Source organism: Carettochelys insculpta, chromosome 1 (assembly GCF_033958435.1).
Source record: "Carettochelys insculpta isolate YL-2023 chromosome 1, ASM3395843v1, whole genome shotgun sequence".
Classification (NCBI taxonomy): Eukaryota; Metazoa; Chordata; order Testudines; family Carettochelyidae; genus Carettochelys; species Carettochelys insculpta.
This window is the reverse complement of record NC_134137.1, coordinates 287,005,341-287,126,792: the sequence shown is the minus strand read 5'-3', so window position 1 is coordinate 287,126,792 and position 121,452 is coordinate 287,005,341. Positions and strand designations below refer to the sequence as shown.

Below are 121,452 nucleotides of genomic sequence, written 5' to 3'. Positions count from 1 at the left end.
TGCTGCCCTGATCTGACAGAAGCTTATACTACCAAGCATACATTTTTGGGTTATATACTCTTCTATTTGCATTGGGCTGCCCTGGCCTTTTCTTTTGGAATTCTTAGGTTTACAGCTACAACAATTCTGTTTTCACTGCATTTCTCTGGCTGTTTGTGTTGCATAAAGCCTCCGCTCGGTCCAGTACAGTGCAGATGTAAGGTCTTTAACTTTCAGTCATTGCTGGTTTTGAGTCCTGTAACTTTCTGTAAGGTTTGTAACAATAGTTTTGTAGATGTAGCTTTGTTCTATATGGTTGTGTTTTTGTTTCATGAGCTTTGTTTTGTTGCAGCTGCCATGTCTATATTAAGTATTATAAATTTGTAAGAAATTGTTTATAGGTACTATAAGTCTTGTAAAAAATCCTGGCTGTTCCTTTGTAAGAGAAATTTCTTTCTGAAATGAGCTTTCCTTTGTTTGAGTGAAGAAAGCGTGAACTAGGAGGTGTGTGCAATAGAATCAGTCCCTGAAACCAGCCTGTCTGGACAACAAGTTGCCACCAGCACTATGATGGATAGAGAATAATAGGAGCTGAGCCTGCAAAAGAATCCACCTAACAAAGAGAAAGAGACCCCATCAAGAGAAGACCAAAGTCCCATCTGCTGTTAGCTGGTGAGTTGTGGTCATACAGCATCCTGGGTCAGTGGGACAGGACAAATAGTTATAGGACTGAAACATATAAAAGATGAGTGCTAAGCTATAGGAGTCATTATCCCCTTCTTTCTGCTCTTTGCTATCACCTCTGTGCAGTAGTTAGTCTTGGCTGGCTGGGGAGGCAGGAGGAGGCCCTCCCTGTCTCCCCAGGATGGATGGTACTACACTTACAAGAAAGAGATCAAGCTGATAAGGGGGGGTCATACAATCAGTTAACTGCCACGGATTTGTGACTGCAGCCAGACACACTGGATCCCACTATGCTCTGGCCTTCTCTGCTGTCCCTGTTCAACTCTTCACCTGTGTGAGTTTGTCTGTATAAGTGTGGGAGTGCAGGAGGGTATGGGTGTGTGTGGGTGTGTGCTTGAAAGCTAGTTCCCCCTTTTCCTTTAATCCAATAGTGGAATTTAATAAAACGTTATCCTGGGGTGGTCTCTAGTGCAAAAATTAAAGTAACAGTTTGTGATTATGTTTGCAGGGCACTCAAGTTTCTGACGTATATATTTTTAGAAACATTTTGATGTGACATTCATTAGCTTGCATACAGATTTGTACAGTACCTGTTCTTGACAGGCTACTGATTCTAGGTTTGTGTATCAAATGACTTTACCAATATGAACTAAGCTAAACAATTTTAAAATGGAAATGGAGGACCAATGAGCTGAGGCTTGGTATTGAGTCCAGAGAGCAGTGTTACACGACATGAATCTACAAACCAGGCAGGCAACAGGACCCAGCTACAGCAACAATCCCTGCAGACCTAGGTCATCACATTCCACTAGAAACAGCCAGAGAAACCTAGTGAGAAGAGAATTCACTGTCCTGAACACCTACCACTGATTACAGCGCTCTGACTAAAAATCAGGTAGGTGGCCTTTATATTGCTGTGTACAATTCCTTAAATATATATATAGGGCTGCAGGGCTGGTTTATAGTACACACAAAGATATAAGTATATATGAACAGCTTGGCTATTTGACGTTAAAAGTAATATATGTCTGCAAAGTGTAAATGCCAAAGAGGAGGGTGGTGATGTGCAGAAGAGATAAAAACAGGATAAATGGAAATAATCCTACATTGGCCAGGGATAAAGCGTATGAGCTAGTTGGCCTCTTCCATCTCTTGAGTTTTTATTTTACTAATGACATTCACAAAAGTTGTGCTCTGTTCAGCACATTCCATCCTCTCCAATTTTCTACCATATGGTACTAACCATCAACATTCAACAGAGCATTTACTATAGTGAAAGGACCCCCATACCAGTCTGAGTCAGAAAGAACCCGTTCTCTATTTTGCCGTAGGTAGAACTGACAAGTCATACCTGCTTTCACCAGACTTTATTTCAGGTCATTTCATGGCTTTTCATCAGAATCACAAACTCGGCATGTACATGAACAATACCTCCACCATTCTCAAAAAAACAAACAAACAAAAAAAAACGCATGAGTTGAAGAGATTGCTGTATTTTTTTTCACAGAACAACAAAATAAGCATGCAAAGGAAATGCAGCAGCTGTAATATATTTTGATTTTTATAGGCCAATGTAGAGGTTCCATGCAAAATTACTAATTATATACCTTCCAGTTGGCTTGTGGATGAACGTGGTCTGTTGGTTCAAAGGCTGATTGAAGTGGGACTCAAAAAAGTATATATAGAGAAGTTCTTGTTGCTCAGAAGGGGAAAAATGTCTAGTGGAGTACCACCAGACAGATGACAGCTGACTCTAAACTGGCAAGTGTTGCAGAAACTAGTGAGTATAGACAAATGATATGAAGGAAGCTAGTAGTAGGAAATAGTCATCTGATCTATCATATCTTAGATGTTTTTGAGGTGCTGTATGAGTGAGTTATCTAAGTACCAATAACAAAACGAAACTTACCTCATAAAAATACTGGCTACTATGCAAAAATACCCCAAACCCACATTGCCAATGAGGGGCAGAGTACAAAAACACAAGCCAAGAAACCTATGCCCCTAGGGATGAAGGTAAATAACACATTATGTATGATTTTAATGTAATACAGAAAAGACCAACAAATGTGAGGTTACAGATAGGAATACGAAGATTTCAAAGTTGCTGGGGTCTTTTCAAAAAGGAGCCCTGTCTGGATGAGCCACGCAGTGGCGAGCCGCGTCAATTTTGAAGTGCCGTGGCTGCCGGCATTCTAATGAGGTGCTGAATATGTATTTCAGTGCTTCATTAGTAAATGCAAATGGCCATTTTGAAGTTTTGGGCTCGTGTAGACAATAGTGTAGACCAGCCCACAGTCATAGATTTGACTTGTTGGGTCTAAAGTAAATCACTGACCTAGAAGTTCTGTATTCCAGTTCTCAATGCAATCCAGTTCTCTTCCAGTGTTCTGGGTTAAAAGAAAATTGTAACAAATCTTATTTTCTCTCTTGTCAATTATTCTCTGAAGAATGGCTCTGAGTGACTTCCTTTACCCAGATAACCCCAAGAGACGTCAGGAAGTGATCCGTCTGCACCAGGAGCTGCTGGACTGCTTGTTGATTAATTTCCATGCCACGGATGAACTGATCGCAGTATTAAATGAACACTTGGGCTGCACAATTGCCCAGATTAAGATGGAAGAGGGTGGTACCATCAAAGAAAACTGTGACATTATCATCTGTGCCATAAGTGAGATCCAACGTGAAATATGGAAGATTGACAAAGAAATGAAGGAGATGCTGGAGCCAATACTATATCAAAAACTGTATGATCTCAAAGAGCCAGAGATGGAGAAAATTGCAATAGCACGTAAAGTTTTTTCAATTGTTCTAGGTGAAGCTACTTCCATTGCTAGTATGGTAGCTGTAAAACTAATTGGCTCAAATGTGGTAATTGTTGCTGTTAACAAGTTGGCCACTCTGCTTGCACAGATTGGTGCTTCTGTTCTTGGAGGTATTGGCATTGCCATTCTTGGACTAGGAATTGATATAATTCTCCAGGCCATCCTGGGAGCAGTTGAGAGGGATCAACTTCTGGCGATTGTTAAAAGTTATGAGGAGCATCTGGCTGAATTTAAGACAGCCTCAGAAAAATATCAGCAAGCCATAGCTGAAGTAACTTCCATGGTGAAATGTAAAGTTAAGTGAAGAGGTTTTAATGTTCTCCCTGGCTGTTACAATGACCACACCAATTATGCTTACATTAACTTTCTGAATTTTTATGGCAGAGTGAGCATTTTCACTTCTTTTTTTTATGGCAGAGTGAGCACGTAAGATAATCAGGGAAATGTGGACCTTGCTGGCTCAGGAGAGTGGCACAGAAATATATCAGTAGGTAATTGGTTTAAGCCCGCTCCAACTAGATACCGTATAAGGCTGTGTCTACACTTCGCATTCCTCTTTCTAAAGAGATATGCAAATGAGGAAAATTAAAAATGCAAATGAGGTGCAGATTTGCATATCTGGCACCTCATTTGCATATGCTTATTTCAAAAGAGCTTCTTTCGAAACAAGAGAACCAGTGTAGACACTGCTCTTTCGAAAGTAAACCCCATCTTCGAAAGAATACTTCTTCCGAAAAAAAGGGAAGAAGGATTCTTTCAAAGACAGGGTTTACTTTTGAAAGAGCAGTGTCTACACTGGTTTTCTTTTTTTGAAAGATGCTCTTTTGAAATAATAATATGAAAATGAGGTGTCAGATATGCAAATCTGCACCTCATGTGCATTTTCGATTTCCTTCATTTGTATACCTCTTTGAAAAGAGGACTGCAAGTGTACACACAGCCTAACAGTACCTGCTCAAGATGTCTCATAGCATATGGGAATTGAGTTGGTTACTTCCAATCCAGTTCAAAATGCTCGAAGTACAAAAATCACTGTAATTAATTTCTAAAGTCTTGGAAAAGGCCAGGCTTGTATTAGACTTTTTTGCTCGATTAGTAATGTCAATTAGGAACTTGATTTTTAAATGACATTTCTATACCACAAGAACCCTTGTGGGGTTGTAGTTTTCCAGGCAACAAGATAAAATAAATGTTTTTGCTGAAATAAGTTGCATCTGTACCGTGAGGGTTTCCTGCTGTAGCTATACTGACAAATCTTTTCTAATGTAGATGTATCTTATTTCAATAACGTTTACAGGGAAAGGTCAAGGGATGTTTAATTAGTATTTCCCATAACGACTGTATTCAATTGGTGGACCTACTGAGTGTCCCTCTTAAAATAAACCCTAATCCTGACCTTTGGGGTTCTGAAAATTTCTCTAACCCTGTAGTTAACAAAAGTTGGCTCTAATATTCCAGGGGGTTTTATCTAGAACAGCTCTTAATAACTATTTGTATACTCACTGGCTACGATTACACTACAGTGATCTGTCAACAGAAGTCACTGTCAGAAGAGATTTCCCAACAAAACTTCTGTTGACAGATTGTGGCCACTCACAAAAGCCAACCAGAAGAGTGCTCTGCTCAGTTGACAGAGCAGCTGGATTGCCTGGCAGCTCTCTCAACAAAACAGGCACCTGGAAGCACAGCAGACAGGGCTGCCCGTTGTTCTGGATGCTTTGTCTGTCGAGAGAAGGTCCCCTTCCACGAGTGTCCACACGGCTCGTTTGTCGACAGACTCTGTTAACAACAGCATTATGCCTCATAGGTCAGAGGCAGAACGCTGCTGGTGAAAGCGCTGAGTTTTGCATGTGGACATTCCACCAGTTTTGTTGGCAAAGCCTGGGTTTTGTCGGCAAAACTCGCTAGTGCAACCATAGCCATTGTGGCCCTGCTCCTATACCATACATGTAATTAACCTTAGCTATGTCTACACTAGCACCTTCCTTTTGGAAGGGGCATGGTAATGAGTGAGGTTGGAACATGCTCATGAGGTGCTGCTATGAATATGCAGTGACTCATTAGCATAATGGTGGCCACAGCGATTTGAAAGTGCCGCTTTGGAATAGCGCACTGCCTGTGAAGATGCGGGCCTTTTGAAAGGACCCCCCAGACTTCAAACACCAGACAGGAAGAAGGGGCTTTTGAAGACTGGGGGATCCTTTCAAAAGGCCCCCATGCACATCGGCAGTGCACAATGAGAAAGCAGCACCTTTGAATCGCTGTGGCCGCCAGTATGCTAATGAGGTGCTGCTCATTCATGGCAGCATCTCATTAACATCTTCTGACCTCACTCATTACCATGCCCTTTCCAAAAGGAAGGGGCTAGTATAGACACAGCTCTTATGTATGTATGTAATCCCGTTAGGGTCAATGGGACTATCCACATGCAAAAGTGTTTGCAGGATCATAGGACTTATTTTGCTATTGTATTTTATTTTATTTTAAGTGATACATATGCGAGTGATGTGAGCATTCAGAGGCCTTGTTTAATACAATTCCGAGTTTCATACATCATTATAGGAATAGTATGAAATTAAATGTCTTTGCATATTTTGTAAATAAAAGGATAGAGAAAAATGTTTGATTTGTATTCTCTCTCTGACATGCTTTGATTTGTTTCTTTGTTTTGTTCTTTGTGGGGAAAAATAATTTAAAATGAATAGAAATACACATTATGGATGAGAATTGTCCTTCCTGTGTGTTGCTGATTTAGTCCATATGTACTTGTCCGGGGCTCAGGGCTGTGGTAGAAGGTTGGGGTGCAGGGGTCGGGTGAGAGCTCTGGCATGCAGCTGAGGATGTGGTACTCATTACTGGGTCAGAGGGTTTGAAGGCTGCAGCTGGGGATGCAGGATCTGGGGTTGGGCTGGGAATTAGGGGTTTGGGATGCTGGCTTCCCAGGGAGTACAGCGAGGAGAGTGGGATCACCTCAGGTCTCTCTCCACAAAGCAGCACCTTGGCTGGGGGCGGAAATCAACAGCTATGGAGTTGGGGATGTGGGATAGCCATGTCTCACCCAGCTGCAGCAGGTTTGGGATAGTCCTGGGTTGGGCCTGGGGAGGTGCACTTCTCCTCCAGCTGTGGCAGATCTGGGTTGGGACTAGGCAAAGGGCATCTCTGGGGGGAGGAGCACCTGGTCACAGCAGGTCCAGGGCTGGTATGGGGCCAAAAGGGAGAGGCATCTCTCCCCACTGAAGCATGAATGCTTGCGTAACGCTTAATAGGCTGCTGAGTGGCTGGCCATGTGTCTATACAACTTGGAGGGAACTTACATGCCGTATATTAATTACTCTGCAGATACAGTACAGATTATCATTCATGGATCAGCATTCATGTTATGCTCCACATCTATACCTGGCCCAAGCCAGGGAAGCTAATGATCCAACGACTAGACCAAATTTGGTGATGAATCCTGATCATATGCCACCTGAGGAATGTCGTGCATATGCTAAGATTGTAGGGCTGTACACACGTACTTCTTTTCATACTTCACAAACAAGATACTGTGTCCAAACTAATCAGAAATAAATGTTAAAACTCAGCAATGGTATAACAGTAATAATTACGTTGTATCTGTGAGAAACCACTATATTGGGGAGATTGTAAGAGAAGTAGCTCTTCCCCCTCTTTTTATATCCTTCCCTTTCTCTTTTCCCACTTTTTAATCTCTTCTCCTCCTACTTCCTCTCCCTTCCCCTTCCCATTGCTAGATGTAATTTTCTTTACATGCTGCAGCCCTAGAAAACAACAGTGGTTGCATACACATCAGCTTGTCTGATTCATTCAAAGGGCAGTGGGAGGATCTACAGATGAATTAATGCAATCCGTTTTGGGAGCAAATGGCTGTCAACCATCAGGAAATCCCCAGCAGAAATTATAAAGACAAAAAATTATTCACCTTTCTATGTTTCCTTGACAATGGTGGGAAAGAAGGAAAGACAAATGTACTGTGGAAAGAGAAGGGAGAAGAAGGTATTCATCTCTGTGCAAGTCATATCAGAGGTTGTGGCAGCCCAGCTGTCCCACAGGGTACAGAGCATGGGGCAATGACCTCACAGAGGCCTGTGGCTGGTCAGCGGTTCTGCGTGATCCAAGAAATGAGGCAGTTACCTCACAGAGGAATATGCAGATAACCAGATAGGAGGATCCCTGGGCTTTACTGTGAAACAGGTTAAAATGTAGGGTAAACTAGCTCTGAGTTTTTTCAAATTCTTTTCCCTAAATCCCATAAGAATATAATTTGGGTGATTATTTTTATTATTTACAGTGAGTTTTATTTACTGAAAAATACAGTGTGCACTCAATTGCCATGTATTGCTATGTATTTGTAATTGTCATCTGCCTGTGCACTTAATTGCTTTCCATAGACCTGAAATAGAAAAATAACTGAGAGAAAATGCTATTACTGTCCAGCTTAACTGAAACTAGAGTTTCTCTTCTCACGACAACACCACAGCAAAGAAATTGGAAAAAAAAATATAGTCTAGATGCTTAACCAAACTAAATCTTTTGAAGTTTGTTTAATGTATTTATAGATTTCAAGACAAGAAGGAACAATTATAGAATCTAGCTTGAAATCATGTATAACACAAGCCATAAATTTCCCCTACTTTCCACTGCATAAAGCCCCATAAAGTGTTTTTGCTTGCAAATCTTGATCAGAAGGCATACTACCACTGGTTGTTATATTTTTCTCCCCATGAAGGTACTAATGCAGCATCAAGTAATCTTAGGCCGATCTACACTTAAAAACGTCGACCTAGTTCTGATGCTCAGGATAATGAAAAAAAAAATCTGCACATGAACCACAGTCTGCCTCACCCTGGTCAGAGATGGTGACTGAGGGGCGGTAGAGGGGGCACGCTGGGCTCTAGCTCCCAACGCTACTTGCTGCTTGGTTTCCAGTGGGCATGCTCACACCGACCCGGTATACTCACTAACACTCCAGGGGGTAGCCCTGTTAGTCTGAAGCTTCATAAATAGCAAGCAGTCCTGTGGCACTCCAAAGACTAACACTTCTGCTTATCAAGTCATGAGCTTTCCTCGGTATGACCCACTTCTTCAGATCCTACCCAGGAAAGCTCATGACCTAATAAATGGGTTAATCTTTAAGGCGCTGCAGGGCGGCTTGTTACCAGTACCCCCGCTGAAGCAGGAGGCCTCAGCGCCAATCAAAGCCGCGGACCTCGCTCGCTACGTCAACAGCAGAACGCAGGAAACGAGCGCGGCCCGCCACGAGGCGGTAAAAAGAGTGGGAACGGGGAGGGACGCCCCAAGAAGGTCACTCAACGTGGTGACGTAATAACGGCGGCAGGAGAAATGGGGGGGTGTGATAGCCCCGCCCCTGTCTGCCTTAACGGTGTCCCGAGAACCGCAGGACACGCCCCCTTCCTCCGGGTCAGCTCTCTCGGCCGTCTCAGCGTCACGTGACCCGTCTGGGATGCCCGGGCCAATGGACGACCGAGCCCGCTTCTTCCCCACGCCTCCACTGCTGCACCATAGAGCCCGAGGAGGTCTGTGTTTGATGGAGCGGCTCCAGAAGTCTGACGCTCTGGCTACCAATTTCCGGTACGCCTAACACTCTCGCGTCCTGCTGGAGGCTCGGGGCGGAACTGGTGCGTTTGCGGCGGCGCGCCTTTTGCTCGCGCCCATTGAAGATGGCGGCGCGGCAGAGGAGGCCGGGGGTCGGGATTCTAGCGTAGGCGCTGGTCCCTGCAGCGTCGTAGAGGATCTCGGCCCTCGCCCTTGAGAAGGGTGAGAGGCGCGGAGCCTGGCGGGAGGCTGCTTCTTTGCCCAGCGCCCCCTCCCGCTCCTGACCACGGGGAGAGGAGCAGCTCGGGGACCAGCAGGCCCAGCTGAAGGGGGTGGGGGACCTATGGCGGAGTTGCCGAGATCGGCGGGGGCGGACTCTGTCCTCACCCGCAGCTTCCCTAGGTTCGGCCCAGGCTGCTGGGTGCGGCGCTGCAGGGAGGGAGCCGCGGTGCTGGGGAAGGGAGCGGAGACCTCGTGTCCTGCATAGCTGGAGTCCGTACGCGGAGGGGCTCGTCACTGACACAGAGACAAGGCGGCGAGCCCTTCGGTGTCCTGAGGGCCAGGTGTCGCCAGGGTAATGGAACAGGATGGTGGGGCCGGCTGTGTTAGTTGAACAAACGTGACAGATGCAGAGTTTGGGGCCCTTATGTGAGAGGTAGGCCTCAGTGTTCACTCCCACTCCTAGCGCGTTCTTGGCTAGCGAAGATAATGATCCGAGAAATCAAACTCCTTCTGCCTTAACTGTCTATAACAGGCCACTTACTGTATCTAACCACTAACACAAAACTTAGATCACTTTACTTGTAAACATAGTGATTGTGGTGCTTTATAGGCAGACTGCGGATGAAAGCGTTTTGCAAATGTAGAACTAAACAGTGTACTGACTGCACATTAATCATTCATATCTCTTGAGTAAGGGCCCAATTCTGCTCATATACTGAGGGCACCTAGTTCCACATTAGGACACTGTTCTGTATTTTAAAGGCAATTTTATGACTCTAATTTCAGGTTGAACCTCTCTAATTCAGAACTCTGTCATTTGACAAACTCCATAATATGGCATGATTTTAGTTAGTTGGATGACCATTTATCGTGGATGTGGCCAATATTCCTGTGGTCCCAGAAAGTTTTATTGCCACTGGTCCTGGCTCTCAGTGTTCTGTGCTATTATTTAAAGATAATTATCCCTAAATGTCTTCTAAGAGCCTAGTAAGCAGTGGAAGCGCTGGTAATGTGGTAGAAGATATTGACCTCCCACCATCCAGCAAATTCTGTCATCCAGCACTGGTCAGGTCCTGAGGGTGCCCGAAGAGAGAGGTTCAGCCTGTATAATCGTTATATGGCAGATAATTTAAAAGTTTTATAGGACACAAGCTAGCATGGCTTCATGTCCAAACTTTGTAGTGCCAGATAATTAAACTAGAGCAGAAAAAGAGGACATGTTAATCTGGAGACAAATCTTCCTGCTTTGTACTAGATGTACAGTTTATGAAGCAAAATTATAAGTCCAGGCATTTACTAATGCATTTTGAGACTTGTCAAAGATATCCCTTGGGCTGGAGATGATTAGTACTGGCAGTATGGGAAGAGTGTACCAAGAGATATATGTGGTAGGCTGCAGCTGGAACACAGAGCTTTTGACCAAGCTGGTGCAGCCTTAGATTCAACTTGATGCCATGTGTTCCATTAAACATCCATGCAAAAATGGACATTTGCTTTTTAATGTTTTATTGGATCAATTCTAAAATTTCAGGTAGTGTTTTAGATATCAGTGGGCAGAAGGACCCTACTGATTCTTGAGGCGATTGATAAGGGAAGAGTGGGGGATATGCAGGTCTCCTGCCTTCTGTTTAGGAGATCTGCTCACAGCTATAATGTCTCTGTAAGTGTGTATAGGTTCAGTAACTTGTTGACAATACTAACACCTTGCAGAATAACAATACCCCATTTCTTCTCTGTCCATCCTCCCAATAGAATTCAGTGTTGACATCTTGAATGATTTATCTCCCATGCAGAAAGAGAAGTAATAGTGGGTGTTTTGGGGGACACAGAGCCAAGACATGCAGCCCAGTGAAGTGTGGGGGGATAAAAATGGGAGCCTTGCTATGGGGGAAAGGGGATTGTAGGACACAGAGCATCTGGAATGGGGGTGAAATGAGAGATCACACTGAGCCGCTGGTGAGGGGGAGAATGGAGGACCCTTGGAGATTTGGGCACGAGGTAGGGAGTATTTCAGGGAGTCCCTGAAAGATAGAAGGATTAGTTGATGGCATACATGGAGTTGGTACGGGGAGTGAGGGAGGAATACAGGTAGCTCCTGGAATGTGCAATGAACTCTCCCCTATAGGTCTGTTCAGGTCTAGGCCTGAACCAGACCTTAACTCAGCTGACCAAGCCCTAGAGGGTTGTTATTTTCCAACTCGGTCCTGACATTTGTCCCCAAAGCTGAATCAGCACTACTGTTTTCCTCCTGCCCTTGCTGTCCATTGACCCTGCTGCACTGTGTGAACTGCAGAGTGACAGGCACTTGTACTTTTCAGCAGAGCATCCACAGAGACAGGAGGAGAGCCAAACAGACACAAGCCCAAGAGGGTCTGCTAGTTTTCACGCTTGACTCAGGCGCTCCACTTGTTTGTGTTGAGTTTAGGTCGAGTTGCACGGCTCTACTCTGATTACAGAAGCATCAAAGTCTACAAAATCCTACTTAGTACAAACATTATGCTTTTCATTTGTGTTGTCATGAATAGTCTCTTGCTGGTAAAATGATGTGGTTGTGTGGTTTTGTGTGTTTGCCTGAGTCTGCAGTGGTACTCTGCATGTTCTTGAGCATTGGGATTTAGGGAGGCAATAGGTATCTGAGTTTCTTGGAAAACAAGCACTAATGTGGATGTGGCTTTTTTTAGGTGTCTCTTTCCCGTTTTAGTGAAGAAAAAAAAAACAGTTGGTCAAAATGGGGCGACGATCAACATCTTCCACCAAGAGTGGGAAGTTCATGAATCCTACAGACCAGGCCCGTAAGTATCCACTACATTTCTTGATGTAAGCATGGTTAATTCATCTGAAGTAAAGAAGGGAGTGAAAGCTGGTTGGGAGTCAGGTCAGGTTCCATACGCATTGTGCAGTTAGAGGAGGAAACAAAGCTACAAATGTCTGTTCTTTCTATTTAGTGTAAGTACTAAGATTCTGATGGTCAGATAGGTATGTAGAAACATAGGCAGAAAGGTCAACTCTTGCCATCAAATGGTTCATCTGTCTCTGATTAGCAATGTTTTAAGTGTGTCCAAAATGTAATTTAAAAAAAATTATATTTTATATCTGTATCAAAGATGTCAATCATCTAGTGAGCACTAAATTCAAGGAGTATTATCTCAAAAATCAGAGAGGTAGCCAAGTTAGTCTGTATCTTCAAAAACGAGAAGTAGTCCCGTGGCACCTTATAGACTAACAGATATTTTGGAGCATAAACTTTGGTGGGCAAAGACCTGTTTCGTCGGATGCAAGGGATCTTTGCTCACAAAAGCTTATGCTCCAAAATATGTATTAGTCTGTAAGGTGCCACAGGACTTCTTGTTGTTTTTGTTTCAGAAAGACTCCTTATTCCAATCTGGTTACATCCATGGGGTGGATGTGTATAGAAATCTCTCTCCTTTTGGAGGAGTCAGGTAGCCAATATGGCTATCTGTCCCCTTCTTTTTTCTATAATAGGTATAAAATATGATTGTTTCTAATCAAATATCTGAGACAAACTGGGTGTGGGTGGAACTGGGTTTCAGATCACAAGGTGTTAATAAACAGAACTCCAGTAGTAGTCACAAGGGAAGAGTTATGATTATGTTTGCTTCTTTTTCAATTAGTCTTTTTCCTCCAATGCAGGAAAGGAGGCCCGGAAGAGGGAGCTGAAGAAGGTAAGACACTGTTATTACCATCCATAGGAACACCTGGGTATCACCGTTCTAATATGCATCACAATTCCAACTGTTGTGGGCTTTAGACAATGGGTAGAATCCGGACTTTCTGGTTGGCTCCTCAAGAGTCATTTTCTGTACCGTGGAAAATATTGACTGACCAAGTAATATAAAGGAATGTTGTCAACTAAAATAACATTTGTCTGAATTTTGTTAACCTGCAACTTCTATCTGTAATACCATAATTGTGGGGGGAGGGAGGAAACCTTAGATTTTTTTCCCCGCTTACTTTGTCCTTTGTTAGCACTTTTTGTGTTCCCATATTTGTCTGGGTCTTTTCCAAAATAACCAGGGATGAGGAAACAAAATTGTGGGGCGGAAAAGGAATGCAACATGACAGTGCTTGGCAGTGCTAGGAAATAGTAAATGGAATGTGCAATAGTACTTTAACTAGTTGGTTTTCAACTAGGGCATACACAGAGCTATGCAAAAGTCTTTTGGGGGTACATCAACTCATCTATCTGCATAGTTTTACCACAGGCTACATAAAAAGCACTTAGCGAAGTCAGTACAAACTAAAATTTCATAGGACAATGACTTGTGTATAAAGCATTGTGTACGATACGCATAAATACAGTGTATATATGCCAAATAATTTATTTTATAATACTGTAAAAATGAAAACGCAAGACATTTTTCAGTAATAGATTACCGTAACACTTGCATTTCATGTCTGATTTTTTTATGCAAGTAGCTTGTAAGTGAGGTGAAACTTGGATGTATGCGGGACAAATTAGGTTCCTGAAAGGGGTACAGTAGTCTGGTAAGGCTAAGAGTCACAGCTTAATTTCCTTTTGAAATGCACTTCACTGGATAGTATAGTGTGGTGAACGTTTGTAAAGTATTTTGAAATGAATGGATTAATTTATTTCTCTTTTGAGGGTGTTTTGTGAGCATGTTTGGAATTCCTGGAAACCTGAATTACAAAGAGAGATATGTGATATGTTGGATTATGTCTCTTCCCCTATTTATCATGGAACAATACTTTTTCTGATTCTTTATTTTATGACCTCAGAACAAGAAACAGCGGATGATGGTACGAGCAGCTGTACTTAAGATGAAAGATCCCAAACAGATCATTCGTGACATGGAGAAATTGGATGAGATGGGTGAGTGGATACCATCTGGAGGGACTTGTGTTTATGGTGAGAGAATGGGAGGTGAGGATTGAGAGATGGTGTAACATGGATTTGAGGGTTCATGGAGGAGCTACGTTGATTGTAACTACAGAAACTTGGCCAAATACTGGGTTTTGCTTGTTACAAGGAATTGAACAGGAAAGTGGGTAAATGATTCTTGGAAGTGGGAGAGGTATTGACAGTTTTCCAGGTAATTGGATTTTGGAGAATTTTGGATGACTGGATATTCCTATGGAAGACAAACTGATGGAAACAGTGCATATTGTCACTCTAACGGCTGTGTAAAAGAAGACAATCTCTAAGGATATGGAGACCTGATGGAAAGCTAATGCAGATAGTCACTCATTGTCTCCAGAGATTGCTGTATTAAACATGTATGCAATATATGCATTGGGGTGTCCATGGCTGCTGTTGTGGGTCTCCTCTGTAATTTTTTTAATTGTTTGTTGCCTTTTTGTCCTGCTACTCTGGATTAGAATTTAACCCAGTACAGCAGCCACAACTGAATGAGAAGGTGCTGAAGGACAAGCGTAAGAAGCTGCGTGAGACCTTTGAGCGTATCTTGAGACTGTATGAGAAGGAGAATCCTGACATCTACAAAGAATTGCGCAAGCTGGAAGTGGAGTATGAGCAGAAGAGGTCACAGCTCAGCCAATACTTTGATGCTGTCAAGGTGACATTTGTTCCTCACATTTAAGGGCATGCAGTGCTGGGGTGGTAATCATATTTGCTTGGAGCAAAGCCACTGCAAAGGAAAAGAGCTTTATAAGAGACTGGCATATTCTGTACTTGGTTCTTAGTCCCTGGTGTGTTGGGTATTTTCCACCAAGTGGCATATTGTGCACATTGGCTGTCTCCTCAGCTGCAGTACTTAAGCAGTGCCAACATGATCTATCAGTATATCCTCAGTGTCCCTGGGATATTAGATTTTATTTCATGAAGGGTTACAAGGAAGGATGATTTTGGAATGGCTTTAAAATGGAAGAGAGACTCTATCTTGCATACCTGGTTTGAGAGAGAAGTCCTTTCGTAACGTTAACAAATCTCATTTTGTTTTATAAGCTGCTTCAGTTTATGTGCATATAATGAGACTGGCTGTTAATGTTTATTTGTAAGTGTTTCTGTGGTCCTGCTGTAGTAACGGAGTCCCTGAGTTCTTTCTCAGGCAACTATAAATCCTTCTTATATCATGTACTTCCCAGATGTTCTGGAAGGGCATGGTGCTCTTGCCGGCAGAGTCTAGAGGAATGTAAGCTTGCTTAGGTTTTGTTTATTTGAATGGGGAAATGTTTTCCACTTGCTGAACTCTGTGTATCGCCCTTGACAAGAGACCTTAATTATTGTATGCTTGTGATCTGTTTCTCCAAATATTCATTTGACTGTCTAACATGAAGTGTACAATACCACCAGTCATCCTTATTGAATAACGATTTTTATGAGAGGGAAGGGATGGACACCTCGCCCTGTATATTCTGTCATATGAGGGGTGTGCACGTGATCCTCATTCCTTTGCCTTCTGAGAGATTAATCTGCCAGCTGTTTGTCTTTCTTCCAGAATGCACAACATGTTGAGGTGGAGAGTATACCCCTGCCAGACATGCCTCACGCTCCATCCAACATCCTGATACAGGACATCCCCTTACCTGGGGCTCAACCACCTTCTATTCTCAAGAAAACATCAGCCTATGGGTAAGAGAGACCTCTCCTGGAGGAGTAATAAATGCTGAATATTTGTGTTACGGCTGGGCAGAAGGGGTTATTGGTGCAAGTGATGTTTGGGAGAGTGAGTGTTGGAATTCCTGAGGCAGTGACATCCACGTCTGTCTCTGCTGTTAAAACGCTTTGTGCCTTGGTCATCAGAGTCAAGATGAGAGAAGTGTCTTTGGTTTTCATCTGCCTTAAGCTCCATTGCTAAAATTCTGTCCCTACAGTGTTATCACTGTCCGACTGCTTTTATCTTAAATACGTCCAAGGTCTCTTGGTTGCTTTTCCGTTCAATTCAGGCTTCTGTTTCCCTTCTTACTCTGGCCCGTCTCCCAGTTCCTCCTGCTTCCCTTTCCTCTTATTGATTACTAATTTTATTTCTGTCAGCTTCATGCTATCTTCATTTTGCCCCAGCATTTTTTCTAGTTCCCACTTGTCTTACTCTCCTCCTCCTTTCTGTAAGCACATTTCTTTCATAAACCTTCATCTCTTCCACGTTTAAACCTTTTTTTTTGTTAATTAATCCATAAAACTCTTTGGACAAAGAGTATGGTTTACTCCGTTTTTTGTAAATTTTTAGTGTATATTTATGGCACATGGGACAGACAACTGGATCATCGTCTAAATGGTTGTTGTGAAGATAAACATGAAAATTTGTCGTAATTCTTCCCGATCATTTCCTTTACCCATTTTTCCCCACCATTTCCAGCCCTCCAGTCCGGCCCGTTTCTGTACTTCCACCTCCAGGACTTGGTGTTCCACGTTTACCCCCAGGTCGGAAGCCCCCTGGGCCACCACCAGGGCCTCCCCCACCTCAAGTCCTACAGATGTACGGCCGTAAAGTGGGCTTCACTTTAGAGGTGGCCCCTTGGAGGCGAGAGGAAGAGATTTCTTACAGTCCTGACACAGGTAACAAGTTACTCCTCCTTTCATCCAGTTTGAATATTATCCAAGTACTGGAGATTCAGTTAATGTTGAATGTTATGACTCAGAGGGAAAGTGCACAGTTATGTTATCTGAGACTGCCTTCTGTAGGTTCACTTGATCATTTTCTGATAATATGAAAGATTTAAATAATTACATTGCTTGGCCAAATGGTAGCTAAGGCTGTGGCTACATAGCAGCCTTATTCTGAAATAAGCTATTCTGGAAGAGCTGTTTTCGAATAGTTTATTTTGAAATAATGCTGCTACACCCAAAAATGCAGTTTGAAATAGCACTTGGCTATTTTGAAATATATTATTTAAACACATAGAGCCATTGGACACACTATGGCTTATTTCAAAAAAGATACTATTCCCTGTGAAATGGTTTACCAATTTCAAAAGAAGATGGCTGCTATTTTGAATTTATTTTGAAATAGTGGTTGTGTCATGTAAATGTTAAGTTATTTCAAAATAACTTTGCTGTGTAGACCTGTCCTAAGATAAGAGAAATTTTTGAAGTGTTTTGAAGGGTGTTGCTTCCTCTTAGATGAAGATAGCTAAATGAATGGAATGAATTCAAATAAAGCAAAATGAGACTGGATATTAATAAGCCTTTGCTGCTTGTAGTTAAATGTCATAGACTAGAGAATCATTTCCTAAGGGAAGTGGTAGGAAACCCCCCACCCCCTCAGTCATTAAAGTCATCTGAAAAAAAGTCCGACTGGGAGACAGACAATTTTCCATTTTAGATTTCTGTGAGCAAAAGTCCCATGTCTGATACATGCCTCTTTAGCTTTAGAGAGAGCTTCTTTTGTTTGAATGATTATGCTTGTAAGTTCCTTTGGGAGTTGTAGCATGTTGCATAATTTAATGCCAGGGTTGATGGCTTCAGGAATGTGGGACCTCACATTTAAAATTGTTTCCCCAGTTGGTGGTATTTAGAAAAGTTGCACATGCTTCTATTCCTATACCTAGTGTTTCTCATGAGCACATGTAACATTAGTAGCCGAGAAGCAGAACTAATTATATCCTCATTAATATCATTTAAATTCTGCAGGACCTCCATATATTGTGTAGTGAAAATAAGTTTATTGCCTTATTCACATAACAAAGTGCTAAGGAGACATAACATTAGGTTTTGTGAGACTAGAAAAAGCACAGAGTGGGGTGACCAACAACATGAGTCAACAGTGTGATGCTGTTGCAAAAAAGCAAACATGATTCTGGGATGCGTTGACAGGTATGTTGTGAACAAGACACGAGAAGTCATTCTTCCGCTCTACTCTGCGCTGGTTAGGCCTCAGCTGGAGTATTGTGTCCAGTTCTGGGCACTGCATTTCAAGAAGGTTATAGAGAAATTGGAAAGGGTCCAGAAAAGAACAACAAGAATGATCAAAGCTCTAGAGAACATGACCTATGAAGAGAGGCTGAAAGAATTGGGCTTGTTTAGTTTGGAAAAGAGAAGATTGAGGGGGGACGAGATAGCGGTTTTCAGGTATCTAAAAGGGTGTCATAAGGAGGCGGGAGAAAACTTGTTCTTCTTGGCCTCTAAGGATAGAACAAGAGGCAACGGGCTTAAACTGCAGCAAGGGAGGTTTAGGTTGGACATCAGGAAAAAGTTCCTAACTGTCAAGGTGGTCAAATGCTGGAATAAATTGACTAGGGAGGTAGTGGAGTCTTCATCTTTGGAGATATTTAAGAACAGGTTAGACAAATGTCTATCAGGGCTGCTCTAGACAGTATTTGGTCCTGCCATGAGGGCAGGGGGCTGGACTCGATGACCTCTCAAGGTTCCTTCCAGTGCTAGCATTCGATGATTCTATGACCAGAGAAATTCAGAAAGGTAGAAATGAATAAATAGAATTGAACTGAGGGTGCAGGTATTGTTCAGTAGCCAAAAAAAAAAAGCAATGGTGACAGCTGACTGGACTAGAAATAAAAGAACCTCAACCCTTCTTGTGTTCCCTTCTTCTTAGTGACATGAAAATACTGTCTTCTATTAACCATAGAGCTGATTAACTCTCCACTTGGAGGGGGTATGAAATGGATAAATGCTACACAATGTATGTCTGTTCCTCACTAGAATGGAGTTCGTCATTCATGGGAGAAGTGCGGGGTGTTTCTCTAACTATAGAAATAAACTAGAGACGTAGATTCTTTTTCTTCCACACTGGTGTGCTTTGCTCCCATATACTCTGCTTTCTGTTTCTCAGGTCAGCGAGGGCATGATGATGATGCCTCCAGCACCAGTGAAGATGAGGGGTATCCTGAGGACATGGATCAAGACAGGCATGATGACAGTAGCGATGACAGTGATAGTGACAGATCAGATGCAGACAGCGAAGGCGATGAATTCCTGCATCGTGAAAATGATAATGAAAGGGAGGGTGGTGAAGACAAGAAATCAGGTGTGTGTGGTCGGAACCCCATTTCATTATAGCTTGAAAAATGACTGTAAGTGGGACTGCAGTGTAGTCTGAAAAGTAATAACGCTTATTTCCCTTCATTCTGTAGCCATGAAGCTGAAAGGAGAACAAACTGAATTCTGTTCTAGGTTAGCTAACTAAATTATTACTGATGTTCCTGTTTAAAGAGTTTTTATTACTTCTAGTAAATGAATCAGAGCTCATTCACCTGAAATTTGAGATCCCTGTCCGAGGCTGCAACATTAGTATTCGACTTTAGCTCTCTTGTTAAAATATGTACGCACTTGACCTGTAGCATTGAGTAAGAAACCTGGAACTCCACAATGCAATTTTTAGTTCCATGTCAGAATACAGCCACACGTTAATGACTTGAGATTTTTTCGAAAGAACTGTTCAATATATATTTAATGAATTTCAGGCTAATCGTAGACAAAGATTACATCATTCACTGCAGAACAGCATTAGCCATCTACTCAACTATTTGAGTGGAAGTCAGGAACACTATTTAAAATTGATGGGAATTTTAGGAGAGTACAGTGTAGTGGGTCACATAACTCCAGTGTTAATATTTTTACTATCTTGAAAAGAGTCACAAGATATATAAGTTGCTAGCCACACTGTGTGATAACATTTTCCTATATATATTTGATTTTTCTCCTTCCCCTATTATCTCTGCAGGGCTTAGTGTGCGGTTTGCTGACATGCCTGGGAAGTCACGGAAAAAGAAGAAGAACATGAAGGAACTGACGCCACTTCAGGCTATGATGTTGCGAATGGCAGGTGAGAACATTCCTTAGCTGGTGTATATAAAATATTTAGCTTTTTAAAAAAAAATATTTTTGCTTGCTTAATTTCTCTACCTTAATGAAGGTAACCTAAACTAATGAAACATTAATATTTCTGCTGCTAAGAAAAAAAAGAGAAGGGAGAACATAAACAGCAATTCAGTTTTAAGTAATTTCAAGGGAACAGTACTATGTTCTCAGTATTCTAATCTTCAGGATTAAGATGCCTGTGAAAGATGCCTCTATAGATGTATAAAGATGAGCTCATAACTTCATCAATATGCGGTTGTCTTTCTCCAAACTTGAGCTCATGTTCCCTTTCTTGTTAAGAGCTGTACTTAGAAGTATCAATTGTTTCACTTTTCCGCTCATACTGAATCACCTTTTTAAAAAAAGTGAAATTTTTTTTTAGTTCTCAAAAAATCCCCAAAGTGTAGCAGTTGAAGTTATGTAAGAGAAATTTCAGTCTGAAAGGAATTGTTAACCAGGGAAAATATTAAGTGGTTATGGCATAGCCTTCCGTCCCTCATGGTGGTGCTACCTATGAGAGCTGTATCCTTTTTTTTATCTATTTTGTAAAGTAGCTAAACGAGGTCAGTTTTTTCCCTCCTACCCATCGCCATTTTGTGAGGGAGGAGATGAACCTCCATCCCAGGTTTTTCTATGCTGTTTATAAATGTTCCTTGGCTTTTCTATGCCTTCAGGTCAGGAAATCCCTGAGGAGGGGCGAGAAGTAGAGGAATATTCAGAAGAGGAGGAGGAGGAGGATGAAGATGATTCTGAGTCTGAAGACACACCACAGCAGCAACAAAAGGAGGAGTCTCATACAGAGACTGGATCGTTGTCTACTACAACTTCTCAGTCGCAACAGCAGCAGCAACCACCTCCACAGCCTGTTCCTCCAGCTCAAATACAGGCACCGCCCATGCCTGGGCCTCCCCCTCTGGGACCACCTCCTGCGCCTCCCCTGAGGCCTCCAGGACCACCTACTGGTCTTCCCCCAGGCCCTCCGCCAGGTGAACACTTAACTTATTTTTTGTTTACATTAACTTGATGCTGCTGAAGGGTGTTGGGTTCCAATCTCAGTCCTGCAGAACGAGAGTTCACTGTTTTTTGTTCCTGGCTAGCTATGAAGGCAGTGCAAGCTTCTCTTCAATTGTCCTGTGAATGTTTCAACCCTTATCAAGAAAAGGAAATTTACTTAGAGGGAAATTTTATACCATTCTTATTCAGTAGTGGGAGTCCACAGTCAGCCAATTGGCTAATTAGTACCTATTATGATGGTTTTACCGTTTAAGGGAGGGAGACAGCAACTTATTTTTCATAGATCAGCGGCAAATAATTTGGTCACCAGTTATCTGAACTGGATTGCAGCAGTTGACGTAGAAATGAAAGTCTCTGCAACCTGTTGTCTGAGCCATCTAATTTTATTAAATAGAATATTTGCCTTGGCAGCATGAGGGCATCTAGAATAATATACAAAATGAGCCCAGTGCTATTACTGTGCATGTGTACTATGAATAAGGGATATGATTTTAATAAGTACATGTGAAGCATGTCCCCAAACTTGTCTTCCTCATCCCCCTAAAATAAAAATAATAAAAAGCCAGACCCCTCAACAGCCTGCCATCTATACTGCTGCCATGAAATCAACACAGTTCAGCTCTACCAGGATAGTGGGGGAAGCAGATTCCAGAATGAAAGGTCTTACTTTGAAGTTCATTTATTTTATTGAAATCTAGGCCTTGTTGTACATGGTGGGGAGAGTCTCCCAGACAGCTACTGGGTGGGCCTACACGTTCCCCAAGAAAAGGAAATGCAGGTACAGGTTGAACCTCTCTAATCCGGCACCCTCTGAACCTAACCAGTGCTGGACTTGAGAATTTGGCCAACCATGGGAGGTCAATAGAGTCTAACTCATTACTAACATTTCCACTGCTTACCGGGCTCTTAGAAGTCATTTAGGGATAAATTACAGCTAAATAACAGCACAGAACACTGAGAGCCAGGACAGGTGCTGTAAACAAACTTTATGGCACCACAGGAAAGTTAGATGCAGCTCTAAGTAGTCATCCAGCTAACTAAAATCATGCCAAATTACAGATGTTGCTGGACAACAGGGTGCTGGATTAGAGAGGTTCAACCTGTATTAGAATATAGTGTCTTGGGAATGTGTGTGATATTGAGCACTTGAATTGAATGCTATAGATGAGAAATGTTGGGAGATAGGATTTCCCCTTTTTTCCAGTTATGATGTTGCCAGTATACACATAGTATAGACAAAACCTTTCTTAAGAAACCATAGGAATAGAAGATCAGTTATTTAAAGGGATGGCTTATATTGGAGACAGCTCCCCTTTGTCTCAGGTGCTGTTTGATATTACATGATACAATGTTTTTTTGACTCATGAGTTAAGGTCCTATGTTTTGCCTGTATATTTTTAGGGGCTCCTCCATTCCTGAGACCGCCAGGGTTGCCAGGGTTGCGTGGGCCTTTACCACGACTCTTACCACCAGGGCCTCCACCTGGCCGGCCCCCTGGTCCTCCACCTGGCCCACCTCCAGGACTGCCACCTGGCCCTCCACCACGTGGGCCTCCACCACGTTTACCACCTCCGGCACCACCAGGTAAATTTTTCTGCTTATTTTGTATAATTCATTTAGAACTTTCCTACTGGAACTTGAGTTAGTATGTGTGGTATAGGGAAAGGTTTCTTTCCAGTGCCTTGCAGCCTACATTCAGGCTACAAACGTGGTGGGCAGTGCAACTTGTTCCCTTCCATTGCATGTCGTTTTAGGTTGTTACTTTACCTTTAACATCAGTGACTAATTCCCTGCAGTTCTGTGTAAATTTTGAACCTGGAGGTTTGAATTCCCATTATAGCAGAGGTTGCTTTCATTGTATGGTATCATAGAACTGTTCTAGTTTGCCCCTAATGTTGACCTCCCTGTTAGAATTCAATTAATGAGCTTGCTCTAGATTGTTTCCAAGTGCTCTTTCAGCTTGCTCAAACTTCGCCCTCCTGTCTGCAGGTATCCCTCCTCCTCGTCCAGGCATGTTGCGTCCACCTCTGGTGCCCCCACCTGGACTTTTCCCACCAGCTCCCCTTCCAAACCCAGGCGTGCTGAGTGCCCCACCCAGTCTGATCCAACGCCCCAAGGCAGATGACACCAGTGGAGCTACCATTGAGAAGAAAGCCACAGCCACAATCAGCGCCAAGCCACAGATTACCAACCCCAAGGCAGAGATAACCCGCTTTGTGCCCACTGCTCTGCGAGTGCGACGTGAGAATAAGGGGGCTACCGCTGTCTCCCAGAGAAAACACGATGATGAGCCAGCTCTCCAATTAACCAAAGCAACCCCTAAGGCTGGTTCCTCTGCCCCAGTCTCTGTGCAGACTAAGGATGATGTGTATGAAGCCTTCATGAAGGAAATGGAGGGGCTCCTGTGACATACCTTCACCCCAGGCAAACCTCCCAACTGTGGAGTGCAAATCAAACTACTGTGCGTGGGGGCGAGAGTTGTATGTCCTGTAATAGACCCAGTCATTGAAGGAGACCACCCCCTGGCTCATCAGCAGAGTGTGTGGGGAGGAGAGGTTGTGATGGAGTGTTCCACCTAACCACAGTATAACTTATCAAATAGGCACAGAATGGAGACGCTTGCAGACAGGTTCTGGTGGGAGCCTTCCTTTCAGTGCCAGAATTGCCTGGATGCTATGATGGAATCTCTCTTAGCTTTTCTATTGCAGGACACTAGTACTGAAAGACAAGTGTGTCTGGCACTCCCACTGGGACCTTTTCACCACCTCAATGCTTTGGGTAGGGTGCTAGAATAAACTCCTGAGGTACTGGAAATACGTTGGCAACATTTCATACACACACCTGGTCATTAAGTTTTGATGATCCATTTTGGTTGTCTTTTGTAAATATATTGTAATACTGTGTTTTTAGTTGCAGTGAGATGGATTGATCACTTCCTGCAAGAGGTTATCAGAGAGGTATTTTGTTGCATATACTTCATGAGTTTTGCACCTTGTGCCCTCCTGAGTCAACGTGGTGGCTTCCTGCTGACAGGGAAAACTTCAGCGTCTCTCATGAAACCAATAAATGTTTGATGTACTAAAACACCTGGCACCATGTTATCTGGTATCTGTATTAATGCAGCTGGGAAGGGCTGAACATAGCTTCCAGGGAGGAAGGATTGTTCTGAGCATCATGGAAGAAGAGGCTGGTTAGATTTTGAATTAAGCACAGTCATTTAAAAATGTTTTATGAAGTCATGAATAAATCTACTGGAAATGCTATCTGTCACAGGACCTGCACTGACCAGTAGCATGTATAATCCTCACTAATTTAAAACCCTCTTTGTGAATCAGCCTTTGTTAGGTGAATATGTCATTGAGAGATCTGAAACGTGGAACTTGTAATGGTTAACAAGCTTCTCCGTTTATGCCAGTAAAGTTTATAACTTGCGTCAAGCCTAAAACACTTGATTACACTGATGAGAAAGTTTATCAAGTTATAAGTAAAAACGACTAACAAATTTTAAGAGCATGAATACTATTTTACTGACAAATTTGTAACAAATTATGTAAAATGTGAGAATCTTGAAGTAAAAATATTAACCATTAGGATTTCCTCACTTAACATAAACAGGTTATATTTAGAATATTTCTCCATAAATCACCTCTTCTTCCATTCCACCCATAAAACCCTATTCCATTCACCAGTCTTCCATCTTTTCTAGTGTTAACTCCAGACTATCCCTAGCACATGTCTACATACTAACCATATATACCAATACACTGCCAACACATGCAGGACACAAATCTGCTCTAGTCCACCTCGTGTTCAAGGGATACCAGTACTTTAATTTCTCTTTACCAAATGACAATAACCCCCCAGCATCTCATTGTTTTTTAGGGCCAGTTGGGATCACTTAGAGCAGTGATATTCAGACTGAGGGTCATGAGCTAGAGGTGACTCAAGTGTTTCCTGTTGCTTGGTGCAAAGTGTTATATTGTTGTGATGGGTTGAATCACAGAAATCTTTTTGGGGTAATGCCAAAGTATGTTGATCAAGCCTTTGGTGCCTGCTTTCCTGCTAGCTGGGTGTTAGCCAATGGCCGGGTAATGAGTGGTCTGTGAGCTTTATCACATCCGAGTCCTTGACTGCTAGGACCAGCAGTCCCTTCACAGCAGGCAGCCAAAGTGGCTGATGGATGCCCCCAGAGATCCATCCCAGTCTTTAACTGCTAGGACAGACAGTCCCTTCGCAGCGGGCAGCCAGGGAGGCTGACAGGTGCCCCAAGAGTCTGCTCTGTGGAGGCAGCACGACTCAGCGCTCAACTTTTATTGCACCTTACCAATGACCAGGCTGATATAGCCAAATGGCTTAGGTTCTTTGTTTGTGTTCGGCTGAGTTACAGTAACTGGAAGGAGTCAGGCTGAAAGCTTAAATGGTTTCTGTTTATTAAAAGCAGAAATAAAATCTTAACAGTCACAAGGTTATTGTTCTATCTTCTTAACTACTAGTAGGATGATACATATGGTATACCAATTAGATTACAAATGAAAAGTTACCCATTTGAGGACCAGATGCCTCAGCCTAAAGAGCTCTCACTATTAAATGTGCACAAAAGTACGTTGCAGGTATAATTCTCATCCCGTGTGTCCTTTGACTCCGGCGTAGCAACGTCGTTCACTGAATCCCTCGGGAAGAACAAGTGAGGAGGGTGTCCCCTGGGACCTTGGGATGCAAAGACCTTAGCCGACTGGCAGGTATAGGTAATTGGAGCTTAGTTAGAGTGGTCTGCTGGGCCCTTCTTTATACCCCTTGGGTCACGCACATTCTTCCTTATCTAAAGGTACCAATTGTACTGGTTCGTCTTCATGACTCCAGTTCTCATAAGGCAGTTGCAATTTAATTTACGCTTGTAAGATACAGATAACCAAATCATTAAAACAGGACATTCTTTTTGTATGGGTGGGAGATTCTTTTTCTGGGATGAAGTGTGGGCCTATCAATTATCAGTACCAGCCAAGGGCAAGTTGAGGCCCTGTGGTCAACAGCTAGCCTGTTAGCCCCCTTGTCTGTATTCTTCAGTCCAGGGTCATGCTGACACGGCACATCTGTGTTTTGAAGCGTGAAAAGTCTGGGCCTGAGATAAGTGCATCTGTGCTCTCAAACATTCTAAGACTGCTGTTTTTTTGTGCTTGGTGCTCAGAGGCACAAAAAGGAGCAAGATGGAGTAGAGCAGGGGGATTCTGTCTGGCTACACTGGGACACTCTATTACCTAGTCCTACTGGGTCAGAAGCCCTGGTCTCCACCAGCCAAGGAACAGAGTTGGGATTACACCTCCCCCTCCCCCACCCTCAAAACAGGGCAATACAGACACTGAACCAGCTCAGCTCTGGGAGGACTCAGCTATATAAAACCTTCAATAGCACTAAGGAAACTACACTCAAAAGGGACAAACAAATCTTACTTCATGAGAAAGTTTTACACAGTGAAAGCTTGTAAGTTCATCTTAGTTACAAACATTAAAGAATGCCAGCTAATTCTAATTTATATGATGTGTGTGTACGTATATATAAATATAAACTTGTTACATGCAATTTCTTACCCTACATAGTTGATCTAAATATCCTTCACAAGCTAAACAGGGTCCTAGCTTGGGTCTGTTCCTTCCCCCTGTGTTCTATATTAGATATTTCCAGTGGGCATTTTATGTGGTAAGTGTGGGGGGGGTGCTTCTGGCAGCTATCTGGTGCCTACCCCTATTGTTTAATTTTTCCTTTTTTGAAGGACCAACTACATTTTGGGCTTACAGACCATTGGTTAGAATATTGAGCAATTCCTAATGTACCCTTTCTGAATCTCATTAGCACATTCAGAACTATAAACAGATCCACACTACGTATTTCCAATTACATACAAGACCGACACGTGCACAAAAATAGGATATTCACATTAATTAAATTGTAATGTTAAAACTGCTATTTTAGATGAGGTATTTTGTCTAAAGCTTCTGACTTACAAATATCCATAAGCCAATTTTCATGAAGCATGGGCGGCTGCGGCAACTGATGAAAGTATTAATCAGATTGCTGTCACTGTGTTGTCAACCAATTGTAGGTGAGCAAAGAGTACTTGGTCAGTTGCTTTGCAGAGAGTAATACAAGTTTGATGTCCCTGGGCCAGCACTCTGACCAGTCCCAAATGAGTGGAGGTTTCCTGCCACTGGACTACAGTCTGCTGCCCCTTCTTGCTGATGGCTCCGCTTCCAGCCATGGCTGGCCCCCCTGTTTCCATCCTGGCTGGGCTGCCGGCCACTAGCTCCCTTACTGCCAGTCTGCTTGGGCTACTGTCCACCTGCCCCACTACTGCTGGCCCTGGACCCATGGACAAGGGCTGTACAGGTGCTGGGGGGCCTGGCAGGGTCACCAGCTCCACTGCCACTGGGCTCCTGGCCCTGAGTGTTCTGGTCCAGGAATATCCATGGCCCTGCTGGACCATGGATGTTGCCAGACCAGAGTCCCAGTTTTGGGAAGTGCAACCTGTATATATAAAAATACTACATGGAACAATGAATTCCTACTACTATGGTTCTTTTGGGTAATAACGATCAGTAATGTGGCTCTTGAAACATTGAGATGGGATTAGTGGTGACCTGTATAACAGACGACTCCCCAAATTAAATCCTATTTCAAATGTAATAGCTGTAGTTAGACTATAACAGGAGTGCATTTTACAGTGCTTTCCTCTGAAAGCTGAATCCTTATTTAAAAACGTCCCGTGACAGAGGATTCTCCACCACCGTTGGCAAACCTGTTACTCCAGACATGGTCCAAGACGCATGCTATTTCACTGTGATCCTGTTCACTTTATCCACCCTTTCTATATGGGCTGGACATCACACTGTGCTAAACCAACTCATCTTCCTGATATTCAGACACCTGCTCCTTAGCAAGGGGTCAGAGATTGTCCCTCATCTGTTCCAGGTGTCTGCTTAGAGGCACCAGTGTATCTCCAATATGCTGCTGAGAGAAAGGGGAACTAATGTATGTGTTTAGGAAGGCTGCCTTCTGCTATTTCCTCCCTGTTCCTTCAGGGCAATATTCTAATTAATTAATTAATACAAAGAGAAGAGGTGAAAACATGCAGTATGTTCCTGCTTGTCCATTCTCTGTGTTCTGTGCTACATAAGCTATAAGACACACTAGCACTCTGTTATCATGTCCTCTGCTGAGGCTGAGTTCTGCTTGTAAGGTTATATTAATCTGCCATTAACTTGTGCTTACATTTTTATCATCTGTAGACAGATCAACACCCACCAACATCTGTTATAGGTGGTAGGTTGTGAGCCAATCAGAAAACTAAAACCCATACTAAGTTTATAATTATTGGTTAGTTGGAAAAACTGAAATTGCATCTGACAACTCAAAAGTTTTTTCAGTCAGCAAGTGGGATGCTGAGGAGAGATCTGAGATTTGAGATTGGGCCCTAACTCTGACTTCCTAGATTTTCTAGTATTTGGTGTTAAGCATGACATCGCTGATGATCATAATGGTCTAGTCTGATCTGTAAAACACAGTAATTCCCAGAACACATCCCTGGGGAGTGGGGGTTGGGATTCAATCTGGATTTAAAAATCCAGTGATGGTGAATCCACCATGACCCTTAGTAAATTGTTTCAAACATCAGTCACTTTCACGGTTATACTTTTGCCATTCCCAGTTTGAATTATTAACTTAATTTTCCAGCCATTGTATTGCTAGACCTTGCCCTGATAGGTTGAAGAGTCCTCTACTGAATATTTGTTCACCATGTGGGTACCTACTGGTTATAATCAAATCATCCTTTCTCCTCCTCCTTGCCTTCGTTCCCTTTATATGGAGTTGGCTCATGGGACTCATTATATGGACGACTTTGGCTAAGTTTTTGGATCAGTTGATACCCTTCCATTTTTTTCCACAAGGCTTGGTATTGGCTATGGAGGACTTCAAGTTATCCTTTTAAGATTACCTTAGTAAACTAGTATCATCATCAGAAAATTTTCTATTCTTTTAAATATAACCCCAACCCTGATTTCCGCACAAGCTGGGCCTTAAACTGGCACTGGCTGGACAGGTCAGGTTCAAAGTGACATTATCTAGCTTCTTGAACTTTCCAGCTAATGTGGATGTTTTATTAATCTTTTAATAGAAAACATTTTCAAACTTAACTCCATCACAGTTTTTGTCTGGGGCACAAAATTAAGATTCAGTGCTTCGATTCATGAGGTCATTTGGAAGGTGGTAATTTCTATATAAAGGTTTATTCAGATATTTTAAAAGCAAACACAACAAACTACAAAAGGGAAATGCTAACCTGCCAAACACTGACCTTCTATGATTTAGTGTGACATTTCAATTTGATAAAAACAAAAAGCAGTCCAGGAGCACTGTAGTCTGTAAAGTGCTACTGGACTGCTTTTTTGTTTTGATAGTATATAGATTAGCAGGGCTTTCTCTCTGTTACAATTTGATAAACTGTTCTTCACAAACAGCTGCTTCTGCACAGTCACTCAAAGGGAAAGGATCTCACTAAGCATGCTTTAAATCTGTAAATCAACACACACAGACCAAGATTTTAGGGAATAAATACGGATTCCCAAATTACTGGGTACCCATTTTGAGATGGCTTAACTGAGCTTTTTAGAGGCCTGATACTCCTCTAGACACATTTCCTTAAAATCATCCTCCATAAGGGTGACGAGTTGACCTCCCAAAAGTCCTACTCACCCTTGAATAATCTCTTGCTCTTTAACTATAGAGGCTTCGAACAACCATGTTTGCTCAGCTGCTCTGTATGCGGTCGCCTCCGTGGCAATTTATTGCCGTTTTCTACCCTACTTTTATGACTGGTAAAACAAACTCACAACTGAGGTCTGGGAACCATATATCAATCCTTCGAACCCAACTGCCGCCTACAAGTCGGGGATCCCTTCTCTGTCTGTCGACCAGCCTCCTGGACGTGGTTTTGAGCCGTGGTCCTTCGATCCAGGTGGCTGCTCTGCTCCTGCCCCACAGAGCCGTGCCGGGCTGCCTCCGAGCGCCCTGCCGCACCCTAACACCCCCTTCGTTTCGGAACACCCGCAATGCCGACAGGCCTGGAGAAAAGCCCCTTCTTGCCGGGCCAGGATTGCGCGAAGCCAGAGCGGGGCTGGGGAAAGTTATTGATCTCCGTTTGTCCGGCTCTTGTCCCTGCTCGATCTCCCCTGGGGGGGCTGGTTTCCTGTCCCTTCACACGTGCGCATGCCTAGGGCAGCTTCTCTCCTTCCTGCTTCCGCCCTCGGGGCCAGGCCGGGTCGGGCCTGTGCGGGCAGAGGTGGCTGTAACTGCGGACGCTGCCGCCGGCCTGGGCTTGGGCTTGGAACGGCGCCTGCAGGTGCGCGGGCGCTCCGCGGGCGGCTCCTGCAGCGGGCACCATCAGCCCGCGGGGAGGGCTGGGGCTCGGGCCAGGGCGGAGGCAGAGGGGCTGCAGCCCGGAGGGTGGGTCGCGCTGATGAGAGCAGGGAGGCAGTGGGTGGGTGGCTCCGCCCTGCCATTGGCAATGGCCCTGCTTTGGGTGCCTGGGGCAAAGCTCCTCAGGGTCACCCTCCAGGCAGCCCCCGGCTGTGCTGCAGCGCGGAGTCTTTGTATGTGGCTGTTGCTTATTCTAGTCCCGCCAGGAGCCCGGGCTGCTGGGACGAGTTGTACAGCGAAGATGTGGAGCGCCAGGGAACCTTCAAGCCAAGGGGTGCAGCAGCCTTTCTAGTTCCAACGCGTATGCTGGGAGCCCTTGTGCTAGAGGCTTTACACACAATGAAAAGATGGTCCCTGCCAGTGTGAACATCAGCACAGCTCATTTTGGAGCAAGGAGAATTCAGGAGCTGTTGCTGTCTTCTAAATGCTTCACATGTGAGCAGAATTCAGTTTTCATTTTGTTACGATTCTGACAGAACGTATCAATTATTTCTAAACGTTTTTTTCTATTTAAAATGTAATTTTTATTCAGGATATCGTGGGAGAATTTGGGGTTGCATGAAATTACGTGCAGGGACGTGGTATATCAGCAAGACGGCAAGATTCAGAAAATTAAAACTATAAAGTTTTGACTTTAACTGTGAAAACACAAACTTTCAACATCAAAAGTCAAAATAGACAAAGTAACTATCCTTAAATCAAACTAAAAAGTTTTCAAGCAGCATTTCTTTAACGTTGCCTCTTGATAGCTGAAATTTATCAATGTAAAAATATTTTCATGTGCTTGCTTATATTTGTGATGTCCAGTACGTTAGCCATTAGCCACATGTGGCTATTTGGGTAGTTGAGTATGGCACGAAAAAAACCAAATTCAAAAATGGTTGCACTCAAATTTGTTTTTAAATAAAAAAGAAAAATTCAGAGAATAAAAAAAAATCAGAAGATATTTCTGAATTCTAAAGCCACTTTATATTAATTTGACCCAGCATCTGGATGCATCAAATTATTTACATTTTCAGAATCGTATGGCTAATTTACTATAGAACTGGTTGGACACTGTGAGCATATGTGGTGAAATCAACATTTACCAATAAAAATATAATCCTTCCAAGCCTATTAATATGACTGCCACATACATGCCCTTTCACCATAACATTTCCACTTCAGAGACTGCAAGTTCATTGTTTTTATGTTGTGCAGGAGAAGTGATTTGGGATTCTTTAAGACCTTTTAGCTAGCTCTTGTGTAACACTTTTCATGTGTAAATCTCAAAAATATATTACATAGGAGATAACTGTCATTGTTCTTATTTCACGCATGAGGAAACTGATGACCTCCCAAAAGGTTATACAGTAGTGCCAATACATAGGAATAGCACACAGGACTCCTGAAGCCCTGTCCAGTGTTCTATCTATTGTGCCAAACTGCAGTGAAAGGTGCTATTCAAATGTCAACATGACTAAACTATAAACTCCAAATTATTCCTCTATAGTCTGAAAAAATTAGCTTGGATCTCGTGATTTGATTTGTGAATGCTTTTCAGGCCTTTCAGCCCTGAATTTTCTGGACATTAGTGTGAACTCTTGTTTTCTGTTTAAAGGGCTATGGAGCTGCCTACTAGGACTGGGCTCTGGGCCTTTGCCTTTTTCTTCCACATAGAATTTCATGTCTCCTCAGGTAAGTAGGATCTGTACCTCAATCTAAAAAATCACAGCTCTCTCTCTGATCTTTACGTTAGCCATTTGGTGGGAGTAGGGGTCTCTTCTTCCCAAGAACCAGGTGGACAAAATCATAACAGCACCAACGCATGTGGGGGGGAATGAGAGGAGAGAAATCACACAGAAAGAGGGGTTGGTGACAGCCTCCTCCCATGCTTTATGAAAATTGGCTTATGGATATGCATAACTTGAAGATGCTCTAGACAAAATACCTCATACCTCACATCAATTTTAATGTTACAGTCTTCTGAAAGCATCCATCCAGTTTTTGAGCGTGTATCATTCTTTTATGTGAACTTAGAAATATGAAGTGTGGATCTGTTTATAATTCTGAATGTGCTAATGATGATGTGGAAACTTAATGGCTTAAAAAAGTCATGTCTTTTCTGTAAGACCAAACTGCTCCTACAAAGACATGTGGTCAAGTCACCTTGCTCTGAAACTCCTTTTGGATCTCGTGCTTTTCCGTTCACGGAGAGAACAGTTTGAACTGAGCACCTTGGGTCCACTTAAATCCCACTCTTAATTATTAAAAACATATATATTTATTACTGAGCCCGATGTATAAATGTTACAAGGCGAGGGAGCAACCACTGTGCATCTCTCCCTTTCATGGATAAAGGGGACTGACCTTATGAGCTTTCTCTGTATAAAACTTATGCAGAATAAGATGGATTTATTTGGGGTGTTGGTCCTTTTTGGGGGCTGTGTTCCTGGGTGTCGAAGCCTTGCAGTTGAGCTCTACTGGAGCTGAACTGGTCCAGTGTCTGTGTTGCTCTAGAAGGGGGTGGTAACCTCAGTGCTGGGTCCAGGCTTGTGGAGACCAGAGCTTCTGGCCTAGCAGGGAGTGGAGAGTTGAGGAGAGCCCCATAGGGGCAGGAGATGGGCATTTGTGGCTTGATTAGCACACTGGGTGACAACCCAAAGGGGATTTCTGTGGTCCAACCCATCACAGGGGTTGTGTATGGAAGAGCTCTTGCACTGCTGTACAGTTTGAATGGCAGCAATGAATGAGTGCAGAAGCCCAGGGAAGAAAGGAACCAGAGGAAAATCATTTGCTCCATATTATGAGGGATAGTAGAAGTGTGGAAGTGAATAATTATAGAGCACAAGCTCTTTGGGTCAAGGAGGAGGCTGATAGTGAGATTTGTTGTGGTGGGAATGAAGGGATTAAAGAGCGCTGTAGGACAGAAAATTTTGCTTGCTCAGGGAATTTAGATGCAAGGGGAGGAAGGAGAGGAGGAAGTTGATGAGCTAGATAGAGAGTTTCTTAGGGCTATTGAGAAGAGCAAAGGGGAAAGAAGCTGTAGGAGAGTTCTAATAAAAGAGTCCGGAGTGGGAGGTGATTTTTTTAAATGTATTTTTACCAAATTGGAATAGAAGGGGGTAATTTTCCTTGTATATATTTATTTAGTTGAAACAAACAAGCAAATAAAATTCACAAAAAGCCAAAGCCACAAAACAACATAGTGTGTGAGGCCCCAGTAGTGGGTGTAACATAACAAGAACTAAAGCTAATCACACTGTAATGTAGGCCCCTTTCTGATAAGATTTGTGCACCAGTTGTGTTCTGTAGTAAGTATGAAGTAAATAATGTGCCTGCAAACAAACTTTTGACAATTTGTTGCATCACTGGTTGCTTAACTCTCGTACTATTGTTACCACCTCCTGATGTGAATGAATTCTTTCCGTGAGAGAAAAATAAATGACTTGTATGTAACCAATAATTCACGTGTACTATGACTTTTCAGCTGGACTGTCATTTATGTTAAAAGTCATGATGCTTTCAGGCTTCACAAACACGTATTTGAGTACTCATGATTGACTGAATTTTACCTCACAAATATGAATGGCCCAAACTCTGCTAATTTATTCTGGAAACCATGAGTTAATGAATTTTCTCAGTATTAGTCTATCTTTACCAAGAACATACCTTAATTCTTTACCAATCACACATTCACCTTGCTCCTGGTTATAGAACATATGCACACCTGACTCAGGAATCACGCTGCTTATAGCAGTGTTGGATTTGAGCAATGGAACCTTTTATTTCTAGGACGTTGGATCCATCCTGGGAGAGGAGGTGGAAATGAATTTGACAGAAATGTTAACCCAATATTGCTGCTCCCTGCATCTCTGAAATTGAACACAGAGGGCATTTCCCTGCTCACCTGTCATTGCGAGTCTCCTAAATCTAGACCAGGGCTGGAGAAGAGAGTCAGTAGAAAACATTTGCAGTGGTACGGTTCCATCCTGAGACATGTTGTGAGCACTTGCTGGGGGAGTGCCAGTGCTCTTGCACCCATTTTAGGTTTGGGGCATACAGGTTGGTGTGGTGGGGTGGGAGAGATATGTTAGTGAGCAGGAAATCTTCCTGGACCATGCTAGAGTAGTCCCTTGAGGGTTGTGTTCCCATGCACCGTGCATAACTTGAATTTTGCATAAGTCAGGGGGTGGCTTTTTCCCTGGCAGAATGCACTTTCTGCAGCCGGGGAAGCAGCAGGAGTACCTGGAGCTCTTTTTGAAAAGTACGTCCTGAGGTCGGGGTGGAAGACTGTTGGGGAGGGTTAAGCCTGGCGGTGGATTGGGGCCATGGGAGGGGAGCAGGGGGGTTAAGCCTGCGATGGGTTAGGGCTATGGGTGGTGGTGGTGAGCTGAGGTTGCACAGCCCTTTCAGGGGTTGAGCCAGAGCCATGCAGGGTGGGGGTGAACCGGGGCCATACAAGGGGGAGGGGTGAGCTAGAGCCGGGGATGGGAGATGTGAGCTGGAGCCGAGCGCAGAGTGTGATGAGCTGGAACTGCGCGAGGTGGGGGTGAACCAGGGATAGGGGGGTTTGAACCAGGGCTGTGGGGGTTGAGCCAGGGCTGGGGGAGAGGGGGATTTTGAGTTGCGCTTACCTCCGGTTAATGTGAGTTATGCGCAACTGGAAGTGGCATGTTTCGAGGGATTACTGTAATTGTAACACAGATGGTGAGAGCTGTGAGTGGTAACGTATGGGCTATTGATAGTGCAGCTGAGTGAGGGTGGATGCAGGTGGTGGTCTGTGATTCTGGTATTTTCAGATTATTAGGCTATGTTCCTTCACAGCACTGTCAGATTTAGGAGTAGCTCCCATTCCATCTTTTGTATGCTCCGGATGTCCAGGATGCTCCTTTGCATGATTTGCCCACTTGAAAGTCGCTCAGAGTCTCGCTTGTTCACCATCGCTCTGCTGGGGTTTTGATTTTTGGTGATGAAGATGGGAGGAATAGTGAGGGGAACTATTGATGGGAATGTTCAGGTGGCAGAATGTAGTGGGGGTAGCAGTGGCACCACCACCAGCCCTGGGGCAGTCTGGGGGCGGGGGGGCACACTCTGTGCCCCAGAAGAGGCAGGGCCAAGGGCAGATGGGTGGGACCTAGGTCAGTTAGCCCTTAGCCCTGCCCAGATCACAGTGCTGCCCCCTCTCAGAGCCGCGTGTAGCAGCAGACCAGTGCTGCCATGTCACATCAAAGGGGCCGAGGGCAACTGTCCTCTTCACCCAACAGTTGTCAGTGGGCCAAGGGGGTGAACTATGGAGATCTTGGAACTGTATAGGCAAAAAGGTGCTACTGCTGTTAATACTTTTCACGATATGCCTTTCAGAAAGCTTTACCTTGAAAGCGTCAGATTCTCCAGTGATGGCCACGGTTGGCACAGATGTCGTTCTTCCATGCCAGCTTTCTCCTCGCACCAGTGCCAAAGAGATGGAAGTGAGATGGCACAGCAGTGAGATTCCTGGCCTGGCCCATCATTATGTGAATGGGGGTGACTCCACGCAGAAGCAGAACCCACACTACCTGGGAAGGACAGAGTTGTTCAAGGAGGAGCTTCTCAATGGCAACATCTCTCTACTGCTAAGAAAGGCTCAGGTGGCAGATGGAGGCATCTATGTCTGCTTCATTGGCAACACATTGAATTACATGGAAGGCTTTGTGGAGTTAAAGGTTGGAGGTAATGAGCCTCTTGTTGTCAGTGAATTGCTCTTCTGTTTTGGCAGGTGACATGTCCTTCACTAGTATGTAGCCCTCACAAACACTCACATGCATTTTTCTCTGGCACTTTTGTTTCATTTCAAACCTCTGCCAAGTACCTAAGCAGTTATTCTCCACCTCTAGTCACCAAGAGGCCAGGGCTGCTGGCAGCAGTTAGTGGGTGTCTGTGGTGACTGGCTGTAGCTACAGAAGATTGTGATGTTCCTCTGCTGGCTATGTGTTATCACAGACCATCAGTGTACACATTAGTGGTACCAACATGGTTGTTTCCCAATGGGAATTAAGTAGTGGAGTTTCTCTCTTGAGGAAGCTAATATTACTTGGTTTGTCTTAATACAGCTGTTGGCACAGGCCCCACAATCTCTGTGCACCATTTCCAGGACCAGGCTGTGACACTCACTTGCAGTTCAGAAGGGTGGTATCCGGAACCAGTTATACTGTGGACCAACAGGCATGGCCAAAGACAGAACTCAACTATTTCATCTCTGAAAGATGATCAAGATCTGCACAATATTCAGAGTCACCTGTACGTGAAAGATAACAAGAACCAAGTCCTGGTGTGTCAGATCCAAAGCAGCTTCCGAAACCAGACAAGACAGTCAGAGCTGCAGCTTTCCAGTAAGTCTATCCTACTCCAAAGCATGTGTCTAGGGATCAGAAGTAGGGTAGTGGCTTGCTGAACATAACTGGTTAGGGCAGGACAGAGCCACAGAAAGCAGAGCTTTACGTTGTGTCATCTTGGAATTTCTAGTCTTTGAACATCCATTCTCTTGTATGTGGATGGCATTTAAGCCTACATAGTATGGTATGCAGTAGATCAAAGTGGATTAAGGAAACGAGATGATTGTAGCTTGGGGGATCTTAGTAGGATTCATGGATGATGTGAGACTTTAGAGGTGCATGTGGAGTGAATAAAGTGTCCTAGATGTGGACACGGGTCACGAGGAATATCAGTGAGACTTTTTCCAATTCTAAAGTTGTTTCTTTCCTGAACTAACAACCCACTTCTTTTTCATTTCAGGTGATTTATTCCCATCTAATAATCGCACAAATGTAGTCACCCCTGTAATATTGTGTTTGTTGCTCATCATATTGGGTGTGGTTACAGGCATCATACTCAAAAGTGAGAGAAAATCTAGAGGTAAGTTTCTGGTGCTTTTCCTGTGTAGAATATTTTTTGTAGACAAATACATCTTGAGATAAAGATTAAAAATAAGAATGAGGCATAGAATATGTGCGGGGAGAGAAACATCAATAAGAAATGGGTGCCACTCTATTTTCAGCTCTTGTGAATAATTAGTTGTGCCTCTTGGTCCTGCGAATTTCGTCTGTTACATTTACATTTGCTGAGCTCACCAGAAATGCTCTTTTTTTGGTCAACATTTGTCATCTTTTGTTGCAGTAGCTCTCTGTAGAAGGGAGACACTTTGATCATGTGAATGTAGCATCAGCGCAGGATGAGGGAATTGCTCAGGCTGGCTTATGATGGATGCATTGTTGCAGGTATAATATCAGTTCATGGTCTCTTCTGTACACATTAATCTCTTCTCTTCCTCCTTCAGGAAAGCTTCAAATTGCAAAAGGTATGTAATTGTTTTCTCAGGAATGGACTTCTTTGGTTTCCCTTTGCATCTTCTTTTTTTCATAATGGTCTGCTTCTTTCATTCCCTTCTCTTCTATCATATTCATAAGTGTATCTGTCTCAGGAGCCTAATGATTTGTTCAGGAGGGTAATTGTCTTTTCACTGATGCATGCATCACCCCCCACCCCACTCGGGCTGTTGAGTGAGACAGTTGTGATTCTCTTTAGTTAACACTTGTAATATGTTTAAAATCATTAGTGTTTTATACTTGCCTTGCTGGCACATGTCCCCACCACATATGGAGCACTTGAGTGTCTTGGGAATTGCTGCTTGTGGCTGGATTTCTATGGTCCTGTCTTTCTGATGTTATATTTTTGAGCTGCTTTATGGCTCCATAGTTAAGACTCTAAGACAATTATTGTTATAAGGCCTTTTTGACCTTTGCCTATAACTTACTATAATTTTTCCTATAAAATAAACAATACTCAAAGTTACTTTCTTCCTGAATTTTCTCATGTGTGACCCTGTAGCATGAAGGTGTGTTTTTATGTTTTGAAAGTTTGGGGTTAAGGCAGTTTGGGGAATGAGGGGCTTTATTTTGAGTGGTCACTGCTGTTCTACTCTTTGAAAAATCTGTTTGTACTAGAAACTGCACATTTCTTTTATATGCTAGTTTTTAGCAAACTCTATCAGACCACTTGCCGGGGCGTATGTAAGGGTGTGTGTGTACTTCTCTCCATGCTGTCTTTCTTCTCTGTGCTCCCACATACACTTCCTTAGGAGTTGCTCAAAAACAGGGGACCTCACAGAATCACACGGCTGGAAGGGACCTCAGGAGGTCATCTAGTCCAGCCCCTGCTTCAAGCAGGATCAACCCCCACTACGTCATCCCAGCCAGCTGGGACTTAAAAACCTCAAGGGATGGAGAATCCACCACCTCTCTAGGCAACACATTCCAATGCTTCACCACCCGCCTGGTGAAGTAGATTTTCATAATATCTAACCTACACCTTTCCCTCTTCAACTTCAGACCATTACTCCTTGTTCTGCCACCTGACACCACTGAGAACAGTTTCTCACCCTCCTTTTCAGAGCTCCCCTTTAGGAAGTTGAAGGTTGCTATTAAATCACCTCTCAGTCTTCTCCTCTGTAAACTAAACAAGCCCAAATCCCTCAGCCTATCCTCATAGGTCTTGTGCTCCAGACCCTTAATCATTTTTGTTGCCCTTCGCTGAACCTGCTCCAGCAAATCCATATCCTTTTTATACTGGGGGGCCCACAACTGGACACAGTATTCCAGATGTGGCCTCACCAGTGCAGAATAAAGAGGAATAATTACTTCTCTAGATCTGCTCAAAATGCTCCTCCTAATGCATCCTAATATGCCCTTAGCCCTCTTGGCTACAAGGGCACACTGTTTACTCATATCCAGCCTGTCATGCACCATAACCCCTAGGTCCCTTTTGATCATATTGCTGCTGAGCCAGTCGGTCCCCAGCCTGTAACAATGCTTGGGATTCTTCCACCCCAGGTGCAGGACTCTACACTTCTCCTTATTGAACCGCATCAGGTTTCTTTTGGCCCAGTCCTCCAATTTGTCCAGGTCCCTCTGGATTCTCTCTCTACCCTCCAACGAATCTACCTCTCCCCCTAGTTTTGTGTCATCCGCAAACTTGCTGAGGGTGCAATCCAGTCCCTCATCCAGGTCATTAATAAAGATGTTGAATAACACCAGCCCCAGAACAGAGCCTTGCGGCACTCCGCTTGAAACAGACCACCATCCAGATATTGAGCCATTGACCACTACCCGTTGGCCCCGACCATCAAGCCAGCTTTCTATCCATCGTATAGTCCAAAGATCCAATCCATATTTCCTTAATTTATGGACAAGAATGTTGTGGGAGACTGTATCAAAAGTCTTGCTGAAGTCAAGGTATATCACATCCACTGACTTCCTCATGTCCACAGAGCTTGTTACCTCGTCATAGAAGCTAATCAGATTAGTCAGGCAGGACTTGCCCCGGTGAATCCATGTTGGCTACTTTTGATCACTTTCCCCTCTTCCAAGTGCTCCAAAACGGATTCCTTGAGGATTCCCTCCATTATTTTCCCAGGGATTGAGGTAAGGCTGATGGGTCTATAGTTCCTTGGATTGTCCTTCTTTCCTTTCTTCAAGATGGGTGCTACGTTTGCCTTCTTCCAGTCATCCGGTATCTCCCCTGATCTCCAAGAGTCTTCAAGGATAATGGCCAAAGGTTCAGCAATGACTTCTGCCAATTCCCTGCGTACCCTGGGGTGCATTAAATCCAGACCCACGGACTTGTGCACATCTAGTTGTTCTAGATAGCTCAGAACTTGTTCCTTTCCCACAGATGGCTGCCCTCCACCTTCCCATACTGCATACCTCCTTCTGGTATATGTTATGGTGCTCACTGGTGGGCAAGTGCATGACCTGAAAGGTGACCTAAAAGGACTCAGGACAGGGGTGATGGCAGCATGCTGAAAAGGGCATTTCTTCCACCTGCTCCCTAAGTTCCATGTGGGAGACATTGGGAGCAAAGAAATCTTTTGCTTCCTGCTTCTCCCTGGCTTGGTCTCCAGAACTCCCTCTCAGCTTGAGAAACATGAACATTCCATTCTGGAGAACTTATTTAAAATATCAAATTAAAGTAATTTTTGGTCCTGTGCACTAGCACTCAACTAACTGATTTCAGTAACTCAACTAACTGAATAGTATCAGAGAGATAGCTGTGCTAGTCTATATACTATCAAAACAAACAAGTTAGTTTTTGTTGCAACTAACTGACTCATTCTGTTTTCTTGGTAGATAATGCACAGCTATCCATATTTAACTCTAAATACCTATGGATAATATTATTAAGTAGGTATTTTAAGTGAACTTTCTAAGCTGGTATTTAAATACCAAAATAAGAAGCCAGTTTTGTCAGAAATACTGACTGCCTACCAGCTCCCATTGATTTCACTGGGGCTGCTGGTTACACAGCACATTAGAAAGTCAGGTAATTTACTTAGCTATTTCATTGTCTATATATCTTGATTCTAAGTGTAAGTATGAACTTTTGGAGTTGGCCTTTTTTAAGGTGTCACAACTAATGAACTTCTTGTCTAATTTATTTCAAATCTGGCTGAAGAATTCTATCTCAGTGACATACTTAATTTGCCACTTTTAAGACTGATGGTTTTTTCTCCGATGTGGATTCTAAGAGGAGTGTCACAATTGGGTGTATAGTGCAAACTTAGTTAATTTTGGCATTCTTCCCTATGAACTGTTGTTTTTAATTTCAGAGCTATTGAAGGCCCGAAACTCAGCTGGTGAGTAATCAAAACCCAGTTATTTTATTTATTCTTTGATATCTCAGTGAAATTACTACCTTTTTAGTCCAGCACCATTTTCTGAAGATCTCTCCTCTTCTCAGTGTGCACAATGAGCTTTCCTTAGTAATAGAGGTGGACAAGTCAGTGTCTTGCCTTCTTGTTGGAGAAGAATGATTATTCAAAAAGTGGGTCAGAAGGAACTATAAAATGGAGGAATGTGTGAGCTTTCCCAAAAGCTGTAGCCCAGAGTCTTCATATGCATGTCACTATTGTGTCAAATTCCTGTTTCTATTATTGAGGACCTGAGCAGACCTCATTGCAGAGGGATAAATCCACATGAATGTAAGCAGTTAGTAGTTTTGTGACATCATTGGCATTACTACGATGTCACTGAGAACAGTTTGTTTGTCAATAAGTATGAAATTGGACACTGCCTTCCAGAGTGAGACAAAGACAGGCTCTGCCAATCACAGACTGATTGTTTTTGTTGTGAAAATTGTCTCTGTAAAAATGGTCAAGTGGGATTCCATATTTTTGGTCTGTCAATGATTTCCACAGAAAATTGGCTTAATTTACAAATAAAAAGCTATGTTGTCTAGCCACTAATTATAAAACACAATCTGGGCTCTGAAAGTCCAGCTAGAGTGTTTTCCACAATTCTACTGTCTCCAAATTTAAGCCATCATTGACACCTGTGCAGCTTCCCATTCAGTGGGCTTGGCCAAGTGTAATTCAGATGTAATGAAGAATTCTGTTAATAAAATACAGAAGGAATGAAATTCAATTAACTCTCCTATCTGTGTGGTGCTCACTAGTAAAGCCCTACATATGAGCAGATATGCACCTTTTATCTGACAACCGTGTTTGAGGATCACAGACTGGATGCAGATAGAAATTTTGTGTCTGTGCAGGACGCCACTTTTAGGTGCAAGAAGCAGAGTCCTAGTAAAGTGAGCAGATATAATTTTAACTCCTGAGGGAATACTGCACCAAAATTTTTAAAATTATGAACTCCAAAATTTAAATTCTGCCCACAATATTTTAAAAGTCTGCAAATTTTGTTTATCAATAAATGTGGCTTCAGCACCGCAGTGGAGAGCATGGGCCAATGGCTGTAATGAAGTGGGAGATCACTCTGAAGCCCCCACCTCCCTTGGTAGAGGCACTTGGCAGTGAGGCTGTATCTGACCCTGACACAGTGCAAGGAGTGGGCCTGCCTCAGAAATACCCTGGGACCCAGCCTTCTGCACCAGGTGTGGGTGGGCCCCCTCAACCCTGTAGGATCAAGTGTGGAGGGGCTCAATATGGAGGATCCACGTGTGGGGTGAGAGGTTTCTTTCTGTGTGTGGGAGGCTCAGTGGTGTATCTGGTTGTGAAAGGGTTTGTTGGGAGATTTCAGGTGCGGGGACAATGGGACTCTGCAGAGGATCCGAGTGAAGGTGGTTGGGGCTCAGTGGGACAGGGTCTCTGGGTTGTGGGAACCTGCATGGGTTGGGATCTGGGTGCTGTGGAAGTGGAGCATGATGGGGTAAGAGTCCAGGTGCAGATGTTTGGGGATCAGAGAGATGGTGACCTGGATGTGCAGGCCTTCTAAAAAGGGTGCAGGTGTAGGCGGGTAGGGTTTCTGAGGGTGAGGATTTGATGGGTCGGCTTAATGTGGGAGCTCAGGGGACACCACAGGCCAGGATCCTGTGTCTCCCAGTAATTTCCCTATCCCCTTCTCCATCCCCCCTCACTCCCACATTCCCACCTCTGCCTTAATCTACCCCCTCTTTCTTCCCTGCTGTGCCTTCCTCTCACCCACTTCCCTCATTTCCCCAACTTCTCTTCCACATCCCTACTGTGTGCACTCATTCTTTCCTGCAGAAAACAGGAAGGCTCCCAGCACACAGAAGAGGAGCATGACTAAAACTTGTCTGTTGAGGTGCAGACTAATCAATGGAGCCCAGACACAGCCTTCTTCAGCCGAGTGGCTCTGTACTTGCAGAAATGACAGGGAAGGGGCAGTGGCACACAATGCCTTGTGCGCCCCTCTCCCCCCATGCCTCACTTCTGTTTGCCCATCTCAAAAACTGTTCCTAGGGTTGGCTCCCTCCCCACCATGTGGCTTCTCTGATGTTTTCTGTAGGAAACCGCAGGAGTTCGGGGAGGAGGGGGTTGTTTTGTGCAGGTGCACAGTCACCAAAATTCCCCCCAGCAGTATGTTTTGGATGCAGGGGGCACAGTTCTGATGATTTAAAATGTGTTTCTGCTCAGAAAAATAATTTAAGTCTGTAGAGGGGCCTCAGGAAGACTGATAGTAAATTGCTAGGGGATGTGCTTGTGACTTGGGTTGTGCAGGAAATGAAAGTTCATCCACACTTGTTTGTTTTCCCTTTCTCTCCCCCACCCTCCTTTAACTGTGCAGTACAAATCAGACTGGATTTAAACACTGCCCATCCCAACCTTCACATTTCATCGGATCACCTACTCATAAAGCACACTGACCTGAAACGAGAAGTGACAGATATTCCGGAGAGATTTGATGCATGGGCCTGCGTGCTGGGATCTGAAATCCTCAGAGCTGAGAAGGAATATTACTGGGAAGTGTATGTGGGAGATAAATCAGAATGGGATCTTGGGATAACAGATGGGAAGGCCAATAGAAAAGGCTGGCAGGATTTGAAGCCAGAGAATGGGTATTGGGGGATACGATTTTTTAACGATACAGATTATATAGCTTTTGAGGATCATCCAGTTAAACTAAGACTTGGCAAGCAGCCTGAAGTAATTGGGATTCACTTGGATGGCAAGGCTCAGAGGTTAGATTTCTATGATGTTTTGGAAATGTCTTACATATACACGTTCAGCCTGAAATCCTCTCTGGATGTGTACCCCTATTTTTGTCCTGGTCTGAACAAAAATGGGAAGAACAAAAACCCTCTCAGACTTTGCTCTCTCTCTGGCTACCATGACCGGATGTCTTCAACTTCCATTCCTTCACTTGCCACTTCCAATCTGGAAATCTTGGGAGACACTGATGGACAGGATGTGGCCATACAACTCCCCAGCCTCACCAACAACAATGAAGATTCCACCTTTCCATTTCTAAACCAGACTCCTTCCCACCCATTCATGCAGCAGCAGGTGCCATCTCGTCCCTCTGGCAACAAGCACAACTGTGTCTAGGTCTCTGCAAGCAGTGAATTATTTTGATGACTTCCTGTCTCCTTCAATTTGTCTGTGTTCTTTATTTATGTATTTGCTTTGTTAAATATAAAGGTTTCATACGTTTGATGTTGTGTTATAATTTAATCAATTGTATCATTGATGATTTGTTGATGGTTCTGGAGCAGATCACTGGTTTTTGTGGATCAAATATGGAATCTGTGTATCCTGACCCTGGGACTCCATTCTGCCAGCCTGCTTGTAAACAGCCTGGCAGTGGTAGGTCCGTGCTAGCTCTCGCTGGATGGAACTGGTTTTCCCCATCAGAGCTGACATCCAACGTTCTATCACATCAGAATTTTTCCTGCCAAAGAAACTGTATAAGGGGTCACTCAGCACCTGGACTGTGCTGTCCATCTGAGAGATAGTGTTTGTGGTAATGGCCTCCGAGCTGTTCAGACAGATGCTCAAGGAACACCAGCATTTCCAAGACCAGACTGAGGAAAGGAGAAGGGTGCCTAGAATATCAGGAACATCATCCTACAGAGAATCCACCCTGTAGTGAATCCTGAGGCTGAGTGAGCATCTTCCTCAAGGGCTTCTCTGCTGGTGAAGCTGAACATCATTTGCTGGCCTCCCAAGAGTTTCTTCCTCAAAGACTTAAGCTGGAGAGTTGTTGGTCCTGAGCATTGTGGCCACATTCCTATCAGTGCCTCAAGTTTAAGTAGGAAATAGGTTTCCATTGTGTGGTTTTTTTTATTTGTATTGCAGAGCTATGGGAAGTTTTTATTTGGTTGAGGGCTGAACTTTATGCTGAGGGAATAATTTACTGCACATTGAAGTGTTTTAATGTCTTTCTCCTTTTATCTTAGCCCTGTATTAATACTCTTAAAACATTTTTTTGTTTATACCTCATTTGCTATCTCCTCTTTATTTCTAATGTATGGTTTATACCTAGGGGGATAGACCCTGAAATAGATGAATGTGCATCTTCTGATAAAAGGGGTTTTTCTATTTCTATTGCTTCTATCATTATCTAGTTTGTTACCCTTGAGGTAACAAATTATTTTTCCCAAACTGGTTCAGATTTATAAGAATAAAACTCCCACTGTGCAGGACAAATGTGAAATCAAAGAATTTGGGTTAGTTTAATTTTGGTTAAGGAAATGTGTGTGTTGTAAAGAAAGGCCCTAATTAGCAAGTGGAAGGTAAGCCTTGGAAATAAGTAAGTTATAAGGCCAGAAGCAATGAACTAGGGAGGATGCCTGTGTGATGTTTGCAGATCAGGTGCTAGCTCTTGTCAAGACTGTGGGCGGCAGCTGAGTACTGACAAATTCATTGCTGGAAACTAGTCTGTGCATTCACATGAGGCTGGAGCTACTAAACAGAAAGAGCAATCCAGAAGATCATGTGGGATTAGCTGTAAAAGACATTCACAATTGACCAACTACTACAACTTTGTCATCCTTTTAAGAATCATTTTAGTGTACATACTACCCTCTTTTGATGCTTAGCATTTCAGTCAAATCTAATTATTATTTAAAATACATTTTATGGTAGCATCTGTCAGGTCATGTCCCCATTGTGATAAACATAGGAAATGATAGTGAAATTATCAGACCAGTAATGGCCTTTGAAGAAGTGACTATCTGTACTGCTGCTGATTCTTAGGCTACATAATAGAGTAGGTGAAGGTGCTTTTCTTTTCAAGTGGCTTCTAACACATATTTAGTTGATAGATGATATTCATAGTGGGATTGAAAATACTGAACACAGAGAGTATAGTGATGACATCTTTAACATAGAAAGATCATTAAACCAGGCTGAGGTTCAGGCCTCTATTTGCTCCAACTGCAGTATTTGAACCTCTTTAGTGGTTCTCTTTTAGAATTTGATTTTGACAGCCTTACACCAGGAGTACTACTGAAGTCAACTGGATCACTGGTGTAGTTAGACATTTTTCATTTTGACAAATGGTTTCACAAGCTATGAGGAATCCTGTGGCACCTTAAGGATTTACAGATTTATTTGGGCATGAGCTTTTGTGTGTAAGACCTACTTTATCAAATGCATTGCAGTGGAAATCACAGAGGAAGGGAGATAAGTATATATAGCTAGTGTGTGTGTGTGTGTATATATATGTGTATATATATATATATATATATATATATATATATGAATGATATAGGGCTAGTATCACAAACTGTGCCTCAGAGACTGAAAGGCCATGTTAGATTCTAGAACACTGAAAGGGATAATGTTGTTTAACCTTACCAGCATCATAATTAACCTGAACGATTTGGTTCCAGAATAATATACTCTTATTGGTTATTTATTAGACCCTAATCCCAACACACCTTGTCAGTGTGATGGTGACAAATATTGTTGATTTAAGTCCCTTCGTGGTAGTGTGGGGGGAGGGGTTAATGCAGCAATGAGATATTTATGACAATCAGTGGGGTGGGGGTTGGAAAAGGCACCTCACTTTGTTCTCCTTTTAATTATGCTTGAGTCATCAATTTTATAGTTAACTGGATATCCCACACTACACCGATGTGGAAGGACCACTTATTATGTCTGTAAGTGAAAAAAGAACATTAAAATAATTTAGTAGAGACATGCTCAGACGACATATTGTAAAACAAAATCCTAACGGTGACAGGCTAATCAATAGTGATCAATGAGGGAAATGAAGATCAAGCGAGGCTGAGAAACGTGGGCAGAAAAGGGCGGGGAGGGAGGAAGGGTGAAATAGACTATCTGCCATTGGTCAGATTCAGATCCACATTTCCATTGGTTGAACAGACCGGGTGCACTTTTTTAGCCAATCACAAATGACATCAGTCACACAGACTGGATAAAAGGGCTGAATGGGGGCGTATTAGTACATGCTTACTGTGAGTTTTCTTGCGCGTGTAGCTGATCGCTGTAAGAAAACGCGTTGCTATGTCAGGTCGGGGAAAACAAGGCGGCAAAGTGCGGGCTAAGGCAAAGTCTCGCTCTTCGCGGGCTGGGCTGCAGTTCCCCGTTGGCCGCGTGCACCGCTTGCTCCGCAAAGGTAATTACGCAGAACGAGTTGGGGCTGGTGCTCCAGTTTATATGGCCGCAGTGTTGGAGTATCTGACTGCTGAAATTTTGGAGCTCGCTGGCAACGCTGCTCGAGACAACAAGAAAACGAGGATCATTCCCCGCCACCTGCAGCTCGCCATCCGCAATGATGAAGAGCTCAACAAACTGCTGGGGAAAGTCACAATTGCGCAAGGTGGTGTCCTGCCCAACATCCAGGCCGTGCTGCTGCCTAAGAAAACCGAGAGCCATAAAGCTAAGAGCAAGTAAAACTGAAGAGAAATGAGCGCTTAAGTACAAACCCAAAGGCTCTTTTCAGAGCCACCTATGATCTCAGGGAAAGAGCTGAGAGTCCGTAAAGTCGAAGCAACAGATTTTTAGTTAAATAGAAAACTTACCAGTTATACGTCTCAAGTGATTTTTTTTCATCGTTATTTAGATTTGAGAAGTTCCTGGTGAGGGAAGGGGAAATCAGGCCTCAAGCCTTTTTTCGAGGTTGTATAAACACTATCAGGGCCAAAACAATTGTAAATGGCGCACACTATGTACAATCTAGTAAGTAGAGACTTTTTTTTTTAATATTGCTATAACAAAAGTAATTTAGCCAAAATCATGCACATCTTCATCTGTCCAAGGCTGTTTCACCCTCATGTAAAGAACTCTCCCGAATATCTATTGGTTCATTGGAACCCAAAATAATAGTGAATCCCTAACACCTTTGTGAGGAGGACTTTCACTTCGTACTCAGGTACATGAGCAGTTTTTAACAGCTCTGATTTCAAATATGTAACTCGCACCAGTCTAACCCATTTCTTCTGTCTTGGATAAATTGATATGTGGGAGATAAATTAAAAGGATGAAAAGAAAGATTTTGTTTCCCCTAATGATTCCGTATGGCATCTGAAACTGCTTGTGGGTTCAAAAATGTCACAAATGGGAGGGGGGAGTAGAAATAAAACACTTCCCCCCGTGATGATTATTGGTTTAAAATCTTTAATGTATTACCACTAGGAATTACTTGTGGGAATCATAACAGAGAGGAAGCCATGCTAATCTATACGCTATCAAAACAAGCATCAAATAGCACTTTAAAGACTAGCAAAATAGTTTATTAGGTGAGCTTTCATGGGACAGACCCACTTCTTCAGACCATCGAGAAGTGGGTCTGTCCCACAAAAGCTCACCTAATAAACTATTTTGCTAGTCTTTAAAGTGCTACTTGACTGCTTTTTGTTTTGATTGTGGGAATCATATGCATCAAGCAGTTCTGTGGCACCTTAGAGAGAAACATGTATTGGGTCAAGCTTTGAGGAGTAAAACCCTAAGGTGCCACAGGACTAGTTGTTTTGAGGTTACAGACACAGCATACACCATGTGACTTTGTAACAATATAATAAACCAGTATGATTTAAAATGACAGTCTCCTTTTCATACAAGGATGTATCCTTGCTCATTATGGAAGATCTCTAAATTTGATTTCATAATGCAAGGGAATGTTTTTGTTCCTTTTCTTGTGTGATGACATTTTACTGTTTTTTTCCTCCACGTTTGCATCAAGCCTCTCTTTTACAAGAGAGAAATGCTTGATGCAAACTTGGAGAACAAAATTATTATCCTCTCTTGTAGGAGAGAAAAGTATGTGATTCAGTTATCCATTGTAAATTGTTCCCAGTTAATATAAAATCAGTATCTAAATGAATGATAATGTCTCATATGCAATGTTGCAGTCCTAAAGCAAAGATAAATGTTAGTGACAATTTACCAAAGTTTGTACTGTACTGTAGAAGAATGAAAAAAACCCAAAACCTAACAATAGCCATGCTTTTAGACAATGGATCAGGATTTCAAACGTTGGTATTGGATCAATTCAGAAACGCAGTGTTGCCTAGTGAATGTTAATATTTTCCTAATAATTTAAAACAAAACACCGCCAATAATTCTTCCTTCTAAAGTTACTATGACCTTGTCCATTAGGATAATGAACGATCCTGTAACACAGGAACAAGATGTGACTAGCAGCTCTATTTGTACACAGAATAGCACACTATGAACTGCTTTGCTTTAACAAGTCACCCACTTTTGGAGCATAAACAGTCCCTCATGGAACTTCAGTCTGCTCCTCGCATTGTTCCGTGGTACACTAATTTAACATCATTTCATATTTTAAGGAGGGTAAAAGATTTTGGTCAAAGCAGCTAATTTCTAATCCATATTCAACGCTCAAGGACGAGTTTGTGTTACTTCCTTCTCTTTGAAATCAATTTACTATGAAAACACTAACTCAAATGTCTGGCTTTTAGCCTTGATTGGGAGAAGACCCTTTACAGAATAACGTTTCATTACTTTGCAAATTTCATTGTTCACGGTGCAGTTTTTATTTAGAAGGAAAAACAAAAGTTTCTCTTTCCCGAGGTCTCTGCAGGTCCAGGACTCGTGGTTTATCGACTCTTTTTAAACACATCTTTTGTTTCTCTAGCGGGAAACTTTTCTGAATGAAAACGCTCTCTTTCCCCTTCACCCTCTTATAAAGTGGGGGTGATTCGGTGGTGGATATCCTGCAAAAAACACACTTTTTTGACTTTCAAGAAACACAAACTGAACGAGAAGAAAAGTACTTTCTGGCTTGCAGCTGGGCGGGCTCTTTAACGCACCAATCACAGAGTAGCTCTTCTCTATAAATACCAGGCATCTGACTTGTTCTAGCCCAATTGTTTTCTTCTGATTCGTAGGAAACGTCTGCTACAATGTCGGAAACTGCGCCTGTTGCCACTCCTGCCGTGTCAGCTCCTGGCACAAAAACCTCTGCTAAAAAGCCGAAGAAGGCAGCAGGAAGCTCAAAAGCCCGTAAGCCATCGGGGCCCAGCGTGACCGAGCTGATCACCAAGGCGGTGTCAGCTTCGAAGGAACGCAAAGGGCTGTCCTTGGCCGCTCTTAAGAAGGCTCTGGCCGCCGGAGGGTACGATGTGGAGAAGAACAACAGCCGCATCAAGTTGGGACTGAAGAGCCTGGTGAGCAAGGGCACCTTGGTGCAGACAAAGGGCACCGGCGCTTCCGGTTCCTTTAAACTTAATAAGAAGCCGGGTGAAACTAAGGAAAAGACACCCAAGAAGAAGTCAGCGGCAAAACCTAAGAAGCCTGCCGCCAAGAAGCCCGCCAGTGCCGCTAAGAAGGCCAAAAAGGCGGCGGCTGTGAAAAAGAGCCCGAAAAAAGCCAAGAAACCTGCAGCTGCGGCAGCCAAGAAGGTAGCTAAGAGCCCCAAAAAAGCTAAACCTGCCAAGCCCAAGAAGGCGGCAAAGAGCCCGGCTAAGGCCAAGACGGTGAAGCCCAAGGCTGCTAAACCCAAGCCAACCAAGCCCAAAGCAGGTAAGGGTAAGAAAGCAGCGCCTAAGAAGAAATAAGGCACTTGAAAAGAGAGTCTTCAATTCGTGCGAACAAACCCAACGGCTCTTTTAAGAGCCACCCACCTTTTCTAAAAGGAGCTGAAACATTGTTACAGGAACACCTCCACCTTTCCTCTTCTGTCCCTAACGATGAGAATAACAGTAACTTTCATAGTTGGTTACATTGCCTGCTCAGGTTTAGGAGAAATACAAATACTGTTTTTAATCTCATCATACTCCTGGGAAGATTTTTCTCCCCCTGGTCCTGTCCTTAATATTGGAGCGATGACGCTAATATAAGTAGTAGGGGGGTTATATCGATAAACGATTGTCGGGTGGGGCAAGAGTTAGTCTCAGAAGTGCTCCGGATTAGTTGTCTACAGAAGCGGAGGAGAGAAGCCCAGTACGCGTGGGGCGGCAAAACGAGTTGTAGCTCCAGCAATACATGGCTGGGGGCGCGGATTAAAACTAGAGCTGGCGGAGCATTTGAAAAGCCCGCGCTGTGCGAGGATTGGTCAAGATGCCGCCCAGGCCAGCCCCCACTGCCACATACGTATAAAATCTGAACCCTTTAGTGTGAGCTGGAAGGGGAATGGGAGTTTCTCCGATTTATGGTTTTCACTGTCAAATACACACAAGGTAAAGCGCTTTTTTTTTTTATTTCTAGCCGCTTATACTTATGGGCGCTTAGTTCGGGTTAGATCACTTTCTGTTCAGTGCGTCGCTAATCGACAATGTGAATCGTTTACTTTAAAGCATTTTATAGATTACATAGGGTGAAGAGCCCGAGAAAGTTGTAAATAGAGAGGATTAAATCCCCTATATACATACGTGCAATACAGGCATCTTTTCCTCCTAACGAAAGCTACTGTACACAATATGCTTTTCCACCAACCACTTTTCACTGTGATGCTTTAGAAGTCTCAGCTGGTATTTACAATTGTTCAGCGTATTTCGCAAGACATATTCTTTTTAAGAGCTGCCATCTCCGTTTTCCTAACGCTCGGAAACCTCTATCTAACTTTTAGAAAATTATGATACCGAAGATTGGACATATTAAAACAACAGGGATTAAGTTCTTTTAGACTGTTAAACTGCTCTTTCCAACTCTAGTCAGTGGAAGGCTCTGGAGCTTTCCTCAAATCAGGAGCTGGAGGAAAACGTAGTAGTATCAATTCGGTTTAGATTTTAGACATTTTATTAATTTCACTTATCTGCCTTGTACAGTATTTTAACTACGTAAAGATCAAACACGTACCTGTGGTGCTAGAAGGTTGGCTTCTTTCTTCTTGGAGCGTAGGAGTTGGATTTCAAAAGCACTCCCACCTTCATTTAGCCAACCGCATTAAAGCAGTCACCAAGCTGTTTAGTGTAAGTTTCTCTGAAAATGAAGTTCTTCCTATACTAATTGTTCTGTCAACACAATAGTAACAAAGCTCTTTTATTGAGGGGGTGGGTGGCTCTTAAAAGAGCCGTTGGGGTGAAAGCTAAAAACGTTGAGCGGTTACTTAGAACTTGTGTACTTAGTGACGGCCTTAGTGCCCTCAGACACAGCGTGCTTGGCGAGCTCCCCCGGGAGAAGAAGACGCACGGCGGTCTGGATCTCGCGAGAAGTGATGGTCGAGCGCTTGTTGTAATGAGCCAGACGAGACGCTTCCCCCGCAATGCGCTCGAAGATGTCATTTACAAAGGAGTTCATGATGCCCATAGCCTTGGAAGAAATTCCAGTGTCGGGATGAACTTGCTTCAGTACTTTGTACACGTAGATAGAGTAACTCTCCTTTCTGCTCTTCTTCCGTTTCTTATCTCCTTTTTTTTGGGTCTTGGTCACTGCTTTTTTAGACCCCTTCTTAGGCGCAGGAGCAGATTTTGCCGGTTCTGGCATGTTAACAGTCTACCACTCGTAACCTAACTCAAAACAATAGCAAATGAATGGCAGCTACACTTCTATTTATAGGGAATGTATGCAAATAGCAAGCTTTTGCAGTCTGATTTTCGATTTGATACAAGAAGCAAATGCTACTTTGTAATTGGTCCACTTCAGATACCCTACCTCTATTGGCTGTTTTTTTCCAACCAATCAAAAAATAATTTACCAACCAATAGTTGGAAGTAACAGTTGCAAAGAGTTACAAAGCGGTAGTTGTGTTAGTCTGTATCTTCTCAAAACACAAAATCAGTCCTCTAGCACTTTAAAGACTAACAAAATACTTTATTAGGTGATAAGCTTTCTAAATGAAAACTGAGATGAAGAGAATTTATCAGAAAGATAGAAAAAATGTAATAAAAAGTGACGAATCAGCTACCAAGGGGAGACGGGTGGGGGCCTGGAGGGGGAAGAAAATTACTTATTGTAAATGTCTGTTAAGTTAAGTGGGCTGCCTGGCATCCCAACCTAATGTGTTAAGTATCACAGAGGTGGCAGTATCAAAACAAAAAGCAGTCAAGTAGCACTTTAAAGACTAGCAAAATAGTTTATTAGGTGAGCTTTCGTGGGACAGACCCACTTCTTCAGACCATATCCAGACCAGAACAGACTCAATATTTAAGAGACAGAGAACCAAAAACAGTAAGCAAGGAGGACAAATCAGAAAAAGATAATCAAGGTGAGCAAATCAGAGAGTGGAGGGGTGGGGGGGAAGATCAAGAGTTAGATTGAGTCAAGTATGCAGACAAGCCCCTATAGTGACTCAGAAAGTTCCCATCACGATTTAAACCATGTGTTAATGTTCGGAATTTGAATATAAATGTCAGTTCTTCCACTTCTTTTTCTAAAATGGAGCGATAAGGTGTTAGTCTATCTTCGAAAACAACAAGAAGTTCTGCGGCACCTTATAGACTAACAGCTATTTTGGAGCATAAGCTTTCGTGAGCAAAGACCCGCTTCATCAGATGCATGAGTGGTGGGGAGAGGGGGGATTCAGAGGAATTTTTAAAGAGTGGGGTCCCAGTAAAGGGAGGGCCAGAGCTGACAAGATCTATTCAGTCAGGGTGGAAATGGGCCGTTATCAGTAGTATAGATCAAGAGAGGAGAAAAAACAAGTCATCACTCAGGGGGGATGTGGCCCATTGTTAGATTCTAATGTGGAGGTGTGAACTTCCATCACAGAGAAACTGTGTTAAGGTAATTGGTATCTTCGATGAGGCTGAGATGTAATGTACTGAACTTGTTGTCCTCATTTGTAATCTGGTGTTAAATTCAGGCTGTGTCTACATGGGTAGCTTCTGTCAACAGAACAGCCCTTTGTCAACAAGACTTGCCAAGTGTCTACATGGCTAAAGAGCTCTGTCTAGAATTGGCGACAAAACTCAGCTGTTCAGTCGGCAGCATTATCCATGTTCTCAATCAGGAATAGAACTTTTATTGACAGTGTTTTGTTGACAGAGTACCCATGTAGACAGCTCTGCCAACAGAAAGGGCTTCTGGTTGCCCAGGCAGCCCTGTTTGCAGAGCTTCCAGTCAGCCATTATGTTGAGAGAGGGCAGGGCAGTGTGGCTGCTGTGGAGAGTGGATTGTTCTTTCAATCTGCTTTTATGTGTAGATACACTCTGTCAACGGTGGGAGTGCCTAGGTTTCTCTGTCAAGAGTGACTTCTGTTGACAGAGGCTACCAGTGTAGATAAAGCTTATGGCTGTGGCCACACATGGCCAAAATTTTGAAATGGCCACGCTAATGGCCAGTTTGGAGGATACTAATGAGGTGCTGAAATCAGTGCCTTATTAGCATGCTGCAGGCCGTGGTACTTCAAAAGGAGCCTGCAGACTTTTTCCTGTTTTGAAAAGGACCCCTTTTTAGCCAAGCCACATGCTAGCGAAATGTGGCACTTTTGAAGTGCTGTGGCTGGCAGCATGCTCATGAGGTGCTGAATATTCATTTCAGCGCCTCATTAGTATCCTCTGGTTTGGCCATTACCATGGCTATTTCAAAATTTTGTCCAGCTGTGGCCACAGCCTATTTATTTTAGAATGCAGGGTTTCAAGTCTTGAATGTTATAACCTGCTTTTGTTTTGTGTTGTGATATTTGCAAAAGTTTCACTGTATGGGGATTTTAAAACCTAGAGCCAAAGTGAAATTCAGTTCTGGCTTTTAGGTGTTTATATTATGGGGAAACACAAAGCGCTATTCCTATAGATGCTACTACCCATCACCCAGCATCATTGAGATATGTTCATAAATCACTAATTAAACTAAAATTGTGATTTTTTTTTTAAAAATCTATTTAAAGCGCAAATTATATAAATTTAATCTTTAACACTCCATTTGTCCTCCTGTCTCTTTGTGCTCTTGAGATAGTAAGTCATTTCACCAAAACATGAAGCATACAGCATGTGGCTTTGCAGATCTGTAGTCTTGTCTGTTAAATTGGAGAATGTAAAGGCAAAGCCCTGAGCTCTGTGGATCAACAGGGGCCTAATGGCAAGGCATTAGTATAGGTGGGAGCTTAAGCCCCTCCTCTGATCTTTCCTGATAATGTCTGGATTATTAGACTATGCCTTAAAAGGTTTCAAATGGGTCCATCCATCACCTGTCCTTCTATATAAGTCCTGTTCAAGTGCATTGGTCAGTGCCAATATACAATTCTTCCAGGGAGCAGAGTGACTCATAGACCCAGAGACAGGCTCTAACATGAGAACACCAGTAACTCACTGCAGGAGATGAACACGCATTACAAGAACCCTGAATGGGGAAAATGACTTAGTTTTGGAATTTCTTACATATTTACTCCTTTTGTGCACTCAAATGGGCCTGGGGAGTGCAGATCTCATGGTGAACTGAGCAGAACCAACCCTGGGATGGAGTTGTACTTGTCCTAAACGGTAACAGAGAGGAAGCCATGCTAGTCTATACACTATCAAAAGAAAAATCAGTCAATGGTTCATACCTGTAACATGCCTATAGGATACAGAAGAAAGCTTATCTTTCCTCCCTGACAGTAACTGGAATAACCTTTACTTGGTGGAATAATTTTTAGAGGGTTTAGTTTGTCTCATATCTTACCTAGCAGATTTGAGAGATTCCCTAGGGAATGGGGGACAGCAGCCTTTGCAGGGAGGGAAAGGAATTACGTATACTAGGGTCTCAACATTTGCGAGGGTTCCATGTTGAGAACCCTCGTGAATGTTGAATTTCGTGAATATGGCAACCGCTTCTCCTCCCCCCCCCCCCCCCCGAGCCCTGGGGCCTCAGGGAAGTGGCAGCCGTTGGCACACCTGCTGGAGACCCCTGGAAATGGCAGCCACCGGTGCTCCCCACACCAGAATACCAGGAAATGACAGCTGCTGGCGCTCCTGCCTGGAGTCCCAGGGGAAGCAGTGGCTGCTGGCGCTCCCTGCCCTGGAAGCCCTGGGGAAGCGGCTGCTGGTGAATAATTGAATTTGAGAACCTTAAGTTTGCAAATGTTGAGACCCTACTGTACTACCCTGTCGGAACTACTCTGTCAGTACATGTGATGGTGGTGGTTGCTGGGGATTGAGGACCCCCCTCCAGTTAACTCCAGAATGACAGACTAATGTTAATGGGAGAATGCCCTGAGATTTTTCTAGTGTGACTGGCTCCCTGTACAGCGTGGGGCTCAAGAACTGGTAAAGGATCAGTAGGGTGCAAATGACTTAGGTGGCCTATCCTCCCCATAGGAACTTCAGAAGTATTTTGAATAATAAAGATGCTGCCTGGTTAAAACCCATTCAGACGTCCTAGTTATCTCCCCCTTGGTGAACACACTAAATGGATGAATTGTGGAGGTGGAGAACCAAGCAAACAAAAACCAACTCCCCTCCGCCAAGATGGAAGAAAAGTAAAAATAGAACAGTGTTGTATTTCATGACTGAATTTGAGAAAACTTTTATGACTCGTGATCTGCAGAGATCAGCAAACCAAAAAATTTATTACTATGAAGTTACTCAAAGCAAGCAGTCCTCTAGCACCTTAAAGACTAACAATTTTTTAGTTTTTAAGGTGCTACAGGGCTTATTGTTTTCTGTGAAGCTGTAGACTAACTGGGCTACCTCTCTCAGGCTGTGTCTACACTAGACCCTTCCTATTGGAAGGGGTATGTTAATGAGGCAGTTTGGAAGATGCTACTGAGGCACTGACATGAATATGCAGCACCTCATTAGCATAAAGGCCACCAAGCATGATTTGGGCATACCACTTTCAGAACACATGCTGCCTGTGTCGACAGGGGCCTTTCTAAAGGACCCCCCCACTGACTTCGACAGCCCCTTCTTCCTAAAACCAAATAGGAAGAAGGGGCTTTTGAAGTCACGGGGAGGTCCTTTCAAAAGAAGCACTTTCAAATTGTGCGCAGCCACTGTTATGCTAATAAGGTACGGCATATTCATGCTAGCACCTCATTAGCATCTTCCAAACCACCTCATTAACATGCCCCTTCCAAAAGGAGGGGTCAAGTTTAGACAGGGCCTGGGGCTATATACTGAACTATGATGTGTATGGCGGGGGAGTAAAAATACATAGATTGAGTAATCTTCTCTAGATTTTGATGTTTTTCTGTGTACTTTGGTGCAAGAAAATATATATCCCATTCAAAAATCACAAAACATCCCAGCTATGTCTAGCGTATAGCAATCTGTCAACAGAAGTAACTGTCAGAAGAGATCTACCAGCAAAACATCTGTCAACAGATTGCATCTACACATAAAAGCAGATCAAAAGGCAATACACTCTGGTGACAGAAAGCAGACAGACTGCCTGGCCTTCTCTTGACAGGATGCCTGACTGGAAGCTCTGCAAATATGGCTTTCTGATGAACTTGAGGCCCTGTCTGTTAACAAAATGGCCACAGAGCATATGCACTCCACTTTTGTCACTAGAAACATTATTTATCAAGGCGGAGTGGGATAACACTGTCATGTTTTGGCTAGACTCTGTTGACAAAATACATTTTGGCCCTGGCTACACTCGTGCCCCCCTTCCAAAAGGGGGATACTAATGAGCCACTTCAGCAGATGCTAATAAGGCACTACCTATCAAGAATAATAAAACACTCCAAACACCTCCCAGATACGAACCAGTTAACTAAATAGAAACAAAACTGACTCCAAACAGAGTCAATCAATAGGGGAGAAAAGGCAGAGGCTTTCAAGTTCATTTTTACTGATTTTTACCTGGAAGCAGGAAGTGGTGCATCGTAGTATACAAAGAGAGAAGCTACACGGCCGTGTATCAGTAACTGGGAGGAGCGTGTGCTTATTATGACTGATTTCAAGAAAATATATAATTACCATTTATGATTTGCAGCAATTGATAAAGCTAAGGTAATCCATTACTGTGTGAATCTTTTACTGTTTTACCTGATGGCCTGGGTAATATATTTGAGCTAGTTTTCCAAATAGTTCATTGATACACACACCAGGTGTAGTTTTTCCTTTTCTGTTTAAGCCTACAGTTAAAATCTAATCCTTTCATACTCATAAACCTGAAACCTATGATTTGGCTTTATAAATTCAAACAAGACAAAGGGCCTCTTCCAATCAATTTTACTCCAAACTCTCTTTTAGGAAACAGGAAAAGTGTCAGTTTTTCTGAGTCCCCGTTTGTGAGCATTCATATCAGCACTCAAACAGCAGCAGCGACAACATTTCCATCAGGCGGGAAGAAAAATAAAAGCAGGATCGTAGGCTCGAAAAAATCTGAGCACCCACCCTCTCCAAATCTGCTTGTAGCGGAACGTAGCCCATTTTAAGCCCTCTTTTGTTCAAGCTATGGAAAATGGCCGCGCAGGTCAAGGGGAGGGGACTGCAGAGGGCATAAACAGGGAATTCGATTGGTCACATTTTGCCGCAGATTGCTGCCAATAACAAATGGGTGGTATTACCGACACCACATCATAATATCCACCTTTTTCTCACGCGAATTCTCCTTACAGAAAGATTTATCAGAAAAAGAAATATTGCAAATAGACAAGTAAGAAAGATGACGTAAAGAGATCCCGTAGCTAACCAGCTCCGCGCTGAGAGAGAAATCCTGTAACGTCAGGAAACATCGTCTGCTAACGTAGTTACAGCTCTTTAGTGCTCAGCACTGAGCCGCCCGTTTCTAAAGCTCTTTGTGTTCTTTACCTCGGTTTCCTTTAGTAAAAAGAATAAGAAATACAATGGGGGAAAGGTTTGGACAGCCTTGCGCTGTCTCGCCCACCCCGTGAAAGGACCGTGAGAGGTGGAGGGGGGGGAAGGAAGGCGGTGCGAATAACCCGCCTTTTTTCCTCTGTAGTTCTCAATCAGGTCGGACTCCGACTTATATATGGAAGCCTTTTTATACCCTTGTTTGTTAGCGGTCTCTGAAGTCTTGGTAATCATGTCTGGTCGTGGCAAGGGAGGAAAGGGATTAGGAAAAGGAGGCGCTAAACGCCATAGGAAGGTGTTGAGAGATAATATTCAGGGTATTACAAAGCCTGCTATTCGTCGATTGGCTCGTCGTGGAGGCGTTAAGCGTATTTCAGGTCTTATTTACGAGGAGACTCGAGGTGTGCTGAAAGTCTTTTTGGAGAATGTGATCCGAGATGCTGTTACTTACACTGAGCATGCAAAGCGGAAGACTGTGACTGCTATGGATGTAGTTTATGCACTGAAGCGTCAAGGTCGTACTCTGTACGGGTTTGGAGGCTAAAGGCGTGTCAGTACCCTGGAAAAAAAACTTTACCAACTCAAAAAGGCTCTTTTCAGAGCCAACCACATTTTCCTGAAAGAGCTGTTACTTCATAGCATTCACAAAACTGCAAATACAACAAGGATGTAATATGGGCTTTAAGGTAACCCCCTAAAAAGCACATACGCGTAATCGGGGGGTGCAGGGAAGCACCTGCCCTTACACCTTCCCCGTCAAGGGAACAAGGTTTCCTATCCACCCGCTGCAGGAGTCATCAGAATGTTCAAGTTCACCTAGCCTTTATCCAAAAAAGCCTGAAAGCACAGACAGCTCCTTTCGTGTAAAGGTGGTGGCTCTTAAAAGAGCCTTTGGGTTTTTAAGCTGTTGCGAAAGCGGCACTCTAAGCTCTTTCCCCACGGATGCGCCGGGCCAACTGGATGTCTTTAGGCATAATAGTGACTCTCTTCGCGTGAATAGCACACAGGTTAGTATCCTCAAACAGACCAACCAGATACGCCTCACTCGCCTCCTGCAGAGCCATAACAGCCGAGCTCTGAAAGCGCAGGTCGGTCTTAAAGTCCTGGGCGATTTCACGCACCAGGCGCTGGAAGGGCAGCTTGCGGATGAGCAGCTCTGTGGATTTCTGATAGCGGCGAATTTCTCGTAGGGCAACTGTACCTGGGCGATAACGATGCGGCTTTTTCACTCCCCCAGTAGCAGGCGCGCTCTTGCGAGCAGCTTTAGTAGCTAACTGCTTACGGGGGGCTTTGCCACCAGTGGACTTACGAGCTGTCTGCTTAGTTCTAGCCATTCCGCACACTCTCTTATTTTACGCCTAACACTAAAAAAAGAAAATGAATTTCGGCAGCTGTTCCGTCCGTTCTTTATAGACAAACTCTGTCTCGTGATTGGATAAGAAGGAGGCGGCAACTCCCATTGGACTTTTCAAAATAATTCGAAAAGCCCGCGTTCTTCTCGGAAAGATCCGATTTCATCCGCCATCTTTTCTTCTTGTGCCGAGCGGGTAACTACAGAATAAATGCATTGCTGAATTCACTGGGCTCAACAGCGAGCATAAGTTTCACCAATGGGGAGAGGGTGGCCAGGGAGAGTTATTTCCCGGTCTAATACTCTGTATTTCAGTAATTCTCCAGGAAGTACCTCGGATCCTTTAAGTTCACTTTAGGGAATTACCTTCTTGGCTCACAGTGTTCTCTCCGCCAGCTCTTCCAGTTTTTCCAAACATTCTTAAGAGCAGTGGTTCATTCGGTTTCTTCCCACTTCCAAATAATCAATTAAATCACCAGTATTTACCTACCTCTTTAAAATTAAACTCACCTTTAATTCTCTCAGCTTCCCAACTGCTTGCTTAGGCGCTCAGAAAAGTGAATTGAAATTTATAAATTGTCATATAATTCAGTCCATCCATTACATTTGAAGTTCTTCTACCCATCTTCTCTCCCCATTGGTAAATTTTATCCATCGGCTCATCTGCCCCCCGCCCCATGACATTCCTGCAAAAGGGCAATTTCATAGTCTGAGTCCCTCACAGGATTTTAACAGAACTACAAGTGGCATCTAAAAACCCATTCTGACCCGCTACATGCTGCTGATCCCAGTGAATTCAGCAATGCATTCATTCTGTAGGTACCCGCTCGGCACAAGAAGAAAAGATGGCGGATGAAATCGGATCTTTCCGAGAAGAACGCGGGCTTTTCGAATTATTTTGAAAAGTCCAATGGGAGTTGCCGCCTCCTTCTTATCCAATCACGAGACAGAGTTTGTCTATAAAGAACGGACGGAACAGCTGCCGAAATTCATTTTCTTTTTTTAGTGTTAGGCGTAAAATAAGAGAGTGTGCGGAATGGCTAGAACTAAGCAGACAGCTCGTAAGTCCACTGGTGGCAAAGCCCCCCGTAAGCAGTTGGCTACTAAAGCTGCTCGCAAGAGCGCGCCTGCTACTGGGGGAGTGAAAAAGCCGCATCGTTATCGCCCAGGTACCGTTGCCCTACGAGAAATTCGCCGCTATCAGAAATCCACAGAGCTGCTCATCCGCAAGCTGCCTTTCCAGCGCCTGGTGCGTGAAATCGCCCAGGACTTTAAGACCGACCTGCGCTTTCAGAGCTCGGCTGTTATGGCTCTGCAGGAGGCGAGTGAGGCGTATCTGGTTGGTCTGTTTGAGGATACTAACCTGTGTGCTATTCACGCGAAGAGAGTCACTATTATGCCTAAAGACATCCAGTTGGCTCGGCGGATCCGTGGGGAAAGAGCTTAAAGTGCCGCTTTCGCAACAGCTTAAAAACCAAAAGGCTCTTTTAAGAGCCACCACCTTTACACGAAAGGAGCTGTGTCTGTGCTTTCAGGTTTTTTTGAGCAGGCTGGCCGAATTTACATGGAAGGAAAGTGAAATCAGTAACAATTGTTCAGTGTATTGGTATGGTTTTTAAATTCATTATACTCAAAGCTGTCCTCTTTTACCAGTGGGGTGGGGGGTAGGAGCTGTCACAAGCGCTTAACCCAACCCTTGTATTGCTAGCTAAAGGAAATCTCTTGCTTTGAAGTAGAAGGGGTAAACGGGAACCAGAGGGCACGTAAATCGGGCCCCCCTTTTCGTCCCTACAATTAGCAGATCCCTCCCCAATTTGTCTAATCCAGACCAAGGGAAATTTTGGTTTTCATATGAAATTCCCTCTGTGTAAGAAAATTAGTGTACTAATTTGGTATGTAAACGAATACATATAGAAAAACGTGACAGCTACTGGTCGGGCTGCGCCAATACCCCACACCTCGTCTATAGCATGCATGTAATCCCTTTGAGGATATAAAGGACTAGAATTACTATACTCCCCTGTATTACTAGTTCGAAGAAATCGTTTGTTTTGAAGCGGAAGGTATAAAACTAGGGATAAGAACGGCCCCTTTTATTACTGCCTACTACTCGGTAGGTTCGTGAACACGTGTTTTGAGTAGTGTCTGAGCTCTTTTTTTTTTAAGTAAGTCTTCGCAATGGTGTGGTCTAAGAGCGTGAGAAAACTGTTTTTCGTCCGTGTGGTTAGCAGAGCTCTCCTAACGGGTCTAATTCAAGCTGAGGGGAAGTAGGTTATGTCTATAGAGAAAATATGTAGACTGTAAGAGCAATCAGTACACAAACGTGAACATAAAATAGTAACTTATCAGCATTTCACAAGAGGAAGCTGACCGAGCAGCTAATAACCTGTACCTCCCTTCCTTTACAAGTCTGTTTAGAGAACTCTAAAGTGACTCCATGCTTTTTTAAAAAAAAAAAAAAAAGTTTGTTCTATTAGGCAATACCGTGAAGTAACACCAGCTCTTTTCAAGAAAGAGGAGGTGGCTCTGAAAAGAGCCTTTGGGTTAGGTTTTTGTTTTTCCCGTGAGCTGACAGATCTTTAGCCTCCGAATCCGTACAGAGTACGACCTTGGCGCTTCAGTGCATAGACGACATCCATAGCAGTCACAGTCTTCCGCTTCGCATGCTCAGTGTAAGTAACAGCATCTCGGATCACATTCTCCAAAAAGACTTTCAGCACACCTCGAGTCTCCTCGTAAATAAGACCTGAAATACGCTTTACACCTCCACGGCGAGCTAAACGACGAATAGCAGGTTTTGTAATACCCTGAATATTATCCCTCAATACCTTCCTATGGCGCTTAGCGCCTCCTTTTCCAAGTCCCTTACCACCCTTACCACGGCCCGACATGATCACCCTGGTTTCACACAAACGTGCAAAGTATGTGCGCCTGAAGGCTTCCATATATCACCCGAAGTCCGACCTGACTGAGAACTGCAGAGGAAAAAAAGGCGGGTTATTTGCACCATCCCCCCCCCCCCCCCCCCCCGCTCACCGCTCGCCGTGCTCGCAAGTAGTGGGCGAGACAGCATAAGGTTAGCCACACATTTCTCCCCTTAAAGACTAAGAATAATTTATTAGGTGATGAGCTTTCGTGGTCTGTACCACGAAAGCTCATCACCTAAAATTATTCTGTTAGTCTTTAAAGTGCTACTGGACTGCTTTTTTGTTTTGATAGTCTATAGATTAGAAGGGCTTTCTCTCTGTTACTGTTTCTCCTCTTGTATTTCTTAGTCTGTTTACTAAAGGAAAATGGGGCAGAGGACACAAGCAGTTTTAGAATGGGGCGGCTCAATGCTAAGCACTAAAAAGCTGTAACTACTTCAGGAGATCACGTTTCCTGACATTACAGGGCTTCTCCCTCAGCGTGTAGCTGGTTAGTTACGGGATCTCTTTACGTCATCTTTCCCACTTGTCTATTTGGAATATTTTTTTTCTGATAAATCTTTCGGTAATGCTCAGTCCCCTGAGAAAAGGGTGGATGTTGTTATGCGGTGTCGGTAATACACCCATTTGTTATGGGCAGGAATCTGCGGCAAAATGTGACCAATCGAATCCCCTGTTCCTGCCCTCTCCCCCTCCCGCGTTCCCTTCGCGAGACTTGCGCGGCCATGTTCCATAGCTTGAACAAAGGAGGGATTAGAATGGGCTACGTTCCACTACCGCCAGATGTGGCGAGGGTGGGTGCTCAGATTTTTTCCAGCCTACGGTCCTGTTTTTGTTTTTCTTCCCGCCTGATGGGAATGTTGTCGCTGCCGCTGTTTGAGTGCTGATATGAATGCTCACAAACGGGGACTCAGAAAAACTGACACTTTTCCTGTTTCCTAAAAGAGAGTTTGGAGTAAAATTGATTGGAAGAGGCCCTTTGTCTTGTTTGAATTTATAAAGCCAAATCATAGGTTTCAGGTTTATGAGTATGAAAGGATTAGATTTTAACTGTAGGCTTAAACAGAGAAGGAAAAACTACACCTGGTGTGTGTATCAATGAACTATTTGGAAAACTAGCTCAAATATTACCTAGGCCATCGGGCAAAACAGTAAAAGATTCACACAGTAATGGATTACCTTAGCTTTATCAATTGCTGCAAATCATAAATGATAATTACATATTTTCTCAAAATCAGTCATAATAAGCACACGCTCCTCCCAGTTACTGATCCACTGCTGTGTAGCTTCTCCCTTTTTATGCTGCTATACAGCACTAACTGTTTCCAGGTAAAATCAGTAAGAATGAACTTGAAGGCCTCTGCCTTTTCTCCCCTATTGATTGACTCTGTTTGGAGTCAGTTTTGTTTCTATTTAGTCAACTTGTTCGTATCTGGGAGATATTTGGAGTGTTTTATTGTTCTTGATAGAAAGGAAGGGCTTCCTGGGGAGGCTGAAAAAAAAACAAAACACAAAAATAATATTACTGATCACGTGGTCTTGTAATTATTCAAGAAATGCAGCAGCAGTTTTTCTGTCCTTACCTTTTGTTTCTATTTTCATTAATGTTTCAATTTGTTTTTTTCAGAATTTAAGAGATAATATAAAATTAAACGGTGCAGGAGAAACAGACGTGTAGCGAGCTCTCCTGGGTCTTTTTGTGTATGTGTTGTTTCCTGTTAGCTTTTTGGAATGTGTTAAATATATTAGAATATCTTTTGCTATGAAATACTTATCTATGAAATATCGATATTTTAATTATTACTATTGGATTCTAATTTTGATAACAGAATTTTTGTTCAGAAAAGATGTTTTCTCACAACTGTCTGAATTTGCTAATACAAACAAATACAGTAAACCCTCAATAAGACTGATTTCAATTTGTGCTTAACTTGCCTTAATGTGAGTTAAATGCAAATCGAAACCACCCCCTCCAGCCCCCCGTTTCCCAGCTGGGAGAGCCCAGAGGGCACACAGCTCCTTGTGGGGTGGTTTTTCTGAGCTGGGAGAAACTGTTTTGCAAGCTTCTGTGTGCTGGGCTCCCCCATCATGCAGGCAGCTGCTTGTGGTGTCATGCAGGCAGCTCCTGCAAGCAGCTGTGTCCCCCCCAACTGGGAGAAGCTGGGGGCCATGTGGGTGCCCCTTACACTTCCCCCAGCTCACTCCCCGCAGTTTACACAAAATTGAATTTATGTGGAGGTTGCCCAGGACATGACCTCCACATCAATCAACAGATTACTGTATAATCCAGGAAAAGAAAATAATATAAAATGCAAATGTTTGAGTATAAATAAGTTTTCTTTCCAGATTCTCTAGTATCTCCCATGCCAAGGCATACTGAATACATACATTTCTTTTTTCTCGCAAACTGTACGTTAATAAAAATGTCTAAAAATTAGTTAAAATAGCATTAAGGTTGCCAAATATTACCTTCTGCTTTTCCAAATTTTGGAGAGTGGACAATCTCTGAAAACCAGAACATGATAAATCAAAGTTTTTGTTGCTCACTCGCTGGAAGTGGTTCAATAATTTTAATGATTTCAAAAGGAAAGATGAAGAATAAATAAGAATATGTTCATTGTTAAGGCTCTTCCTCACTCTGGCACTCTTGACTGCAGAAGGTGGAGGCCCAAAAGAGGCCTTAAAATACTAAGCCTCTATAGGCTTCTGCTTAAAAGCTTCCCAAGGTCACAGATTCCCTCACTCTAGGAGGTAACTGCCATCACCTGAGTGAGAACACCATCTTGTAGAATCCAGGAAGACACACTTGGGATGTCTCCCTATGGGGTAATCCCAAACTGTTAACCATCCCTTAGGAGAGAGCTTGAAAATAATTATAATAATTAATAATTAATAAAACAGAAAACCCCTGCAGTCTCTGATAGCTAATCTCAATTTTAAGCATGCATACACACAGAACCTCCTCTACCTTCTATTACACAAGAATCAAATTATTGCCTTAGAAGGTGGTATTATTAGGCAAACAAAGAAGACATACTTGTTAAGTATACTTGGTTGCTAGGTGTTACAGAGCAACTTGAAAAAAGAATTAAAACACATGCTGTGATTGCTTATGGCATGACAGTGCAAAATTTACTGATCCCAAAGCAAGAGAAACTACAATAAGAAGGGGCGGCTCTGCCACAGATTTCAGGTTTGTCTTGCCACTGGCTGAAACCTTGATTGCACTGAGAAAACCCCACTCCTTCCCTCACACTTAGTATGCTTGGCAATCAGGCTAAGCAACAGACTGGTATCTATAAACATCCACTGGCATGACGTGTGCGTACGTGTCTGTGTGAGTGTATGCTAACTGCCTTTCTATAGTAGTCTTAATAAACACTGCATATTACCTTTTCCCCTGAAAAAAGATCCTGTGTGTTTCTTACAAGCATAATACCACCACACAATGGTAAAAATGCCACATATTAGTCATTTGTCAAGTCTTTTTAGCATGGGCTAGCCTTTGCTGAGCCACACCAACAGTTTAATTCCACTTTCTACTGCTAGATGAACAGAAAGGAATATTTTCTTAGTTATTCTTTAAAGGGAAGTGAATGCCTGGCTGCGAAGATCGTGTTGCCAGGAGGGCTTTGGCTTCCTCAACCACGGGATGCTTCTCCAAGAAGTACTGCTAAGCAGAGATGGGATTTACCTTTTGAGGAAAGGGGAGACCATTTCTGCATGCAGACTGGCTAACCTAGTGAGAAGGGCTTTAAACTAGGTTTAACGGGGATCAGGTGACCAAAGCTCACATGTAAGAGAAGAACATGCAGACCTGGGAGTTGGGCCAGAAATGGTAGGAAATGGTCTATAATAACAGAGAAAAAAGAAGGATTAGGCAGAATTGGGAGGCAAAAGCAAATCGGTGTCATAGATGCTTATACACAAATGCAAACAAAGGGAGGTATAACTGTGTTTGAGCATTGGCCTGGTAAACCCAGGGTTATGAGCTGAATCCTTGAGGAGGCAATTTGCGGGCCTGGGGCAAATAGATTTAAAAAAAAAATCTGTCAGGGATGGTGCTTGGTCCTGCCAAAAAGTCAGAGGACTGGACTCAATAACCTCCCATGTTCCCTTCCAGCTCTATGAAATGTGTCTCTCCGTATATTTATAAAAAGTATGGGAGTAAGCAGGAAGAAATTAAACTCCTAATAAGTAAATACAAGTACCACATAGTTGGTATCACAAAGACTTGGTGTGATAATGCACGATTGGAATATTGGTATAGAAGGGTACAGCTTACTCAGGAAGGATAGGTGGGATGAACAGGGAGGTGTTGCCTTATATATTGAGAATGTGCACACCTGGACTGACGTGGAGATGGAATTAGGAGACGAAAGCATTGAGAGTCTTTGGGTTATGTTGAAAGGGGGGTAAAAAACAAGGGTGATATGATAGGGGTCTGCTACAAACCACTTACCCAGATAGAAGAGGTGGATGAGGCTTTTTCTAAGCAACTAACAAAATCATCCAAAGTGCAGGATTTGATGGTAATGGGGAATTTCAACTATCCAGACATATGTTGGGAAACAACACCATGAGGCACAGACTATCCAATAAGTTCTTGGACTGCACTGAAGACAATTTTTTATTTCAAAAAATGAAAAAAAGGCTGCTAGGGAAGAGGCTGTTCTAGATTTGATTTTAACAAATAAGGAGGAACTCATTGCTAATTTGGAAGTGGAAGGCAGCCTGGGAGAAAGTAACCATGCAATCATAGAGTTCATGATTCTTAGGAGTGGTAGAAGGGAGAACAGCAAAATAGAAACAATGAAATTCAGTCAGGCAGATTTTGGTGAACTCAGAGAGCTTGTAGGTAAGGTCCCATGGGAAGCAAGACTAAGGAAAAAGAGCTGAAGACCATTAGCAATTTTTCAAAGAGACATTATTAAGGACCCAAAAGCAAGCTATTCCACTGTGTAGGAAACATAGAAAGTGTGGCAACAGGCCATGTTGGCTTAACCAGATGATCTTGCCTGAGCTCAAAAACAAGAAGGAGTCATATAAAAAGCAGAAACTAGGACAAATTACAAAGGATGAAGGTAAGCAAACAATACAGATATCCAGGGGCAAGATTAGAAAGGCAAAGGCACAAAATGATTTCAGACTAGGTAGAGCAGTGGTGTCCAAAAGAAATGTCATGGATTGCCACACAAACCCCTGCCAGCCACCCTCCCCTCCCCAGTCAGGCTACTCACTGGAGCTGTGCTGGGGCTGAAGCCTCGCCTGGCTGGAACTGTGCTATGTGAGCTCCCGCTAGGGCTGAAGCCATGCCATGAGAACCCTCTTCCCTGCCAGGCTGAAGCCGTGCCATGCAAGCCACCCTGGGTTTGAAGCCATGTAGCATGAGCCACCCAGTGCTGGAGTCTGCAGGAACTGCCTTCGTATGATGGGGTGCATCCGTGGCGTAGCCAGAAAGGTGCCCCACATTCTCCACAATCTGCAGCCCCATGCGCCACATGTAGTAAATGGTGAGCACATTGGACAACGTGGATCTAGAGACATAAAGGGGAACAAGAAGACATTCTATAAAGACCTACTGACCCCCACACTCTGTGACACATATATAAAACATTATTTAGGAAAATTTAACTGGAAATATTGGTCCTGTGTCTTCACATTCTTTTTTTCTAGGTCATTGGCATGGGTGGAATTAAGACAAAAACTAAACAAAATGACAGGCTGAGCCTCTCTCATCCAACACCCTTGGGACCTGACCAGTGCCAGATGAGAGAATTTGCCAGTCTATTGGAGGTCAATATGTTCCAGCACATTACCAACACTTTCACGGCTTATTGGGCTTTTATAAGACATTTAGGAGTAAACTACAGCTATATAACAGCACAGAACACTGAGAGCTGGGACTGGTGGCTGTAAACAGACTTTATGGGACCATGGGAAACTTGTCCACATGTGTGATAAGTGGTCATCTGGCTAGCTGAAGTCATGCCAGATTATGGATGTTGCTGGATGAGAGAATTCCAAATTAGAGAGGTTCAACCTATAGTGGAATAATCTGCCTTTTATTTGATAAAACAGATGTGTTGGTCTTGACTGGCACAATCAGCACTGTGAATGAGTTTCATGGTGGATTTTTCTGGATTTTAGTGTAATCAATGGAGCATCTCATCCTTTCCCACATGAGCTGCAGGACTAGTTGTCTCACTGGTATATGGAGGCGAGGCAGGGGTAGGAGGAAAGGTGAAAAGAAACAAAGCCCTTCTTTTTTGAGCAGGCAGTTAGTTTGCAACCACTCAGATCTATACTAATAAAACTATTGTGGATTCAGGAAAAGTACCAGGCATTCAAAATCTGGTAATTTTTGAGCAGATGAAAACAAGAAAGCCTCCTGGAACCCAAAAGTGCTTGTGGTTTTTTTATTATATTTGTTTTAAATTAATTCTCCAGTTTTGCAGTTTTGGAAAATAGTAGTGAATCCTGCCTCCCCACCCCCAAAGCAAGCAAGCAAGCAAACAAACAAACAAACAAACACTCCCCCCCCCAACACAATAAACAAAACAAAACAAAACAAAACAAACATCCCTCCTCCTCAAAGTAGTCAGAAGCAGACTGGTCAGAATTTGCTGCAGACTCGAAAGAGCTGAATAAAGCTGTACAGTTATGTAAATATGGGAGTAGGGAAGGGAGCTGCTAAACATGATAGGAAGGTGCTGATAACAAATAATCAGAGTATTACTAAAAACTATTCACCATCTAGCCGTGCAAATGGAAATCAAACAGATGGGGACTGATCTATGAAGAGACTGTCGGTGGTCAATTATTTTTTTCAGAGAATGTCATTCAGGATGCATTCACATAAATTCAGATTGTGCCAAGTGAAAAACTGTGATGGGCCATGGTGATTTATGGCTGTCTTCCAATACCAGTGATGCACACTGCATGGCTTTGAAGATTAAAATAATTTGGGTCACATCTACACCACAACCACAGAGGTTCTTTTCAAAGTCACCCACTCTTTCCTGACAAGCCCTGTGTTGCCTTCATATATATAGTTATACACAGAAACACCCAGGTTTGATATTTAATTTAATTTTATTCAGTAATTATGAGAAGGCTATCAGAAGAATGCCCTTACTGGGCTAGACCAAAGGTCCCTCTCATCCAGAATCCTGGCTCTGAAGGGGCCAATGCCAGGTGCTCCAGAGAGAATGAACAGAACAGGTAATCACTGAGTGATCCATCCACTATCAGCAGTTCACAGACACTGGCAAACAAAGGCTAAGGACATCATTTTGCTCATCCTGACTAACAGTGATCGATGGACCTATCCGCCATGCATGTATGTAATTCTTTTTTGAACCCTGTTATCTACTATATATTTGAGAGATTTTCTGAGCATCTGTGAGTGTGTCTATCAGTCTGCTTTTCTGTTTGTTCAAGAACTCCTCCTAAGCAGTAAGAGCTAGGGCCACCAAATTCAGTATGCAGCTTCTGCTTAACATAACTGAAAGCAAGGTAAGGGTCTGGTAGTGTCAGGAAAATGGGATGTGCCCAGAATGTGATTGCATCAAATAAACCCAAAGGTTGTGTCTACACTAGCAAGTTCTTTCAGAAAATCAGGACATTTTACGAAGGAACACATGGAGCATCCATACACAAAATGCACTCTTTTGATCCAAAATTGGAAGAACATGGCTCTTCTTCTGGAAGCCCTCTTCCATTCCCAGATCAGGAAGAACACCTCCTTTTGAAAGCTTCATTTGAAAAAAAGGGTGTGCAGACACCCCGGGGGTCCTTTTTTCAAAAGAGCAGTCCTTATGGCTCCGGATTTTTCGATCCCTGGCCTGCTCTTTTGAAAGAGCGGAGGTTGTGTGGATGTTCTCTATAGAAAGAGTGGATTGATCTTTTGATCCATTTTTGTGTGTGTGGATACACGCTTTTGAAGGAAGATCTTTCGGGAGATCGGCTTTCAAAAGATTGCTGTAGTATAGATGTGGCCACACAGAAAAGAGATAAAATCACCAGATAGGTGAAAGGGGCTGGCCGGGGGCTCTCCCTCTCCCACCCTGACTCCTCAGGCACTCACTACGGAGGGTGGGGGCGGGGGAGCTCCTCCTCCACAATTTGTATCAGGATGTTGCTGGATGTTCCCCTTCATCAGGGATCCAGGGGAAAGTACAGTTTGCTGCATTCCTCACTGTCCCTGGGGAGGGCAGGAAGCAAAGAAACCTGGACCTGGACCTGGACCTGCCCCAGCCCAGAGACATATACCCCTCCCCCAGCTATGCTTACTGGAGCTATAGAGACAAGGGGAGGTGCTTCTCACCTGACTCCAAGCTGCTGTGGTGAGGGAGGGTTGTGGGGCTATGTCTACTCTGCAGCCTTATTTCAAAATAATCCAGCCCAGAATAGCTATTCCAAAATAGTGTATTTCAAAAAAACACAGCTCCACACAAAATTCATTTTGAAATAGCATATCCGGACATATAGTGCCTCTTTCGAAATAGTGCCATTGTATGCCATGATGGCTTATTTCGCCCTAGTCCTCCAGCACCGGCCGGTCCCACCAGTCCCTCCTTGTGGGGAATCTCCACAGGCGGCGGAGGCCCTGGGGGACCAGCTGGGGAAGTTGCGCCCTAAGGATGGCGTCCAGGAGGATGGCCATTGTAGTGGCCACCCGGAGCCGTTGCAGCACGGCGGCCAGGACCGTGGCTAGTGCGCTGGCCACAGCTGTGATGGGGATGGGGGGTGCTGCTCAGGGTCTATAGGGGCCCAGTTTGCCTCCTGCACTGTCTCTCTCTCACTCACTGTCTGCCTGGAGACAGGACTGCTAGCCCTTGACATTTGCAGGCTGAGGCAGGGGGGCAGGGCGGGGCAGCAGTCCCGGATGGGCTCATCCACCTTGCGACCCTTTCTGTGGCGCTTCCTGCCCCGGCTCTTTCGAAAGAGCACCCTGGTGTGTGTGGATGTTCTCTTTCGAAATTGTGCTGGGGGCCTTTCGAAATAACAGATCGAAACTTCGGTCCCTGCTGGTGTATGTAGATGCTCCATTTTGAAAGAACATCTTTTGAAAGATGTTCTTTCGAAACAGAACTGTAGTGTATACAAAGCCTAAGAGAAGATTTATCAAGTGGTGTTGAACTTAGGCTGTGTCTGCACTACGAGATAAATTAAAATTTAATTCAGTTAGCTCGATTTTACCACAGAATCATAGAATCATAGAAGAGTAGGTCTGGAAGGGACCCCGAGAGGCCATCGAGTCCAGCCCCCTGCCCTCATGGGAGGACCAAGCACTTTCTAGGCCATCCCTGAAAGCCATCTATCCAACCTCTTCTTAAATATCTCCAGCGATGGAGATTCTACCACTTCCCTTGGCAATTCGTTCCAGTGTTTGATCACCCTGACACTTAGGAACTTTTTCCTAATGTCCAACCTGGACCTCCCCTGTTGCAATTTAAGTCCATTGCCTCTTGTTCTATCCTCAGAGGCAAGGAAGAACAAGTTCCCTCCCTCTGCCTTATGACACCCTTTTAGATACCTGAAAACTGCTATCATGTCCCCCCTCAATCTTCTCTTTTCCAAACTAAACAAGCCCAATTCTTTCAGCCTTTCTTCATAGGTCATGTTCTCCAGACCTTTGATCATTCTCGTTGCTCTCCTCTGGACCCTCTCCAATTTCTCCACATCCTTCCTGAACTGCAGAGCCCAGAACTGGACACAATACTCCAGCTGAGGCCTAACCAGCGCAGAGTAGAGCGGGAGAATGACTTCTCATGTGTTGTTCACAACACACCTGTTAATGCATCCTAGAATCATGTTTGATTTTTTTACAACAGCATCCCACTGTTGACTCATATTTAGCTTGTGGTCCACTATAACCCCTAGATCCCTTTCTGCTGTACTCATTCCTAGGCAGTCCTTTCCCATTCTGTATGTGTGACACTGATTATTCCTTCCTAAGTGGAGCACTTTGCATTTGTCCTTATTAAACTTTGTCCTGTTTACCTCAGCCCATTTCTCCAGTTTATCCAGATCCTTTTGAATTATGACCCTATCCTCCAAAGAAGTTGCAACCCCTCCCAGCTTGGTATCATTTGCAAACTTAATAAGTGTACTTTCTATGTCAATATCTAAATCGTTAATGAAGATATTGAACAGAACCGGTCCTAAAACAGACCCCTGCGGAACCCCACTAGTTATACTTTTCCAGCAGGATTGAAAACCATTAATAACTACTCTCTGGGTACGGTTATCCAGCCAGTTGTTCACCCACCTTATAGTAGCCCCATCTAAGTTGTATTTGAGTAGTTTTTTGATAAGTATATTATGTGAGACTGTGTCAAATGCTTTACTGAAGTCTAGGTATATCACATCCACTGCTTCTCCCTTATCCACAAGGCTCATTATTCTATCAAAGAAAGCTATTAGATTGGTTTGACATGATCTGTTTTTAACAAAACCATGCTGGCTGTTCCCTATCACCTTACCACCTTCCAATTGCTTGCAGATGATTTCTTTAATGACCTTCTCCATTATCTTTCCTGGCACAGAAGTTAAGCTGACTGGCCTGTAGTTTCCCGGGTTATTCTTGTTCCCCTTTTTATAAATGGGTACTATATTTGCCCTTTTCCAGTCTTCTGGAATCTCTCCCGTCTCCCATGATTTTCCAAAAATAATTGCTAAAGGCTCAGATACCTCTTCTATCAGCTCCTTGAGGATTCTAGGATGCATTTCATCAGGCCCTGGTGACTGTCATCATCATGTGACTGTCTTTACTGTAACGACCACTAGCTCGGTTTTGGGTGCCTTAATCTCAAGATTACAAAATCGCAGTTACCTGATGGATATAATGTCAAGCTTGAATTCAGAAGTTCGTTTAAAGGCAAGTGTGGAAATGCCACATCTTAAAAGGGAATTTATTAGCCTCCAGAGGTGTCCTGTATGTAACCCACAATGCCCTTCTCACTGATACTCTCTGGCTGCTGCTCTCTAGTAACAGGAAAAGCCTGATTTGCCAAGCGGGAGCGTGAACCTTTAGCTGTGGTCTCCTGTTAGTTTATGACGGCCTGAGAAAAGGCTTCTTTCTTTCCATGCTGTTAGCGGCGTGCATACATCTACCCATTCAAATAGCCCCTGCAAGGAGTTCGCAACTGTCTGTATGCTTGCTATTTTTTTCTGCACTGCCTGGCACAAGCCCCTGCCCCACCATACCACATGTCAAAAAAGCTGAGCTGAGGGTTGTGCTTGCATAACACACCGAGAAACTTCTTCTCAGCAGTTAACATTTGTGTGTGAATCCCCCTTTCCTCCCCTACAGGAGCCACACAGTCTGGGTCTTTCCCGCACTCAGCCACATCACGTGGGTATAGCCCCCAGCTCAACCCAATAAAAGGACATGCCTGTTGTTCAGTGCTGGCCATGCTGCCAGTCATGTGGGAAAGTGGGGGCTTTGCTGCCGCCATGGTGAAGTCTCCTGTGGTGGTTAAGATACTGCGGGGCTTTGCTGCTGCTGTGGGGAAGGAAGAGCTCAAATGGTCATCCAGCAACACCTCTCCCCACCACCCTGCCTTGGCCCATACCTGGGATTGCTGCCACCGATGGGGAAAAGTCTACCCTGGCAGCTAAGAGGCTTGCTACCAATGGGGGAGAATACTTCAAGTGGTCACCAGCAACACTGCCCTCCCCTTGGACCATACCTGGGCTTGCTGTCACGGGGGGAAAACCAATAATTCTTTTCTCTGAGAAGATGGGAAGTGGGATGGATGGCCAGTTGAGAGTACAGTTGCTGCACCTGTGTTGGCAATGTAAGGTGTGGGGAAACCAAAAATTCTTTCTTGTAATTTTGAGTGTCTTCTGCATTATTTCCAATGGATCAACATATTTTCAGGGATCGGGAGGGGAAAGATGAAAATGCAACAGGGGAAGATGATATCAAGACCACTGAGCATACCCAGAATGATATGTGGATGAGGGAACTGTGGGATAGCTTCCCACAATGAGCTACTGCAATAGTTGATGTTAGCCAATATGTGTGTGGCAGCAATGACTCGACTTTGTGGGGAGCAAGGTGTGAAGTGAGGATGGTCAAAATCGAATTCATAAATTCCAAAATTAGAAAATTGAAATAAATAAATCTGAATTTCTCTTGTAGTGTGGATGCAGCCTTAGTGAAGAGTGAGAATGAACTGTAGATGTATGTATATGTAAAGGTCACAGAAGGGTGCTTCTTCCAGTGGGTGATACCAGTCTGAGCACACAAGCCAAACTGGGGAATTCTAGACTTTCCATTTCAAAGCGCCGGCTTTTCAAACTTGTCCAGTTAGAATTAACATTTCTCAGGGCTGTCTCAGATTCGCCCAATAGTTTTGAAACCAACAAAGAATCCTAAGAACCATCCATTATGAACAAGGTGGAAAAAAACCAACCAAAACAAGACGAAACAAAAAACATCACTCCAACCACAACAGAAAACCGGAGTGCTTCTTAAATCACGATAGGGCGAGAAGCAAGAGCGAGAGCTAGTGAGTGAGAGATTAAATTATCAATCAACGTTTAAATAGAATTTATATACATGATGAATAGTAACAGAGAGATAGCTGTGTTAGTATCTATTCTATCAAAACAAAAAGGCAGTCCAGTAGCACTTTAAAGACTAACAAAATAATTTATTAGGTGGTGAACTTTCACGGCACAGACCCACTTCTTCGGACCATAGCCATACCAGAAGAGTTCTGGTATGGCTATGGTCCAAAGAAGTGGGTCTGTCCCACGAAAGCTCACCACCTAAAAATTATTTTGTTAGTCTTTAAAGTGCTACTGGACTGCCTTTTTGTTTTGATATTTACATGATGTTTCTCATGGATTCTGAATTAAACTAGGGAAAATAATTAGGTTATAATGTCTAGTGTTTCAACCCTGGCATTTTTTGTCAGTGTGGGCTAGTGCTAACCAGGTTAGCCTTTGCCTATGTCCAGCTAGAAGCATCTATATAGAGAAGTTACTTTCTGAAGAGCTGTTCTGACTAAACTTATGCAGACAGATTACGTCTATACATAAATGTGGACTGATCTTTTGATCTGCTCTGTGTACAAAAGGGCCCCTTGGAGCGTCTACATGGCTTTTTTGTTGACAGTTTCTGTTGACAAAATGCATTTTGTGTTTGTATGTTCCATAAGTTTTAACAATGAAACCTCAGTTTTGGCTACAAAACTCTCTAGCATAGACATACTCTTTAAGTACTACTGGACTGTGTTTTTGTATTGTCAAGTTACTATTATGTAAGCCTCACCCTTGCTGACTGAGCTAACCTTGTTATCCCCACCCTTGCTCTGGCTTATTTATACCTGACCCTGCAGATTTTCAAGACCAGCATCTGATGAAATGAGTCTGTGCTCATGAAAGCTCATGTTCAAAACTTTTCTGTTAGTCTATAAGGTGCCACAGGACCCTTCGTTGCTATTATATATTAGTATTTAAATATATGTCTCCTGTGTCATCCCAATGATAATTCAAATTATAAAAAAAACAACCACCATAATAATATTTCTTTAAGATTGAAGGTATCTGCTTTGTTCAACTATCCTATAGTTATTCTGTGGTGGGAGTGTGTGCTACCACTTTGTGCTCAAAATAGGTTTGTAATGAACATATTGACACAAATCACACATTTCTTTCTTAATTCGAAGAAGAAAAGCAAAAGAATAGCTTTACATCATTTCTGTGATCTATCTGGGAAAGAGACATTTTAATCAAAGAAGAAAAAATGCATTTTTTTTTCTCTCAAGGTCCATCCAGCTTCAGTTTTCAGGTTTTATAATCTTTTATTTAATATAATAAAATTATTTTCTGCACAAAAAAATAAAAAGTAAAACTATACTGTTTCAACTTCATGCAGCTGAGAAGCAAACATTCTGCCAAAAGAACACTTTAATGACCCTGAAGAAACACAAAATGAGAAAGGAGAGAAGAGCCCTTTGTCGTGTATACCTGGGCATTTTTTTAATACACCAAGCTGACAGTGACTCGTCCCTATAAATAACAGGAGTCAGACTAGTATCAGAGAGGTAGCTGTGTTAGTCTATAGCTTCGAGAACAACAAGAAGTCTTGTGGCACCTTATAGGAGCATAAGCTTTCGTGGGCAAAGACCCACTGATGAAGTGGGCCTTGGCCTACGGAAGTTTATGCTCCAAAATCTTTAGTCTATAAGGTGCCACAAGACTTCTTGTTCTAAGAGTCAGACTAGTTCACTTTGTTTTCTTCCCATTTTGAAATGTGTACTATATTTGAACATATCTGAAACTGTGCCTGTGGCTGCAGCTCCAGTTGCCCCTGCTCCAGCCTCAAAAGCTGCGCAAAGAGAGCGACAGGGGGGTTGAAAGCCTGGAAGTGCTCAGGGCCCAGCATGATTGAACTGATCACCAAGGCGATATCCACCTCCATGGAGCCTAATGGGCTCTCTCTGACAGCTCTTAAGAAAACTTTAGCTGCGGGAGGCTACGATATAGAAAGGAACATCAGTTGTATTAAGGGGTCGCTGAACAGCCTAGTGAACAAAGGCATCTTGGTGCAGAAAAAGGGCACTGGCGCATTGGGCTCCTTCAAACTCAGCAACGAAACAGTATTGAGACTAAGGAAAAGGCACTGAAGAAGCCAACATCAAAGCCTAAGAAACCAGCCACCAAGAAACCCGCCAGAGTCACCAAGAAGCCCAAAAAGGTGGCAGCTGTGAAAAAGAGCCCCCCAAAAGCAAGAAACCCACAGCTTTGGCAACCAAGGAAGTAGCCGAGAGCTCCCAAAAGGCTAAACCTCCCAAGCCCAAGAACATGGCTAAGAGACCGGCTAAGGCTAAGGCAGTGAAACCCCAGGCTGCTAAATCCAAGCCAACCAAGCCTAATGCTACACAGGCTAAGAAAGCAGAGCCCGAGAAGTGAAGCTGTTTCAGGAGAAAATTCTAAGTCACATCCAAACAATCCCAATGGCTCTTTTAAGAGCTACTCACCCTGTCCCTAAAGGAGCTGAGTGTGTACTGTGTGAGAGGTTATTTTGATAGGTCTAGTTTAGCTGTCTTTCATTTTTACAATGTATTCCAAAAATTCACACTGCTTTTCTTATGTCATTTAGGAAACCAATTGATAAGAAAGGATTTAAAAAATCCATAGTTGGGCAAGTTTTTAAGCCGGGTTCTAGCAACGGCTGTGAACAGATTTCCATGTAGACTTTGAGAGCTGTGTCCAAGCTCATCGCCCTGGAAAGTCTTCCTCGTTATACTTTGCGGCTGTTAAGGATATCACCCAGGAGGAACATGAATAGGCATTTTGCAGGGATTGGAGAAAATTGAAAAGTGCACCCTTTGTAGCAATTGGAAAATTTGAAAACCCCATGTATTACACAAATTGGTTCATAAGGCTTTATTTTCTTTTTGCAGGGTATTTTAGTTTGTATTTATCGAATCACCACCCCCTTTAGACTACAGTTTTAACTATTACATCATAACAATTCAATTTCAAAAGCACACCTTTCCCAATTACTTTGTTGACCTTAAGTATTTTCAAAAGTAAGGAGCTAGTATCGTAGAAATCCATCTTTTTCTGGTGTTGTGGATGGCTCTAAAAAGAGCTTTTGGGTTAATTTAGGATGCCACCAATTTTATTTGCTCTTTGCCTTATGACTTTCTGTTTTCTTAGGTAGTAGCAATGCCTGGAATTTGGGCAGAACACCACTTTGAGCAATTGTCACTTTTCCCAATAATTTGAGCTCCTCCTCATTGCAGATGGCGAGCTACAAGTGACAGGGAATAATCCTAGTTTTTTTGTTGTCCTGAGTAGCGTTACCAGTTAGCTCCAAAATTTCAACTGTCAGATACTCCAGGCCAGCAGCCACGTATACTGAGGGACTAGCTCCTACTCGTTCAGCGTAATGACCTTTCCGGAAAAGTTGGTGGACACGATCTACCAGGAGCTGTAAACCAGCTCAGGAAGAACGAGACTTAGCCTCTGCTCTCATTTTACCACCCTGATTTCCTCGATCGTGGGATTAGACACTGCAAAATTACTTTAAAAAATCGCTAGTACACTTCTAACAGATCACGATCACAACAAAGAAAGTGCCTATGCGAATTCTACCTTTTTTAATCTCCTCCTCGTAGCGGAGACACTGACGCATGATTGGTTGAATAGTTTCATTGTATTTTCAACCAATAGTGATGAGGATTTTATTTTCTCCAATTGGATGCGGAAACTGCGGATGTGACATGCTCTCCTAATGCCCAATAACAATGAACTCTTACAAGTGTCTCATTTGCATATGAGCCCTATAAATGAAGGGATGGCCGCCCTTATATTTATGGTTTTTCTTAGGAGAAAACAGGAAAACTCATAATGCCGGAGCTGGTGAAATCTGCACCTGCGCCTAAGAAGGAGTCTAAGAAAGCCGTTACTAAGATTCAGAAGAAGGGGGATAAGAAACGTAGAAAGACCAGCATAGAAAGTTATTATATCTACGCGTACAAAGTGTTCAAGCAAGTTCATCCAGACACGGGAATCTCTTCAAAGGCAACGGTTATCATGAATTCTTTCCTGAACAATATTTTTGAGCGCATTGCAGCGGAGGTATCTCGTCTGGTGCATTACAACAAGCGCTCAACTATCACTTCTCGGGAGATTCAGACCGCTGTAAGACTACTGCTGCCCGGCAAGTTGGCTAAACATGCTGTATCGGAGGGTACCAAGGCTGTAACCAAGTATACTAGCTCTAAGTAGATTGTCAAAGAATGTAAAACTCAGGCTCTTTTAAGAACCATCCACGATTTCTGAGAAAGAGCTTGTAACACTGTTTTTTGTATTTTCTGAATGGGCAGTATGATTGCTCCAAAACTTACTACAAAGAACACATTTTCTTTAAATATCAAGAGTATATCTAAACTTGTGAAAGAAACTTACACTCAACGTTAAGTTTAATTCACTTTTAATTTGAGAATTTAGAAAGGGGTCCTTGTTCCTTATGTTCAGGTATGTTAGAATAAAATAAATATGTTAGTTTGCACACTCAGTATTCAAAGCATCTTGGTGTTTTTACTTAGCATATCATTTATTGAGATTGCATATCCAGCTTGTTTTTTCAGGAAAGTAACTTACACAATAATGTCCTAAATATTAAATTTATTCCCATTACTTTCTGTTCTTAATCTGCTATAAAAGTTATCACTTGTGTGTTAGGAAGAAGATATATTACTTTTCATCTTCTATCTGGATAACCCACAAATACTATAAAAATAGTAACAGAGAGGGAGCCCTGCTAGTCTATATACTATCAAAACAAAAAACTGTCCAGTAGCACTTTAAAGACTAGCAAAATAATCTATTAGGTGAGCTTTCGTGGGACAGACCCACTTCTTCAGACCATAGCCAGACCAGAACAGCCTCAATGTTTAAGGCACAGAGAACCAAAAACAGTAATCAAAGGACAAATCAGAAAAAATTATCAAGGTAAGCAAATCAGAAAGCAGACGGGGGGGGGGGGGGAGTAAAGAATTAGATTAAGCCAAGTATGCAGAAGAGCCCCTATAGGGTCCCAGAAAATTTGCATCCTGGTTCAAACCACCTTTTTATATGTTGAATTTGAATATGAAAGAGTTCAGCAGTTTCTTTTTCCATAGCAGACTGAAAATTCTTCTTCAATAAGAGGCAAACCCTTAAGTCATTAACAGAATGACCCACTCCATTAAAATGTAGACTAACTGGTTTGTGGATCAGGAACGTTTTGATGTCTGTCTTCTGCCCATTAACTCTTTGGCTGAGAGAGTTTGAAGTCTGTCCACTATACAAAGCATCTGGGCACTGTGGGCACATGATGACATATATGGTGTTAGTTGAGGAGCATGAGACTGTGCCTGTGATTCTGTGAATAACCTGGTTAGGTCCAGTGATGGTACCACCAGAATAGATACGTGGACAAAGCTGGCAGTGGGCTTTGTTGCAAGGAAAGGTTCCAGGACTGGTATTCTTGGGGTATAGGCTGTGGCTGTTTGTGAGAATCCTCATAAGGTTGGGAGGTTGTCTGTAGGAGAGAACAGGCCTGTCACCTAGGGCCTTCTGGAGTGTGGCATCCTGAAAATAGAAATAGAAAATATAGAAAATAATATAGGATTCCCTATCAATCTTTTGGAAAATGCACATGTTCCAGTTCGGTTAAGTGTGATCAGGAATATTGTAAGTAGGAGAAGAGAGTTATTCAGACTCATGTTTTACAAATCTTGCTTTCAAACAAAAAAAATAAGGATTTCAAGAGAAAAAAAGTCACGTATTAAAATAGAGCTTCATTAAATTACCAGGGCAAAACAAAAAAGCAGTCATGTAGCACTTTAAACACTAGTAAAATAATTTATTAGGTGATGAGCTTTCGTGGGACAGACCAACTTCACATCTGAAGAATTCCCACGAAAGCTCATCACCTAATAAATTATTTTGCTAGTGTTTAAAGTGCTACATGACTGCTTTTTTGTTTTGATAGAATACAGACTAACAGGGCTACCTCTGTTACTGGGGCAAGGAATCAAAGTAATGGACGCTAGAGGGAGCGCTTGTTCTGTGAAATCAGATGATGGGCGGACGCGGGAGGCGTAGGCCTTGTACGCATTACACAGGAAGGAGGCAAGATCAATACCTTCCCTTCCGTCACAGCGCGGGCTTTTCAAATATTTAAAATTGTCCAATAGCATTTGCTATTTTCCTCCAGCCAATCAGAATGGAGACTTTGGTTATAAATTTCAGGTTCTTCTGAAGCGGGTTTCGTCTGAAAGCCGCCTGGCGTTAGTTGTTAACGAGAATGGCTAGAACAAAGCAAACCGCTCGCAAATCTACAGGGGGTAAAGCTCCTCGTAAGCAGCTGGCTACGAAGGCGGCACGGAAGAGCGCTCCAGCTACTGGAGGCGTGAAAAAGCCTCATCGCTACCGCCCTGGCACCGTTGCCTTGCGAGAAATCCGTCGTTATCAAAAATCTACGGAGCTGCTCATCCGCAAGCTGCCCTTCCAGCGCCTCGTGCGCGAAATCGCCCAGGACTTCAAGACTGATTTGCGTTTCCAGAGCTCGGCAGTTATGGCTCTACAGGAGGCGAGTGAGGCTTATTTAGTTGGGCTTTTTGAGGACACCAATTTGTGTGCTATTCACGCCAAGAGAGTTACCATCATGCCGAAGGACATCCAGTTAGCCCGTCGTATCCGTGGAGAGAGAGCTTAAAATACCTAATAGCAAATATTCATGCATCTACCTACAAACCCAAAGGCTCTTTTAAGAGCCACCACATTCACACTTAAAGGAGCTGCACTTCTGCTTTAATTTTTAAATGCTGAAAGAAACTAGAGAGGCTGAGGCCTACTAAGCACCGGGCAATGTAGTAATGTTATCTGCCTAGAAATGTCTAAGGCTAAATTTTAAAGTTGTCCTGGAAAACTTTCAGGTTCTTTTGCTGCCTCCTTGAAGAACAACTCTTGGTAAGTGGAAAGGAATTAACTTGTCTCCACAAAGCAAAGAGAAGCACAACATGAATATTGTCTCGCTTGCAAGTTCGGTATTTAACTCTGTTCAGACACCTTCAAATAATGACTCGTTTTCAAAGCTTGATGTATTTTTCCTCAAATCCCACATGCATGTTTACCGGCAAGGAATAAAATATTTTTTCACCCAAAGCAAATGCATGTTATATTCTTCAATCCATCTTAAAAAATGTGATTTGGGATATTTGCTTTTTTATGTTACCATTTCTACAACACATAATTAACGTTGTTAGATGACCCGTCTTTTCCAGCTTTTCCTTTGGAATTTAGCTCTTATGAAAATGGCTACACTTTTTTTCTAAGATAATGTGCATGTTTTATAGGAAATACATCCCTGGCCTTGTCCTGATGCAAAGTATGACTTGTAAAAAGAAACAGGATTTCATATTAAAACCAAACATTTTGCATATTTGCCTGAAACTAAATAATTCATTCTGCTGATAAAAGTAAAATCTAAATATTTCGCCTAACATTGCAGTTATTGACAGGTTTTTCATATTACTCGATTCCCTCTAAATTGGTGTATACTCTTTTTTGCGTTTACAACCTAATAGATGGACTAAAATGGAGCTCGTCTAATATTTGAGTGGTGCCGGAAAGAGTGATTGTATGGCAAATACGTTATTTATAAAAGTGGATTTAATCATCGAATCTGTATGGCAGATAGCCATGCATTTGGTCTGTGCTACTAGTCTTGATTGGCGAGCTCAAATTCAGCGCAGGTCCACGAAATCTATCACCGATCCTTAGTAGATCAGTAACAAGATATGCTTCATATCCCCACGCAGACCCAAGTTGTTCGTTATCCCTCAGTTTGCCCTCTGCTGTGGTGCTTTGCTGGTCTTTTGCCTCAGATGCATAAATACAAGATAACCAAAGAGGAGGTATGTGGTTGAGCTCCATTATGCTACTCGTAGTCCCTGAAGTCAGACTTAATGTAAGGATTTTTTTTTTCTTGGAGTAATTCCCTCCCCCCCGGCTCCTGTTTTTGTATTAAACCTCATCTGAGATGCTCCCTCACCCAAGCATGTAATAAACAAACAAAAAGATTTGAGAGAACATAATGCTACATTTAAGAGTCCGAAAATCAATATAAAGTACAGGGTTATGATTTCAGTAGAAACCCAGGTATCCTCTTAGTTCTGGGGGTTTTGTTAAAGATATTCATATCAAGAACAACTTTGGAGGTGCGTTTTCTATTGAACCGTGCACACCCAACCCATTTCCGAGGGATCTTAATTTTAGAACATGGTCACCTGAAATTCCCAGCCTATTTTCCGGCTTCCTTTAGTAGAACAAATTCTGTAAAATACTTTTTTTTTTTCCGAAAAGGGAAACATTTAATGATTTCTATTTGCAATGCTAATTGAAATCACGACCCTCCTCTGTGTTAGCAAAGAATTGTTTTAATTCAGTTGCATGCTCAAAAATCCATGCTTAAATCGATCAATATAGTGCCGTGGAAAATTTCTTGGGGTAATCAAATAGATACGCACAAAAGGATTATTTTCTGCTAGTGTAACAATCTGTGTTGACCTTTCTTTAATTCTCCTTTGTTTCGGAAATTAGAACGCTGCAGCAAAATCGGACCAATCAGATTTCCTGACACACCATTTTCCTTCCACCAGTTTTTGTATGGTCGCCATTTTCTAAAATTTAATCGGAGAGGGCAAATCTGAAGTACTTAAGCACTTCTGACCTTTTTTTTTTTGAGTGGTCATCCTTTGTTTTAACAGTTTCTTCTGCCACTAACTTGCTTCCCATTTTCCCCAATCAGTTTTGCTCCCATCAGCTGGCCTAGATTTGTTTTCTTCACATCACTGAATTAGTTTGTTTTGAATAATGTCATTTATTATTTTTGGTGTATGTTCACAAATATAATTGATACAATCACAGAAATGCTCAGTGATACAAACAAATGTGTCTGTGTGAGAGAGACAGATTCTCATAAATGATACACTCAAAATGGAAAAAAAATTGAGCCATAACACTATTAGCAGGCTTCTGGGTACTCTGACACTACAGGGCTTAACCAAAACATACAGGAAGAGTCACTACTCTAGAACTAGCAAAACAAAAAAGCAGTCAAATAGCACTTTAAAGACTAACAAAATAATTTATTAGGTGAGCTTTCGTGGGAGAGACCCACTTATTCAGACCATAGCCATACCAGAACAGAGTCAATATTTAAGGCATAGAGAACCAAAAACAGTCGTCAAGGTTGACAAATCAGAAAAAAATTATCAAGGTGAGCAAATCAGAGAGCAGATGGGAGGGGGGGAGTCAAGAATTAGATTAAGCCAAGTATGCAAAAGAGCCCCTATAGTGTCCCAGAAAATTTGCATCCTGGTTCAAACCACCTTTTAATATGTTGAATTTGAATATGAAAGAGAGTTCAGCAGTTTCTCTTTCCAACGCAAACTGAAAATTCTTCTTCAATAAGAGGCAAACCCTTAAGTCATTAACAGAATGACCCACTCCATTAAAATGTAGACTAACTGGTTTGTGGATCAGGAACGTTTTGATGTCTGTCTTCTGCCCATTAACTCTTTGGCTGAGAGAGTTTGAAGTCTGTCCACTATACAAAGCATCTGGGCACTGTTGGCACATGATGGCGTATATGATGTTAGTTGAGGAACATGAGACTGTGCCTGTGATTCTGTGAATAACCTGGTTAGGTCCAGTGATGGTACTACCAGGATAGATATGTGGACAAAGCTAGCAGCAGGCTTTGTTGCAAGGAAAAGTCCCAAGACTGGTGTTCCTGCAGTATAAACTGTGGCTGTTGGTTAGAATCCTCATAAGGTTGGGAGGTTGTCCGTAGGAGAGAACAGGCCTGTCACCTAGGGCCTTCTGGAGTGTGGCATCCTGATTAATGATAGGTTGCCTTAATCAGGATGCCACAGTCCAGAAAGCCCTAGGTGACATGCCTGTAACAGATTATAAATGTCCCATTTTTGACATTGCATTGTATATTCTTTATGGAAATATGCTTCTGAATATGACAACTAGAATATGCTTTATGCAAAATACTTTATATAACATATTTTAAAGGTTATAATCTGCTGAATGTGTGTATTCTATTTGTATGCATGTATCATTTTTATATTTCAAGTCAGAAATATAAAACAATTTACTAATCTAGCCAGCAAGGCTAGCTGCCAAATATTGAGGTAATATAACTTCAGGTCCTACTTGTCATTCTCCTATTTATATATACGAGGATTGCTTTAGCCCTTTTGGCCATGGCATCATACTAGTAGTAAGGACTTAACTTCCCTCAGAGTATTTCCCAGAGCCCACCACCATTACCCCATTTGGGGTTCTAGGTTTTAGCTGTTGCAGAACAGAGGGTCTCAGGGCTTTAGCCCTGTTGTACTTAAAAGTGCACAGAATCTTTTCAAGGTTCATACACGTACACAGGGCTTTTTTTCTGCCGGAATGGTGTTCTGGCATCTTTTGTCCTGGTGCCACCATTTTTGAAGACACCCCTCCCCCCATTCCTGCAGCCCAGCGTGGTCCCAGAGCAGCCCCAGTGGCCCAGCACAGCACGTGCACAGCCCTGGCAGGCCTCTAGTCAGTGTGGCCCCTGCAGTGGCAGGAAGGTAAGTCACCAGCACTCAGTTGGGGGTCAGGGCTGGAGGTACCTGGCTCTGGGAAACCAGGAGGCATTCAGTTGGAGGGGGTGAACTGAGGGAGTATGGCTTTGGGGGAGGGGACTGTAGCAGATATACAGGGACGACAACCACAAGTGTGGCTATCCTTGATTTGGTATTGGACACCACTGCTCTAGGGAGCTATTTGCAGCTCCTGCCGCTGCCGTTCTCTTCCTGCCATCCTGAAAGAGTACTCAACTTAGTGGTCTATGTTGAGTTCTGTTCTTCCAGAGCGACTGGGATCTGCCCAGCTGCACTTTATATGGTGGCGACCCTGCTGCGCACCTGTGTGGAAAGGTGAGTGAATCTGAGTTGGGGGGGTGGGGCTAAGCCCAGGGGGCGGTGGTTTGGGAGTGCAGGTGGTGGCTGAGCTGCCGAGGGCACGGCTTGGGTCCCACCGGGGGATGGTTAAATTGTCGGGGCGTGGCTTGGGCCCTGCGAGGGGGCAGCTGAGCTGGTGGATGGGTAGCTGGGGCCCTGCTGGGGTGGGGGGCACTTAAGCCACCTGGAGGTGGTTAAGCTGCTGTGCGGGGGGCTCAGGTCATGCACGGGGTGGGCAGGGTTATGCCTCCAGAGTGTGGGGATGGACCTCTTGGCTGAAGGAGTCTGGGGTTTGAATTCTGCCACCTTTTTTTCTGGAAGAAAAATCCTGCAAACACAGGATTTTGAGCTTAGTCCCTGAGTAGGCCTTTCAAGGATCTGGGGTAGGTTAGATTAAAAAAGAAAAATTAAATTAAAAAAATCTGTCGGGGATGGTGATAGGTCCTGCTGTGAGCACAGAGGACTGGACTCCAGGACTCTTCAAGGTCCCTTCCAAGTCTATGAGATGTGTATAGGAATCAACGCTTCTCATACAGATATGATATAACACACACAAACACAGTCTTCTTGCTGTTACCAACAGTTGGTCCACCTAACTGCACTGGCCAGGTGAGTTAGATGTGGGATGGGTGAAGACATGCTTCTGCTAATTCACTGCTGACAAGAGAAGAACTGAAGCTCCTTTGAAAGATGCTTCGTATAGTGTCCTCCCTCTCATGCAGCTCAACAACAGTTAGCCATCACATGCATATGCATAATCTGTGAGAGCCATCATATGTATATGCAATAGTAACAGAGAGGTAGCCATGTTAGTCTGTACTCCAACAAAACAAAACAGCAGAAATTTAGCACTTTAAAGACTAACAAAATGATTTAGTCGGTGATGAGCTTTTGTGGAGCAGACTCACTTCATCAGATCAATTTCATTTCCAGTACAGACTGACATTTATAAGTACAGAGGGCCAAAGAAAAAAAATGCAATAAAAATTGCAAAAAAACTGACTTTTTGTTTTTGTTTTTTTTTGGTTTTCTGTAAATTAGTAAAAATTTCCAGCCATCTAAAACAAACTGTGTATGAATTGTTAGCATAATTATACACTGCAATACTTCTGTGCATTCTAAAATCCACCATATATATATACCTAAACAGTGAAATACTATCTTCATCCTGCAGATCTATGTAGAGACGTTTCAATTGAAAGTTTCTGTGTTCACCCAGGAAAGAAATTGACAATACTGCCTAAACATCATTGTTGCCTGGCACTCAGGGATTAGAAAAAACACACAGTTCTGTTTCACTTGGTAAACATTTAGTTGGGAGCTAATCCTGGAATTATCATTTTTATTATAAATTATTACATCCAGTAACTTGAGTCTGCAGCCAGCAGGCAGACTTCTCTCTTTATGACCTCCCTCTTCCCCAAAACATCTCAGCCCTGCTCTCACACTCTCCCTCAATTCTTGAATACACCTGGCAACATATAATGCCTGGGTCCAGCAAAAATCTGTACTATGTAACAGTAATAATATTCTTGATGATGTTAAAAAATGCTTTGTATTTTTGTCACTATATAATAGACCCTTATTACTGTAACATAATTGTTTCAGTTTATCAACTAAAAAAAGTTGTAACACAGATGAAGAACCATTGACAGGAGTTGCAAGAAACAGATGAGAGTGGAGAGGTCTTTGTCACTGCTCTAGAGGCCTGAGGAGTAAGCTGTGCTAAGTAAACTCACTGTTTTGCACATCTCCTGTACTACCGGGCCAGGGATGCTCACTCTTGTTGCTTAAGAGTTTGTGTTTGTGGTGATATGCAGCCATATTCACAATGGCTAATGTATGCACACACTGCACAAATAAAACCCAAAAAGTAGTCCCCTAGCACTTTAAATACTAACACAATAGTTTATTAGGTGATAAGCTTTTGTGGGACAGACCCACTTCTTCGGATCATAGCCATACCAGAACAGACTCAATATTAATGTATTGATATTTATGGAGTCTGTTTTGGTAGGGCTATGTTATGAAGAAGTGGGTCTGTCCCAGAAAAGCTCATCACTTAATAAATTATTTTTTAGTCTTTAAAGTGCTACTAGACTGTTTTTTTTTTCCATAGTTTATAGAGTACCACGACTATCTCTCTGTTACTATTGCACAAATAAGTAACCATACGAGAAACGCCGATCACAGTGGGGAGATGCCGGAAGGGAAGGGCACAGATCTGTCATCCGATCCCGCCTGCGGTCTCTATGCCGCCGTTTCTGGCTCTCTCGCCCCAGCCCCGACGCTGACTCAAGTTGCGGAATATGGCGGCAAACGGCAAAGACAGGCCAAGAGGGAAAAGGGCCTGCCCCGGAACCTGATTGGTCAGATTTTGCCGCAGTCCCCATATACTGGAAAGCCGGAGGGGCGCCCCTTCAGTCCGAAGCAGCTGCCGCCGCCGCGTCACTGTGACGTAGAGACTAGCGGCAACGGAGTTTGGAAGTAACTGGCATTTTAAACAAAGGGCGGAGTGGCCCAGTAGGAGAGGAAAACGGGCTAGGGGATCACTCCGATTGCAGATGGTCGGGAGTGAGACGCTGTCGCGCACGCCAACTATGAGGCAGAGTTACAGGGATCGCCTGGGGGGGTGGGGGTAGCGTTTCCTTATTTACTACGATCTTAAAAAGATACCGTTCTGGAGAGAGAGTGCTGCAATCACTTATCAGAGTGGCAAGACGACCTTCATAGTCCCCAACGGACTTTTCCATTTCCTGATCAAATTTCCCTGTGCCCTCACCGCCGTCCTTAATTACAGTGCAATGGCTGCGGGTTTTCAGAAGGGAAGCCATTCCTAACCAGGTTGCGGTTGAGGCAGCCAAGTAACTGCTGGGCTCTAAAAGTGACAGTTAAAATTAGTAACAGAGAGGTAGCCGTGTTAAGCTGTATTCTACCAAAACAACAAAGCAGTTATGTAGTACATTAAAGACTAACAGAATATTAGGGGATGATCTTTCCTGGGACAGACACACTGTAGATAATCCCACGAAAACTCATCACCTAATAAATTATTTTGTTAGGCTTTAAAGTGCTACATGACTGCTTTATTATTTTCTTAAACGAAGTAGTTATAAATGAAAATTTAGAAGTATAATTTCTTTAAAAAATATTAACCGCTAGGAAGCCGCGGGGAGTGTAACTCTCGCAGTAAATGCAGACCGACAGGTGGGGGGGAGGGCACGCAAGAGAGGCGGTCTCAGAGCCCGCCCTTTTCAGTTCTCAATCAGGTCGCAACCCAAACAATATACTAGGATTTCATGCAGTGTTTTCTTAAGTTTGGGTAGAGAAACTCTTGTGCTGTTTTACCATGTCTGGTCGCGGTAAGGGTGGTAAAGGGCTAGGGAAAGGAGGTGCTAAGCGGCACCGTAAAGTTCTTCGGGATAACATCCAGGGTATCACTAAACCAGCTATTCGGCGCTTGGCTCGACGTGGGGGGGTGAAGCGTATCTCGGGCTTAATTTACGAGGAGACCCGCGGAGTGCTGAAAGTTTTTTTGGAGAATGTTATTCGTGACGCTGTCACTTACACTGAACATGCTAAGCGAAAGACCGTAACGGCTATGGATGTGGTCTATGCTCTGAAGCGCCAAGGTCGCACCCTCTATGGCTTTGGTGGCTAAACAGCTTATTCCAGTCAACAGAACAACACAAAGGCTCTTTTAAGAGCCACCCACGCTTTCACTATAAGAGCTGAGTTATGTTCGTAATGTTAAAAAAAATCTAATTGTATTTGATGTTGCTTCAAGCCACAATTTATGGCAGAATAAATTAATATTTAAGATGCTTCGAACTCCTTGTTGAATAATTAGGTTTTTTCGTTTTTCATACGTTTCCGTTTAAAAGCAGAGATTTCTATAAACGTCAGAGCCTGAGCGCCTGCCATAGAACCCCTGCCGGAGCGCGGCGCAGGGATCGGAGGCCGAACCCCTGGTGCCAGAGTCGGAGCCCCCGCGGCTTCCCGCACCACCTCCCCGAGAACGGTGCCGGAGCTCGAGCCCCTGCCGCAGGGCACCTGCCGGAGCGGTGTTTGTTTTTAAAGACCACAGTAAATAAGGAAACACCGCCCTACCCCAGCTGTTCCCTGTAACCCTGCCTCACAGTTGGGGTGCGAGACTCCTCAATCCCGACCTCCTGCAATCGGAGTGCTCCCCCGGCCCGTTTGCCTGTCCGAGTGAGACACTGAGTCCTTTGCATAAAATACCAGCTACTTCCCAACTCCGTTGCAGCTCGTCTCTGCGTCCTAGTGGTGGGTCGGCAGCGGCTGTTTCGCGCTGGAAAGGAGCATCTCCGGCTTTTTAGGATTTGTGAGGCTGCGGCAAAATCTGACCAATGAGGTTCCCGGCAGGTCCCTACTTCCGCATGGCAAGTCTCAGCCGTTCGCCGCCATTTTCCGCAGCTTGAGTCAGGGCGGGGTCTGCTATGGGAGAGCCAGACATTGCGGCAAAAAGAGCGCCGGCGGGAGCGGAGCACGGGGCTGTGCCCTTCCCTTGCTGCGTCTTCTCACGGTGATCGGCGTTTTTGCTTTTGTTAGTTTTTGTAAACAAAAACGCGGTTGCACAACAATGGCAATGTTAGATTTGCTGCCAAAAATCTCGGACATTTTATTCAGGGAACTAAACTTTCTCATGCCAGCGAGGGGGAGAAACCAAGGCTGTCGGTTGAAAATGGAAACGGATTTTTTCCCTCCTGTTTGGAACGGGAGATCACTCTAGATTCTGATATAGAAATATGTATTAATTGCCTTCATAGTTGCAGTATAAAATTATGAATCTTTAGACCAATGAAACGGGAATGAACAGATGAAGTAACATAGCATCCAGTTCCAATTTGGCTTCTGCTGCCCTCTCCTGGCTGTTTCAATTAATTAGTTGAAATGGATGGAAATTTTGAATTGGTCATCACCATCTTTCTGTTTTTACTTCTAGTATTTTGACACTGTGAATCTCTGATATTAGAATTACCTATGTGTTGAATACTATTTTCTTTTTTTCCCATTGAAAAAAAAATGAAGTAGAGATTCAGTGTATGTCTCCTTGAACATATGGTAAATATGAAATATGGCTTTTGATTTGATTCTCTTGTTTGAAATACATACACATTTTGATGTAAGTTCCTCATACTCACCAACTTACTGTGGCAAACCAGCATCAATATGTTTTGTGCTGGAGCTTATTTAAAGAATAAAGGGTGTGGGGAAGAAGAGAAAAAAGATTTCAAATGTCAGTTCCTCTTCATTTCTCACATTAAAATGGTGGATAGGGCACTTGACAGGAAATTCACAGCTGTAGCAAAAGAAATGCACCCATCAAACACCTACCCATAGTTTAATACGCATCCACATGTTCCTTATTTAATTACACTATTTTGATATTCCTTTTTTTCTGATAAACCTCTCAGAAATATTTTCTCCTTCTCTCCATCATGATTTTCATACTAACTCCCAGGGATTAGATTTACTACTTGAAATGTTAATGCAAGGGCCCCTGTTGCTTAATTTTAAATTAATGATATAACTTCAATTTATTTAAATGGAAGGAGAATATAGGTCTGTGAAAACTGTTCCATTTCATAACTTATTTCATTACATTAATTTCCATCTAGAAAATATATTAATGTCTGACATATCAAAATAAGGAAATATCTGACAGCTTGCAGAATACCATGGGTGTCCAACTGGAGGAAAAGACCATACTGAAAGAGAAGTTAAAAAAAAGTTTCCTGTTAGGTTGAGGGGATGCACTAGCAGGGTCCCACAGGGATCAGTCTTGCATCTGTTACTGTTCAACCTTTCTGTGTTCTGAATAATGCAGTGGAGAGTGTGCGAATAAAATCTGCAGATGACACCAAGATGGGAGGAAATGCAAGCACTCCAGGGAACAAGATTAAACTTCAGAATGATCTTCACAAAAGAAAGAAATGGTCTGAGATCAACAACAATAAAAACAAGTGCAAAGCTCATTTGCATACTTGGCTTAATCTAATTCTTGACACACACCCCTTCTGACCCTCTAGTCTCTGATTTTCTCACCTTGATTTTTTTTTCTCATTTGTCCACCTTAATTATTGTTTTTGGTTCTCTGTGCCTTAAATATTGAGTCTGTTCTGGTATGGCTATGGTCTGAAGAAGTGGGTCTGTCCCACGAAAGCTCACCAAATAAATTATTTTGTTAGTCTTTAAAGTGCTACTTGACTGCTTTTTTGTTTTGAAAGTGCAAAATACTTCACTTTGGAAGGGAAGATCTAATTCACAGCTACAAGTTGGGGAATACTTTGATATGTAGTGGTACTGCTAAATGGTCAAAGCATTATGGTGGCTCACAAATTGAATGTGAGTCAGTGGTGGCTAATGAAATTAAGGCATGTGTGAGATGAAGGGAATTAGTTGAATTTGCCAGTAGAGTTGTGTGGTTTTTGCTTTGCTTTGGTTTTTGTTTTCTTAAATTGAGAGTGTTCTGCAAGAAAGAACCTGCCATAGGAGGAAAACTAAATGTCACCAACCCCTCTTCTACCTCTAGCTTTTTCTTTGCCACAATTTGTGGGGTCCTTTGCCAGCTGGGCATCCTGATCTTCGAGGCTTCCACCCAGGCCCTAGTGTGGACTTGCTGAGAATGCAGCCTAAATTGCCATGATAATGAAAGCCAGGAAGGAAACCAGCAGATGTGAAAGGTTTCTCTTTGTGATTCCCTCAAATTAGGAAAGACACCTACAGGACGAATATCTCATCTACAGATCAGCCAAGAGTATGAGGACTTCATTGTCAGGATGCAAATGGAGGCTACTAGCTGACTCCAGCTAACTGCAGCAGCATAAGAGGAAGAAGAAGAACTGGCTATTCTGAGAAGAGGAGACTGGCTGCTGAACACCTTGAGCAGAAGACAATATCCACCCAGAACCCCTGTCTGAAATGCATGATGTTGTACTGACAACAGGAGCAGACTTCAATGGCTCAGGAAGAGGACTGATTTACCTCCCATTTCTGGAAGGCTCATAACTAAGGCTACAATTTAAGCATGGGTGTTTTTACTAAAATACATGGACAGGTCATAGGCAATATGCCTCTGACCTGTCCGTGACTTTTTGTATAAATAACCAGGACAAAATCTTAAGTGCCTTGGCAGGGAGGGCAGGGCCCCTCGATGCAGCAGGTGCAATGTGAGGGAGTGTGGGGTTCTGCTGCTGCTGGCTCCTGGGTGTATGGGAGAGGTAGACTTGGGCCCTGCTTGGGGGCTGCGGCCATCTGGAGCTCTGTTGCTGTTGCAGGGGAGTGGCCTGGGGCCCCACCACTGCTGCTGCTCTAGGGAAGAAGGTGATCCAGTTCTCTAATGTTGCTGCTTGGGTGTGATTGGCACAGTAGTTTGAGGCACTGCTGCTGCTCGTAGATGGCTGTTCTGGGGAGACCAGCTGCCTGTTAGGTGGGAAGGTATGGTCAAGTGCACGAGATGCTGCGCTGGGGCAGTTCTACCAGATGCTGTAGAAGTCACAGACGTCCTGGAAAGTCACAGAATCAGTAACTTCGGTGACCACCATGAAAGACTTGCAGCCTTACTCAAGACCACTATGCCCTAGATGAGGAGATCGAGTGCTGGAGGTTGGGGACTCCTTTCTGAGGGGAGTGGAGGTATCCATCACCTGACCTGACATGATGTCCCAGGAGGAGTGCTGCCTGCATGAAGCTGGCATCCCGGAACAGGTTGCTGAGGTTGTCTGTCCATCTGATCTCTACCCCATTGTGTTCATTGACATGAGTACTGATACTTTCTGGTATGGTCCTGAGCAGAGTAGCAGTGACTACATGGGTTTGGGAGCTAAAGCAAAGTAGAAAAGGTTGTGGGTGGCGGGTTTTTGCCCATCCTCCAAGTGTGCATAAAGCCCCTGGAATAAATACTTGCATTCTGGAGACACAGATGGTATCAAGAGGAGGGCTTTGTCTTCCCCACTATGAGATGTAGTTCCAGACCAATGATCTTTTGGCAGAATTGAGATCCACCCGACCTAAAGGAGAAGAGCATCTTTGCACTGATTTGCTTGTTTGGAAAGGAAAACTGAAAAGTAGGTTAACAGATTGTGAGAAAAGCTCACAGGCAGACATACCAAAAAATTAATATTAGCTGAATGTTAGTTGTTGTTAGGAATATGGTTGCAAAGCAATTAGGCTACAAAAGCAACAAGAGAGAAATCAGTGGGGGAATCTGCTCAAAATCTTACATGTCTATGTATAGCTGCAAGGACTACAGGGGATAAATAGGAAAAACATATACAATAAATTGAGACATGATTGGTATCACAGAGAGTTAATGGGATATGTCTCAAGATTTGGTATTGGTACAGAAGAATACAGGTAGTTCAAGAAAGACAAGCAGAGTACAAGAGAGGAGATATTGCATTATTCAACAAAATATATACATTTGCTCTGAGGCCCAGAAGGAAGTGGGAGGCAGACCAGCTGAAAGTCTCTAAGTAAAGACAAAAAGGATAACAAACAGGCATAGCATCGTAGGCTAGATATACAGTAGACTACTAAATCAGGAACAGTGGGTGGAGGAGGCATTTCTAGAAGAAAAAACAGAAATATCCAAAACACGAGACCTGGAGGAAATGTGAGAATTTATCTACCCAGACATTTGTTGGGAAGGTAATATGACAAAATACAAAATCTCCAATAGATTCTTGAGGGAGTATTGGGGCAATCTTTCATTTCAGCAAATGGAGGAAGTGTAAATAAGGTGGTTATTTTTACATGAAACAACAATAGCAACATACTTATTACAATATAATTCCCTTGTCTGTAATATCTATGAAACCAAAATGAAATTTTCAACATGCTAGAATAAAGAGGAAGCTGGACTTGACAAAAAATACATACCTCCAGGAAAAGCTGTTTGGCCCACAGATGTGACAGATACATGTAGCCTGTAGGAGGCACACTTACCAATTTGAAATACTCTAGTCACTTTATTTCAAATTGTAGGTGGAGAACTGAAAACAAGTGATTTCCTCAGCAGTTACAACAGAAATAAATGCAGTAATTGCTGCCATTACAAATCATTGGTCCCATTGGTGGTGTGTATTATCTGCTTTAGTTAGACTGAGGCACTTTTAAGTCATTGTTGTTTACACATTGCGTTTGTTAATGTTTATGAAAATATGGAGGAATAAATTCATGGGGGGGTGTTGAAGCCACATCAAATGTAAATTCTTTCCATTCAATAGCATTCATTTACTTTATTTATTATCATTATCTGTGTGATTTGCAATAGTAAAGACAAGGCTATTTATGCAGGAGTGCTCTGTAATTTTTTTTAACATGATCTTCCCCCTTACGCCAGCAGCAGAAACTGGCTTTAAAATTATCATGATTGGAGTCATACGGATTCCTCCAGTGTCCCTGATGTAGGTCTGTGTCACTTTGTCTCATAAATTCCAAGCATGATGGTGTCATGCCCATGGAAGGAGACGTGACAGAAGCACACCTGCGGGATGATGATTTCCAGAACTAGGACAGCACTTTGATTACTAGGAGCTAGATTCAAACAAATGCAGCTCTGATGCTACTCTAATCTGCGCCAGAGGCTCCACTAGTCCACCATTGTCCCCTCACCTTTGACTGTTCCCTTAAATAAAGGTGGGCCAGACCTGAAAGATAGGCCTAAAAATACTGAAATACAGTATTTGTCAAGCAATTTACCACAGGGATAATTTGCTAAAAATAAATGTTATTGGCCACACAAACGTGCAGGCCAGTTCTAAAATGTAAACTTGAGAGTATAGGAATTCACTACTTAAGAGACTTGAAATGTAAATTGTGTGCATTTCAGTTTAATTCGTCTTGGTTCCTGCAGGAGTATTATACATGTAAAAAGATCTAGAAAGCAATGAACAGTCACAGAGAAATAGCTATGTTAGCCTGTACTCCAACAAAACAAAGCAGCAGAAATGTAGCACTTTAAAGACTAACAAAATGATTTATTCGGTGATGAGCTTTTGTGGGACAGGCCCACTTCTTCACATCAATTTAATTTCCAATACAGACTGACATTTATAAGTACAGAAGACTGGAAAAAAATGCAATAAAAACTGACAAATCAAATAGGATTGATGAAAGGGGATTGGGGTAGGGGGATGTTAATTGTCCTGTCTGAGATAATTATGAGCATCAAAGGAAGAGAAGCAATCCTTGCAATGCATGAGGTAGTTGATGTCTCTCTTCATACCACGTGTTAATGTCAAATTTGAATATGTACTCTAACTCGCAAATCTCTTGCTCTAATCTGTTGTTAATTTCTTTTCATTCCAGAACACAAATTCTCAGGTCTTTAACAGGATGGCCCACTCCATTGATGTGTTCACTGACCGGCTGATGTGTATTGAGTTTCCTGATGGCTGCTTTGTGTCCATTCATTCTTTGAAGAAGGGTTTTGCCTAGTCTGTCCAATGTGCATAGTGGCAGAGCATTGTTGTCACGTAATAGCATATATAATGTTTCTGGAAGTACAGGAGACTGTGCCTTTGATCTTGTAACTAACATGGTTAGGTCCAGTGATGGTATCCCCAGAATAAATATGTGGACAAAGTTGGCAGTGGCGTTTGTTGGAAGGAAGAGTTGCAGGATTAGTATTACTGTGGTGTAGTATGTGATTGTTGGTGACAATTTTTCTGAGGTTAGGAGGTTGTCTACAGGAAAGGACAGGTGTGTCAGCCAGAGCCTTCTGGAGTGTAGCATCTTGATCCAGAATAGGTTGGAGATTTTTAATGATGCACTGCAGGGGGTTGAGTTGGGGGTTCTTGTGCACTTGTCCTATTTGATATGTCAATTTTTATTGCAATTTTGTTTGTTTGTTTGGTCCTTTGTACTAATAAATGTCAGTCTGTATTGGAAGTGAAATTGAGCTGATGAAATGGGTCTCTCCCACAAAAGCTCATCACCAAAGAAATAATTTTGTTAGTCTTTAAAGCAAGGAGCAGTTCATTACCTTTAGTTGTCCTGTATTGTGATTTTTATACTAGGAGATGGAAGTATGAAGAGGAGTCTAAGTCAGTGTAGTCAGAAATACTTCTGATTATTTTTCTCGACTTATATCACATCTAAACTCTAACTCTTTGTATTTACCTTTAGGTCAAAAAATAGATCTTTGGTTTTGCTTTCCCATGCAATCTAAATGAATATTTCACCACTTACTTATTTATACAATTGTCCCTTTTGTACTCTATGAGATCCTTTTTCTGTTAATGAGTATTGTAATCTGCCATTTGCACCTTTTGAACAGTTGTCCATTTTCCTACCTTCATAATCTTAACAGATACAAAGTATACATGATGGAAGAGAACCCAGTCAGGTAAAAAGTGCTTACTACCTGGGGATGTAATAAAATTTGAAGGTAGCTGCCACAAGTATATTCATACAAGACTAGGAAAAGCACACCTAATCTTTGGAGGATGTTGACAAGTTTGGGCAGGGTTCAGAAAACGGCACAAATGATTTAAGGCCTGGGAAATGTACTTTACAAAGAGACTTGAGATAAAGTAACAGTGTCATGGGCTGCGTCTACACTATGAGACAAAAATCAATTTTATTAAACCTGATTTCTTAACGCTGGGTTTTAATCCATTTGATTTTGAGCATCTTCACCCCACATGGTCCCCCACAAAATCAACTTACTGTTACCACACAAAAAGTAGCTTAAATCAAGCGCTGCAGCAGTGTATTGTGGCAACCTGTCCCACAGTTCCCTGAGACCTCTAGCCTTCTGGTCCTGCACGTAGATGTGGGTATATGATGACATTTTCCCATATTTCATTCCCCTCTTTCCCCTACTGTGTTAAGTATGTTTAAGTAGACATGGGTGCTACACTGAAACTTGAATGAATTATTCAGTTATGGCTTGGGACAGCTAACAGACCCCAGATTACAGCCAGGTATGGACCTGCCAAAAAGGCCCTCAGAACAAGAATATTCCCTGCTGCAAGCCTTACTTTGAGAACTGTGGTAATTATATAGCTTACTACATTACCTTCATTGAAACACGTAGAGCTCGGGGTGGCTAAAAGACCCCCCAGCTACAGCCAGCACCCAATAATCATGACATTTGACAGCCCCAAAAACTGTGACCTCCCAGGGAGACCCACCACTTGCCCCTATAAGCTGTATGTCTAGGCTTTATTTTGGCCTTGGATATGGATTTAGGCCTCTTGGAAAGAGGACTCTAAGTAGACGTGGGTGCTACCCTGAAATTTGAATGTCTTTTTAGTAATGGCTCGGGGCAGCTAAAAGACAGCAGACATTTGGCCGCCCAAAAATCATGACCGTCCACAGAGACCCTTTAATTGGACCTGATTCTGGATTTAGGCCTCCTGTGAAAGAAGACTGTTAGAAGAAGATTATGTTTAAGTAGACACAGTTGCTACACTGAAACGTGAATGAATCATTGACACAGTTACAGCTTGGGGCAGCTAAATGACCCCAGATAAAGCCAGCTCCTTGGGCCTTTGAAAAAGCCCATATAAAATTTTGGTTCCAGAGGACAGCCACTCTAGTGACACAGTTTCTTCTTCCATGGACCGAAAATCATGTCTGCTGAGGGAGATGTCCCCTAGGTGGATAAAAGACCCCTGACAACAGCCAGCCCCTAGAAATCATGACTGCTGGGGGAGACATCCCCCAGTTGGCTAAAAGACATCCCCCAGGTGGCTCCAGCCAGACCCCAAAATCTTGACTTCTGAGGGTGACTCCCCACGGCTGCCTAAAAGAACCCAGACTACAGACAGCCCCCGAAAATCATGACCCACACTGTTCACAAGCTGCCTGGCACCTTGTGTCGCATGCCCTTCGATTGGTTCGGGGTCAACCCAGGTAATGCAGCTGAGCACGGGAATGTTCCAAACTGCAGTGCCTCCAGAGGGCAGGAAATGGGAGGTAAGTTGGAGCCAGGACAAAATGTAAGTTGCTGAAAAGAAGTTTCTTATCCAAGCACGACCCTCCCTCCCACAGACTAGCTACTATGTGATGAGGGTGATAGAAAGTTCCAGAATGTGTGGCACCTCTTGAGGAGGGGAGGGAGTAGATGCGGGGTGCAGGGCAACATGTCAACCTCTGAAAAGAAGTTTCTTATCCTATCACCCCCACCCACAGCCTAGCTGACACTTGGAGGGGAAGTGACTAGCAGCAGGCAGTGCCAAAAAAAAAAAAAAAAGGCAGCTAGCAGGGGTATACACAACCACAAACCCCAGCCACGCTACTAGCAAAGAAAAAAAGATTTTTCAGCCTCTTATGACCTTACATCTGCAGGCTTCCAGGTGCAGAATTGAAATGGTCTTCCTGTTGCCTCACTCCTCTGCACCTGAGAGCTGTGGAGATGGAAGATATCAGAGCAGAGAACTGTAGGGGATTGTGGGGCAAATACAAGACAACTAATGAATTTGATTTAAAACATGGCACATCCTCAATACCCGTGTGCTTGGTCCTGCCAAGAGAGCAGGGGACTCGACTCGATGACCTCCCGAGGTCCCTTCCACTTCTGTGAGATGTGTATCTCCATATTTCATTTTTTTATTCATTTGGAATTTTAAATTCAAGCAGAATGCTACACTGTTCAGGTTACTACAATTTTAGGATTTTGATATGTCAATTTTAGTGCTCCATAAATTGAGCTTATGGAATTTAAAGTGAGGACAGGTAATTGGAAAAATCAGGCTAACTGACTTAATTAATTTTATCTTGTAGTGTAGACAGCCTTGTTCACAATGTCTCAGCACCTACCTGGAGAGTTTTTCTTTGTTCTTTTGAGTTAATGTTATAGTAGAGGATTCTTAAATCTAGCAGGTATAAGCATAATGAACATGTAAGTAGAAGCCCATGTAAGGCACCAGCTTGTAACAAAGAGGGTAATTAGATCGGTTTCAGAGTTACAGTGGAATAATTTTTGTCTCCTGTATCTAGTCTCCTCTGCCCCGCACAAGAGTTCATTTTGGCAGATCAGCAAAATATGTAGCTCTGCAACACTTCATTGTAACTAACCTGGAAACATCAGAGGGAAAAGCTTCATTTTCCCCATATTATACTCTTTTGTGTTCTCTGTTCGGGACATTTTGTCTTAAGAAATAAATCCAGAATTATTCCTTTTAGAAAACTATACATATAAACTTAACAAATGTTGTAAGACACAGACACACACACACACACAAGATAGGTAGCTTGCAAATGTATGGTGTACAAGTAAATCTAAGTTCTGAAAAGTAAAAACAAAAAGCAAGCCTGTAGCACCTTAAAGGCGAACAATATAGCTTTTGTAGGACAGACACACTTCAGATCTGGAGAATCCTACTAACTGAGATGATGAGAATTTAGAAGAAAGATAGAACACCTTTGAAATAAAAACTGATGAATCAGTTAGATAGGACAGAAAGGAGGTGTGGGGGAAGGGGAAAGTAAAAAAGTGTCTGTTAAGTGGACTGCCTGGAGTTACTACTAATATTAAAAGTGGAAAAAAATTGTCCTTGTAATGCCTAAAGTAATTGGTATAACTTGTTGAGTCTGAGATACCTGTGAAACTTCAGAATAAATTCAGAGGTCTCCCTTTGTAATCTGGTGTTAAAGTCTCTTTAAAGTCTGAAAAACAGTATCTCAAACACAAGTTGTTGTGTCAATACAAGAGACCTAAAGGTTATTTAAATAACAGAAATCCTATCTAATCCACAATACACCTCAAGCCCATTTCCAAAGGTTGTCTCTGTGATGACAGAGGTCCAGTTAGGTAAAACCAAAGTGCAATAAATTGATGGCCTACCACTGACTAAGGACCATTCTATGTTTAATGAGACTCAAAGGAAAGAGGTTTGACCTCAGCGGAGACACAGCTGTTGTAAGACAGCAGAAAGTTTCTATTTCATATTAGGGCTACTTTTTTGGAAGATGAACTCATTTATATAGGATTTGAGATGTAAAAAGAGAAAGGCGGCTTTAAAATGAGGTGGTAAGCACAGCCTTCATCCACCAATACCACAGCTAAAAACCACCACTTGTGCAACCTCAGAGGGTTCCCAGCTCTCTACAATCAAAATCGAATATTTTGCTGATGAGTTTTGCTGGCTATCCTTCATCCCTCCCCTATAAAGCAGTAAAGCACTGCATTAAACATTGAGATAGACTATAAAATGCATAATGTGGGAGGTGGGGTTGAGATGGAATTTTATGCAGTTAGGGGGTTCCCCCATAGCTAGTGTTCTAGCTCAATAGGGCACATAGATCCATCGAGGCTGCAGTCCTGGTGTAGGAGAGGAATTGACACAGGGAATAGTGATATATTCGCTCAGGAACTCTGTATTCCCCATGAAAAATAGGCGCACCTATTGTCTTGTACCTACATGGGGCACTCAATACAGGAACCTCAACACTGCTGGCAGCCCCCAACACCAGGCCTCTTGAGAATATTAGTATGAATTCTGGACATGTGAGCTCAGAACCTAGTCATTTTCCAGGGTGTACACTTGGATCTTTAAGTAGACAAAGTAGGATAGCATGAGAAAAAGTGGGAAGCACCAAGGTTGATTGGGAGGGATAAGGAAGGAAAACTCAAGACCAAAATACAAACAGCTAAGGAGTTTGAAAAGCCCACTGATGTTTGTTTCCTCTGAGAATGTGTTTTTGGACCCAGTCCCCTGGGTACTAGTGGAACTAGTTTGGGGTGTCTTTTTCACCTTCAGTTTCATTAAAAAAGTCAATCGCAGAAACACTTTAATAAAGCACAAAAAACCTACAATTTATGAGTTTTTTTTAAACTCTGTATCTGTTGCTGTATTTGTTGCAAGCAAACCTCTTCATTTTCTCTGACTGACTTTTCCGCTTTTGAAGTAATCGATCTCAAAAACAAGACACCAACAAAAACTGCATACTCACTTCTTTAAAGCCAAAACACAAATAATTTAGCTCTTTTAAGATCGCGTGGGTGGCTCTGAAAAGAGCCTTTGGGTTTAGTTTTTTTCCTACTTTAAGTAGAATATGACTTCGCTTTCTTTTTAAAGAAGTTTCACTTGCTCTTAGCTTTATGGCTTTCGGTTTTCTTGGGTAGCAACACAGCCTGGATATTGGGCAGAACACCACCTTGAGCAATAGTAACCTTTCCCAGCAGTTTATTGAGTTCCTCATCGTTGCGGATAGCGAGCTGCAGATGACGGGGAATAATCCTGGTTTTCTTGTTATCACGAGCAGCGTTTCCAGCCAACTCCAGAATTTCAGCGGTCAGATATTCTAAAACAGCTGCCATGTACACAGGCGCGCCAGCACCTACTCGCTCAGCATAATTACCTTTCCGAAGAAGCCGATGAACACGACCCACAGGAAACTGCAAGCCAGCACGAGAAGAGCGAGACTTCGCCTTAGCCCTGACTTTACCACCTTGTTTTCCTCTACCCGACATCGCACCACTGCTAAACACACCAACTACGTGCTACAGAAACAAGAAGACTAACAACATAATGACGCAACTGTTCTTGCCCTTTTATCCCTTCTCCCGGGTGGCCTAGTGAATCATGATTGGTTGAAAAATGTCCCTGTGTGAGGCACCAATGAAGACGAGGATCTCACTTTGACCAATTGCTGTCTAAGCTCGTTGCCCTAAGTTTCGTCTAAACGCCAATAGAAAAAGAGAAAACACAATCTGCTGATTTGCATAGCAAACCTATAAATATAGGGAGGAACGGTGGGTTTTTTTCTGATTTCTGTCTGGTAGAGTTCGAGCTATACGTACTTATTAAAATGCCTGAGCCGGCGAAATCTGCTCCCGCTCCAAAGAAGGGCTCTAAGAAGGCCGTTACCAAGACCCAGAAGAAGGGGGATAAGAAGCGTAGAAAGACTAGGAAGGAAAGTTATTCAATTTACGTGTACAAAGTGCTGAAGCAAGTTCACCCGGACACTGGTATCTCGTCTAAGGCTATGGGCATAATGAATTCATTTGTGAACGATATTTTCGAACGTATCGCTGGGGAAGCGTCTCGTTTGGCGCATTACAACAAGCGCTCTACCATAACTTCCCGGGAGATCCAGACAGCTGTGCGCCTTCTGCTGCCTGGGGAGTTGGCCAAACACGCTGTGTCTGAGGGTACCAAGGCTGTTACCAAGTACACCAGCTCGAAGTAAAGATTATTTGAAAGAATGCTAACATCTGTAACTCAAAGGCTCTTTTCAGAGCCGCCCACCTATTCTGTAAAGGAGCTGTAGCACTAAAGCATAGGGTTTTTTTAATTACTGAGGTGTTTTCCTTTTTTATGTTGTGTTAATTGTTGATGCTGGCAATATTAAAATAGTTGTAGGTTTTAAAAGATTCTATTGAATCAAGATGCACATAAATACAAGAAATATATTCGAATGTTTTGAAAGGGAAAGTAAAAATATACGTTGTATATGTCCTTTATTGTTGCTTTCTTTTACTTTCAGATAATAAATGCGTGTTAGTACTTTTCTGTTTTCCGTTGGTTACCTGTCATTTTTCCTGAAAAGACTTCCCCGATGAAATAGTTAAGGATTTGATCTATACACCTTGTTTAAATGACACATTCTCATCTCGATTACTATTTTTGGTTCCCTATCCCTTAAATACTGAGTCTGCTCCGATGTATGGCTATGGTCTGAAGAAGTGGGTCTGTCCCATGAAAGCTCACCTAATAAATTATTAGTCTTTAAAGTGCTACTTTCCTGCTTTTTTGTTTTCATCTCGAAAACATTTGAAGAACTGTTATACCTCTTTTAGCGGACAAGATTTGCATGAATAGTTTTTTCGGACTATACAGTAATCCTGAAAAAAGTCTTGGTTCTAGAGTATATTTAGTTATAGAAGTAAGAAAAATAGCCAGACAGTTTATGTAAGCACTGTAAATTAATCTAGACACATTCTCGATCGTCCTTCATGTACCTTTAAAAGAGAGAGAGAGAGAGAGAAAGAAAGAAAAGTGTGGGGAGGTGTTATGGATTGTCTACCCAATCAATCTGAAGGGAAAGTTCACTTCCTCTTCATCTTTCAAAATCATGTCGAATTAATACATGAATGGAAATATGAATTTGAAAAAAATCTCTATCCGTACCTGTTCTCCGGAACTAGTATTCCTATGCCAAGGAGTCATAAATGATCCTTTCTCTACCGCTGATGCTTAAGAACTGGAAGGGACCTCAAGAGGTCATCAGGTCCAGTCCCCTGCCCTCACAGCATCACCATCCCCGACAGATTTCTTTTTTTTCAAATCTAACCTGCTTCAGACCCTTGAAAGTCCCCCTTAAGGACGGAACTCACAAGCCTGGGTTTACATCAGTCAGTATGATGATAAAGAGAGGAATTGGAAACATCCAGAAAAAACAGATTTCAAAAGGCGGGAGTCAGGCCCAACCTGAATTAACCAATGAAGATGTACGTGGGAAATGTGTTTGTTTTGAAGCTGTACAAGTACCAGGATATTAGCAAAACAATGCAGGCGAGGTAATACCATATAGAGAACCCCCAATGCTGTGAAACAAGCTTAAAAGTATTGTTTCGCGCCCCAGCTATTAGAAGATAAGTATTTCAAAGACGAATGCTTGAAATGGGAGTGGAAATAAGGAAAACAGGGTCCTTCGGGGAGCGAGAGTTTGAACGATAGAGCACTCAGTTTTGGTGATAAATGAGGTCAGTGCAAGAGAAAGGGGGACAATACCCCTTTCCCATGGGGGAGAGCGCGGGTTTTTCAAAACTTTGGAAGGATCCAATAAGATTTCGCTATATATTCGCTATCGTCCAATCACCGAGGACGAAAGTGAGGGGGCGGGGGGGAAGGGTGCTGTCCTCTCGTCAGTGTCTTTGTTGAATGGCCAAGCCGCTATTGGTCGAAATAGCTGAAGCAATGTCAGGGCACGCTAGTGGCAGGTGGGCCCCCGCCCCCAAGCAGGGGCTATTTGACTACTCGGGACAGCGGCACGGAGAGTGATGCTGTACACCGGTACTTAGTGCCCAGGAAGCCGTTTACAGGCGACCCCAGTACAGCGATTTTGCTCTTTTTCTGAAAAGGGGGGGGGGCTCTTAAAAGAGCCGTTGGGTCAGAAATTTCCTATGACAAAAACGTTTATTTTTTGGGCGCAGCCTTCTTGCTTTTCGCCGCTGTTTTGGCCTTAGTGGGTTTGGGCTTGGCAGCTTTGGGTTTCACCGCCTTAGCAGGACTCTTTGCTGCCCTTTTGGGCTTGGCGGCTTTCACTTTCTTAGAACTCTTAGCTGGTTTCTTGACGGCGGCAGCTGCAGGTTTCTTCGCTTTTTTCGGGCTCTTTTTAGGCACCGCCGCCTTTTTGGGCTTCTTGGGGGCACTAGCAGGTTTCTTGGTAGCTGCCTTCTTAGGCTTTGCCGCTGGTTTTTTCTTGGGCGCCTTCTCTTTAACTTCTCCCGGCTTTTTGCTGAGTTTGAAAGAGCCTGAAGCGCCAGTACCCTTTGTCTGCACCAAGGTGCCCTTGCTCACTAGGCTTTTCAGTCCCAACTTGATGCGGCTGTTGTTCTTCTCCACATCGTATCCTCCAGCGGCCAGAGCCTTCTTAAGAGCGGCCAAGGACAGCCCTTTACGCTCCTTAGAAACGGACACCGCCTTGGTGATTAGTTCGGTCACACTGGGACCTGAAGGTTTGCGGGCTTTAGAGCTTCCTGCTGCCTTTTTCGGTTTCTTGGTAGAAGCCTTCGTCCCCGGAGCGGAGACAGCCGGAGCCGCAACAGGCGCTGTTTCCGACATGCTGACAAGCGTTTTCCACGAATCAAAAGTAATTGGGCTGGTGAGGGTAGGTCAGATGCCTGAATTTATAGAGAAGAGCTGCTCTGTGATTGGTACGTTAAAGAGCCCGCCCAGCTGCAAGCCAAAAAGGGCTCTTCTCGCCTCTTTGTTTGTGTTTCTTCAGAGTTAAAAAAGTGTATTTTTTGCAAAATATCTATTACCAAATTTCCCTGTTTCTTATGTGGGTGAAGAGGAAAGAGGGTATTTTCTTGCAGTAGAGTTTCTTGTTGGAGAGAATAAAGATGAAATAAAGAAGAGCCAATAAACCTTGATACTTAGAGCTGGAGAGAGCTCTGAAGAGGGAAACTTTCGATTTTTGCTGTAAATTGAAACTTTATCGTTTGCAATAAAAGCACAACTACAATGACATGTTTTTCTTTAGAGGGTTTTCTCCACCTCAGGGTATACAGCCAATTATTTGAACGTATGTTGTCAATATAAATTGATTTTGAAAAGAAGGAAGTAACACAAGCTCATCTCTGAACTGGCAGACTGCATTAAGAACTGATTCCCTTATCCAAATCCTTTATCTCCCCAAAATACTAAATTCTGTTGAAATAGTCCCTCAGATACTGCCACAGGAATCTGACTGAAGACTTCTTTCATGCCTGGAAAATAAACAAGTAAGTATCTGGCTATAGCTGTCCAGGTACTTTAGTAAAACAAAAAGGTCTTTTTGATGATCTTTGAATGAATTGTTCCTAATAAAACAAAATAACTTATTTTCATGATATTCACTAGCAAAACTAACAACAAATGAAATGTATTAGTTGTTTTTAGATTGAAAGAAAATAAAGCTCTATGTTTTATATAATTATTTAATAAGCTTTAAAGCAAGCCCCCATTTAATAATAATAATAACTAACATAAAAGATAATTTTCTATGTAAATGTACTGCTTTGCAAAACTAGCTTCTACAAACTGAATAATTCATTTCTAAAGTTATCTAACTGTACCCATATTGTATCTGTATTTTACTTTGTCTTCATGTAATCTATGCCTCTCTTTTCAGGAGGAAAAAAATGGCAGGAGAGAAGTTTAATCTTTTCCATGACAGTATTTCAATGTACTTTAGTTTTGTGTTTGTTCAATTTTATTTCTCAAGAAGAAACAGAGCCTTTAAATTAATTCAAAGAATCTTGGCAGAGTAAATTTAAAAACTCCAAAAAGAGAGGCTGAATTGTTACTATCCTAGGATACAGGTGAGACAAAATGTGAGGAATTGCAACCTCTCTTTTCTCTTCTGCAATAGTCACCAAGAGTTACTTTTGATTATATTGATTTTAATCAGTGAGACCTAGGCCATAAACAGCTCCTCAGGTACAATGAAGAAATCTGAAAATGTGGTAATATGATAAACAAATTTAAAAATACAGAATAACATTGGCTAGACTGTAACAGGTGACCAGCAAAGGTTACTGTGAAGAAGCTCTATTGATTATTGTAGAAAATTAAGCTTCTCCCTACAATATTTACATAATACCATGGACAGGGCCTAAACTAGTTTAGAAATAATAGATGAACCGTAAAGAAATGCCAATTTGAAGTGAGAAAAATAATGTATCTCTTCTAGTCATTTTCTAAGAGAACACATATGCAACATTTTACTATAAAGTGGACATTACTAGAAACAGTAAATGAAAGCTGTGAAGATGAAAAAGTTAAACCTTCACCACCTGTGTTTCATATGTAGTCATGATGTTATCCTACTCTGTTTCCATGTTAAAAATGTTGAGTGACTGAGATAAATGTGAGCTCTGAAATGCATGATAAAAAAGTATCACCCAGAAAAGACACTGTAAGAATATTTTTAGAATATCTGTTGTATAACTGAAGCAAAATAAGTGCAATATGGATGAAAGATATACATGGGGAATATGAAATTGAAGTAAAATATATTAAAACTATTAATCAAGAGAAAATATATAATCCCTTTCCCATTGTCAGTTATTTGTTCCCTGAATTTTAGGGACAGAGGTCAATAATGTTTTGATTTAGGTCTATCTGAAGTAAGATGAAGAAATCTAGAACAGATTTTTGTTGTATGACAGTAGCTCTTACGGCTCCCTGATACCTAGCAATGGACTTTTGTTAGGCAGTGCAAACTCCCAGAGGATGTGTCTATGCAAAAAAGCTATTTTGGAATAAATAAATCACTATTTCAAAATCATTTTGAAATACCAGATGTCTTATTTCAAACTCTGTAAACCTCATTCTGGTTGCTTCTACACATGCCCGTTCTTCTGGAAGGGGCATGGTAATGAGCAGCCTGGAAGATGTTAATAAGGCACGGTTGTAAATTTCCTGGGCCTCATTAGCATATGGCCACGTGATTCGGAGTCCAGAAGAAGCCTCTTCCGGACTCTAAAACACAAAAGTAGATGTGCAGCCCATGGGGATCTTCCAGAAGGAGGGTTTCTTTCTGGAACATCCCCAAGGGCTGCACGTCTACAGTGTGTTTTGGAGTCTGGAAGAGCTTCTTCTGGACTCCAAATCACACGGCCATATGCTTGTGAGGCCCAGGAAATTTACAACCGTGCCTCATTAGCATCTTCCAGACTGCTCATTACCATGCCCTGGAAGAAGGGGCATGTGTAGAAGCAGCCAGAATGAGGTATAGCGCCTGTTCCAAAACAGATACAGCAGGGTCTCAAGATTTCGAATTTAATGTTCACAAATTCAATTATTTGGGAGTAGCCAAATGACCACTTCCCTTGTGCCACGGGTAGGGGTGCAGGCTGCCGCTGTTTCCATGGGGCTCCAGGGCATGGAATACTGACAGCCACCACCTCCCCTGGGGCCCCAGCAGGGGCGCCAGCAGCCACCACTACCCCCAGGGCTCCAGGCAGGAGCTCCGGCAGCTGCCGCTTCCCCCAGGGACCCGGGCATGAGCTCTGGCAGCCGGGCTGCCGGGAGGAGCCATATTCCCGAAATTCAACATTTGTGAGGGTTTTCAACATGGAACCCTCATGAATGTTGAGACACTACTGTATAGGGCTGTATAAACAGGGAATAGGGGCTATTTTGAAATAGGGGACCTCCAGCCCCATCCATGGTGACCCGCTGGCCAATTAGTGTGGAGACTCTAATTCAAAATAGCTGAGCCCTATTTTGATATGTATTGTGTGTCTAGATGAATTATTTTGAAATAAGCTATTCTGGAAGATTTCTCCTGGAACAGCTTACTCTGAAATAACCCTGCTGTGTAGACATAGCATACGGAACAGTAGCTACATCAATGAATTTCCGCTCTTCATGGGTTTCTTAAGTTTGCCTACACCTTTTGTTCCCAGCAGCCAATTGGAAAAGATTATCCCCCTCAAATGATAATAAATAAACAAAATAAAATAAATATTATTAATCATAATAATTAATAATAATGATAAAGAAAGAAAAAAACAAACAAGGGAAAAATGATTTTGTTTCACTCATTCTCCTCCACACTGTGTTTACAGTAGAGTCTCAATATTCGTGAACCTATGGTTTGCGAATTCAATTATTTGCGAGCAGCTGGATGGCTGCTTCCCTTGGCCCTGGGCAGGAATGCCCCAGAAGCCGCTGCTTCTCTGGGGACTCTGGGAAGCAGCGCCAGCAGCCAGGGCTGCCATATTTGCAAAATTCAACATTTGTGAGGGTTCCCAACATGGAATCCTCATGAATGTTGAGACCCTACTGTATTGGAGAGGTCAAGCCACTGAAAATAATAGAGGGAGAGAGGGCACGTCTTAATATGAGCTCTAGTGTTGTCACTTTTGCACTCTAGAAAGCACAAGTGGTTTCTGTGAGGCTTGGAATTAGACACAGGCAGTTGTTTACTCCTATTGCCAATGATTATATCCCTTCACTTATTTGGAAAGCGGAACATGTGGAAATTTAAGATTCACAGCTCTCATGTTCTGAACTGACTGAACTGCACCATGGCTACTTTTGTTTGTGGGTTTTTCTTTCCTTCTCTCTCCTTCAATATCAGGTATTTGTGATGAAGGAAGATGTCTTGGAATTGTGAGTAGCAGAATACAGATTCCATAAGGACAGTGCTTGATTACTCTATAAAGGAGTTAGAATGTAGCCGTGTTAATCTGTACCTTCACAAAATGAAAAAAGCAATCCTGTATGATTGTAAAGACTAACAATATAATTTATTAGGTGATGCATTTTCATGGGACAGACCCACTTCTTCAGATCTGGAAAATCCTGATAAATGATAACTAAGAGAATTTGACAGAAAGATAGAAAAAAAATGTGCAGAGGCCCAGCAGCTACTGATTTCTGTTTCATCCATGCGTGGCACAGCAATATGCAGCAGTGGGCTTCTACAGGAGGTAACAGAGTGGCATGCCAACATCCCTTCCCTGCCAGAGTACTGGAGCTACAGTCTGGGAGAGGAGTCCCCAACATTTCTTTGAACCCCTTGACTTAGGTAGGGCAGCAGTGGAAAGGGAGCTGTTGCCCAGATGCTAGGGATCTCCATAGTAAAAACGGGTTCCATGGGTCTGCAAGGTAACTCATCATGAATACTCCTGGCTGTGCCCTAAGCAGGACTTGAGGTCAGCATGTGTCAGTGCTTCTTGATTTTTGGCTGAAGACCTACAAACCCCGCTGTGCTTGTCTCTGCCTTCTGCTAGCCTTGCTGAGTGCCATGTCTGTGGAGCACCCTGAAACTTCACCATCTCCTCCTTCTCATTACAGGTTCCCTACTGTGCAAAACAACCTGGTGACCCCTAAGTGACTGGTCAAGCTCGGGCATGTGAGGGTGAATTGCATGGACACTTGAACAACGCGGTGAGGTATGTGGGATGGAGGCAGGGTACAGAGACCCTTTTAAAATACTATAAAGAAATATGCCTCAGCACAAAATGGCTAAAACATTAACCCCAGGACAAGAACTGAGGAACCGAGTAAACTGGGCAAGTCTAAACCAGTTAGCACTGGTATTTACTGGATTGCATACAGCCTGCATTAACAGCAGTGTGTAACTTCAGCAGCATCCACATCCTCTCAGCCTAAATTGAAAAACAGGAAAGACCATGGCCTCTGACCCATCAGCCCAGAGGAGCCAGCTGCGTACTTTAACAAGGAAAAAATAAGTATGAGATATATAGTTGTGCAAAATGGGGAGGGGGGGCTGAGGGTGGCTGCATGCGAAGAGAAGCAGAAGCAACCAGGCTGTGATGTGTCAGTCCTCGGGTGGAGCCAGCCAACGGCAGGATTATAAAGGGGGGCTACAACGTAAGGAGGAGGAGGAACTCCTGAATCCTGGAGAGACTGGGTGCTGTCTGCAACAAGGCCTGATCACCCTTTGCCGCTCCTCCCGCCTTCTCACGAGTTAGATAGAGTAGGGTGTGAATACCTAACGGTACCATGAAAATCTGTATTAGTAGTATAGCTAGCTGAAGTAACATGATGCAACGGTGCGTCTTATTGCTGTATCTGCTTAACTATGTAAGTATATGCTCTCAGTAAATGCTCTCATTAACTCTCTTTGTATTCTGTCTATTTGTATCCTGTCCGGTGGCAAGTCTGTCTATATGTTGATGTGTTTATGTTTTAGTTTCATGAGCCTGTAAGGGTCACATGTAAGGCTGAGGCAAAGACGCCCCAGAACCCCCAAAAGGGCTTTGACCCAATGACCGGGAAGTTCTGAAAGCAAGCTGCTTCAGCTGGGAAGCGTGATCTGCTGAACCTCTGTGCTCTACAGGACAGAGTGTTGTTTGTGTCTGTATGTCATACCCTCCTATTAACCCTTAAGTAGTCCCATCCCCTGAAACTCGAAACTCTCACTTCTTGGGGATAGATAACAGCTCTTAGAAATTGGGATAGATAACAGCCAATGAATTCCACCGACCCGTGGGCTGTTTTAGATAACTACTGGGAGTTAGAAAAAGCCCAGGGGGTGCTTCTCTTTCTTTCCAGGAGTAATCCTATTCCTCCTGTTAGTAGTGTGGTGTAAGCCATGGCTATAACTACACCAGTTTTTTAATAGCAGAATCAATCTCAGTGGTGCGGGTCATCACTGAGAAGGAGCCCTCCTTTTTTCCCAGTTCAACACTTCACTCACCTCCACCCTTATTTAGGACTTGGAGCACAGCTTATTTGCTCCTCACCTACTAGAGAGGGGTCCTCTACTTGGGCCCTACTGAGGAAAGTTCTGTTTGATTACTGGACTTTCCTTTCTGAGCATGTACTTTGTCCGACGGTCTTGTCTTTGGTCACTAGTGTAGTCCTGTATCCTTTCAGTGTCCTCATAGGCTACTTGTGTGTAAGCATCAGGCAACTCTGGCTATTCTTCCTAATTCTGTTTCAAAGGTTCTGTTGATATATTCACAACCTACTTGCCAACTATACCTGGAACATCTGGGTATGAAAAATGACTAAGCGTTATTTAACTAGGGTAAATACAACATAAACATAACAGAGTTCAGCTGTGGTGTATGGTCAAAGTATGCAACACATGGACTGTTTGCTCACAAAAGCCTTGACTATGACTTTCAGATTATCTGTGCCAGTGGGGACAATTCCATCTGACCTCCCAAGCACTAATGGAGGATACTGTTTTGTGGAGCATACAAATAGTGTGACTATGCACACACCATGTGTGCAAAATCACGTCTCAGGTGCAAAATATAGAATTGCAGGCCTCACTGAGGTATACCACTAGCAGTCAGTAGCTCGTGTGATGTTGTTCCTAAGTAGCTTTTGATGGTATGGAAAGTATCATCTGACCAAAGGTGTATGGAGAGTTAAAGGTGCTTCAGAAGGGGTGGGGCAAGCATGGGGGTCGGGGAAAAGTTGAGGGTGTGGGATGGTGGACCTCCAAGTTTATGAGGAATGGGACAAGGGTGCTCTCAGTCCAAAATGTCTGGGTGATCTTGGCTGCCAGAGACAAGCTGAACATGTTCCCTCTGGCAGGTTCATGCTCCACCCTGGAGAGGATCGGATGTCTGGAGAGGGCATTGTGCACAGCTCACTATGGGTTAGAGTGAGGGCTTATAGCAAAACTATCGGGGGGGCGGGGGGCGGGAAGGGACCAGTGCCCAGGGGAGGAGGATCTGCTGACTTCACTCTATAGCACATCTAGAACTTGCTGCAGGTGTGGCGATTGCGTGGTTGCACCATCAGCCGAGTTGCATGGGACAGGCCAGTGAATGGATGGGGGATGCCCCAGTACTGCAAAATAGCACCTCTCTCGCCCTACATAGCCTGCCAGCCAGCCACAGAGGAATGTAGGAGGAAACCTTCCACCTACACTTCTGCTGCCCCCACCTGCCCATCCCCTGCAAATGCCCCTCCAGATGTGCTCTTTTTCCACACAAGCACTGTCAGGTGGAGGGGGCTGGGTGCTCTGGACCTGCATTGTTGGGAAGGGAGTAACAATAAGCAGTGTGTGGAAAGGGAGTGCGGGGAGGGGGCACAATGTGCCTACACACCCCCATCTGGCTCACTCCTCTATGTGATGTCACAAATGTTGTTCTTATGTAGTGGGTGTTACCGAATATAAAGGACAAGTGCCCATGGGAAATGCTACTGGGAAGTGGTGGTGGCTCCTCTGAGGAGTTGCTGCCCACGAGCCTCTACTGTACTTCTGGCAGCCAGAGAGAAAGGCCAGTGTAACATTGGGAATGGCTACCCATCAGAATTTGCTGCTTCTATCCATGCACATTGAGCTATTCCACTACGATGAGGATTTACTTTGTCATGGGGCAGCAAGCATTAACAGATGGAATTCACTCTCTCAGACTTTGCTACCCATGCACATCTTATTGGTCTGGGGGGGAGGAGGGGCTTTCACATTCTAACCCACATCGTTTAAATTTTCAATCCATTCCTCCCTATTTGTTAAAAACAAATCTAGAACAGCTTCCTCCATAGTAGCTTTCTCAACCTCCTGAAACAAAACAGAACAAAACAAAAATCTCCACTTCAGTTCAAACATTTTTGGATAATCTGTGTCCTGCTGTGTTACTTTTCCACATGTATCTGGATAGTTGAAGTCCCCCATCAATACCAAACCCTGCACCTTGGATTACCTAATCCATCTTTTCTGCCTGGTTAGATGGTCTACAATAGATCTGCAGCATAACATCACCCTTCTTCTTTCACCACTTCTATCCTAACTTAGACTTTCAACAAATCTGTCTCCATGTCCATTACCACCTCAATCCAAGTATAAATTGTTGCAGTGGAATTGTGGTTGCAACTACTTTTGAACACTAAGGAGAGGGGCCCACCTGATGGGAATGTAAAGTGTTTATTGCTTAAGTTAAAACCAGGATGGGAGGGGGATCTCACTCACTCTCGAACACACTTACAGTCCTAGACAGTGTGTTATCACAAACAGGAGGCAGTGCCTTTTATCTTCCCGTGGTGATTCCTGAGCTGGTCCACTGGTCAGTCGATCGGAGCAGAGGGCACTGTCCAGGATGCTCTCCTTGATGGTCAACCCCCATCCCTCTCTCTTTTATGGATTGTGGCTCTCTTCATTTGCATGTCTGAGTGCCATGTGCATGCTTATTGTTTACTCATGGGCTACGGTTACACTGACCTGAACTGCCGGCAGCAGTATTGGCCGATCTCAAAAATTCAAATAGCCACTCATTTGCATATTTGAACAATGGCAGACACTGCCACCAGCTGAAAAAAAAGCGGTGTAAACATGGTTTTGCCAGCGAAAGCCCTCTTTGTTGGCAGCTTCTTATGCCCGATTTTTTTTTTAAATGGAGAATAGATTGCATCACCAGGAAGTTGGAATAAATACCTTAGTCTGACAAAGCTGAAATTTCACTATCAGAATAAAGGATTGCAAAACCATTATTCCTGGAAGTTCACTGGCGTTGCCAAGTAGGTCGATTCATCTAGTGCTATGTCTCCTGACCAATACTGGCTTACAATTCCTGCCACAGGTAGCAAATGCACATGCATGGGTTTCACTATTACAGACTTTGCCTTACACCTGCAGAGACAAACACACAGCAGTACTTTTCTAATGTTGAAAATCTTTATTATTGTAAATTGGTGCTTAAACCACAGTCACTAACAGAAGGGAAACCTCTGCACAGATATATAAACTTTTTCTCTGTACTGATATACTACTTCAGAATGTTTCTAATGTAGACAAAATTTATCATTGTACATCAGTGCTTTAACCACAGTACTTAACAGGAATGAAACCTCTACAGAGATGTAGAGCTATATAAATGTAAGGAATGTGCCAGCAGGACCTCAGTGCTGCTGAAGGCTGGGAGGAATGTGTCTCCCAGAGATCATTCGCATGAGAATGAAAAGGTGTGTGCCCAGGGACTCTCCAGCAATGCCCAGAGATTGACAGCAATGCTGGGCCCCCAACAGGTGGTGGGAAGATGCTAAAGAGCAACCCTCACCACCTTTTAGGTTCTGGAACCTGTCCCCACGGCCTTTGTCGGGGTGTGCCTCCAGGAGATATGAACCCACGCCGGCACCCCCTTGGGAAGACTAGGGCTGAGGAGAACAATGAAGCAGACAACAGAATTTTATAAAACACAAACAAATTAATTTATTAATACGCAAGGAATGAACGGGAATATTGCTGCAAGTTCTTATTTTAATAACAGTACGCACTTACTTGAATTAAGAGAAAGATAATATTTAACACCAGCGTGTGATGTGGTCTCAGGTAAGTTCAATGCAGGGGTCAGTTTAAAGGAAAGTAATGACTATGTATGTATTTAGAATTAAAAGGAGGGAGAGGGCGCTACCTTTTACCCTTACCGGGATCGGGTCGCTACTCCGAGCCAAATGACAATTTTATAAAAGGCCGATGGAGGGTTTACCTCTCTTATCAAGCCAAGTAGGAAAGTAAGGAAAGAGGGAGGCCACGCCTTCACCTTGGTATGTATTCTATCAATTTACTAACAGGTTACTAACAATTCCCCTCCAACGAAGTATTAATAACTAACAATTGTATCTATAATTAACTACTAAAATAATTTAACAATCTTATCTATTACTAACAATTCAACTATTTAACTAACATTAAAAGAAACCATTTATGAGAGACAGATCAATTAAGGTAATAACAGTTTCAAATTATAAGCAGTCTTAGTAAATGTGTTTTTTGGACTAGAGTTCAGCCAGAGGCCAGCAAGGCCTGGCTTTAGCTCGGTCCTTGGGGTGCTGCACCTGTCCTGCCAGACAGGTACACAGCAGGGGGATCAGCCCTGCTCCTTCACTAGGGGTCCCTTAGCTATTGGCTGAAGCAGTGATGCTTTGTCTGTAGGCCCTGCGCAAAGCGCAGGCCTGCCGGTGAGTTAGGATACTTGTCTGGAAAATGTGTCAGGTCTGGTATTAGGCTGCTCTTGGCAGGCGCTGGGGTTCACTATGCCAGGGATGCAGTACCTGCGTGAAGACAGGCCAGTTTGACACCGGCGAGCTCCCCCACAGAGACACCGCCTTGCTGCTGAAGACACCACCTCAGGGATGCTGGGTGGTGACAGTCTTGCGCCTTGAGTCTTCAATCTTCACCCAAAGGGTTGGCCTAGGGACTTGGCGGACACTCTTACAAGCCACTCCTTCCCATCCAGGGCTGAGTAGAGTGGGCTATGAGACCTGCTTATATAGAAGGTCCTCATGAATAATTCATGAGACCATTTTCATACAGGTAAAGTCCTCAACTAGGTCCACCCTCTGGTGGAAAGTTCTGGAAACCATCCAGGCTCACCCAATCAGATTGCCCCTATGCAAAGCTGGACACCCCTGATTCATGAATATGGATGAGCACGTGGAACAATTCAAATTCCTGGGGGAGCTACCGGTCAAAAAGAACCGTTAGAGTACTGCCAACGGGCAAGCAATGACAGTTGAAAGCTTCATGTGTTTGAGGGGATTTTTCTCACACAGCCCCTTCCCACCAAAATCATGGTGTCCCTGACTCACAGGGGCGATAATGCCTGTACAGATGATTTACACATGACAGTGTGCAGATGTGATACCTTGCAAAGAAAACCTGATAGGTAGCAAGGAAGCAATGAGATTTGTCTATTGTGTACATGTTGTAAAATCACAATTTATGCTAACACTTGTTGTAAGAATTGTGAAATCTCACCAATGCTCCAAGTCATTGTGGGGGACAAGGCAGATCATCATAACTGCATAACACATGGACTACACAGGGCTCCCCTGGTTTAAAGTACTGTAAAGTAGAAGTGGGAAGGATATGGGTTGAACTGGTTAACTGAGTGGCTTGGCCCTGCCTAAGCCTTGCCATATAGCTATAATCCTGGTTTGACTAGCCTTCCCCACCTGTTAAAAACTAGAGGTCGATACTAGTGCTCATATCTTGTATGAGACTCTACTTTGGTAGATTCTGTGAGGTGAAATCACAGGGCCCAACGATAGGTCCAGAGAGATTTGACTTTGGAGATTCACTAGTGTCTCAGGAGTAGAAGATGCAATTAAGGAAGAAGCTTTGTGAGAGACTGAAGGCATTCTCACTACATATGTGGGATGTGCAAAAGGGGTCAAACATAACATCAGACTGCATGATGCTTGACTTTTCCAGGAGAGATCTAGGAAGATAGCCCTTTCTGAGATGGAAGATGTCCGACAGCATCTTCAAGAGCTGGCAGAGACTGGCATTATTACAGAATCCCACAGCCCATATGCTTCAACCCATTGTGGTGGTTTGTAAAAAGAATGGGAAAATTTGGCTGTCTATTGACTACAGCACCCTAAGCAGCCATACCGTGGTCTAACAGTCCATTACACCTCGGATTCAAGGTGCTTTAGATTGCCTGCTGGGAAGTCAGTGGTTTTCAGTTTTAGACCTTCGAAGCAGATATTATCAGATTCCTCTGAGAGAAGAAGATAAAGAGAAGACAGCCTTCGCCTGCCCATTAGGGTTCTACCAGTTCGAACGCATGCCTTGGGGGATTTCTGGGGCACCAGCCACATTCCAGTGTCTTATGGAGAAAGTTGCGGGCGACATGAACTTACTGCAAGTCTTGGTTTATTTGGATGACCTGATCGTATTTGGAAGAACATTGGAGGAGCATGAAGGAAGACTTCTTCAGGTCCTCGAATGGTTGGAGGCCTATGGATTGAAGCTTTCTATCAACAAGTGCCAGTTCTGTAGAACATCGGCGAAGTATGTGGGTCACATTGGCCGTGTCTACACTAGCCAAAAACTTCGAAATGGCCACGCAAATGGCTATTTCAAAGTTCACTACTGAAATGCTGAAATACATATTCAGCGTCTCATTAGTATGCGGGTGGCTGCGGCACTTCAAAATTGACGCAGCTCGCCGCCGCGCGGCTTATCCAGATGGGGCTCCTTTTCGAAAGGACCCTGGCTACTTCGAAGTCCCCTTATTCCTATCTGCGTATAGGAATAAGGGGACTTCGAAGTAGCCGGTGTCCTTTTGAAAAGGAGCCCCGTCTGGACGAGGTGCGTGATGGCGAGCCACATCAATTTCGAAGTGTCGTGGCCGCCCACATACTAATGAGATGCTGAATATGTATTTCAGCGCTTCATTAGTAAACTTCGAAATGGCCATTTGCGTGGCCATTTCGAAGTTTTTAGCTAGTGTAGATGTAGCCATTGTGTCCCAGGAAGGTGTGAGTGGTGACCCAGATAAAATAGAGGCACTTGTCACATTGCCACATCCCAACAATTACTGGGAGCTTAAAACATTTCTAGGGTTTAATGGATACTACCGTAGATTTGTGAAGAATTATACTACCATTGTCAAGCCTCTGAACAATCTCACCTGTGGATACCCACTTGGCAAGAGCAAGACAAAAACCAGGGGCAAGTGGAGGCCCCCAAGGCTTCTAGAGCAGAAGTGCCATGGTCCTCTAGAGCCTTTTGGATCACAATGGGATGAGATGTGTGAGAGAGCTTTTCGAGAGATCATTAACTGCCTAACTCATGCTCCAGTACTAGTGTTTGCTGACTCAAACAAACCCTTTATTTTACATACTGATATCAGTGTGGAAAGTTTAGGGGTAGTTTTATACCAAGAAGTGTCCAGCAAACAGAGACCTGTGGCCTTTGCCAGCTGAGGATTGTCTGATAGCGAGACTCATTACCCATTCACAAGCAGGAGTTCTTGGCCTTGAAGTGGGCCATCACTGAGAAGTTTCATGACTACCTGTATGGTGCTAAGTTCCAGGTATGGACAGACAACAATCCATTGACATATGTGTTGACCAGTGCTAAGCTGGACGCTGTTGGGCATAGATGGGTGGCTCCCTTGGCCAGCTATGAGTTCTGCGCACAGTACCGATCTGGGAGAAACAACATTGATGTAGATGCATTGTCATGGTACCCACAGCCATCAGAAATTGCTGAGATTCCTTTAGATGGAGTGAGAGCTATTTGCAATGGAACTTATCACAAGTCCAAGGCCCCTGAGAGTTGTATTGCTGAAACTCTGGGTTTACCACCCGAGAGTGTGCCATCGGCCTCTGTGAACTATATTGTGTTGGACCAATCTCCATTGCCCAGGCTCAATGCTGTGGACTGGCAAAAAGCCCAACTGCAAGATGCTGACATCCGTGATACCCTACTTGCAAAAAGAGAGGGGCAAAACCCTATGACCATTGTTCCCTCCACTTCTGGAAGTAAACTACTGTTGAAGGAGTGGAACAAACTGAGACTGATACAAGGTGTGCTGAACCAGGTCACAGTAGATCCATTGCAAAATCGATGAACACAACTGGTACTGCCAACAGAGTACAGACCCCTGGCCATGAGGGCCCTGCATGATGATTTTTGGGCATTTGGGTATGGAAAGAACCCTTGAGCTTACCCACGATAGGTTCTATTGGCCCCAGATGGCTGAGGATGTACTCAGGAAAAGTGAGACGTGTGCGTGATCTGTTCATCGGAAAACTCTGCCCACTAGAGCAGCCTATCTGCAGAACATCACAACCAGCAAATCCTTGGAAGTGGTATGCATTGATTTCTTGTCTCTAGAACTGCATAGGAAGAATTTTGGAAATATCTTAGTAGTGACTGACCACTATACCCGGTACACTCAGGCCTACGCCACTTGTGACCAGAAAGCCACCACTGTAGCACGAGTATGGTGGGAAAAGTACTTTTCATTGTTTGGACTTCCAACTTGGATACACTCTGACCAGGGGCGAGACTTTGAGAGTCACCTCCTAGAGGAGGTGCTGAAGGTGGCAGGAATAAAAAAAGTCCAGGACAACCCCTTATCACCCGGAAGGTGACCCTCAGCCAGAATGATTTAACCGAACTCTATTGGATAGACTGGGTATGTTGCACCCGGAGCAGAAGGCATCCTGGAGTCAACATGTTGCCTTTTTGGTGCATGCCTACAATGCCACGAAGAACGACGCTACTGGAGCCACATCGTATTTGCTGATGTTTGGACAAGAACCCAGACTACCCATAGACCTATGCTTTGGGGTGTCAGAGAATGGAGAAAGCTATGTGACACACCTAACGTATGTTTCTCAAATAAGGTAAAAGCTGCAGGATGCCTACCATTTGGCTACAGCAGCTGCCCGCAAGAACACAGATGATAACAAACACAGGTATGATGCAAGAGTGTGCCTGCAGGAGCTCCAACCTGGGGACAAAGTTCTGCTGTGAAATCTAGGTGTTGCTGGCAAACACAAGATTGCTGATAGATGGAAGGCAACACCCTACCTGGTGGTGGAAAGACTTAGGGACCTACCTGTCTACAAGATTAAACCTGAGGGTGGGTCAGGGCCAATGAAGACAGTGCATAGAAATTTCCTACTGCCCATGGGAGAATTGGTTGGTGCCCCTTCTGAGATGGACTATGACACAAAACTGGGGTGGAAAGAAAGTTCAAGGCCACATCCACTACCCAACACAGTGGGCACTGCGGAGCTAATCTACCCATACCCAGCACCTTTGAGAGTGACTCTGGAGAGAATGAGGTCCACATGGAGCACCTTAGAATGGGAATGAGGCCCCAGAACTTATCAAGGGAACATGGGGAAAGTTCAACATCTTCAGAGCT

The 121,452-nt window shown here is 43.2% G+C and overlaps 17 protein-coding genes and 2 pseudogenes across 25 annotated transcripts; 12 read left to right on the top strand and 7 right to left on the bottom strand.

Moving 5' to 3' along the window:
- The first annotated feature begins 628 nt into the window (after window positions 1-628).
- SMCO3 (single-pass membrane protein with coiled-coil domains 3) lies at window positions 629-4,008 on the top strand. Its single transcript, XM_074983956.1, has 3 exons — window positions 629-651; window positions 1,172-1,558; window positions 3,114-4,008. Exon 3 carries the CDS (start codon window positions 3,115-3,117, stop codon window positions 3,790-3,792), a length of 678 nt encoding a protein of 225 aa, XP_074840057.1. The 5' UTR covers window positions 629-651; window positions 1,172-1,558; window position 3,114; the 3' UTR covers window positions 3,793-4,008.
- Window positions 4,009-9,144: 5,136 nt separating this feature from the next.
- Window positions 9,145-24,137, top strand: WBP11 (WW domain binding protein 11). 3 transcript variants are annotated; one of them, XM_075011101.1, is made up of 13 exons: window positions 9,227-9,284; window positions 11,710-11,769; window positions 11,966-12,076; window positions 12,936-12,967; window positions 14,043-14,136; window positions 14,643-14,839; window positions 15,722-15,855; window positions 16,580-16,779; window positions 19,010-19,204; window positions 19,901-20,002; window positions 20,712-21,023; window positions 22,453-22,635; window positions 23,041-24,137. In XM_075011101.1, the coding sequence occupies exons 3-13, from the start codon at window positions 12,013-12,015 to the stop codon at window positions 23,457-23,459; spliced, it is 1,932 nt and encodes a 643-aa protein (XP_074867202.1). In that variant the 5' UTR covers window positions 9,227-9,284; window positions 11,710-11,769; window positions 11,966-12,012; the 3' UTR covers window positions 23,460-24,137. The 3 variants fall into 3 exon arrangements, with proteins under 3 accessions (XP_074867186.1, XP_074867202.1, XP_074867194.1); XM_075011085.1 differs by lacking the exon at window positions 11,710-11,769 and having other exon boundaries at window positions 9,145-9,284; XM_075011093.1 differs by lacking the exons at window positions 9,227-9,284; window positions 11,710-11,769 and adding an exon at window positions 9,526-9,717.
- Window positions 24,138-30,326: 6,189 nt separating this feature from the next.
- On the top strand, window positions 30,327-45,313 carry LOC142021830 (butyrophilin subfamily 1 member A1-like). 3 transcript variants are annotated; one of them, XM_075011075.1, is made up of 10 exons: window positions 30,327-30,442; window positions 30,717-30,954; window positions 32,120-32,196; window positions 34,294-34,477; window positions 35,863-36,210; window positions 36,591-36,869; window positions 37,273-37,392; window positions 37,814-37,834; window positions 41,141-41,167; window positions 43,578-45,312. In XM_075011075.1, exons 5-10 carry the CDS (start codon window positions 35,898-35,900, stop codon window positions 44,336-44,338), a joined length of 1,521 nt encoding a protein of 506 aa, XP_074867176.1. In that variant the 5' UTR covers window positions 30,327-30,442; window positions 30,717-30,954; window positions 32,120-32,196; window positions 34,294-34,477; window positions 35,863-35,897; the 3' UTR covers window positions 44,339-45,312. The 3 variants fall into 3 exon arrangements, with proteins under 3 accessions (XP_074867176.1, XP_074867159.1, XP_074867167.1); XM_075011058.1 differs by lacking the exon at window positions 34,294-34,477 and having other exon boundaries at window positions 43,578-45,313; XM_075011066.1 differs by lacking the exon at window positions 34,294-34,477 and having other exon boundaries at window positions 30,332-30,442; window positions 30,726-30,954; window positions 43,578-45,313.
- Window positions 45,314-47,224: 1,911 nt separating this feature from the next.
- Window positions 47,225-48,236, top strand: LOC142021789 (histone H2A.J). Its single transcript, XM_075010987.1, has one exon. It carries the CDS (start codon window positions 47,264-47,266, stop codon window positions 47,651-47,653), a length of 390 nt encoding a protein of 129 aa, XP_074867088.1. The 5' UTR covers window positions 47,225-47,263; the 3' UTR covers window positions 47,654-48,236.
- LOC142021798 (histone H2B 1/2/3/4/6) lies at window positions 47,349-55,903 on the bottom strand. Of its 2 annotated transcripts, none has more exons than XM_075011006.1 (2): window positions 52,022-55,903; window positions 47,349-47,471 (listed from the first exon to the last, which is right to left on the bottom strand). In XM_075011006.1, the coding sequence occupies exon 1, from the start codon at window positions 52,646-52,648 to the stop codon at window positions 52,268-52,270; it is 381 nt and encodes a 126-aa protein (XP_074867107.1). In that variant the 5' UTR covers window positions 52,649-55,903; the 3' UTR covers window positions 47,349-47,471; window positions 52,022-52,267. The 2 variants fall into 2 exon arrangements, with proteins under 2 accessions (XP_074867107.1, XP_074867098.1); XM_075010997.1 differs by lacking the exon at window positions 47,349-47,471 and adding an exon at window positions 47,508-47,615.
- On the top strand, window positions 50,061-111,936 carry LOC142021747 (histone H1-like). 4 transcript variants are annotated; one of them, XM_075010897.1, is made up of 3 exons: window positions 50,061-50,746; window positions 86,565-86,630; window positions 92,506-94,683. In XM_075010897.1, exons 1-3 carry the CDS (start codon window positions 50,128-50,130, stop codon window positions 92,697-92,699), a joined length of 879 nt encoding a protein of 292 aa, XP_074866998.1. In that variant the 5' UTR covers window positions 50,061-50,127; the 3' UTR covers window positions 92,700-94,683. The 4 variants fall into 4 exon arrangements, with proteins under 4 accessions (XP_074866998.1, XP_074867005.1, XP_074867015.1 ...); XM_075010904.1 differs by lacking the exon at window positions 92,506-94,683 and adding an exon at window positions 87,238-88,541; XM_075010914.1 differs by lacking the exons at window positions 86,565-86,630; window positions 92,506-94,683 and adding an exon at window positions 111,149-111,936.
- On the top strand, window positions 59,078-59,696 carry LOC142007343 (histone H4). Its single transcript, XM_074983955.1, has one exon. The coding sequence runs from the start codon at window positions 59,078-59,080 to the stop codon at window positions 59,387-59,389; it is 312 nt and encodes a 103-aa protein (XP_074840056.1). The 3' UTR covers window positions 59,390-59,696.
- LOC142007342 (histone H3) lies at window positions 59,769-60,179 on the bottom strand. Its single transcript, XM_074983954.1, has one exon. It carries the CDS (start codon window positions 60,177-60,179, stop codon window positions 59,769-59,771), a length of 411 nt encoding a protein of 136 aa, XP_074840055.1.
- LOC142007341 (histone H3) lies at window positions 61,233-61,643 on the top strand. Its single transcript, XM_074983953.1, has one exon. The coding sequence runs from the start codon at window positions 61,233-61,235 to the stop codon at window positions 61,641-61,643; it is 411 nt and encodes a 136-aa protein (XP_074840054.1).
- Window positions 62,776-63,087, bottom strand: LOC142007340 (histone H4). The gene has a single exon (XM_074983952.1). The coding sequence runs from the start codon at window positions 63,085-63,087 to the stop codon at window positions 62,776-62,778; it is 312 nt and encodes a 103-aa protein (XP_074840053.1).
- Window positions 64,301-103,119, bottom strand: LOC142021763 (uncharacterized). Its single transcript, XM_075010935.1, has 5 exons — window positions 102,993-103,119; window positions 80,726-81,231; window positions 68,364-68,660; window positions 65,593-65,628; window positions 64,301-64,615 (listed from the first exon to the last, which is right to left on the bottom strand). The coding sequence occupies exons 2-5, from the start codon at window positions 81,163-81,165 to the stop codon at window positions 64,537-64,539; spliced, it is 852 nt and encodes a 283-aa protein (XP_074867036.1). The 5' UTR covers window positions 81,166-81,231; window positions 102,993-103,119; the 3' UTR covers window positions 64,301-64,536.
- LOC142004481 (histone H1.01-like) lies at window positions 70,609-78,070 on the top strand (annotated as a pseudogene).
- On the bottom strand, window positions 78,773-79,288 carry LOC142004382 (histone H2A.J-like; annotated as a pseudogene).
- On the top strand, window positions 79,073-80,732 carry LOC142021817 (histone H2B 3-like). Its single transcript, XM_075011031.1, has one exon. The coding sequence runs from the start codon at window positions 79,504-79,506 to the stop codon at window positions 79,882-79,884; it is 381 nt and encodes a 126-aa protein (XP_074867132.1). The 5' UTR covers window positions 79,073-79,503; the 3' UTR covers window positions 79,885-80,732.
- Window positions 81,950-82,814, top strand: LOC142021778 (histone H3). Its single transcript, XM_075010961.1, has one exon. The coding sequence runs from the start codon at window positions 81,950-81,952 to the stop codon at window positions 82,358-82,360; it is 411 nt and encodes a 136-aa protein (XP_074867062.1). The 3' UTR covers window positions 82,361-82,814.
- LOC142021825 (histone H4) lies at window positions 88,797-92,643 on the top strand. Its single transcript, XM_075011043.1, has one exon. It carries the CDS (start codon window positions 90,004-90,006, stop codon window positions 90,313-90,315), a length of 312 nt encoding a protein of 103 aa, XP_074867144.1. The 5' UTR covers window positions 88,797-90,003; the 3' UTR covers window positions 90,316-92,643.
- On the bottom strand, window positions 102,469-103,104 carry LOC142021782 (histone H2A.J). The gene has a single exon (XM_075010975.1). It carries the CDS (start codon window positions 103,102-103,104, stop codon window positions 102,715-102,717), a length of 390 nt encoding a protein of 129 aa, XP_074867076.1. The 3' UTR covers window positions 102,469-102,714.
- LOC142021812 (histone H2B 8) lies at window positions 103,397-104,150 on the top strand. The gene has a single exon (XM_075011018.1). The coding sequence runs from the start codon at window positions 103,443-103,445 to the stop codon at window positions 103,821-103,823; it is 381 nt and encodes a 126-aa protein (XP_074867119.1). The 5' UTR covers window positions 103,397-103,442; the 3' UTR covers window positions 103,824-104,150.
- On the bottom strand, window positions 105,641-107,069 carry LOC142021771 (histone H1-like). Its single transcript, XM_075010948.1, has one exon. The coding sequence runs from the start codon at window positions 106,418-106,420 to the stop codon at window positions 105,773-105,775; it is 648 nt and encodes a 215-aa protein (XP_074867049.1). The 5' UTR covers window positions 106,421-107,069; the 3' UTR covers window positions 105,641-105,772.
- Window positions 111,937-121,452: the final 9,516 nt, after the last annotated feature.

Bases quoted from the DNA above. Each gene is read 5' to 3' on its own strand.
- LOC142021747 (XM_075010897.1), top strand. From the start codon at position 50,128: ATGTCGGAAACTGCGCCTGTTGCCACTCCTGCCGTGTCAGCTCCTGGC. The intron at 50,747-86,564 runs GTAAGGGTAAGA...CTGTTCTTCCAG, and splicing joins GCCAACCAAGCCCAAAGCAG to AGCGACTGGGATCTGCCCAG. The intron at 86,631-92,505 runs GTGAGTGAATCT...TGAATAATGCAG, and splicing joins CTGCGCACCTGTGTGGAAAG to TGGAGAGTGTGCGAATAAAA.
- LOC142021778 (XM_075010961.1), top strand. From the start codon at position 81,950: ATGGCTAGAACAAAGCAAACCGCTCGCAAATCTACAGGGGGTAAAGCT.
- LOC142007342 (XM_074983954.1), bottom strand. From the start codon at position 60,179: ATGGCTAGAACTAAGCAGACAGCTCGTAAGTCCACTGGTGGCAAAGCC.
- LOC142021763 (XM_075010935.1), bottom strand. From the start codon at position 81,165: ATGAGGATTCTCACAAACAGCCACAGCCTATACCCCAAGAATACCAGT. The intron at 65,629-68,363 runs GTGAGTAGCCTG...TCTGGTTTTCAG, and splicing joins TCAGCCCCAGCACAGCTCCA to AGATTGTCCACTCTCCAAAA. The intron at 64,616-65,592 runs GTAATATTTGGC...TTTTTTTTTCAG, and splicing joins AAAATTTGGAAAAGCAGAAG to CCTCCCCAGGAAGCCCTTCC.
- SMCO3 (XM_074983956.1), top strand. From the start codon at position 3,115: ATGGCTCTGAGTGACTTCCTTTACCCAGATAACCCCAAGAGACGTCAG.
- LOC142021812 (XM_075011018.1), top strand. From the start codon at position 103,443: ATGCCTGAGCCGGCGAAATCTGCTCCCGCTCCAAAGAAGGGCTCTAAG.
- LOC142021825 (XM_075011043.1), top strand. From the start codon at position 90,004: ATGTCTGGTCGCGGTAAGGGTGGTAAAGGGCTAGGGAAAGGAGGTGCT.
- LOC142021817 (XM_075011031.1), top strand. From the start codon at position 79,504: ATGCCGGAGCTGGTGAAATCTGCACCTGCGCCTAAGAAGGAGTCTAAG.
- LOC142007341 (XM_074983953.1), top strand. From the start codon at position 61,233: ATGGCTAGAACTAAGCAGACAGCTCGTAAGTCCACTGGTGGCAAAGCC.
- LOC142021789 (XM_075010987.1), top strand. From the start codon at position 47,264: ATGTCAGGTCGGGGAAAACAAGGCGGCAAAGTGCGGGCTAAGGCAAAG.
- LOC142021771 (XM_075010948.1), bottom strand. From the start codon at position 106,420: ATGTCGGAAACAGCGCCTGTTGCGGCTCCGGCTGTCTCCGCTCCGGGG.
- LOC142021798 (XM_075011006.1), bottom strand. From the start codon at position 52,648: ATGCCAGAACCGGCAAAATCTGCTCCTGCGCCTAAGAAGGGGTCTAAA.
- LOC142021782 (XM_075010975.1), bottom strand. From the start codon at position 103,104: ATGTCGGGTAGAGGAAAACAAGGTGGTAAAGTCAGGGCTAAGGCGAAG.
- WBP11 (XM_075011085.1), top strand. From the start codon at position 12,013: ATGGGGCGACGATCAACATCTTCCACCAAGAGTGGGAAGTTCATGAAT. The intron at 12,077-12,935 runs GTAAGTATCCAC...CCTCCAATGCAG, and splicing joins GAATCCTACAGACCAGGCCC to GAAAGGAGGCCCGGAAGAGG. The intron at 16,780-19,009 runs GTAACAAGTTAC...TCTGTTTCTCAG, and splicing joins TTCTTACAGTCCTGACACAG to GTCAGCGAGGGCATGATGAT.
- LOC142007340 (XM_074983952.1), bottom strand. From the start codon at position 63,087: ATGTCGGGCCGTGGTAAGGGTGGTAAGGGACTTGGAAAAGGAGGCGCT.
- LOC142021830 (XM_075011058.1), top strand. The intron at 36,870-37,272 runs GTAAGTCTATCC...TTTTCATTTCAG, and splicing joins GTCAGAGCTGCAGCTTTCCA to GTGATTTATTCCCATCTAAT. The intron at 41,168-43,577 runs GTGAGTAATCAA...TTAACTGTGCAG, and splicing joins GAAGGCCCGAAACTCAGCTG to TACAAATCAGACTGGATTTA.
- LOC142007343 (XM_074983955.1), top strand. From the start codon at position 59,078: ATGTCTGGTCGTGGCAAGGGAGGAAAGGGATTAGGAAAAGGAGGCGCT.